General features: G+C 44.5%; 1 long non-coding RNA gene across 2 annotated transcripts; it reads right to left on the bottom strand.

The window, feature by feature from the left end:
* Positions 1–67,140: 67,140 nt before the first annotated feature.
* LOC120516918 lies at positions 67,141–127,502 on the bottom strand. 2 transcript variants are annotated; one of them, XR_005630946.1, is made up of 3 exons: positions 127,426–127,502; positions 94,391–94,545; positions 67,141–67,210 (listed from the first exon to the last, which is right to left on the bottom strand). It is a non-coding gene; the product is annotated as an uncharacterized LOC120516918 (long non-coding RNA). The 2 variants fall into 2 exon arrangements; XR_005630945.1 differs by lacking the exon at positions 67,141–67,210 and adding an exon at positions 83,418–83,653.
* Positions 127,503–144,179: the final 16,677 nt, after the last annotated feature.

The raw sequence follows: 144,179 nt of genomic DNA, 5'->3' as shown, positions 1-144,179 counted from the left end.
AAGATGCCTTATGTAGTGTTGGTTTTAGCAGGGCTTGGAAAGACTCCAGCTCTTTAGTAGCTAGTTTATTGCAGAGTGTGCCTTATGAAGGGCTGATTGCAGTGTCACTGGGATTGATTCCAACTCCGTAGTAGAGAGTTTCAAGTAGTGTCTGTGTTTTTTCTTTCCTTCCTCTAAGAGATCCATGGATTAGGTTGACAATGTCTCTAAAACCATTCCAATAATGACTGAATGTGCCTTATGAAGTGTTGGTTTTAGTAGGGCTTGGAAAGACTCCAGCTCCTTATTAGAGTGTTTAGAGAGGTGTCCACTTTCTGTTTGGCATCTGCATGTTTTCCAGGACCATTTTATTTTTCCCCCCATCCCAGAAGTTTGTAGGTTATGTTGATGGCGTCACTGAACCTTTCCAGTTTTAACTGATCACGCCTTCTTGAAGGGCTGGTTTCAGTATTCCTGGAATAAACTCCAGCTCCATAGGAGATAGTTTAGGGAGGCATTTATTTTCCATGTCTCCTCTCCCTATTCTCCTGATGCTTTTTATCTTAGAGATGTGCGAGGTTGGGTTAGCAGTGGTTCTAAACCCGCCCAATATAACCGAGTGTGCCATATGAAGGTTCAGCTAGGTTACAGCTCCCTAGTAGATAGTAAAGGGAGGTATTCACTTTCCATGGGGTCTCTGCATGTTCTCTTTGTGTGTTTATTTTACATCCAAGAGATGCGTGGGTTCTGTTGAATTCATCTCTAAATCCTTCCAATATGATCAAGTGTGTTCTGTCCCCAATTAGCACTGGCTTGTGCCGAAAGGGGAAAGCAAATTTGGATGGAATTCTTTCAAGGAAATGAAACAAATATTTGATATTTCACAGTTGTAAATATCCACTTGCTAATTAAGGATTCCCCAGAGGGAGACCAGATTGAGAACCGTAATTAATTTTCCCACGGACCTTCATAAGAGAAGACTATATCAAGCCTTTTCATGGAAGGAAAGAAAAACAGAAAATCTCGGAGGCTCAAATTGCAAGTGTCTATACCCTTCTAGAATGCATAATACTCTTAATTAAGAAATCTTATCAGTTAATGGCCCTGCCGCTGTGGGCTTTTATTATTGATAGCTGATGGTCCCCGGGCAGTTGATGGTGGAACGCTTGAGCCAGGGTTCAGTGGTGGAGAGCAGCAGCTTGGTTCAGGGGACTTCATTAGTGGCTGCCAAAAAAGTGAACTAATTAAAAAATTGTCGGCCTTATCGCTCTGCGAAGTTAAATATGGCCATGTGAATCTTTTCCAAAAAGCATGGTGTACGCGATAAGCAATGCAGAATAATCAAGGGAGTTTCTTATTCGGCATCTTTATCGAGCCTACGATTGGCGCCCTGGGTAAAGATGTCCTAAAGATAGCTGGGCAATGCTCAGGGGATGTCTATTCCTCTGCCTTCAGCTCTGATCGTGATCATCTTCATATCCGCACTCACACAAAGGACTTTCAAAGTTTAATTTGTCTCGACTGAGCATTTGCCTCTTAGATGATTAAAATGTTCAAATTTGATGAATTATTTTAAATTGGGTCATCCATGCTAATGAAATAACACAGCAAATGAAGGTTCAAAAGGAGCAGTAAGACTTGTAATGGATGGCCGGCCATTTATCCCGGCCAATACCCCCAAGCCGCCAGGTGGAGCCCTCCTTGCAGCGTGGAGGTCCCCAGAAGACCAGCAGGGCATCATGGACACTGGAGTTTTTATGCAAAGCCCTGCTGGATGCCGTGGGGGCCACAGGAGGGAGCTGCAGGGAGGACCGAGGGCTTCTTCGTGCCCTGTGACCCGGAGCTTCACAGGAAGAGCGACGGACTTCGGGTTGAAGAAAGAGCTTTTACCTGACCCGGAAGTGATTGAGGATCACATGGACTGGGGATTGAGAACACTTCCAGGTCAGGGAGTATAAGAGGACTTTGGGAACTCGCAGACAACGAGCTGAGCTGGGTGGAAGGGTGGCAACGCGTCTGGGAGCTGGAGGATTGTATTATTGTGGTTTATTGTGAGTTTAATGAGAATTGTGGTGGAGAGTGTGCTTTGTGCACTGTGGCAAGAAAATAAAGTCAACTTGAGGACTTTTACCTGGGGTCTGGAGTCGTGGACAGGGGTTCAAGGGAGCGAGAGCGCCCCCTATCGTTCACAGACTGTAAAACACAAGGTTCACAGAACCTGATGAAAACACATTCACAAAAAGGCTGGCAAATGTATGAAAGATCAAAAAGTGAAACTTCTACCTCATATAAGCATTCAGACCCATAATTCAGTGCTTTGAAGCAGCCCTTTTGACAGCAATTCCAGCTTTGCGTCTTCTTGGATATGTCTCTACAAGGTTTGCACACCTGGGTTTGGGGAGTTTATCCCATTCTTTCTGGCATATCTTCTCAAGCTCCATTAAATTGGATGGGAAGTGTCAGTAAACTGCCATCCTCGGGTGTCTCCACACATGTTCTATGGGACTTGGGTTGGGACGTTCTAGAACACTCACAGACTTGTCCCAAAGCCACTCCAGTATTGTCTTATCAGATCAGGTCAGGTTGGGGTAACATACACTGGTACAGAGCGTTGCCGCACTCACCACACTATGAAACATCTCGGGTTCCTGGTTGGCCACCCCCCAGGCAGACACATGCTCCAGTACAACCCTCTTGAAATGACCCTCTATCTGCCACAGCCAGATATTACATGGGCGTCCCCTCGGCCTCCACTTGGGTCCTCGACAATGAGGGTCCTGCGAGCCAGATCACTCTCGGGGAATTGCACCACATGGTCGTAGTGCCGTAACTGACGCTCCCTCACAATGCAGGTCATGTGCCTCATTCAGGACTCCATGAGCAACACAAAGTCAAACCAGCAGGACTAAAGGATTCTCTGAAGAGAAACACACAGTACAGAAGGAGTCCAGTCTTCATCTTGGGTCACTGGATAGTGTCCATGAATCGCCAACAGGGAGCATCAGAGCTCTAAAGACCTGGACCTTCGTCCTTTTGCAGAGATATCAGGAGCACCACAGACCTCTTTCTAGCGACCTCATGACCACCCATGCTCTCCCAATACATCTACCGACTTCAAGTAAAGAGCCACAAGAGACATGAGTGTTACCGCCAAGGTAAGTAAACCTCTTGATGAGGTCGACACTCTCTCCGCAGACAGACACACTGCTGATGGCCGTGCCCAAAATGTCATCAAAGGCCCTGCTCTTTGGTTCTTATCAGGACACTCGTAAGTCCAGACACTCAAACTCCTCACTCAGTCTCTCGAGAGACCCCATCAGAACCTCCATTGACTCCACGAAGATCACAGCAAAGTCAAGATCAATGAATCTCTCTTCACCAACAGACACCCCACAACCACTGGACCCCCTCCCCAACACCCAGCAATGCAAGCATTGAACAGAGTAGAAGCAGAACACACCCCAATGGACCCCAGAATCAACTAGGAAAAAACACAGAGGGTCTGCCTTCACTCAGCACAGCACTCACAGTACCAGAGTACAGGCCGGTCATGATATTCAGCAACCTTGAGGGGATCCCATGAAGTCTCAGAAAGTCTTGGCTCAATGCGCTTAGTCATTGTTGTGTTGAAAGGTGAACTATTGGCACCGTCTACAGGCTGCATATGTTCTAGATCAGGTCTTCTTCATGGCCCTCTCTGTACTTGGCTGCATTCATTCTTCCCTCAGCTGTGACCAAGTCCTACCCCTGCACCCCCATAGCATTGTGCTGCCACCAACATGCTTCACCGCTGTGATGAGCAGTGCCTGGTCTTCTAATATAATACTGGGTAGTTCTGACCAGAGACTAAGCTTGTCTCAGCAGACCAGAGAATCATTTTTTTATGCTCTCAGGGTCATTTAAACTGTCACAGGCCTTTGACTAAAGGGTGGCTTCTGCCTGGCCACTCTACCATAAACACCTGATCGATGGAGTGCTGCCGAGATGGTCATCCTTCCCACAGGTTGTTCCATCTCATGCTGCCAGCACCATGCTTCATGTTAGGGATGGCAGTAGACAGGTGGTGGGCAGTGTCTGGTCCTCACTATACACATAGTACTTGGTGTTCTGCAGCAGTTCCATTTCTGAATTCCACTTTTGTCTCATCACATCAGAGACCCATGTTTTACACGCTCTCAGAGTCCGTATGCCATTCCTTTTACTCAAAAGTGGCTTCTATCTGCACACTCTACCATAAATGCCAGATGGTGGAGTTCTGATAAGCCTGGTTCTCCCATCTTAACTGAGCACTCCAGAAGCTCCATTCAAGTGTCCATTGCTCTTTGCCACTTCCCTGACCACTGCCCCGCTTTCCCTTTTGCTCAGTTTGGCCAGATGACCAACTCTAGGAATAGTCTTGGTGGTTCCAAACTTCTTCCATTTCACAATTCTTGAGGTCACTGTGACCCAGGAACACTCAAAGCATTAAAAATGGATTCCTCTCCACATTTTGATCAAAGTGGTCTACAGAGAGTTCCTTGGACGTCATAGTTTGGTTTTTTGTCCTGACCTGGACTGTGAATTGTGGAACCTTTTATACATTGTGGCACTAGAGGGCGCTGTCAGTCCTCTTTCTTTTATAAATATAGTGCCCTCGAAGCACCACAGCCACCATATTTAGACAAGTAAATATTCAACCAATAATCACACTCAATTCTCTCCTCCACTCCTACCAGCAAGCTCTGACCTCTACCTCCCAACTCCGGCTTCCTTGCTGGATTTACAGCAGTCCTTTATATAGTCCTTGACCTGGAAGTGCTTCTGTCTTTCCGTCTTCATGACTGTGGAGTACTTCTGGGCTAGGTAGAAAGTAGAGACTCTCCGGTCTCCCTGCACCATCTCCTGGTGGCACCCATGGTACCCAGCAGGACTGTGAAGCTGAACTTCAGATCCCATGGTGCCCTGTGGGAATCTGGGGCACCACTACACTCCAGGGAAGCTGCCATCCAGCATCTTGGGGGAGGCAGTGTCCCAAAGTAGCTGCCTTATCCCATTCTTCCCTCATCTTTTGGGGGTCCCAGACGGGTTGAGCTGCCAGCTGTCCATCACAACTCGTTTGCCCAATGAATTCAGTTCACCACAGGTGGACTCCAATCAAGTTTGATACATCTCAAGGAGAATTACAGCACACTTGAGGGACCTGCGCACAATCTGGAGTGCCACAGAAAAGTTTCTGAATACTTTTAGGAAGGAGAGATGTCAGTTTTAAATCTTTATTAAATCTTCAAACCTTTCTGAAAACATGTTTTTACTTTGTCATTATGGGTTATTGAGTGTAGATTGATGGGCTAAAATGGCAAATGCATCCATTGAAAAATAAATCTACAACACAACAAAGTGTGCAGAAAGTGAAAGGGTCCAAGTTCTTTCTGAGTCCACCGTACTGTGCATCAGAATTAATAGCCACAATTAACATAGACTATGCTTTATTTCCATTTTGGGCAGTAAACAGTAGCCTCCCTAGGTTTCTCAAGGCACATTGCTTATACATCGTGATTTCTGTTTCACACAAACATGTATAATCATAGGAGAAAAGACCACACAGGCTGATGAGAGGGAAGGCGCAAGGGTCCCAGGCACTGTGGCCACCCTGGGGTGCAGGTCCACACCCTGACACACCACCTTCTTGATGACCGAGCGACAGCTAAACCCCCCGGGCTCTGGGATCAAAATGAATTTAGGAGACATTCTTCATGTGCCTTTATTCCTTTGTAAGGATACAATGTGGAGAATGTGCACATGGACACCTCACATCAGCAGAAACAGGGAGCCAGATGGTAAGACAAAAGAAACAGCAAGCTGTTATTAATTAAATACAAGCGTGAGTGTGAAATCAACAAAAAAAAAAAAAAACAATGAAGAGGAATAAAAATAAAATGTGATCAAAGGGTTTACATTTAACCCTGTTTTCTGTAAAGACTCTGCGGGGATTAGGGGCTCTAAGCCAAGGACTTGCAGAATGTTCTGAAATTTTGAATTGTCAGCCCTTCTTAATCAAATTCTGAATCCTTCTGACTTACTGCTTAGATAGATAGATAGATAGATAGATAGATAGATAGATAGATAGATAGATAGATAGATAGATAGATATGAAAGGCACTATATGATAGATAGATAGATAGATAGATAGATAGATAGATAGATAGATAGATAGATAGATAGATATGAAAGGCACTATATGATAGACAGATAGATAGATAGATAGATAGATAGATAGATAGATAGATAGATAGATAGATAGATATGAAAGGCACTATATGATAGATAGATAGATAGATAGATAGATAGATAGATAGATAGATAGATAGATAGATAGATAGATAGATGAAAGGCACTATATGATAGATAGATAGATAGATAGATAGATAGAAAGGCACTATATAGATAGATAGAAATAGATAGATAGATAGATAGATAGATAGATAGATAGATAGATAGATAGATAGATAGATATGAAAGGCACTATATGATAGATAGATAGATAGATAGATAGATAGATAGATAGATAGATAGATAGATAGATAGATAGATAGATAGATAGATAGAAAGGCACTATATGATAGATAGATAGATAGATAGATAGATAGATAGATAGATAGATAGATAGATAGATAGATAGATAGATAGATAGATAGATAGATAGATAGATAGATAGATAGATAGAAAGGCACTATATGATAGATAGATAGATAGATAGATAGATAGATAGATAGATAGATAGATAGATAGATATGAAAGGCACTATATGATAGATAGATAGATAGATAGATAGATAGATAGATAGATAGATAGATAGATAGATAGATAGATAGATAGAAAGGCACTATATGATAGATAGATAGATAGATATGAAAGGCACTATATGATAGATAGATATGATAGATAGATAGATAGATAGATAGATAGATAGATAGATAGATAGATAGATAGATAGATAGATAGATAGATAGATATGAAAGGCACTATATAATAAACAGACAGATATAGATAGCAAGTGTCACAGACGGCTGGGGACACTACCCAGCCGGGATGCCTGGATGGTCCACGAGAGGGACAATACCTTCTCTGGGCCACGAGAGGGCAGCCACCCGGGTCTGGTTGGGGGACACTGGAATGGAGCGGGAACGTAGCCACCGCCAGGGCACACCCGGACGGTTATGGAACCCTGGGTGGCAGCACTTCCTCCACACCAGGAAGTGTTGTCAGGTGGAGCACCTGAAGCCCATCCGGGTCATTATAAAGGGGGGCCACCTCCCACCAGTAGACAAGCGGGAGTTGGGAGGAAGGAGATGGAGCTTGTGAGGAAGGGAGTGGAGGGCCAAGGTAGAGAAAGAAAGAAAGAAAGAAAGAAAGAAAGAAAGAAAGAAGAGTTGTTGGTGACAAGGCATTGTGGTGCTCAGAGCAATAAAGGAGTGTCCTTTTGAACATACTGGTGTCTGTCTGCCTGTGTCTGGGGCTGGCTTTCTACTCAAGATAAACAGAAAGAAATGAAAGGCACTATATGATATGAAAGGTGTTAATGATAGATAGAGATCGATGCACACAATTTACATAAAATTTCTAAATGTACACTTTACTTTTAACATTTCTTTTACAACCATTACTACTACAACAACAACAACATTGATTTAAATAGCACATTTTCATACAAACAATGTAGCTCAAAGTGCTACACTTCACCTATCTGGGCTTTATGACAAAGTGGCCAGACAGAAGCCTCTCCTCAGTAAAAGACACTTGGAAATACACTTAAGAGTTAGCAAAAAGGCCCCTAAAGGACTCTCAGACTGTTAGAAACAAGACTCTCTGGTCTGATGAAAAGAGATGGAATGGTATGCCCTCAATTCTAAGTGTCATGTGTGGAGGAAACCAGTGCAATGCCAATCCAGCGGTGTAGCGTGGTGGTGGCAGCGTCATACTGTGGGGTTGATTTTTCAGTGGCAGGGACTGAGAGACTAAACAATGTTGAGGGAAAGCTGAATGGAGAAGAGTAAGATGGCCATAAACAAAACCAGCACTCTGGACCTAAGTAGTAGGAGTAGTTTAGAGACAACTCTGGAAAAGTCCCAGCCAGAGATTAGACTTGAAGCCAATGGAGCATCTCTGAAGTGACCTGTCCACCAATGGCCTCCATCCAACCTGACAGGGCTTGAGAGGATCTGCAGAGAAGAATGGCAGGAAATCCCAAAATTCAGGTGTTCAAAGTTTGTCATGTCAAGGCGCTTCAATGAAGTAAAGGGTCTGGATACTTGTGTCAATGGGATATTTCAGTTTTTTTATTTTTAATAATTTTGCAGAACTTTGTAAAATTCCTATTTTTGCTTCGTCATTCAGCAGTATTGAGTGTTGTGTGATGAGGGTGAAAAATATAAAAATATTTAGCACAAAATGTGAAGAACATATACACACATATACATACATACATACACACACACACACACACACATATATATATATAAGAATAAAATCCTAAGCCTAAAATGCAGTGCAATGATTTTATATGACTTTTAAATGTCACTTTTTTGTCAAGCTTTAAATGGGGCTCATTTTAAAACCTGCATATATATGTTTGATATCATTTTTTTTTTCAGAATATATCTAACTTTAATGTGATGTTGTTAGATTTTCAGATTCTTACTCCATTTTTAAATTATAAACTATAAAATATCAAGAACTCACATCCCGCAAGACAAGACTTTATGCCAACAGATTTAACCAGGCCCAGGGCCAGAAATAAAAAACAAAGAGTAGATGACAAAGACAGCTGCTGTACAGGCTTTTAAATGTTCAAAGTGCCGTGCGAGATGAGGATCATATGGCACATCAGCATACAGGAGGTTAAAATAAAAAACAACTGTCTTTGTTTCCCATTGCATCATCATTTAAGAGGGGGTTTCAGAGGAGTGACTACCGCGTAGCGCAGGCTGGGGGGTTGGAGAGTGAAGCAAGCAGGGGAAAGCCCCCTAGTATGCATTATATATATATATATATAGGTATATCTATATCTATTTATATATATATATATACATTAATGACGGACAGCCGGGTCCCATGCCCGGCGGGCATACTCTGCTACATACGTCCGGGGAGCCACCATGGACAGTGCAATGCCTCCCCCGGGGCGCCTGGGAAGCCTCCCTGGCCGTGGGTCCTTCCTCAGTCTCTCCCGTGACTCCATGGGACATGGAGTCCACCACAGCCCAGTTGGGAGATGAGGTGGCCGCTAGGGGGTTCTGCGGAGAGCCAGCTGCCACATTGGACGACTTACCAGCCCCACCCGGAGGTGCAATTAAGACCAGCAGGTCAGGCACCTGGAGCACTTCTGGGTGGGCTATAAAGCAGGCAACCTCCCTCCATTCGTGGCCAGAATCAGGTGGAAGAGGACGAGGTTGCCTGGGAGGAGTGGTGGTGCCAGGAAGGGTTGTCTGTGCTGTATGCTGTGCTTTAGGAACTGTGCTGGACCTGTGGGACACGGGGAAGACGTGCCCCACGGCTGAAGAAAAGAAAATAAAGCCTGTGTGTTTTATACACGTGCCTCTGCGTGGTCTGTGCCAGGTCGGGCACTATATAGCGCCTTCTACAACATATATATATCTCTCTCTATATATATATACTCTATATATGTATATATATATATATATATCTATATATATATCTATTTATATCTATATCTCTATATATATATATCTATATATATCTCTATCTATCTATATCTATCTATATATCTATATCTATATATATATATATATATACACACACACACACATACATATATATATATTACACTATAACATATATAACGCTCAGGCCTGACGCTTAAACAGGACACCCCATACGACTGCCCGAGTAATCCTCGGGTCTTATGCAAGACCGTCTATACCAAGGGGTTCTTAACCCGAAGTCTGTGGACCCCTATTGAGTTTCAGGGGGTCCATGAGGGTCAGATAAGAAATTAACATTTAGATCTATACTAATAAAAGGCAAAGCCCTCACTCACTCACTCACTCATCACTAATTCTCCAACTTCCCGTGTGGGTGGAAGGCTGAAATTTGGCAGGTTCATTCCTTACAGCTTCCTTACAAAAGTTGGGCAGGTTTTATATCGAAATTCTACGCGTAATGGTCATAACTGGAAGCAGTTTTTCTCCATTTACTGTAATGGAGATGAGCTTGAACGGTGGGGCGGAGTTTCGTGTGACATCATCACGCCTCCCACGTAATCACGCAGTACATAGAAAACCAGGAAGACCTCAAAAAAGCGCTTAAGAAAACATGCATTATATAATTGAGAAGGCAGCGAAACAATAAGAAGCGAGCGAGTGACATATACAACCATATTCATGAGTTCTGCTACTTCGGAAACAAAGCACGATGTAAACCTACACTTTAAATTAAGTTCATAGACAGGCTGCGCTGCGTTTGTAATTTAGTGCCTGCCCATATAAGGCCGTCCGTCAGCGGCAATCCAATAGCAAACTGCCACGGGTAAATATTCACGGGTGAAGGACTGTGCTTATGGAGAGGAAGATGAGATGGTCAGGGTGGTGTTTGACACAAACTCAGCGAAACTGCGAGAGAAAGTTTTAAGTGCCAGGACTAAGGTAACATTAAATACAGCCACGGACATAGCGACATGGCACCAGCACAGCTGGGAAACCGATGCATGTACACGGCGGCTCACGTGAACTGGCGCAGTGCACAGATAAAAGCAACAGTTCCAAAGAGCTGAACAAAACGAATTACACAATTGAAAAGGCAGCAAAAATATGAAGCGTCTGATAAGCATATTCATAAATGCAGCTACTGCGGAAACAAAGCACACGGTGGAAAAAGTCAATGTCCCGCTAAAGGAAGACAGTGTAAAAAAAACCCGTGCATGCAGTGTGTCAGATAAAGAAGAAGACGAGCTGTTTATTGATGCAGTAAGAAGCGAATCGATGAATGAAACCTGTCATCTTTACAGCGATTGACAAACACGGAATGTAACTTGAACACAACACATCCTACAAATACGAACCTGATTGAAAGAAATAATGATAATCAAATCCTTGATGACAGCAACACTCAGTAACACTCACAAAACAAATACTGTATATTGACAGTCATGTTACGTTATTTTTAAAATGTTCCCTTTTCTTTTCTAGCTTTTTAACACACTACTTCTCGCTGCGATACGGGTATATATGTATATATATATACCGATCTACATACTCGAATAATGGATACTTTATTAGCCATCAATGATTGTTTTGGTAAAGCCATACTCAGTGTATTCATTAGATGAGCGGTAAAAAGTAAGAGCGAGGGAGGATGACTCATTGAGGCATGCAGGCTGTAGTCTTGCGTCAACTCTATCTGAATTGCGATCACATTTGAAAAATATATCAAGTTCTATTTAGTCCATATGTGTCAAACTCAAGGGCAGGGCCACATCCGGCCCGGCGTGTAATTATATCCGGCCCGAGATCATTTTATATACTGTATTATTGTTATTAAAACCGGATATATGAAGCGCTGGTAACACAATAAACTACAGATCCCATAATGCAGCGCTTCGCGAAGCTAGAGTTATTGCGCACTGAGTTTGCACGGCGCTTTGGTGACTTTGAAGAACAAAAAAAGTCCGTCTACATGCGGCTCGAACCTTGTGCATGTTTGGTAGCACATATCTGTGTGAGAAGCTCTTCTCAGTGATAAAGACTAACAAAACAGCACACAGGATGAGCACCTGCAATCCATCCTGAGAATCTCCACAACACAGAACCTCACAGCAAACAGAAACGAACCTGTGGCCAAAAAGGCCAGGCGTCCAGCTCTAAAATGACATATGAGCAAAGACAACTGAATGATTTGATTTGTTATTGCGTAAGAGCGGAGTCAACCGTTTTAACAAACAGCGTATTGCACTGATACGAAATAGCTGTGTGTGTATATATGTAGATATGTATGTATATGTATATATATGTTTATATATGTGTGTGTGTATGTATGTATATATATATATATATGTATTTGTGTGTATATATGTGTGTGTATATATGTAGATATATATGTATGTATATATGTGTATATGTATAGATATGTATATATATATATGTTTATGTGTGTGTGTATATATATATGACAACAACACTCATCACTCACAACAGTGACAAAACAATTACATTGACAATCAGGTTACGTTATTTTCAAAATGTTTCCTTTTCTTTTCATTGCTTCTTTAACACACTACTTCTCCGCTGCGAACCCTAACCCTAACCCTAACCCTAACCCTAACCCTATTTACTATACGGCCCGGTACTGTTGATTTTTCTTGTGTGAACTTTCTCACGTGATTTTTTGCACACATTAACGTCTCTCGCCGTTATTTTTCTTGTGTATTATTTTTCTCACAAGTACTTATCTCACCTAAGCCTAATGCGGGAGTTTCATAGTCATGAGAAAAATAACGCACAAGAAAAAAAAACCACAAGAACTATCACGTGAGAAACATAGCGGTCACCATACAGCCCCTCCCCTTATCCCAATTAACGGTTTCCCATTCACAGAAATGAAAGAAAACGCCCCCTGCCACAGCTTACAGCACAGACCGCTAGACGGCTCTTGACTTGCTGTTGGCCGTGTTTACCATTTAGACGTGCGTCATCATTCTCTGCACAACCGCCATCTTGTGCCACTCCATAAGAGCAAGTGCCCATTGTCATTTTCCACGGTTTATCACGGCTGTTTTAATTTGCACAAGAGGATTGTACTTCATAATTATAATGAGTGGCTGTTACTTTTTGCATAAAAGTTGATTGTTTACTTTAAAAGTTTAAAATACTTTGTGTATGTCATATATGTATGAGACAACCAAATCTTGATACATAAAATACATTCTACTAATTGCATGCAAACTTGTGTTTATGTGGATATTTCTAGGGAAGAGGGGTCCATAGCTTTCGTCAGGTTCTTAAAGGGGTCTGTGACCCAAAAAGAGATTAAGACTCACTGTTCTATATCACTGCCCGAGTGCGGTTTTTACAACCAGAGTGAGGCTCGGCTCAAACACTAATCACTAATAGTTGCTGGTATGTCAGTCCACTTGTGTTTTGTCAGGAAGCGGCAAAAAGAGGCCACCTGCTCAAAGACTAAGAAATAAGCACCAGTAGCCGTGATGACCCACGTCGTCTCTCCACTCCTCCGCCACATTCCCAGAATCCTTAGCCGCGTGTCTGACGTTCACTTCTGCTCACTCTCTGCGATAGCCTCCTCGTCTTTGTTAATTTCCCTAGACGTATTAAAATGACATACAAAGAAATGAACTTGGAGACACTTGTAACGAAAACCCTGTTGCTCCAACTGGGTAATGAAAAATGTAGCAGATATGTAACAAAGATCTTTATTTAATAATAAATAGCAGCACCAGACTTTCGGAAATCTGTATGATATTACAGGTAATCGTCTAGAGGCATGAAATATGCATGCCAAGGCTGGTAGCAGAAAGCATTTGAAGAACAGGGCCGCTGCCATCCCACGGCACTGTCAAAATAAAAAATAAAAACTCAAAGGCGCTCAGCCTCCTCAACGCTCGATAGCCTGATAACGATTTTTAAGGACACAATTAGATTTGCCATCATATTAGCTCTCCGCCACTGAGAGGCTGATAAATTCGCTCAATACCGTTAATGCAAACCTGTGCATATGCAACTTGGAAATAGAAGATTATAAAAAAAAATATCAGCAACCAATTAAACAAAGCAAATCATAACAGCCATTTCATTTGTGAGTACAGATTTACTTGCAGCTTGCCATGGATGCAAGTGTGTTTTATGTAACAGACTTCAGATTGGCTCCTAACACTATAGCAATAGGATGCAAATACGCCTTTAGACGTAAAGCAGAAGAATTCCAGGCAAGTCCAGGAGGCCTTCTCCCACCGCAGGAACCGAGGAGATCCACAACGATGTAAAGCCCTGAGCCACTTGCCTGTTTTGGGTTCCCACCAAACAACAGGAACTTCCAGGAACCGATGAGATCCAGAACGACGTAAAGCCTCCAGCCACATTTGTATTTTGCGTTCCCACTAAACAACGGGAACTGTAAACTTTATGAAAAATTCTGAGAGAGAGGGGGGCCTCCTTTCCAGGTAGGTTGGGCGCATGATGGGAGTCAAAAAAAAATTTAAAAACTGGGGTGAATACAAACACACAAAACAAGTAATCCTCTGCACAGAGCAAGATGGCCGGTCTATCATGGCCACCTCAGAAATACGATACAATAATACGAACGACTTTCACCAAGTGCAGGTGCAGACCGCCACGACAAATCTCAAGGCAAAAATGCAAGGATAGATCATACCTCTCACTAAATACTGAACTACCCCATATGAGGATACGCATTTATTATGATACATCAAAAATAAAGTAGAAATTAATGAACACAAATGAAAAACAGCAATATCTGTACCCATGATTCACATGGAGAAGAAGAACGTGCAAACTGTGTACAGACGTTGACCAGCTAGCAACCAAACCTGAACTCATGGCACTGTGTAATAATATTAATAATAATAATAATAATAATATTAGAATAGTCTGGATGAGAGCAGGCCATTCAGCTCAACAAAGTGCGCCAGTCCCATCCACTTAACTCTTCGAAACTAACATCAAGTCTAATACTGTAACAACATCACATTTGATTTACAGTATATAGCGCCTTTCAAAGCACTTTACAAATTGTCAAAGGAATACAACAGGAATAAACGCAAAGATGAGATTACAAACTAAGGACAAACATTAATAAACAATTGAAAGTCAAAGTTTTAAATTAGATTAAGAAACAAGAAGAAAAAAAAAGAAGACAGCGAAGACAACTCCACTACTCCTGCTGTTATCTTCTCTCGTCTTGATTACTGCACCTCGCTGTATTCTGGGATTAGCAAATCTCTGATCCGCAGGTTACAGTTGGTCCAGAAGGCCGCCGCTCGCTTCCTGGTTGGGGCAAGAAAGTCTGATTCTGTTCCTCCAATATTAGCGTCTTTACGCTGGCTGCCTGTCCGTTTTCAAACTGATTTTAAAACCCTGTTGCTAGTTTTGAAATCTTTACATGGGCTCGCTCCTGCCTATTTATCTGAATTGTGTGCTTTACACCAGCTTAGTTCTTCTGGTCAGTTGTCTCTTGTGGTCCCTCGTACCGAGTGTCACACTAATGGGGACAAACCGGGCTTTGACAGCCTCGCCTGTGGAACTCTTCACCTCGTCACATAAAGGAGTCGTCGACAATTCAAAACGAGATTAAAGACTCATTTCTATTCGCTTGCACTCCGTGACCTTCAGTAATACTGATGGCTTCCTCATTGTGATTATGTAATCTTACTTCTATTTGTTATTTATTTTATTAATGTTCATTTATTTTATTTCTATTTATCCATCCATCCTCTAACCCACTGAATCCGAATACAGGGTCACGGGGGTCTGCTGGAGCCAATCCCAGCCAACACAGGGCACAAGGCAGGAACCAATCCTGGGCAGGGTGCCAACCCACCGCAGGACACACACAAACACACCCACACACCAAGCGCACACCAGGGCCAATTTAGAATCGCCAATCCACCTAACCTGCATGTCTTTGGACTGTGGGAGGAAACCGGAGTGCCCGGAGGAAACCCACGCAGACACGGGGAGAACATGCAAACTCCACGCAGGGAGGACCCGGGAAGCGAACCCGGGTCTCCTAACTGCGAGGCAGCAGCTACCACTGCGCCACCGTGCCGCCTATTTCTATTTATTTTATGTTAATTGTATATTTTTTCTTATTTTATTGTAAAGCACTCTGGCCACAGCATACCTATGTTGTTTTAAAGGTGCTATATAAAGAAACTGACATTGACATGAAGAAATGACACTTACTACAAACGCTGATATTGCAATCATCCAGGACGACTAGGACAGGAACAATGAATGGGATGCGAGAGGATGTTTTATTATCAGTTTACAGCCCTACACCAGACGGACGTGGACCACTCAACGGTTAATCCAGTGGTTCCCAAACTCGGCCCTGGGGACCCTCTGTGGCTGCAGGTTTTTCTTCCAATCAAAATCACAAAAAAATCGAGAATAGCGGATCTCATTTAGTTAGCTGGGGCCTCATGTATAACGGCGTGCGTAGAACTCGCACTATAACATGGCGTAAGTACAAAAGCCGAAATGTGCTTACGCACAGAAAAATCCAGATGCAGGAATCTGTGCGTACTCCAACTTCCAAGTTCTTCCGTTACATAAATCCCGATCAGCGTGAAAACTAACTCTCGTGCACGCGCATTATGTAACGCCCCAAATCCTCCCAGAATTACGCCTATTTGAATATGCAAATCAATATAAATCGCCCTTAAGCGCAGCCTTCTGTGAAAAGACAATGGGAAAAGCACGGGGAAAATATAAGAATTTCAGCGAATACCAAGTGGAGGCAAAGGAAAAACATACTATTTGTTCAAATAAACCGTAGTATAATCAACAAAAGGAAGTTGATCGAGTGACATAGCGTGTTGGAGAAACTTGAAAGCTCACATTCACAAATCACACAGTGCCGGAAATTAAAAAGAAGTCACTTATGAAAGTCGCTGTGAAAAGAAGAGTTGTAGCCCACTGTCTGAGTGTCATATGAAAGATTATTAGGGTACAGAGAAAAAAAGGCACACAGTGGGGAAAAAACACGAAATGTCAACTTCAATCTCGACATTTCCACTTTAATCACGTAGTTTATTTTGTCATTTAGTAGAACATCATAAACTTCATCTTAAAATCGTTTAATTAACCAGTTTCTCAAATCACATCGTAATTAAAGTCGCACGTTAAATGCTTTGTTTTGTATTTGATCTTCTATGTGCTCTATGTGTGTGAATCACTACTTGCTTCTTAAACCGGCTCTCTTCCTCCAACTGGACACAGAGTCCATTACATTCGTGATATTACAGCTCTCTGAATAACTAAAATACTGAGATGTATACGTGATGTCATTTTCATGATGATAGGAGTTAAAGCACGTTATTAAATATGTGTTTCACTTCGATGAAATAATTTATTGCAGCAGTACTCAGGGGCGGCTCTAGGCTTGTGGTGGCACTGGGCAGAGGAATCGGTGGCTCCTTCGCCCGCCCGTCAGTAAGGTAGCTTATGCACGGTGGATGGCCACGTCCGTTGCAGACACTAGCCGCCTCGTGCTCATGACACAAGCATTTAACTTTTGCCGAAATTTGTCGCTGTGTTTTTAGCTGTGTTGTTATTTTCTCTTTCTGTTTTATATTCAATATATATTGGCATAGCCGTCACTGCAGTCAGTGCTTTTCTTTCCCCAAGTAACCGATCGCCACACAATCAGCTCTGTAATAGACGTTAAGCCATCTGTAAGCTTAGCGCCGATTCTTCAAAACGTTTAAAGAACATTGAAATATCTTTGTAGTACATGTTTAATTATTCTATCCTTCACGACACTCCCAGTGAAGAATATAGATTATTTAAATGAAGTTAAAGTTTTATCTGTATAATTTAACAAACATATTTTGCTGCATTTCACCTTAAAAATGATATCATCATCATATGTAAATACGCGCTTTATAAAGTGGCGCAGGTTGTGTAATATTATAACTGTAGTGCAAGTTTACAGTGAGGTGATTGTACTTATAAGTCCTAACAGTTCTACAAGGAGCAATTGATTGAGTGCATTTAAAGTTCTTGGGATTAAACTGTTTCTGAACCGCGAGGTCCGTACAGGAAAGGCTTTAAAACGTTTTGCAGTGGCTGAGACAGCGTGTCCTTAATGCCGTATATCGATAATTCTCTTTCCGATCAGCTGCTGCTGTGATTCACACTCAGATACAGTGATATAAATACTCCGAGTGGTGCAGTGAGAGGAATATGGAAAAAGATGATCCGCTGTGGCAACTCCTAACGGGAGGAGCTGAAAGAAGAAGAAGAAGAGGAAGAAGAAGAAGAAGAAGAAGAGGAAGGTGTAGTGAGAGTAACAACGCTAAAGCAGTTCTGGTATTTGGAATACTATGGCTGTTCCCTTGACCATTATATTGTTACGAGTTAATTACAATCAGATGCGTTACACTAATAAACAATATGCAGTTAGTTTCAGTGTATTTATAAAGCCGCGTCATGAAAATAAGGAGTAACCACACAGGAACAGTAGCACTGCTTTGACGCTGGGTGCCGCCAGTCTACAAAACCGAGCGGAGAACTTGCGTACGACAAGACATGAGGTACCGTGGAAAAGTGCGTGGCTTTACGCCAAGTGTAGGTTTTATACATCGCGATTTGAACGTGGAAAAGTTCTTAGGCAACATTTCTGTGTGTACGCACCGTTTATACATGAGTCTTTTTATCTTTCTCTTATTCTGCATTTTTTGAAAGCATGGCAGTGTGATTTATTTACGTTCGAAGACATGTAGAAATGTTTCTATTTTTTGCTATAGCTATAAATGCTTGACTCGTTTTTCTTTTTATTATTTTTCCCTAATTCTTTGTAGTCTGCTCCCTCCATTGTATCCTAATAGTAACAGAACATTAGAACATGAGAACAATCTGGACGAGAACTGGCCATTCAGCCCAACAAAGCTCATCAGTCCTGTCCACTTATTTCTTCCAAAAAGTTGAGCTTTGAAATTCCCTAAAGTCTTACTGTCTACCACACAACTTGGTCGCTTATTCCAAGTGTCTATCGTTCTTTGTGTGAAGAAAAACTTCCTAATGTTTGTGTGAAATTTCCCCTTCACAAGTTTCCAACTGAGCCCCTGTGTTCTTGATGAACTCATTTTAAAGTCGCCATCTCCATCCACTGCACTGATTCCCTTCATCATTTTGCACACCTCAGTCAGGTCTCCTGTTCATCTCCTTAAGGCTCAGCTCTTTTAAATCTTTCCTTATAACTCATGTAGCCCTGGACTCAGCCTCGTCGCTCTTCTCTGGACCTTTTCTAGTTCTGCTATGTCCTTCTTGTAGCTTAAAAACAAGCAGAGCAGACACCCGAGAAGAACAACGCTAAATGATGAAAGGCTGCAACTGCTTCAGCATCAGGCCCACTCATTGGAAATCCATCCATCCATCAATCTATTGGTATATCTTAACTACAGGGTCATGGGGGTTCTGCTGGAGCCAATCCCAGCCAGCACAGGGCGCATTAGGCAGGAAACAAACCCCGGGCAGGGCGCCAGCACACTGCAGGGCACACACACATACACAAGGGACAATTTAGGACCACCAATGCACCTAACCTGCATTTCTTTACACTGTAGGAGGAAACACACGCAGACACTGGGAAAACATGCAAACCTCCGCGCAGACCCGGGTCGCCTAACTGCGAGGCAACATCGCTACCACTGCGCCACCCACTGATTGGAAATGCAGAATGGAAATCAGGATGAACGTAGATTTCAAATACACAGGATGAGATGTTTAACATTCATAGTGCCAGGGGACTATGCAAGACAGGGGCGTCCTCTTCCCTGAGCCAAGCTTACACCTGACAGCATACCTAAAAGAAGGAATCGCGCTACTGTATGTTTCCGATGTTTTGAGGAGGCTGGACAGCCACATCACAGGTGTTGTCAAGTGGGCTCCTACTTTCATCAGCGTTTCGCTGACTAGGCCCACGACGTCTCCAGTAGCCTCATCAGTGGTGTTTGGCATCCCAGAACCACCCGCCTCTGCATTTGTCCAGGCTTCTTATTTGGGAGACCACATAGGGTCTTTTCTTCTAATCCATAGCCACTGGCTGCTCCATTCTGCTACCCTAGATATTTCCTAAATGGCATAGCGTAGGGCATGCCCACTAATGCCAAAGTCCCTCATCAGCCTTACAGAGGATGGTGCAGCAAAGCCCCAGCATCCAACCTCCACTGGGTAGATTGTTACATTCCATCCTTGCTGTCCTGCCTCCGCTGCTTAAATAAGAAGTAAAACATTAAAATGACATTTTAGACATATAACTGCTTATTTTATTTTTTTATTAAAATCTATTAACAGTCTTACTTACTTTGGATGTTCCTCATTGACCCCAAAAAACAGAAAATGGGAAATAACAGCTCACTTAATTAGGCACAGTGGTGGGCTGGCGCCCTGACCGGGGTTTGTTTCCTGCCTTGCGCCCTGTGTTGCCTGGGATTGGCTCCAGCAGACCCCCATAACCCTGTAGTTAGGATATAGCAGGACGGACAATGGATGGACTTAATTAGGCAAGGATATCCAATTAAAAACAGACGTTGGGTGGAACAAATGGAATTATTATGCTGTATTAAGGAATTGTTCTGTTCTGTGTATTGTATTGTATTGACCTCCTTCTTTTTGACACCCACTGCACGCCCAACCTACCTGGAAAGGGGTCTCTCTTTGAACTGCCTTTCCCGAGGTTTCTCCCATTTTTCCCTACAAGGTTTTTATTGGGAGTTTTTCTTTGTCTTCTCAGAGAGTCAAGGCTGGGGGGCTGTCAAAAGGCAGGGCCTGTTAAAGCCCATTGCGGCACTTCCTGTGTGATTTTGGGCTATACAAAAATAAACTCTATTGTATTGTATTGTATTGTATTGTAACAAAAACCTGCAGCCCAAGAGGGTCGCCAGCAGTTTTTCCAACAAGATCTACAGTAAGTTTTTCTGTTCTTGTCTATGTTTCTATGTTTTTGTCTCCTGAGACTTTTTTTTCCATCACATTCATGTATTTCTTTCAGCACAATTCTTCAACTACAGTTTCTTGTGCACATAAATGTATTGTTTTGTACGTATTAACAAAAATGTATCAACTCATCAACTCAGCGCATCTCTACAATGTAATTACTAGTCTGTGCATCGCCAAATTAACTTGGTGACTTGTGACTGGTGACGTGTGCCTTGACGTCACATCCTGCATAGTGCACGTGCCTTAATGTCCGCTACACTTGGAAACCAGTCAAATCTGCCATCGAGGATATTAAAGAAGGACGGTGCCATAAACGATGTGTGGCGAGAAACTGAAAAAGTAACAGGAACATCTAAAGTTTAATGTATTGATCTGAGTGAGGACGAGTCCTGTCTAATGTTCGGCTCCCAAGCTTGAAATTGACATTTCCTGCTTATCAAGAATGTGATTGAGTTTTTTGACACTTAGATTTATTGGGCAGACATTGCTGTTGTATTTAATTAGAAAATTTCCTGCATACCTTATTAAACGGGTCTGTGTTTTTCTGTGTTTATTTGCTTACATGGTCGATGTTTTTCCCTAAAAGTTAAAAGTGGGAACACTGGTCGCCAGGACGGAGTCTGGGAGCCGCTGAGCTAATCGTTTGTTGGACCTCCGCGACGCTGCAAAGTAAACCCTCAGATGGAGATTCCCCCGGTTATAAAATATGCGGTGCTGTGTCATTTAAATACATTCAGATTATTGCAGTCCATCCATTTGCTATACATACATATCTACATACTGCATATACAGTGGTGTGAAAAACTATTTGCCCCCTTCCTGATTTCTTATTCTTTTGCATGTTTGTCACACAAAATGTTTCTGATCATCACACACATTTAACCATTAGTCAAATATAACACAAGTAAACACAAAATGCAGTTTTTAAATGATGGTTTTTATTATTTAGGGAGAAAAAAAAAATCCAAAGCTACATGGCCCTGTGTGAAAAAGTAATTGCCCCCTGAACCTAATAACTGGTTGGGCCTCCCTTAGCAGCAATAACTGCAATCAAGCGTTTGCGATAACTTGCAATGAGTCTTTTACAGAGCTCTGGAGGAATTTTGGCCCACTCATCTTTGCAGAATTGCTGTAATTCAGCTTTATTTGAGGGTTTTCTAGCATGAACCGCCTTTTTAAGGTCATGCAGGTCATAGCATCTCAATTGGATTCAGGTCAGGACTTTGACTAGGCCACTCCAAAGTCTTCATTTTGTTTTTCTTCAGCCATTCCGAGGTGGATTTGCTGGTGTGTTTTGGGTCATTGTCCTGTTGCAGCACCCAAGATCGCTTCAGCTTGAGTTGACGAACAGATGGCGGACATTCTCCTTCAGGATTTTTTGGTAGACAGTAGAATTCATGGTTCCATCTATCACAGCAAGCCTTCCAGGTCCTGAAGCAGCAAAACAACCCCAGACCATCACACTACCACCACCATATTTTACTGTTGGTATGATGTTCTTTTTCTGAAAGGCTGTGTTCCTTTTACACCAGATGTAACGGACATTTGCCTTCCAAAAGTTCAACTTTTGTCTCATCAGTCCACAAGGTATTTTCCCAAAAGTCTTGGCAATCATCGAGATGTTTCTTAGCAAAATTGAGATGAGCCCTAATGTTCTTTTTGTTTAACAGTGGTTTGCGTCTTGGAAATCTGCCATGCAGGCCGTTTTTGCCCAGTCTCTTTCTTATGGTGGAGTCGTGAACACTGACCTTAATTGAGGCAAGTGAGGCCTGCAGTTCTTTAGACGTTGTCCTGGGGTCTTTGTGACCTCTCGGATGAGTCGTCTCTGCGCTCTTGGGGTAATTTTGGTCGGCCGGCCACTCCTGGGAAGGTTCACCACTGTTCCATGTTTTTGCCATTTGTGGATAATGGCTCTCACTGTGGTTCGCTGGAGTCCCAAAGCTTTAGAAATGGCTTTATAACCTTTACCAGACTGATAGATCTCAATGACTTCTGTTCTCATTTGTTCCTGAATTTCTCTGGATCTTAGCATGATGTCTAGCTTTTGAGGTGCTTTTGGTCTACTTCTCTGTGTCAGGCAGCTCCTATTTAAGTGATTTCTTGACTGAAACAGGTGTGGCAGTAATCAGGAAATTGAACTCAGGTGTGATACTCCACAGTTAGGTGATTTTATAACAAGGGGCAATTACTTTTTCACACAGGGCCATGTAGGTTTGGATTTTTTTTTCTCCCTAAATAATAAAAACCATCATTTAAAAACTGCATTTTGTGTTTACTTGTGTTATATTTGACTAATGTTTAAATGTGTTTGATGATCAGAAACATTTTGTGTGACAAACATGCAAAAGAATAAGAAATCAGGAAGGGGGCAAATAGTTTTTCACACCACTGTACATAACCACACACACACACACACATATATATATATATACACATACATACACTCTTTGGGGTGCGAGCAACTGTTGCTGGGTGTGCCAGAATCCATCAAGGAAGAAAAATGAAAAACATTATTTGTACAAAATCTTAATTTATTTATCCATTCCTAAATAATTAAATGGGCAGGCTATTTCGTATCAGTGCAATACGCTGCTTGTTAAAACGGATGACTCCCGCTCTTACGTGCAAGTCTGCGTGGATATTATGAACTATCGTATCTGTTCAAGTTCTTTTTAAATTTTAAATAGAAGGAATTTTTATTTAGTCGACAGAAATATCTTTGGTAGGAATGTAAGTTAAATGTAGGCATCATTGCATAAATTTTTCTTCACCATAGAAATGTAAAGAGTAAATTCGCCTTACATTCCAACCAAAGATATTTGTGTCGACTAAATAGAACTTGAAAAGATATATTTTTTCGAATGTGATCGCACAATTCACATCGAGTTGACGCGCACTACATCGAGCTCGCGTGCTATTGTGGTTTCGCCTGCGTGCCTCAATAAGTCACCCTCCCCTCGCTCTTACTTTTTTACCGTTCATTTAATGATTACACCGAGTATGGCTTTACCAAAACAATCATTGATGGCGAATAAAGTATCCATTATTCATAAAGCTTCAATTGTTGATCTGTCTTTCTGCGTTAACCGCATATTTTTTCATACGTCTCAAACCAAGGGGATGCGAGGCTAAAATGAATCGGGAAGCACTGATATATATGTATGTGTGTGTATATATATGTATATATATATATATTGAAATAGTTTTACTGTGAAATAATGCAAAGAGCACGCAAAACGTGTTTCGCCCTAATTTTGGGGTCATCAGGCGTACATACTCAGTGCACCCCCTTTCGTGAATCGAACCTCAGATGTCGGCGCTAGAGGTGAAGCCTCTTCCATTGCACCACGGCGTGTGGTTTGTCTATTTGAGAGTATGTAGATCGGGGTATATATATATATATATATATATATATATATATATATATATATAGTGTTAAAGAAGTTATGAAAAAGAAAAGGGAACATTTTAAAAATAACGTAACATGACTGTCAATATACAGTATTTGTTTTGTGAGTGTTACTGAGTGTTGCTGTCATCAAGGATTTGATTATCATTATTTCTTTCAATCAGGTTCGTATTTGTAGGATGTGTTGTGTTCAAGTTACATTCCGTGTTTGTCAATCGTTGTAAAGATGACAGGTTTCATTCATCGATTCGTTTCTTACTGCATCAATAAACAGCTCGTCTTCCTCTTTATCTGAGACGTGACACACTGCATGCACAGGTTTTTTTTACACTGTCTTCCTTTAGCGGGACATTGACTTTTCCACCGTGTGCTTTGTTTCCGCAGTAGCTGCATTTATGAATATGATTCTATGTATCAGACGCTTCATATTTTTTTGCTGCCCTCTCAATTGTGTAATTCGGTTTTTGTTCAGCACTCTTTGGAACGGTTGCTTTTTGTCTGTGCACTGCGTCAGTTCACGTGAGCCGCTCGGTGTACATGCATCGAAGTTTCCAGCTGTGCTGGTGCCATCTCGTGTGATGTCCATGGCTGTATTTAATGTTAGCTAAGACCCGGCACTTAAAAGTTTCGCTCGCAGTTTCACTGAGTTTGTGCCAAACACCACCCTGACCATCTCATCTTCCTCTGCATAAGCACAGTCCTTCACCCGTGAATATTTAGCAGCAGCGTGTCTATTGGATTGCCGCTGACGGACGGCCTTATATGGGCAGGCACTAAATTACCATCGAGCAGAAGTCTATTATAGTATATGGACAAAAAAATAGGTTCCAGTTATGACCATTACGCGTAGAATTTCGAAATGAAACCTGCCCAACTTTAGTAAGTAAGCTGTAAGGAATGAGCCTGCCAAATTTCAGCCTTCTACCTACACGGGAAGTTGGAGAATTAGTGAGTGAGTGAGTCAGTGAGGGCTTTGCCGTTTATTAGTATAGTTAGATATATTGTAAAAGAATGAGTCTCAACACACTGGAAAGGTTTGGGGTAACCACCCGTATATTGTCCCTGGCTGCAAAAAGGGTTTTGAAATAAGTACTGACGTGCACGGGTTGAGTTCCAAACTGAACTGGTGGTGGAGAAGATGGCAGTTTTAAATGGTGAGACTGGAAGTGATGTCATCTGAGGCCGGAATCCGGAAGTGACGTTGTTGTTAAATCAGGCAGGTTTTCCCATATTTGGCTGGCAGAGATAATAGAATAAGGTTTAGCGCACCCCACCACCCAATGGCCTGGTGGGTAATTAGATAGATAGATAGATAGATAGATAGATAGATAGATAGATAGATAGATAGATAGATAGATAGATAGATAGATAGATAGATAGATAGGAAAGGCACTATATAATAGATAGATAGATAGATAGATAGATAGATAGATAGATAGATAGATAGATAGATAGATAGATAGATAGATAGATAGATAGATAGATAGAGTGAAAGGCACTATATGATAGATAGATAGATAGATAGATAGATAGATAGATAGATAGATAGATAGATAGATAGATAGATAGATAGGAAAGGCACTATATAATAGATATAGATAGATAGATAGATAGATAGATAGATAGATAGATAGATAGATAGATAGATAGATAGATAGGAAAGGCAGTATATAATAGATAGATAGATAGATAGATAGATAGATAGATAGATAGATAGATACTTTATTAATCCCAAGGGGAAATTCAGATACTCCCGCAGCAGCATACTGATAATAACAATATTAAATTAAAGAGTGATAACAATGTAATTAAAACAGACAATAACTTTGTATAATGTTAACGTTTACCCCCACTTGGTCCATTCAGCTCCCTCCTGGTCACACGTGTGTGACAACCTACAGATATATATAGACAAATATAAATACATATTATATATTATTTTTAATGAAATCCCTGTCGTTAATGTTTTTATTCATTAATGAGGTATTCAGGGGTCACCGAGAGCCACAGACACAGCGGACCCCGAGATCTGAGGAGCCCCGATTGACAATCCATTTTAATTGAATTTGTTTCCAAAATATGCAAGCAGCTAGAATGTTTCACTTTGTCTTAAAAAGTGAAAGAATTAGCCGATGGTGCGGGTCGCCCCAGGATTTCAAACAAACCATTTGTCGTTTTTCATGAAGCCAAAAAACCAAAAGTTCATCTTTCTAAAATGCTTCTGCTTTCATTGAAATCTCTTTGTCTGGGACAGAAATAATTAGTCCGATGTCACTGCTGTCCTTTTCTGTCCCCCTTTTCTTTTGTGTTGACTGTGTTTACATGCAGTTTTTTTTTTAAGAAAGTGTCATTTTTGGTTGGCCATGTCACCCGTGTGGCAGCTCCTTCTGAAATTTACCATAGGTGTTTTTGAGGAGAGATGACTTGGCATGGGTGGGTGCAGGCGAGTCTTCCCTGTGATGAACTGGCATCCTGTCACCATACGATGACGCTCTCCATCTCCGTTGCTCCCTTTGTCAGGTGGGGTTTTCAATCCTGAGCTCTTTCTGGGTTGTCCACATTTAATTTGGTATCATTTTTGTGTGTTGGTGACTGGTCCTGTGATGGACTGGCACTTCGTCCATGGTGGTTCCTGCCTAATGCCCCCCTTATGCCACAGGATTGACTCCGACCCTCATCGCCCTGAACTGGATGGAGGCAGTTTAGGATGTTTATCTCGTACTTCCCTGGTTGCTAAACTACAATGAAGTGCTTGCAGAGCAAGAGAGCACGTTACAAGCAGAAGGGCATTCATCAGTCTGTGCTTCCGATTGAAAATGACTGCCAGACAGCGGCCCTGTGACTTATGTGGTATTATAAGTAATTGCTCTGGTTCGAGGGCATCAAATTGATATTGCGAGATTGCTACTTTATTGAGAGGCCATTGTCCTGCGAGTGATGAATCAGCCCGTAAATTACAACTGTCTGAAGCAAGTGCTTTGTGCTGAACAACTTTCCTCCGGAAGGTAAGCTACGGCGGGTCACAAGCAGTACTGCTAGAGAGACTTGGCCGATGTGAGATCGAGGGAATCCCTGTGTAATAAGTATATAAGTTTACTATGTCACTGTGCCCTGTCCAAAAATATTTTATAAATCCACTTTTCTTTCTACTCACATGTACAGCTAACACAAAGCCAGATTTAGCACACAGGAGTTCATCAGAAGACAAGACAGGGAGAAGTGCGAAAAGGGCATTTCTGTGTGCCAAAGTCAAAGAAACTGTATCCTCTGTGCCTTGTTTGGAATGGCATGATTCACTGAAGTGGGGGCCTGCACATGAAAGAAGAGAATAAAGCCTTGGCACATTGCCTGGCACACCTTTGAAGCCAACGAACGGATGGCAGATAACGTCACCCAATCCGGAAAATCCTTCCAACGCAGTGACGAAAATGGCAGACTCCATAACATTGGGCCCTCAATACCCGAACTGGGTTCTTGTCATTGACTTCGTCTGTTGTGCCACGTAAGCCGTCATTCAAGAAAGCTAAGCTACTTCTCTTGTGTGATTTCTTACCGCCGTATCACTAAGGGAGGGGTATCGCCTTTTTATATTATATCTACATTGATTCAGGCTAGTGGGTGGCATGATGGCGCAGTGGTAGCACTGCTGCCTCGCAGTAAGGAGACCCGGGTTCGCCTCCCTGCGTGGAATTTGCATTTTCTCCCCATGTCTGAGTGGGCTTCAACAACAACAACATTTATTTCTATAGCACATTTTCATACAAACAGTAGCTCAAAGTGCTTTACATAATAAAGAATAGAAAAATAAAAGACACAATAAGAAAATAAAATAAATCAACATTAATTAACATCGAATAAGAGTAAGGTCCAATGGCCAGGGGGGACAGAAAACACAAAAAAAACTCCAGACGGCTGGAGAAAAAAATAAAATCTGCAGGGATTCCAGACCATGAGACTGCCCAGTCCCCTCTGGCCTGGTCCCACAGTCCAAAAACATGCAGGTTAGGTGCATTGGCAGTCCTAAATTGGCCCTAATGTGTGTGTGCCCTGTGGTGGGCTGGCGCCCCTGCCCGGGGTTTGTTCCTGTCTTGCGCGCTGTGCTGGCTGGGATTGGCTCCAGCAGACCCCCGTGACCCTGTAGTCAGGATATAGCGAGTTGGATAATGGATTCAGGTTATGGAACACACCACAATTACAAAAGACCTCATTCTAACAAGGGAGCTACTGCCCCCTGCTGGATACACCCTGCCGGTGAGACCTTGAAGTAAGCTCCACAATCACAGCTCCCGGCTCTGTGTGTCTCTCTCTGTTTGCTTCACCCACATTTCTTGGCTTTTTGGCAGTTTGGCTTCCTCTGGTCTCACAGGGCCACCGATAATACACGTTTGGGAACAACCCCTTGTCACAAGTGTGACAAAGTGCCACACGCACAAAAAAAAAAGGTTTGGGGCAGCCACCCATATATTGTTCCTGGCTGCAATTGATCATTTTGTTGGTACAGAATGGTCCAGGTCCGAGTCCACAACTGAACTGCCTTGTTGGCACAAAGAGGGCGGCTTGAAAGGAGAGCAGAGGAAGTGACATCATCCCTGGGGATTGGAACTGGAAGTGACATCATCAGTAGGATCCCCAGACCAACACGCCCCACCCCCCCTAAAAAACCGGACGTGATGTCATCAGTGGAGCCTGGAAACAGAAGTGACATCATCAGTGCCCCAAACACCCTCTACCCCCAGGGAACCAGAAATTACGTCATCGGTGGAGCTGGAAATGAAAGTAACATCATCAATGCCCCAAACAATCCCACACTCCCCACCACCCCCTACCCCCAGGGGACCGAAAGTGACATCATTGATGGGGCCTGGAAATGGATGTGACATCATCAGTGGCTTTTGGTGTTTTATTCTGACAGTGTCAAAACCCTGCAGCCATTTTGTCACTTTAACACCAATCAGCCATCGCTTGAATGCCATGGTCTATTTGAGTGTTGCTGCTGACCTGGTGCACCCCTTCATGGCCCATCTTCTAATGGCTACCTCAAGCGTGATGATGCACCATGTCGCAAAACAAAAGTCATCTATGTAATGACTAGGAAGTCCCAAAAGTACCCTCCAAAATTGCCCACTAGAGGGGGAAATCCCATCAAAAACCCTGGCTAGATACATGGGCTGGGGGGATTGGCTGTCAAACATTGGGCCAGTTGAAGCCCATTGAGGCATTCCTTTTGTGTACAACAAATACATTATTGTTGTTGCTTTTGTTATTCCTCTCCGGTAATCAACAAAAAGAAAGTGGAGTCTGCAGTGGGCATAAACTCGTCAAACCATTGAAAACTGGAAAAACGTTGGCTGGTCAGATGGATCTCGATCTCTCCTGAAGCACACAGGCGGTAGGCGCCAATAGTATGAGTCCATGAACCTAACCTGCCATGTGCCAGCAGTCTATGCTGGTAGCAGTGGTGGTGTAAATGGCATGGGTAATGTCTCCTTGGCACACTTTGGGCTCATTAATACCAATCAACCATTCCTTGAATGCCACAGCCTATTTGAGTGTTGCTGCTGACCTGGTGCATCCCTTCATGTCCCATCTTCTAATGGCTACCTCAAGCGTGATGATGCACCGTGTCACAAAGCAGAAGTCATCACTGTAATGACTAGAAAATCCCAAAAGTATCCTCCAAAAATGACTACTAGAGGGGGAAATTCCATCAGAAACCCTGGCTAGATACAAAGGCTGGGGAGGTGGGGCTGTCAGAAACAGGGCCTATTGAAGCCCAGTCAGCCATCCCCTGAATGCCACAGCCTGTTTGAGTCTTGGTGCTGACCGTGTGCACCCCATCATGGCCACAACAGACCCATCTTCTAATGGTTACCTCAAGCATGATGTTGCACCATGTCACAAAGCAGAAGTCATAATAATAATAATGCATTACATTTATATAGTGCTTTTCTCAGTACTCAAAGCGCTATCCACACAGGGAGGAACCAGGAAGCAAACCCACAATCTTCCACAGTCTCCTTACTGCAAAGCAGCAGCACTACCACTGCACCACCTGTGAGGACATCTACTGTATGTAATAACTAGGAAATCCCAAAAGCATCCTCCAGAAAATGACCACTAAAGGGAGAAATCCCATCAGAAACCCTGGCTAGATACAAAGGCTGGGGAGGTGGGGCTGTCAGAAACAGGGCCTGTTGAAGCCCAGTCAGCCATCCCCTGAATGCCACAGCCTGTTGAGCGTTGGTGCTGACCGTGTGCACCCCATCATGGCCACAACGGACCCATCTTCTAATGGCTACCCCTGGCATGGTAATTTAGCATGGCACAAAGCTAACTGGTTTCACGAACGTGACCATGAGCTCACGTTCCTTCAGTGGCCTTCCCAGTCCCCAGATCTGAAGTCAGTAGACCACCTTTGAGATGTGGTAGAACAGGAGACTCACATCCTTCAAAAAATCTGCAGAAATTGCTTGAAGCAACCGTAAGGACTTGTGCCAGAATGTCAAAGGATCGTTTCCAATACCTCGTGGGATCCACGCCACGAAGGACTGAGTTGGTTTTACTTGTAAATGAATTCCTACCCAGAATTTGTAAAGCGGTCCAATGAATTTCCCTAGTCAGTGTATCATTTGTAATATTTAGGCCTATGCTGTAAATTCTACATTTCCTGTGTGAGCTCCACGCTTGTAACACGCGGGCACACGCCATACACATGTAGGTCTGCGTGTTTACGTGTGTACTGACTAACACGTCTATTTGGTGCTGTGAGCCATGTGATGATGTTAGCAGTAAATAAATAAAAGGGTTTTTAGGACTTCTCAGGTCCAGGTTACGTGTCATTAATGTCACCCTCACGAGCGGTCCGCCCTGGGAGAGGACAGGTGAGCAACTAGCATCTTCATTCGCTCCAACTGTCACTTGTGCTTCTTTTTCGCCCAAAACAGCTGTGTGTGTGACCTGCGCCCGCTTGCGCTGTGCCAAAACGAGCCCATCAATAAGGGCGGCCCGTCGAAGCGTGGACTGGACAAGTGTGACCTGCCTGAATGAGGAGAGAGCGCTGGTGTTTATGACCGATCGGCGGCCGTGTGGCTCTCTTATTCCTGCTTATTACCTTTTTTATCTCTTTGTCCGACAGCGTGCAGTGCGCCACTCCATCACACAGGTCCCTTGTGCCAATTAATTACAGGTGTCACGGCCAGGGTCTCACTGCTCAGGCGTTAAAGGGAAGTGCATTCATTTCTGACGAGGGGCATGAAGCTGGTAGGGGGAACGTTCTTCCAGCTCCTTCTTGCTGCTTTTACTTGACATCCTTGAGTCGCAGGATCTTTAACAGTGAGATCTGCAGCGTTAGTTAGCTTGGGTGACACCGACCATGGAGTGTATGGATCTCAGTTCTTCGACCTTTGCTTTTGTGCTCGCCATGATGGGTAGAAGGCAGAACCCCGGGATCTCACGTGCAATGGAAAAACCTACTAACTGCCATTTTTAATTTAGTTTTTGGAGTTACTGGGTCTTTCCTGATGTTATCAGGTATCCTCCTAAAATGACCACTAAAGGGGGAAATCACATCAGAAACCCTGGCTAGATACAAAGGCTGTGGAGGTGGGGCTGTCAATAACATGATGGCCAAATATGTCTTCATTCTGGTCATAGCACGACAGAAGAAGCTTGTATGTACTGTGAAAAGATTGGACAGACACAGGAAGAGGTTTGGGGGCAGCCGCCCATATACTTCAAAATGAATTGAAAAGATAGTTCCATAGAACAGGTCTCAACAGACTTCAGTCCAACAATAGAATAATCATAACAGGCAAAGATGGCGGTTTAAAAGCCGGTTTGGGAAGTGATGTCATCGGGCCAGGAAATGGAAGTGACGTCATCTAGTCCAGGTAAAATTTCCCATGGTCGGTCTGCCGCTGAAAAAGAGGAAGGAGCAGTGCACTCTGCCACCCCCTGGTCTGGCATGGAATTGTCCCTTTGTGAGCCCTCCAGCTGCCTACCATGCACACGTGTGTGACAGTACACAGTATTTCACATACTGCAAGACCAAAACCGAGCAACTCCACTGACCAATGAGGAAAGACCGCCTACCAATGAAAAGGGCGGATTATGATCACGTGATCTAAATGCTGCGACTGCATGATTTAAATGGCAGCAGGTGTTGATATCTGAAAAAAAAAATTGTGTACGTGAAGCTCATAAAAAAATGAAATCTAGAGATCGTTAATTATAGGGGCACAATCATTTTCTCAATCTGCCAAAAAATCAATCTATCTGATCCTGCCTACTAAACTAAAATTCAAATCTATCTATCTATCGCGCGTTGTGCCTTCATGAGGGACCATGTCTCAGCTCTATGTAGAAGAACTGCGATGATACAGAGAGCTGCTGTTGTCCCATATTTCCGCAGTCTGCTTTTCATGCTTGCGTTTCTATCCAATTATATAGTGCCTTTCATGACTATCTATAGCTATCATCAGGCATTTAGATAGATAGATAGATAGATAGATAGATAGATAGATAGATAGATAGATAGATAGAACTGAAAGGCACTATATAATAGATAGATAGATAGATAGATAGATAGATAGATAGATAGATAGAACTGAAAGGCACTATATAATAGATAGATAGATAGAGAGATAGATAGATAGATAGATAGATAGATAGATAGATAGATAGATAGATAGATACTTTATTAATCCGAAGAGGGGAACTTCACATAATCCAGCAGCAGTATACTGATACAAAAAACAATATTAAATTAAATAGTAATAAAAATGCATGTAAAAGCAGACAATAACTTTGAGTAATGTTAGCATTTACTCCCCCGGGTGGAATTGAAGAGTCGCATAGTGTGGGGGAGGTTTAGAGGGTCAGCTCCTGGGCTCATTACAGGTAAGCTCTACCACTCTGAGACACAAGGGGGCGCTGTCACTGACCACGTTACCTCTTAACACCCACTGCTCAGAGAAGACACCCAGTGTGGGCAACTGACTCCGCCCCTTTTGGTCTGAGGAAAGTTGTGCTGGCAAGTTGTGTCGCATTTGAGAAAGAAAAGACCATGGGATTGAGCTCCTACCTGACTTGAGCACTCTACAGAGCAGCCCACCCTGTTGCTGAGGCTCTACAGCCCACTTATTATTCCTTTTTGTTCTTGTTTGCACCATCATGTGCCTGTTTATTCTGATTTTTTTGGACTGGTGTGTTCCCCAGGTCAATGACACTATCTATCTATAATATCCGATCCTGCCTACTATACTAAAACTAAACTCTATCTGATCCTGCCTCCTGTACTAAAATTTAAATCTATCTGATCCTCCATACTATACTAAAAATAAAATATATCTATCTATCTATCTATCTATCTATCTATCTCTCTATCTATCTGATCCTCCATACTATACTAAAATTAAAATATATCTGTCTGTCTATCTATCTATCTGATCCTGCCTACTATACTAATATTAAAATCCATCTAACTGCAGTACCCGCTCTCAAGCTAACATTAAACTAATGCATAGGTGGCATCCCACAGAAAGTTTCACTATTTTAAGATGGACGAGTTTGCAGATTCACCATTGCGTTTTTGAGATTTCAAAACTTCATGCAGCACACTCTCTTCAAGACGTCTCAATGAACACCGAACTGTCCCACCTTATCTACTCAATACATCTCACTCATGTAAGGAGATGCGTCCTCAGTGATGTCCTCGGGTGTTTTGCGTCTTTCACCATCAGACTGCCTTTTCCAGGCGACCCTTTTGGCGGTGACCTTGCAGCGGTCATCAACTACGGGGCCCTCCGTCTTGATCCCTAAGCCATCTGGTGGCTCTTTCTGCAGCCACTAAATGTTGGTTGAAACTTGTACAGTATAAGTCACGTGTATATTTCCTGGATGCCCTCTACATTTGTCCTCCGCTGGTACGGACATCTGTCAGCTTATTTTATCCTGCGATGACTTCGATTTCATTGATATTTGCGTAACTTTGTATTACAGCGCTTTCGACACGAAAAGTAAAATAACTCAATCGTTTGAAAAATGCAAATCTTTTTATCAGTCACTCCCCTCATTCAGTGGGTGTCCATTAAGCGACGCCTGAACTGCGCACCGCAGACAGCCGGCGGGTTTGTGATTTTCCTGAATTGCGCACGCGCACACACACACACAGGCACACGATATTCCCTTTTCCGTCTTACTTGTATTTATTTTCATCGGTCGCCCAGTCCAAGTCTCCCAGACTCTTGTAGGACATTCACCCGCCACAGCCGACGCCGTAGCTCTGCCTTTCTTTTTGACAGTCGCTCCACGCTCGCCGAGTATTAAATCAGCCCGATTTGGCCACAATAGCAACCTCGCCGCGCCTTGTGTTTTGCGTGCTTCACATTGAACGGCGGTTTTCTAAAGCCCCATACATCAGTGGTGAGTCTTATTTAGACGTCTAATTCATCCTAGTCACGGGGAATAATTAAACGTCTTCCTCATAGTCACTCAGCTCACAAAAGAATGTGCAGCTTTTGTTGTTGTAATCTCCGAGCAGCCTGGTAATATTTAAATGTCTACAACATTAATAAACTCACTTCAACAACGTAGAAGGCCCCTTTTTTCCTGGGCTCTCTCGTTATAAAAGGTAATCAGTTTTAAGTGAATATAATTGAATTTATAAGCCCCAATGATAGATGGTAGATATTATATTGAAACATTATGATTAACAAAACTTCTGAACAAAAAAAAAATGAATACTGATAAAACAAAATTAAAACACGGAGGGACTATAGGGGGCGCTCATGCTTCATTCCCTGAACCCAGAAGTGACAAAAAAAAAGATTTTATTGTCTAAAGCAGGTGATCATTTAAAGTAATGCCCCCCCTAAACACACCTCTCTTATGACTTTAGGTGCCCAATGGTACATAAGGCAGAAACGTGAAGATGCCAAGCAGATTTGTCCAGTGCCAGTGACTGCACTTCTGTCTAGTTCGTACCCAGTAAGTGAAGGTCTTTGTTATGGTTTTGCCCCCAGGTGGTCCTTGGTTTTCCCAGTCATCATTTTCCAGAAAGTCTCAGCATGGCCTGTATGGGTTCTCTGCTGTTGCCCACACGTATTAGATGGCCAAACCATGCCAGGCGTTTTTTCTGAAGTTTGAGACTGAGGGGTAGCTGGGCAGATCTTGACCGGACCACATCTGTAACGGTCATTTCTCGCCATCGTATGTCCATGATGCGGCGTAGGCAGCATGAATCAAAGGCGTCCAGTTTAGGGAGTTGTGCCTTCACGAGAGGCCGTGCCTCAGCTCCATATAGAAGAACTGGGATGATGAGGCTCTTCTGTACTCTCATCTTGGTGAATACGGAGAGCTGCTGGTCGTCCCATATTTCATCAGTCTGCCTTTCATGACTGAGTATCTAAATAGCTATCATCAGGCATTTCTGTCAGAGGGTCAGCTCCTGGGCTCATTAGAGGTAAGCTCTACCACTCTGAGACACAAGGGGGCGCTGTCACTGACCACGTTAGCTCTTAACACCCACAGCTCAGAGAAGACACCCAGTGTGGGCAACTGACTCTGTCCCCTCTTCGGTCTGAGGACTCCAAGACCGAGACACTCCTGGAAAGTTGAGTCGCATTTGAGAAAGAAAAGACCACGAGATTGAGGTCCTACCTGACTTGAGCACTCTACAGAGCAGCCCACCCTGTTGCTCAGGCTCTCCAGCCCACTTACTGTTCATTTTTGTTCTTGTTTCCCCCATCATATGCCTGTTTATTCAGATCTCCTGCTGCTCTGATTTTTTTGGACTGGTGTGTTCCCCTGGTCATGACACTATCTATCTATTAATTATATAGTGCCTTTCATACCTACCTATCTATCTATACAGTGCCCTCCATTATCTATCTGTCTATATAGTGCCTTTCATATCTATCTATCTATCTATCTATCTATCTATCTATCTATCTATCTATCTATCTATCTATCTATCTATCATATGGTGCCTTTCTATCTATCTATCTATCTATCTATCTATAATATAGTGCCTTTCATACCTATTGTGAACGCTGGCCCGGACACAGACAGACGGACTGCATATTTCTCCCAACACACATTTATTTACAGTTATTTACAGTTATCGTGCACTCACACACCAGTGCCTCTTGCACCGATTTCCCCAAAGTCCAGGGCCCACAGTCTCTGTGCCTTCTCTTCCTGGCCGCCTCCAGTCCTCTCCCCAGCTCTGTCTCTCTACCTCCCAACATCAACAATGACTGGAGGGAGACGGCCCCTTTTATGGGAACCCGGATGGGCTCCAGCTGCTTCCCGGCACTTAACGTTGGCCACACCCCTGTGTGGCGGAAGTGCCGGCTGCGCACCCGGAAGCCGTCCATGTCTCCCCGGTCGTCTTCCCCGCTCCCGCGATAAATAGGCACTGGGGCGCCGCCTGGCAGTGACCACAGGTCCCTACAGGGCTGGGCTTCCAAGCCTTGTACCCGTGGCCCCCAACATAACCAGGGCGGACGCCCCCTCACGATCTGGAGGAGGCACAAGCCCTCCTGTCCTCCTAATGGGCGTCCCGGCCGGGCTCCAGCCCCGGCCAGGGACCACACTATCTATCTATTAATTAATTATATAGTGCCTTTCATACCTATCTATCTATTCATCCATCCATTTTCCAACCCGCTGAATCCAAACACAGGGTCACGGGGGTCTGCTGGAGCCAATCCCAGCCAACATAGGGCACAAGGCAGGAACCAATCCCAGGCAGGGTGCCAACCCACTGCAGGACACACACAAACACCAAGCACACACCAGGGCCAATTTAGAATCGCCAATCCACCTAACCTGCATGTCTTTGGACTGTGGGAGGAAACTCACGCAGACATGTGGAGAACATGCAAACTCCATGCAGGGATGACCCGGGAAGCAAACCCAAGTCTCCTAACTGCGAGGCAGCAGCACTACCACTGCGCCACTGTGCTGCCCTATCTATGTATTAATTAATTATATAGTGCCTTTCATATCTATCTATCTATCTATCTATCTATCTATCTATCTATCTATCTATCATATAGTGCCTTTCAAATCTATCTATCTATCTATACAGTGCCCTTCATTATCTATCTGTCTTTATAGTGCCTTTCATTTTCTATCTGATTTGGTGTAGGCACTGTGAATCGAAGCCATCCAGCTCAGTGCGTTGTGCCTTTACAAATCGCCATGTCTCAGCTCCATGTAGAAGATCTGGGATGATAAGGCTCTTCGATACTCTCATGTTGGTGAATACGGAGAGCTGCTGGTCATCCCATATTTCCTCAGTCTGCTTTTCATGCCTGCCTATCTATCTGTCCATTATATAGTGCCTTTCATGACTGTGTATCTATATATCCATCATCAGGCATTTCTGTCAGACGGTCAGCTCCTGGGCTCATTAGAGGTAAGCTCTACCACTCTGAGACACAAGGGGGCGCTGTCACTGACCACGTTAGCTCTTAACACCCACAGCTCAGAGAAGACAGCCAGTGTGGGCAACTGACTCCGCCCCTTTTGGTCTGAGGACTCCAAGGCCGAGACACTCCTGGAAAGTTGAGTCGCATTTGAGAAAGAGAAGACCACGAGATTGAGGTCCTACCTGACCTGATCACTCTACAGAGCGGCCCACCCTGTTGGTGAGGCTCTACAGACCACTTATTGTTCATTTTTGTTCTTCTTTGTGCCATCGTGTACCCGTTTATCTATCCTGAGGCGCTTCTTCCATGCAGTGCTGTGGCTCTGAGAATTAGGAAGTCAGAGTCGGAGTGTGGAGGAAGGAGAAAGCTCACTAGAGAGGAGTGGAGCAGAAAAAAAGGAAAGGAAAGAAATTGAATTGAATTGTCGATTGTAAAGGAAGATCTTTTTCTTAGAATTAAAATCAGGAGTGGTCCCCCCTCAGCCTTCTCGTGTACTCAGATTTGGGGATGGATATTTGAGGAGTAAACCACAAGACAATGATTATTTTATATAATGTACATTAAAGAACCATCAACAACAAATCAAATCAAATTAATAATGTATTGAACAATTATAAAAGTAAAGTTGAATAAATCGGACTCTGCAGCTGCATTAATAAAAGGTAAAAGCTCCACTTCTGGTTAGCGGAAATAGCCCAAACTTGATAGAACCCGACGTTTTCGTACCCAATACTTGTATGCAAAATTTGGTTGACTTAAGTGAAAGCGTACTCAGGCTATCGTGTTTACACACACGGACAGACACAATTCCAAAAATGATATTTTCAGACTAAAATGCCGAGATTCATCAAAATCTCAAAATGGAATTTTTTTTTCCCTAAGAGAAAGTAAATCGGACTCAGGGAGGTCTAAAACATCGAGATTCATCAAATTCTCGAGGTCAAATTTTTGGATGATTCCTATACATCGTATATGAGAAAGTAAAAAGGTGTCTGGGTGTTTGTCTCTGGGGTTTGGGTTTCTTGTGGCCACAACGTCAAGACTGAAAGTTCATTATGACCCTGTAGGAGAGAAGAAGTAACTCCTAACCTGTGAGGCACCTTGTCCTTAAGTGAAAAGCTGAAATAAATGGACTGCCGGGTTGAGGTGGTCTGCGGTGGTCTGCTGCTTCAAGCAGTACTTCGTTTTTTTGTTTTTTTTTAATTTGCCCAGTGTTGCCCCCTAGTGGCTAGATCATTAATCTCTAAACTACATGGCTGCCATTTCATTCCCATGGCTTTGTCGCTCCATATATCACCCTGAACGAGACACTCGTTTCACTCGCCATGTACTTTTGGCCTAATTAGCATGTTAATGTATGTAAATGACATCATTTGCATTAAGGCCATAAGCTTGTTGTGGCACCCTGAGCCTGCAGTCAAAGTCGAGCGAAAAGCAAATTGAACTGAACCTGTAGAACCACTGATTCTACTCATTATAATTATGAAATACAATCCTCTTGTGCAAATTAAAACAGATCTACTACTAATACGTTTTCTATTAGCATTGCTGCTACCACTACTACTACATCTACTCTAAATCAACAGTACCAGGCTGTGTAGTGAATATAAATATTCATTTTTATCTGACCCTCATGGTCCCCCTAGGGGTCCACAGACTTCAGGTTAAGAAACCCTGCTCTAGGGTACAGTTCACTATAGAAAAATAAAGATGGTGGGCACATCTATCCATCCACTAATATTATTCTTATTCTTAATAAGAATCCATCCATCCATTTTCTAACCCGCTGAATCCGAATACAGGGTCACGGGGGTCTGCTGGAGCCAATCCCAGCCAACACAGGGCAGGAACCAATCCCGGGCAGGGTGCCAACCCACCACAGGACACACACAAACACACCCACACACTAGGGCCAATTTAGAATTGCCAATCCACCTAACCTGCATGTCTTTGGATTGTGGGAGGAAACCGGAGCGCCCGGAGGAAACCCACGCAGACACGGGAGAACATGCAAACTCCACGCAGGGAAGACCGGAAGCGAACCCGGGTCTCCTAACTGCGAGGCAGCAGCGCTACCACTGCGCCACCGTGCCGCCCCAATAATAAGAATAAGAATAAGAATAATAATAATACATTTTATTTATATAGCATCTTTCCCTCTCCTGATGGGGAGGCTGTCAAAATGGAAGGATTGTGCTCCTCCAGTACACTAGGTGGCAGCACCCTAGTGGTGGGTCTCGTATTTTTGCACACGCAGGACTGCACAGGTGGCCCATCCCGGGTATTTGGGTGCGACCAGGGAGATCTGTCTTATGGAAGTCGCACCTGTTGTTACACCCAAAGGTTCCCCAGGTAGGAAAGTAACTGCTCCATCTGCACGCCCCTCCACCTAGGTGAATCAGGCGAAGAGGAGGACAACACTCACCTGGAAGGACTGGAAGAGGAGGAAAGAAAAGAAAGAATTATATTGTGGGAAAAGAAGAAGCCTGGGTGAAGGTTTTTTCCATCCATCCATCCGTTCATTTTCTGCCACTTATTTGGGTCCGGGTCACGGGGGCAGCAGTCCAAGCAAAGATCTCTGCCTTCCTTTTCCCAGTCCTTCCTCCTCCTGACTCTCCTGGCTCTCTGCATGGAGTGAGGCGGCTCCTTTGGCCTTGGCCCTGGGAGTGTTCCTGATGGCTCGTTAATCAGACCCGAAGTCACTCACAGGTGTGATGAGAGTCCAATGTAGGGCTCTGCAGCTCCCCCTGGTGGCTAACATGGAACCCAACAGGGCTGTGCCAAACTACAACTCCCAGCGTGCCCTGCAGGAATCCACGGTGCCACTGCCACCCAGGAGGGCTGCCCTCTAGTGTCCTGGGGAAGGTAGTGCCCTGCTGATGCGCTATCCCTCGGTCCTTCCAACTAGCTGGCATCCCGGGCCGGTAATGGCCATGGCCACCCGTCACAATATATACTGTATATATATATTTATTGATCTATTTATGTATTTATTAATTAATTTATTTATTTAAAGGGCTTCTGTAAAAACCCAAATTTCCAAGCAGAGAACAATTTCCCGGACCTGCTAAGAAGCAGTAGCTAGGAATTTCCCAGGATTCCTTTGGCTCACATGGCTGCCAGCGCTTACCATTAATGAGGTCGGAAAGGCAGCACGACTGAAAAGCCCTGATTGACTTTGTCCCTGAATGGCTGGTGGTAATTCCAGTGATGGCAGACGACCTTTTCTCGAGTGCTTTCTGGAACATCATTGTCTGAACCTCTAAACGTAATTAAAACGGATCCTCTCACCGGCTGCAGATTCTGCTGTCTGTGAGGCATCTTTGGTCTTAATATGAAATTTCAATCTGAAAACCCTCCCTTTGCTGTCTATTGAGAAGAGAAGTGGACCACCGGTCAGAGAAAGCAGGAAAAAGGCTTCATGTGAAAATGACAAGTGCGTGTAGAAGTCGACCGTTGCGATACGATACTTGCGTTTATGATTCACAGAGCCGCCTATTCACGGGTTTGTCATCAATAATTAAATAGAAATGATTTTGAGAGTTTTGTGATTTATTGCAAAGAAACTGCAAACAACATTATAGAGGCACTGCATAAATAGGACTACAAATCCCAGCATCCCCGGGAGCATTGCAAGGGCTGCTGGGTGAAAGATGAAGGCGCTAGTTTTAAGAGTGAGTCATAACAAGCCGGCAGGATGGCAATCACTGGTGTCTTCTTGTTCCAGCGCTTCACTGCACACATGGATTACAGTTTTCCTCGGGTTTATGCTCTTGTCCTGGCAACGTTTGTTCGTGTGATTTTATCCAGGTTGGAAAACTTTCGTAACTTTTTACAAATCTTCACGTACATCGACATCACTGTAGGACAAAACTTTCAGGTTTCATTTCATGGCTACCCCACCATCATCTGTATCGGTGAAGCTGGACCGTGTCGTGCGCGTTTATCGTTTTCGTGCTTAGTTGTGATTTGCCGGATGTCTTTTGTATCTTTACCATTAGCCATTTGTGTCGTTTACTACCATAAATATACGCACAAATGTATTATAATAAGTAGCATTTTGTAAAAAGTCACAGAGCTCACTAAAGACCTGCTGAACTGAGCGCTTTGTCTGGGGGGGATGTCCGCGTATCTTTGTCTCGACAGCCAGCCTCACACTCACGTGATTTATTGCACCGTGATGATTCTGTCTCGTGTTTATTCCATCATATTTAGTGCAACAGACTTTAGAATAAAACGTATTCGCGGATGTTCGCATTCAAAGTTCAAAGTTGTATTGTCATGCGCACAGTAAGGAAACACGTTTCCCCGTACAATGAAAATCTTTCTTTGCTGTCCACACCAAATAACAAACCAACGTATAGAGATGAACATAAATAATAAGTAGCAGAGGCAGCAGAAAGCATAAAAAACAGAATTGAAGTATAAAGTGTAATGTGCAGGTAGGTGTGTGGTGGACAAGTCCAATACAGCTGTGTGAGGTCGATAGAATGAGGTGGACCACGGTTATAAACTCCAGTCAGTTATTTAGGAGTCTAATGGCCTTGGAGAAGAAAGAGTTCTTTGGCCTGGAAGTCCTGCATTTTTCACTCCAATACCTCCTGCCTGAGGGTAGAAGTGTGAAGAGTTCGTGTTGGGGTCCCTGAGGATCGAGGCAGTTCTCCTGCCCACTCTGCAGTTGTAGATGCTCTGCAGAGAGGGCAGTGGGGTCCTGGTGATCTTCTCAGTAGGCGTTTGCGGTCCATAGCAGTGGTGTTGCCGTACCACACGTTGATGCAGCTGGTCAAGAGGCTCTCAACAATGCAGCTGTAAAAGTTGCCAAGGATCTTAGTCGACATACCAAACTTCCTCAGCGTCCTCAGAAAGTCCAGCCACTGTTGAGCCCTCTTGACCAGCTGTGTGGTGTTACGTGTCCAAGTGAGGTCCTCACTGATGTAGACACCCAGGTATTTAATGCTGCTCACCCTCTCCACTTCAAGCCTTCGGATGAACAGTGGCCAGTGAGGTCTCCTCTCCTTCCTCATGTCCACTATCATCTCCTTCGTCTTGTCTGTGTTGAGGGTGAGGTTGTTGTCCTCACACCATGACGCCAGACTGTCCACGTCCCTCCTGTAGGCCACCTGGTCCTCACCAGTGATGGGTGTCGTCAGGGAACTTTAGGATGATGTTATCTTATGATGTGGGAGGCGACACAGTCGCGGGTGAACAAGGGTGTAGAGGATGGGGCTGAGGACGCATCTCCGTGGGGTGCCTGTGTTTGTGATAATGGTGGCTGAAATCCCATTACCTGCCAGTCAGAAAGTCTAGAAGTCCTGTGCCCTTAACCCCTGTGAATCGCTAGGGATGACTCGATTGCTTCACCTGTTTCATGTCACCTCGCTGTTTCAACTTGAATAACTGCACTTATATATGGAGCGCCGTTTGGTTTAAATTGAAATAAAGAAAATGGCAATTATGAAATACAAAGTCATCGGAAAAAGTGCATCAACATCCAGTCGTGTGAAAAAGTAAGTGCACCCCCATGGGAACATGTGCCTTTTTCAACAAATCTGAACAGGCAAACCGTCGCTCTTCACGCAGACAGGGCCGACAGATAACAGTGACCACAGACGTGAATACAAACACAAGGAAAAGGTGGCTCCTCAATCATCAAAAGGAATAAAGTGCAGAATTGGCTCAGACACAAGAGAAGAAGCGTGACGGTGTGAGGAACCTCATCAGAGTTGGTGAAGTTAGGAGTGGTGGCCAGCACGGCCTACTGACCATGTCCATCCCTTTATGACCGCCATCTTCTCAGGGCTCCTTCCAGCAGGATAACATCTCATGCCACAAAGCTCAAATCGTCTCAACTGGTTTCTTGAACAGGACAAGGAGTTTGCTGGACTTCACTCTAATGGTCTTGAATGATGACCTTCCTTTCAGGTTTGGTAGACTTTATAGACACAGAGATGAAAGAGGCGGGGTGTTTGGGTGGAAGTGACATCAGCGTCCGTCAGATTAGTCCTCCCCAACTTCTGGGCAGGAGCTGGCGCTACAGTTAAATTCCTCCCCCTATTTTTTGACCAATGCCGTACCCCGTGAGGCTCGCCCTACCACTGAGACAAAGGCTCGTCAGCAGATCATCACTTGAATTGGATGGCTGCTCTGTGTGACCAAACTGTCACGTCCTGTAGAAAGTGGACAGAACTGAAACTGGAAGTGTCAGATACGGCAAAATCCCAATTCAACACATCTACAGTCATATGGGTGGCCAAATAAAATGTCTAGATACAGTGGGTATAGAAAAGAATCCCCCCCTTGAAATATTCCCATTGTTTTGCTTTACAGCCGTAAATAAAAATACACAAACTAATATTTTTTCCAGCTTTACTTACTCAATGCCATCTCTAACATCCAAGTGAAAGACATCACAGCTACAGTTCAGAAGAATTTAAAAAAATCAAAAACAAGACTGCAGTGGGATGGCGCCTTGCCCGCGGTTTGTTTCCTGCCTTGTGCCCTGTGTTGGCTCCAGCAGACCCCTGTGACCCTTGTGGAACGTGACCCGGATACAGACAGACGGACAACGGTTTAGCACCCAACACACTCATATTTATTATAGATATAATATTTACAAACAGTCTAGTGCACAACCCAGTGCCTCCAACACCGATCCCCCAAAGTCCAGGCCTCACAGTCTCCAGTGCCTTCCTTCTGGCCGCTTCCACTCCGCTCTCTCAGCTCCGTCCTCTGCCACCCGACTCTTGACTCCGAATGAAGGGAGGCGTCCCCTTATATACCAGCCCAGATAGGCTCCAGCTGCTTCCCGGCAGTCCTCCACGGACACACCCCAGTGTGGCGGAAGTGCCGGCTGCGCACACGGAAGTCCTCCGGGTGTCCCGAGTCTTCTTCCCCCCAGCACTTCCTGGTGTGGCTGAAGTGCTGAGGTCCAAGGTTCTTCAGGCACCGGGGCGCCCCCTGGCGGTGACCACAGGCCCCTACAGGGTTGAGCTTCCAAGCTCTGCACCCGTGGCCCCCAGTGCAACCAGGGTGGTCGTCCCCTCGTGGTCTGGAGGAGGCGTAAGCCCTCCTCCGGTCCTCCTGGGCGTCCCGGCTGGGTACCACCCCCAGCCGTCCACCACACCCTGTAGTTAGGATATAGCGGTTTGGACAATAACTGAATGACTAAAAAAACAAGAAATCCTGAGATGAATAAAGGATCCCCCCCTCCTAAACCCAATCAGGTGTCAGTGCCCACCATTCCCATTGCAGTTACTGGCTTCCTTCCACCTGTGATCAGCTGTAATGAGTGGGATTAGTGAAGCTGTTCCTGGTCTATTCATTCCCTTGCTTGGTAGGGCAACTGACAGCAAACAGCTGACTATGGGTGGCAGGCCACTTTCAGAAGATCTCAGGGACAAAGTTGTGGACAGACAGAAGGCAGGAGATGGAGACAAAAACATCTCAGAGGATTCATCAATCCCAAAGAGCCCAGTAAAGTCCATCATAAAGAAGTGTTTGGTACTACCAGGACCCTCCCTGGATCCGGCTGTCCCTCCAAACTGGAAACTGGTAAGAGAGGCCACCGAGAGGCCAATGGCCACTTTGAAGGAGTTACAGGATTTGATGACAGAGTGGTCATTAATGGTGTGCAGGTGACAACAACTTCACAAGCGCTCCACCACTGTGGCTTGTTCCAGAGGGTCACTCTTCTCAAGAGAGGCCACATTAAGGCTCGTTTGAGATTTCCCAGAACGCACCTTGAAGATTCTGATGCCAAGTGGAAAAAGGTCTTCTGGTCCGATGAGACCAAAATCAAACTATTTGGCCTCAACACCAAACAGTCCACCAGTGCAGCTCACCATCCACACCACACCATACAACAACAACATTTATTTATATAGCACATTTTCATACAAAAAAAAATGTAGCTCAAAGTGCTTTACAAAATGAAGAATAGAAAAATAAAAGAAAATAAGTCAACATTAATTAACATAGAATAAGAGTAAGGTCCGATGGTCAGGGTGGACAGAAAAAACAACACAAAAAAAACTCCACTTTACCTACAGTAAAGCATGGAGGGGGCAGCATCCTGTCATGGGGGGCCTGGGGCTCTTGTTAGGGTAGAAGGGACAATGGATGGGCAAAATACCATCAAATTCTGGAGGAAAACCTGCTACCCTCTGCCAGAAGGTTGAAGATGGGCAGAATGTTCACCTTTCAACACGACAACGACCCGAAGCACACAGCAAAACGGACCACACGGTGGCTGAAGGAGAAAAAAGTGAATGTCCTGGTGTGGCCCAGAGTAAAATCACACTGAAAATCTGTGGAAAGATCTGAAGATAGCAGACCAGCAACGCTCACCACCCAATGTGACCGAACTTGAACAGTTAAACTGTAAAGAAGAGTGGGGGGCAAATATTGAGTGGGCTCAATCTAGATGGGCAAAGCTGATAGAAAAGAATCAACAGACTCAAGACTGTCATTAAAGCAAAAGGGGGGTCAACAAAATGACATTGACATGGGGGGGCTGATCTTTTATTCATCTCAGTAGGTCTTGTTTTTGATTTTTTATCATTTTTCTGAACTGTAGCTGTGATATCTTCACTTGAATGTTTTATAAGTTGCATTGAGTAAGTAAAGCCGGGAAGAAACATTTTTCGTGTGTGTATTTTCATTTAAGGCTGTAAAGTACAAAAAAGTGGGAATATTTCAAAGGGGGGATTCTTTTCTATAGCCACCGTATACACACAGTGTATTAAAATAAAAATATCTACAAGTTTGGACTCCTCTCTCTAGACGGCCGGCGAGAGAACAGCCAGCAGGAAACAAATCATTACAAGACGGGCCGAGGCATAGGGGCTGCACAGAGGGTTTTGGTAGAAGTCACTCTAATGAGAAATTGACAGCATTAATAACCAGAAAATTGCCAGTAAAAAAAAAAAATAAAATAAAACGGCGCAGACGTTTTATGAGCGAAGCTGGACACGGGTCACTAAGCCAGACAGCTGTAATCGATAGCTCGCTAATGAATGAGGATTTCTGCCAGGTGACAGCCACTCACCCGAGTCACTTCTTATCTCTTTAATTGCATGAGCTAAATCGGCTAATGGCGCGGCAGCCTCGGCTAACTTAGAGACGTGACGTCGCTGGCCTTGCTGCCGTGCGGGCTTTGTGACTCGGCTAGCTGGGTGTCCCCCAACACCCCCACCCAAAGAGGCCATTCAGTGCAGATGGTGGTCATTATTCTTGAGCTAGGACTGCGTGGCTTTGCTTTGTATGTGTGTGTCTGTGTGTGTGTGAGACGGTCCGGGACGGCTCCACACTCCATTGTCACCGTCGCTAGTAATGAACTGAGGTGAGCCGGGCAAATGAGGACACACACACATACAGCAAGGGGTAGGTGCAAAAAGGCTTTGATTTAAAGCAATCAAAAATGAAAGAGCAAAGAGTGCAGGGCATCATCCACAATAAATCAATAATCTCATAAAAGCAAGTGAACGTGGAGGTTAAAACAGTTCAATAAATCATCCATTAAGACGAGGTTCAAATCCAAGACGCACAAGCGTCAAATTAAAGATAGGAATCTCAACATGGGGCTGTAGTAATGTACCCTGACCACTAGAGGGCTCTTGCAAAGAACACCAATGCCCAGAAATGGCCCAGGACCTGGAAGCACTTCCACTGCCGGGGCACAGCCTGCAGGAAGCACTTCCGGGTCAAAAGGAAGTTCGAAAGGGTAGGAATCCCGTATCCCTGCAGCACCCCCTGGTGGCACCCATGGAACATGACAAGGCTGCTCAATCGGACTCCAGTTCCCAACATGCCTTGCGGGTGTCTGCATTGGTAGCTTTGCCTAGGGAGGCAGCCATCTAGTGTGTTTGAGAAGCCTGCAGCCTTGCCAAGTTATCTTTCCATCCTACTGGCTTCCCAGCTGGGTGAAGGATCAGAAGCCATCCTGTCCGGGATGCCTGGTGTTGGCAGACGTTCCTTTTATACCCTGTCCCGTACTGACCTTTCGGGGACGCCCAAATGTCCCGTATTTAGCTCATTTTCAAATAGAGAATATTTTTACTACCTTCTTACAGTACTTAGTTGTAACTTCATAAGTAATTATACTTTCTTTTCACAGATTCTCTTGATGAAAATAACCCAAACGTAACGAGGAAACTCGCGTTTGCTGCCTGTTTGCATCTTGTTGAGTTGCTGTGGTTGGCGGAGGACGGAGACACTCTTACTTACCGTTTAGCTCTCCAGCCGCCACGGTCTTGCCACAGTCCACCTTTTTTTCTAACTGTCTATATTAAATAATAATATTTCTCTGTTGGGGCGGCACGGTGGCGCAGTGGGTAGCGCTGCTGCCTCGCAGTTAGGAGACCCAGGTCCTCCCTGCGTGGAGTTTGCATGTTCTCCCCGTGTCTGCGTGGGTTTCCTCCCACAGTCCAAAGGCATGCAGGTGAGGTGGATTGGCGATCCTAAATTGTCCCGTGTGTGTGTGCCCTGCGGTGGGCTGGCATCCTGCCCGGAGTTTGTTTCCTGCCTTGCACCCTGTGTTGGCTGGGATTGGCTCCAGCAGACCCTCGTGACCCTGTAGTTAGGATATAGCGGGTTGGATAATGGATGGATTTCTCTGTTGTCTATATTAAATAAATACATATTTTCAAATGATTTCACTTTTACAGTATTTTTTTAGCGTGTATTAAATAACTTTCAAATGATTTTACTTTTGTTTTCCTCAAAACCCATTAAAATCCTTGCTTTCTGTTTTTAACTTATGTCTCAACTTTTATATAACATATTGGTCTGGGTGTGTAGGGGCCATGTATAAATGAATACACAGTATATAGTAATATAGAGAGGGATTTTAAGAGTGTCCCGTATTTCTGTTTTTCTAATCTGGCCACCCTAGGGATGCCCCCATCACACACACAGGCAGCCATGGGGCCAACCCAGACTCAGCAATCAACCAAACGGGCATGCGGTTGGAACACTGGAGACACGCACATGTGAAGTGTTTTGCCTTTTCATTTCTTCTGAACTGCATGGCCACCTCCAAAGGACACGATGGCAACTGCTTGGCAGTCCCCGCTTCTCTTCTTCACTTTTCTGAGTGCCCCTGCCCGCCACGGGACAGCCCGTCTCCGCCATTCCAGCCGCAAGTCCCCTCCTGCACCTGCGTCCTTCGGCCCCCTGAGTGTTTCCCAGCCTCGGTCCTGCAGGGGGCGCACTGTGGCTGCAGGTTTTAGTGACAGCACCTGATGGCGCTGATCTCATTTCATTAGCTGGTTTTATTGTTCTCTTATTCTACATTCAGAATAGCACAGCAGCATGATCTTTACATTTATAAGACATTTAGAAATATTTCTGCTTTTGCTATCGATTGAAATGCTTAACTCTCTTTTGTTGATTTCATTCTGTTTTGCCCTTTTTTCTCTGTGCAGTTTTTCCCCTTTGTTGAATCTTATTAATGACAATTCAAAATGAGCAGAGCAGACACGCTGGCAAACAACACGGAATAATCAAAGGCTGCAACCACTTTAGCATCAGAGCCACTAACTAGTAAATAATGGATTAATTAAACAATTAGAACACCTAGAAAAGTAGAATGAAAATCAAGATGAAAAGAAAAAAAAAATGCATTATTCCCATATAACTGCTTGGTACATTTTAATATATATATATATATTTTTTTTTTACCAAACTTCGTTTTCTAATTTCCATATTGTCCCCAAAATGCAGAACTTGGGAAATAACACATCACTGAATTAGCCCAGGAGTCCAATCAGCTGGTGGGAACAAAAACCTGCAGCCACAGTGCGCCCCCTGCAGGACCGAGGCTGGGACCCTTCTTTTCACCGCCCCTCCCAGGCTTCACTCTGCAGCTTAGCTCTCAGCGTCCCTGGGATTAACCTCCCCGCACTTTGTTTAAAGCTTTCAGACCCCGCCGGTGATGAGGTGAGCTCAGATGTGCTCTCGCAAAGCGCCTTTCATCGGTGGACCAACGACCTCAGAACGATCAGGATTAAAATTAAAAGTAACTTAAAGCTCACCGGGCTGCTAACTGCACCACCGACGAACTCTCCTGAAAGTGGACTTAGGCTTAGAAGTAAAAGTGCTAAAACTGGACGCATTTCGGTGCATTTAATACTGAATTAAAAGCAATTAATCAATCAATAATAATACATTTTATTTAAAAAATAAAAACACCAACCACCCTCTGCTCCTCAGGGACAAGCTGACAGAGATGGGAGTAGACTCACACCTGGTGCCATGGATCGTGGACTATCTTACAGACCGACCTCAGTATATGCGTCTCGGGACCTGCCAGTCTGACATTTTGGACTGCCACAGCAGACTGGACTTTCTCCGGTCCTGTTCATCCAACATACATCAGACTTGCAATACGACTCAGAGTTCTGCCACGTGCAAAAGTTCACTGACGACACTGCTATGGTGGGCTGCTTCAGGAGTGGGCAGGAGGAGGACTATAGGAACCTAATCAAGGACTTTGTTAAATGGTGCGACTCAAAGCACCTACACCTGAACACCAGCAAGACCAAGGAGCTGGTGGTGGAGTTTAGGAGGTCCAAAACCCTTATGGACCCTGTGATCATCAGAGGTGACTGTGCAGAGGGTGCAGACCTGTAAATACCTGAGAGTGCAGCTGGATGATAAACTGGACTGGACTGCCAATACTGATGACCTGTGTAAGAGAGGACAGAGCCGACTATACTTCATTAGAAGGCTGGCGTCCTTCAACATCTGCAATAAGATGCTGCAGATGTTCTATCAGATGGTTGTGGTGAGCGCCCTCTTCTACGAGGTGGTGTGCTGGAATTACAGTCACTAGATGGTAAGACGCTGCGCCAACCCCTGGTGTGGCAGTGGAATTACAGTCACTAAAGACCTTCAGCTGTCCCCTGAATGTATGTGGCAATGTAAACATGGACCAGAATCTCAAAGGGATGTTTCCATCATCTTGTGGAATCCATGCCATGGAGAACTGAGGTTGTTTTGAGGGTGAAAAGGAAGACCCTACCCTATATGAGCACAGTGGTCCTAAGGATTTGATTAGTTAGTATATATACCTGAGCAGTGCCGGGGTCTTTAGCTCGTCATTTATGAACACGTGCTGGGGTTGAAGTAGTCACCTTTAAGGATATGCGTTACAAGATGCCACACAGTTCTGAGGTGAACAGTTTCATCATTGCTTTAGGAGCCAAATCATACGAGAAAACCACCAAAGTGCTAATGAGGAGCCGCACAGTTGGGAGATCAATCGACTGTAGTTAGGTGTCACAAAGCCGCTTGAAACAATGAATCACTGCTATTGTTCCCAAACAGAAACCTTCTGATTCTTCATACATTCCACACAATCATTCTGCTTTAAATGAAGTGACAAGCGTGCTGTCGAATGAAGACAATGGAGTGCAAAAAGGAGGAGTAACGAGAAGAGCAGATCGTTCTTCTGGTATTGTTTGTGAGGAGCACTGAGCTTCATCAATCATCCATCCCGTCCATTCTCAAGTCTGCTACTTTTAAGTAGGGTCTCGGAGGGCCAGGTGACCATTCCTCCACAGAGGGCACTCAGCGGCAGAACGCCAATCTTCTTGTTACATCTGGGTGACGCTGATCGTTGGAGGCTGGTTGAGTGATGGCAGCTTCACTGTTAACCTTCTTGTTGCTCCCTTTCACCTTGTCTGGGCTTCTGTGTCACCTTCTTTAAATGGACACTGGACAGACAAACCACATATGGCATCAACAGGCTACAACACACCAATGACGACAGTGCGGACGGTGGTGTGGTGACTAATGGACTACACATGATGCAAAGCAACTTCTGTCCATCCAGCTGTCGCACCACATTGGCCGTGCTCACCGTTAATGTTTGCAGTGCGCCATCTACTGGAAAGTCTCTTGCAATTCAACGTGCTAATAAAAAGTGGCCACATTTTTCATTCCAACAGGTGGTGCATGTCAAACAATAGCCCTGTGATTGGGAATCCTTTACACATTCGACGCATCTATTCATTTTTTACACATTTCCTTCTCTCTTTTGTCGAGAATTAACCTTTATTTTTGTGTTTCTTAACCCTGGAATTCAAATTTAACATAGCAATCGTTACGGTTAAGGGGGCGTATCCTCAGAGGTCGCGACCTTGGTGAAAAGTCCGCTCTGGGGATTATTTCTTTATCCGAGTTAATGGATTCAAACCCCTTTTTTTAAATGATTATTTTACTCCTACATACTTTTTGAACTTTTAACTTGTGCCTACATTTTTCAGCTCAGTTTATGTCTCGTGTCTTGGCTTCGGTAATTAGGGCTGTTTTCTTCCAGGTTTCTTTTTTAAATTCTTCTTGCTAGTTTGCTAGTATAACATTCTGATTCTAAATACCATATAAAGGACCAAAAAAAACAGACAAACTGACATTATAATGTAAGGAAAATATAAATAGAAAAAATCTCCATGTGTAAAATGCTAAAGCTTTGTGTCCATCAGTCACACAATTACTGGGACTGGAATCTCGATCTTGCTCTTAATCAATAGCTTATGACATGATATGCCCAGGTGAAGCAAAAAATGAAAAGTTATCAGGGTTCACGTCTTTTGAGCAACCTGCTCGAGAGGGTGACATGACTAAAATGAGAAGAACAGCAACACCATTTGCTGAGTGTGTAGCACATAGCAGATTGCTGAGGCAGCTCAGAAGAAGAAGAAGAACAGCAACACCATCTGCTGAGTGTGAAGCACATTGCTGAGGCAGCTCAAAGGAAGAAGAACAGCAGCGCCATCGGCTGAGAGTGAAGCACATAGCACATTACTGAGGCAGCTCAAAAGAAGAAGAAGAGCAGCGACACCATTTGCTGAGTGTGACGCACATTGTTGAGGCAGCTCAAAGGAAGAAGAACAGCAGCACCATCTGCTGAGAGTGAAGCACATAGCACATTACTGAGGCAGCTCAGAGGAAGAAGAAGAGCAGCAACACCTTCTGCTGAGTGTGAAGCACATAGCAGAATGCTGAGGCAGCTCAGAGGAAGAAGAAGAACAGCAGCACCATCTGCTGAGTGTGACGCACATTGCTGAGGCAGCTCAAAGGAAGAAGAAGAAGAAGAAGAAGAAGAAGAACAGCAGTGCTAACTGCAGAATGTCAAGTATGGAAAAACAGAACACTCTCACAACAAAGGCCTGCGCAAACTGGCCCTTACGATCACAGAATAATGTGCTACACACCGTGACAGTGCAAAAAAACAAAAGTAAACATAAAAATAAAATAAAACCTCCAGTGGCGACATCTTCTGAGCGTCACGCATCTGCTATGACGAAGGAACGACGAGAAGCAAATGTAAGTCTAGAGCCACTGAGCGGCTGGCTGATACTGTGGCTCATCAACTGTTTCAGGTCAGCCATGGCTTCCTCCTGGCTGGGGTTCAAACTTCACGTTTCTGCTTACACCCCACTGCCTGCAGCATACGTTTTTATATGCAATATACACACAATATGATATAAATTCTTTAATATCACTTTTTATTCAAAATCACTCATCTTATTTTAAAGATACAATCTGTTTTTTGTTTTTTTTTTGCAATATAATAACAGTTCCATTATATATGTTTTCAATATGATTTTTAAAATTTCTATGATGTCAATATTTGACTGATTATTTTCAGTTATTAATGTAATAAGTTTGTTTACTTCGCTGGTTGTAGTGAACATGATGGACAGATAGTTTCACTCACCAAGAAAGTCAAAGGCTGAGAGTCTGTACACTTGATTGTAGGTTTCTGTTAAGAAGTCATAGAAAGTATTAGGATGGGATAATCACCGACAACGTGAAGGGAAAAAGACGAAAATCTCTGGCGTCAAGCGGCGTCAGCAGCAACGAGGGAGCTCGGGACATACCAATTAAAAAGGCGGGGTAGGAATACACATTATTATTATTACTATTATTATTATTACTATTATAATAAACTTTGAACACATTGACATTTCGTGTCGCCCCACATTACAACATAATGTAAATATTTTTTGCAATGTGATTTAATTCTCAGATATAATTTTATCCATATCTCTCATTTTTACTTTATAATTATTTTGTGTAAACGATTTTATATTTCCATAACACATTTTTTAATATTTATTATATACATTTTGCTAACCTTCGCAAAACTATTTTTTTTCTAAGTTTACTAAAAATAATCGGTTACTGATAATAATGTTGATAGCTCGATATTCTTTATCGTATTTTACACGTTTCAGTATTATTCTTCCTGGTTTTTAATGACGTCATCATGTCGTTTTTACAATAACTTTGTCCCAATGTAGGCCTAATAATCTTGCCGATCCCTTCCTTGCACTTGTCCACCTATGCCTTTTTTCTTTTGTCATTTTTGTGTTTTTCCATTCACAGTTCATTTCCTAACAGAATCATTTTGCCGATGCCGTCCATTGCAGTCTCGTGGTGACATTCTTAATGGCGCACAATTTCACGTTTCTGCTTTTGTTCATCTGTGTTCACAGTTTTTACTTTTTCATAAGGAAGTCGCTTTCTGACGCTCTTTCTTTATGTCGTGATGTTTGTTTCTTGCAGTTGCCCCCTCAAAGACTGACACAAACATGTTTGACCCCCTGCTAATGAAGAGCAGACACTTGCTGGCCGAGTCGGCGCACGCAGGTAATTAAAGGAGGGGAGGGAGCGCAAGTCCCTCCGCCGCCACTGCCACGGCCACCGCCGCATGATGAATGTCCCCGATCCTTTTGGATGAAGTGTCACTGCTTTTGTGGCTCCGACTACGTTTTTCATTCCTCAGCCCGGCTGGCAGCGTTTTGTGACACTGTGGCACATGCAGGTATTCTTCAGTTGTTTCAAACAAGATAAATCAATTTGTGGGTTTAAAATAAAAAGCTCAAAGTCTGCCGGCTTAAAGATCTCCTCGGCCTCTAAGGAATTAATTACTGGGAATGCGAATCAAGCTCCGCACACTTCATCTCCATCTGAAAGGATGTCTGTATTTCTCAGCGGTCTTTGATGTAACCTAAAATTAGCACAATTCTACAGGACTACAACATAACATATGCTGTTTTTTTTTATAGAGAAACACACCGAAAGAAAGAAAGAAAGAAAGAAAGAAAGAAAGAAAGAAAGAAAGAAAGAAAGAAAGAAAGAAAGAGTGGGCGCTGAATCATGAAAGGGTACTCAGTGGCGCTGGACGGGATGAGCGATGACAATCTGAAATGAAGAATCTCCTTTAAAACAAGTAATGGGAGGCATTTGTGGGCTCTAATGGGATGTTTTATCAATAGCAGTTGATTCGCTCTGTGAAAAATGACCCGCGCTCTAAAAAAATGTGCACTTGAATGTATTGCCTTTAAATGGAGCAAATGGCTTTGGAAATCAGGGACTGAGGTGTTGGAAAGTAACAAATAAAAAAAAATGAAAATCCACTGCGTCCCATCTGCTGCCATGTTTCATGCGCTCATTTCCATAAACACAAACTCCTCCAGCATTTAACGTGAGGTTGGCAGAAAGAATCACATCCGAAATATCTGCGTGGAAAGAACCGAACGCGGGGCTTCCAGCTTCAAAGACCCGGCCGGCTGCAGGTTCAAGCTGCACTCTGCGAGTCAAACAGAAGACTCGGTCAGTACGAGCTTAGTGAGGCTTCTCAATTAGACAAAAAAAAATGAAAAAGTAATACATTACTGCGGAGCGCATCAGCTATCTGCCAAAGTAATTATGGGATGGAACACTTTTAAAATTCACTGAAACAGTTTATACGTTTAATCTGCCATTACCAGCCGCTGTTGTCTTGTGTACAGAGTGCAGTGTCACACTTGTTCGTATGTGACACAGGGATGGGGGGAGGGGGGTGCTGGAGGGGCTCTCCTCACACTTTGTCCAGACTTGCATGTAGGACTCCCCTCAAATTTAAGGCAGATACTTTATACAGCTGGGATAAATACATTGAAACAATAGATAGAAAGAACTGAATGGCACTGTAAAGGATAGATAGATAGATAGATAGATAGATAGATAGATAGATAGATAGATAGATAGATAGATAGATAGATAGATAGATAGATAGATAGATAGACATGAAAGGCACGATAGATAGATAGATAGATAGATAGATAGATAGATAGATAGATAGATAGATAGATAGATAGATAGATAGATGTGAAAGGCACTATATGATTGAGAGATAGGCAGACAGAGTTGTGCTGCACGTCCAGTCTCGTGCGTATCGTTTCGTTCTCCACCACTCGTCGCTGACTGTGGTCTCCCCAGAGGTTTTACTTCTCTGGAGTTTTTGTTTTCCTCTCCCCCGTTGTCACTTGGCCACAGCTCAATGGTAATCTTAATGGGCAGATATCAATAGGATCAATTTACGTTAATCGGTGTGGCACACCTTTGTCTTGCTGTGTGTCTTTCTGGTGCCACACTGAGTCACCTCTGAGCCAGTGCCAGTGTCACTAGAGTGGCCAAGTGCTGTTTAGCTGAAGTCACATGTTGTCATTGCAGGGGCTGTAGCTGCAGCTCCAAGTCTCACCTGTCATGCCAAACAAAAGAGGACAAAGGGGCTTTATCGTATAGTAGTGCCCAGCCTAGAAGGCACATTCTAAAACTACCAATAATTACCTGATTGGTGGCACTGTGTGATTTGACTTTCAGATGCCAGTTGTTACCGATGCGTCAGCATGTTATTACAGTACATCCCAGCCCCCTCATTATTTTTGGCTATTATCATTACATTAATAAGAAATGTTTGTTTGAAAAACTGATATTTTGAGTAATAAAATGAAAAAAGTAAAAAAAAAAAAAAAAGTAATTTTCTGTGGCCGTGAGGCGGTCTCTGATTTCATGAAAGCCGCAATGCCACTTTCTCCACACATTGCTGTTATTATTTCTCTGTTTTGTTTTTTACGGCTCATAAGAGTGTTCAGTTGGTTTCTGCCTGGTGATTAAAAAATAATTAGTTAACATAATAAAAGAAATTGCCTCCAGTTATTCTTTCAATTTCCATAACCACCCCCTGATGACATATTTATTGAGACTAAACTTCTGTCACAGAAATAAAACAAATGTTTTTCGCATGTTCAAGTGAAACTTTTTGATGGTTGAGGCCACTCGTGTTGTGGCGCCTCTTGGCGTTTCCCTCTTGTGAAAAGAAGAATCAAAGGAGAACATACAGAGTTGGTGACCAGTGGGAGACCCCATTCTCGGTGACTTCTGAGCTCAGTCACTAAAAGATTCTCTTCCATCGAGTTCAGAAGCAGGGGACTAATAAGAGAATACTGACTTCTGTTGGCATCATTCTTGAAATAACCCCCGGAATGGCAGGGAAGGTCAATTTGGGCAAAACTGGAAATGACATCACAGACCATCTAGGGACACATACAGGGAGAGGAGAAGGCGTATGTGGCCATATGTGGCCATGTGTCCTCACACGCTGGGAACGGGTGGTTTATGTTACTAGGGCCTTGTAGGACCTCCCTACATGTCACACATGGGACACTCCGTGTAACGTCAGCCCTTCTAGATCCGTTTGGATTGGTGCCTGCCTGGTGGGCTACACATCTCTGAAGAAAGGCCAGCTCTTAAAAAGACAATTGAAAAAGCCACCAGGAGACAAGGGGGTTAGGGAAAAGAACGGTCAAAAATCTAAAGTAACGTCCAAACAAACCAAAAGAACAAAAAAAAAAAACAGTTGCATTCTTTCATGTGAACACGTCTAACACCGCATCTAAATTTACTTGAAAAACTTTAAACAGCTCATCCAAAAAGAGCGCCAGCAATTCACCAGTCGGCCCAGTCCCAATCAGAATCTGAGCTGGTGAGTGTTTGGATTAAATGAAAATCATACAACATACAACCCCGCAAAACAGAATGAAATATGGATTACATTAAATTAAGAACACTAAACAAAACATAGACATAAACACACACACACACACATATATACTGTATGTGTATATACAGTATACTGTACATACTAGTAACTATGCTACACCTCAGTGTATTCAGCATTAAACATCTATTGGAATGTGTTTTATAATGCTTGTAATAATAATAATGCATTTGATATTCTAACAGATGATGCACCACAAGCATTTCTAGTAATAAAATGCATTGCATTGGTCACTCCAACAGATGGCGCATCCCAAGAATTTGCAGTAACAAAATGCATTGCAGATGGCACATCACAAACATTAACACTGCTTTTACACATTCCACAGATAGATAGATAAATTTCAAATGGCTTATAAATGACACATATGCATTGCACTTTTCATTCCAACAGATGGCACATCACAAACATTTGCAGTTTTAAAATGCATTTCATTTTTCATTCTAACAAACAACACATCACAAACACTACCACTGCTTTTACAAATCCCAGAATAAATGCCATATATCAGAGACATATGGATTGTGTTTTCCATTCCAACAGATGGCGCATCAGAAACGTTTGTAGTAACAAAATGGATTGAAATTGTCATTCCAACAAATGGCACCTGACAAACATTTGCAGTAAAGTAATATTCCAGCAGAAGGCACATCTCAAATACTACCACTGCATTTAGGAATCCCATATCAAATTGAATATTTCAAGGATTGTGCATTGCATTTGTCATTCCAACAGATGGTGCATCACAAACATTAACACGGATTTTTATGGATTCCATATCAAATGGCATATAAGAGAGACATATGTGTTGCATTTTTCATTCTAACAGATGGGACATCACAAATACTACCACTGCTTTTACAAATCCCATACCAAGTGGCATATAACAGAGACACGTGCATACCAACTGCCATTTCAACAGATGGCACATCACAAACACTTTTAGCAATAAAATGCATTGTACTTCTCACTATGACAGATGGCAAGTCACAAACATTAACACTGATTTTATGGATCCCATATCAAATGGCATATAACTGAAACATAAGCATTGCATTTCTCATTCCAACAGATGGCGTATCACACACCTTTTCAGCAATAAAATGCATTGCATTTGTCTTTCCAGCAGATGGCGCACCACAAACATTTGTAATAATAAATTGCAATGCCTTGCGTTTGTCATTCCAACAGATGGCATATTATAAACATAAACACTGCTATTACGAATCCCATACCAAATGGAATATCCCAGAGACATTGGCATGGCACGGTGCACTGCAAGTGTTTACGCTGAGGTCTACATTTAAATTGGACGTTTGGAGGAGCAACAAGTAGGTTCACGAAATGAAGTGGGCAAAGAGCTGATCTGATTAGTGATCAGTGACTAAAGCTGCCTTACCTTGCAAACTTTGGCATGTGGCAGACCGCTGGGGCCCTTACCCAGCCGGGATGCCTCAATAAAGGAAAGAACCGGGGGTAGAGCTTATTCCGGATACTATCTCCCCTGGAAAGCTAGAGGGCAGCTCCCCTTGGCTTGCACTGGGGCCATGGATTTGGAGCATAGAAGCTCAACCCTGCTGGGGCCCGTGACCACTGCCAGGGGCGCCTGGACATTTGCCAAGCTCTGTTTGGCAGCACTAGCACCACACCCTGAAATGCTGCCAGAAGAAGCTCATTGGACACCCAGAGGGTTTCTAGGTGTCCACAACTACTCGAGGAGTCAGGAGGAGATGGACAAAGCTTGCTGGGAGAGGAGTGGAGGCGGAGAAAGACACAGAGACGAAGAGAAGAAAAGTACTGGACTTTGGTGCTCTTTGTATTGTGCTGCTGTGGGGAGTGAGAGGGAAAAGCGCATCCCCATGGAAATACAAGAGAGTCGTGTGCTGCGCTTGTGTCTCTGCCTGTCTGGGTTGGGGTTGGGGCGGCTGGAGGGGCTGGAGCGCCTCCCCAGTATTCCACAGCTGTTCGAAAACCGAAGAAGCTCAGAACGCATTTGTCATCATTGAGTCTTAGGTGAAGACATCTGACCAGACATGAGGGATGAACCCTTGGACCAGCTAGATGACCGACTGCCATGGTGTGCACGATTCGCTACTACTGTACACTGACCCCTACGCACCGTCCGTCTCTCTGGTGACGATCGCTGCCGCCAAGCGGGTTTGCTTTTCCTGACTTCATTTTCAGACCTCAACAAGGCCTCTGGTGTCTCACGTTGGTCTCCAAGGGCCACTGAAAGCCACGGCTCTGTCATTTGCTCTGACAGCTCTTCGTATTTGAGGTAATTAGCGGCAGGTAGGACTTGCACTTAAGGGCGAAGCCTTCTCCATACATCGCAATGTTAATTAGAGTGACGGCTTTAGAGTCTTATCATTGTGTTAACGTTGACAGCTCTCTGAAGGATTAACTGTGCAATTATCTGGATCAGAAAGAAATTCCATACTCGAGGTCAGCTGAAGACGAACGCATCAATCACGTCATGAAATTCCCCCCTTCTTTTTCTTTTTGTAGATTAGAATAGTGAATGGCAGGGGGACACTGAGGCTGGCACGGCGGAGTAGATGTGTTCTCCCTGTGTCTGTGTGCTGAGGTTTCTTCTTCATCATCTTCTTCTTCTTTTGGTTTTTTAATGTTGTGATCGGTAAGTGAAAAATAAAAACATTTTGGATAACGTCCTTCAAGGGCTCCTGCCATCTAAACATCTCTTCTTGACTGTCGATGAATGCAAATTTAACATTTATTTTGACTTCTAATTCATTTTGATCGGAATCTGCTAATGCGATGCCATCTTGTTTTTCAGCAGGCTTCGCCAGTAGTCGTTTCCATGGAAACCTTACCCAGAATTCTCTAAGGATGTGCTCACTCGAAGGTCAACGTGAACCATTCTGGGGTATCTGGGTTTGATGGATATACTGTAACCTTTGACTTGCTGTTCGAACAGCCCTTATTTCTGATTTCCCAATTAACACAATCTCGTTCTTGTTTGTGACTTTGAATTTTTGGTCACCCTTTTGGCTCTGATGACAAATCATTCAGTCTTTTTGGCTCTGACCTTGGCTTGCGTTTGACTAACGCATCTCACACTCAGTTTTTCGGTCAAAGCCGCCATTCTGCACAACTGTATCCGTCACTTCAACTCACGGGTGGCACGGTGGCGCAGTGGTAAGGAGACCTGGGTTTGCTTCCCGGGTCCTTCTTGTATGGAGTTTGCATGTTCTCCCCGTGTCTGCGTGGGTTTCCTCCCAGAGCCCAAAGACATGCAGGTTAGGTGCATAATTGTGCTTGGTGTGGGTGTGTGTGTGTGTGTGTGCCCTGCAGTGGGCTGGCGCCCTGCCCGGGATTTGTTTCCTGCCTTGTGCCCTGTGTTGGCTGGGAATGGCTCCAGCAGACCCCCCATGACCCTGTGTTGGAAAATGACTGACTTCACCTCACCCTGAATTACCCAGAGTGCATTTACTTGTGACATCATCAAAATGACAATTGTCACACGTGTGTGGGCTCTATTGAGCATGTTTTCTGATCCTTTCTCTCACAGAGACAAGATCAAAAGTTCATGGTTGTCAAATGTCTTTATTGCAAATTAATTTACTCTACTCGTCCTTCGAAGTCATTACACATGTGGCCAACAGTTTGGAGAATGACCCAAGTGTTGGTGTTCACAAAGTTTGCTGCTTCAGTGTTTTCAGATCTTTGTGTCAGATGTCTCTCTGGTGTACTGAAGTAGAATTACAAGCAGTTCATACGTTTCAAAGGCTTTCATTGACAATGACATGAAGAGTCCATATACTGTATGTGGTGTCGGCCCTTCTTTCTTTTTCAAGACCTCTGCAATTCACCCTGGCAGGCTGGCAATCAACTTTTGGGCCAAATCCTGACTGATGGCAGTTGCCCATTCTTGGATAATCAGAACTGGTGGGTTTTTGTTTGCCCACAAGTTCTCAATGGGATTAAAGGTCAGGGGAGTTTGCTGGCCATGGATCCCAAATGTTGATGTTTTGTTCCCCGAGCCATTTAATTCTCTCTTTTGTCTTATGGCTTGGTGCTCCATCATGTTGGTCACCAAACTGCACTTGGATGGTTGGTAGAAGTTGCTCTTGGAGGATATTCTGGGCACAAAATCATTTCCTCATCTGGCAGGCGACTTCATCTGTCCTTCCATTCCGGGCAAGAAATTATCGATGGCCGTCTTCCCTTGTGGGCACTTACAACAATATAAAAGTTGACACGGGCCATTCTGGGATATCCGACAGATATCACCTTTGACTTGCTATTCTAAAAGCCTTTATTTTTTTATTTCACCAGTTAACGAATCTTGTTCTCGTCCTGGACTTTGAATTTTTGATTACCGATCGTTTCGACTTTTGCTTTTGAATTACACGTCTTTCAGTCATTTCCACCCTTCTTACCGTCTCCTGCGAGTCTGTAAACTTAAAGGATCTGTCAAAAAAAGGTGACGTTGTGATCCTGCCTTTCTAAAATGTCACAAAAAACCAGTCCTGCCTTCTTAACGCCTCACCCCAGGCAGATCAGCCCCAACACAAAATATAGGCAAATCTAGTCTTTGAACTTTGATTTGGAAGCACATGTTTGCCCTGCTTTAGGCCGATGCCAGCCAGTCTTGGTTGACCTCTGGTTGCCTTTGCATGCCCCCGACACCCCCCACCCTCCCCTCCGGTCTGGGTAGATTAGTGGAGATTCTGGCCTGCTTTCCTGACCATTTTGGAGACCTCACACCACTTTTACACCACTTGGAGCAGAAGGCCCACAGAGAGGCTGTTTGCGCCCACTGCTGCCACCACCAATCTGTTTGGGGTGTTCCTGACAGCCACCATAACCAAGTAGTGATGCCACCCATGGAGAAATTAGCTTCTGAGTGTATGTCATTTTAGGGTATAGTGCCCCCTGTTGGTGATTCTAGACACTGATCTCACAGTTTTACAGCCTTCTGACCTCCTATTGCACTTCCCTTCTTTACTTCTTAGGCAGATGACTTTGTTTTCTTTCTCATTTTAAAAATCCAGACATTTAAATTTTCATTTTTTTTTCCTTCCAGCCTGCCAGACATAAATTTAACCGACTGAGCCTTTACGCCATTCGTAGCGGTAATGGATTGGAGTGGAGAATCTTTGTTGGCCGGACACCGTCAGCCAGCCGAAGCCTTTTGTTTGCACTGCCATTCTTATCTGAATCCCATATTTAGTGGCAGCGGGCCGTGCTTGAGTCGCTCGCCTCGATGCAATCCACGAGAACGCGGCTGGCCCGCAGGGACGCGGCGAGTAAAGAATTGCAATTTATTATTCTATAGCTCCCCCGCTAAATTCATGTTCTTCTAAGAAGAGCTGCTAAAGCTACACATGTTGGGATTAAAGGTAGGGCTGCTGTGGCTCAGACATCAAAAGCCCAGAGATGTATGCGACGGGAGGAAATTGCAAGGCACTGTCTTTTGTTCGCCTACAAAAGCCTCTCATTATCATTCCTGCTGGCTAGTGCACCATATAGTGATTGGAGATGCCCATCACTAGTGCTAAATATCGATGCCCAGGGGAGTACGAGAGCTCTGCTCCGCCAAGGACTCCGCTAGGCAGGTGGAATGAATGGAGTCTTCTGACGCCGCCTGTCCGGGTGTAGGTCATGAGCTCTGGGCTGGGGCTAATTGGGAGGCTTCGATGTGTCTGAAGTGTGTTTGTCTGCCATCATGTGCTGCATCTTCTAAAGGACAGGCTGGAAATGTGCCAACCCCTCTCCCGCCCAAACCCCGTGGCAAAAGAGCGTGGCACTGTAAACATATGGGAAGAAGTCAAATCCCTAACACTAACACTGACTCGCTGAGAGTGCTGGAGTGCGCTGCTCCTGCAATATGCAAAAATAGGCGACAAATTATACTCAACCATATTAAGGGATGCTGTGCTCTGTGGAAAGGCGCTACACAGAATAAGATGGGTTTGTTTCCAGAATCACCACAAAGGACTCGTCATGTGATCAAGACTAAGCCAACTCACCTTTCAGACATCACTGTTGTGAGCTGGGGTCTCAAACAATGCGAAATGGTGTCCCACAAGGCAAGTCTGGACCTTCAATGACCTGCCCGGATTAGGACGTACCTCAGACTGCCAGCCTATTTACCCCTGGGGACAAATAAAGTGCAATCTATCTATCTATCTGATCCTGCCTACTATACTAAATTTAAAATCTGTCTATCAAATAGAGCCTTTCTCATCTATCTATCTATATTATATAGCTCCTTTCACATCTATCTAAGTGCTTTGAGCATGGCTAAGGTGCTTTCTAAATAAAAGCTATCTCTCTATCTATCTATTATATAGTGCCTTTCATATCAATCTGTTTGATCCTGCCTGCTATACTAAAATTAAAACATATCATATAGTGTCTTTCACATCTATCTATCTATTGTGAGATATGGCCGGCAGCTTATCCCGGTCCATACATCCAGGCCGCTAGATGGAGTCCTCCCTGCAGCATGGAGGTGCCCCGGATTCCTGCAGGGCATCATGGGAGATGGAGTGCGACTCCACAGACCTGCTGGGTACTGTGGGTGCCATCGGAGGACACTGCAGGGAGACACAGGAATTTCTATTTTCCCTATAGCCCAGAAGTACTCCCAAGTCACAGGGGCGGATGAACTGAAGTACTTCCAGGCTGAAGAAAAAAGAAGAGTTATCATCTGACCCGGAAGTGTTACAGAATCACATGGACAGAAGGACAGAAGCACTTCCAGGTCGAGGACTATTTAAAGGACTGTGGGAAACCCAGCAAGCTGAGCTGGAGTTGGGAGGAAGTGCGACAGAGCGCTGGGTGGAAAGGAGGATTTATTGATTATTGTTGATTATTAATTATTATTGTGTATTGTGGAGGCGGAAGTGCTTTGTGCACATTATATAAGAAATTAAAATTATTTCTGGGACTTATATATAAAATCCTAAGCCTAAAAGTGCAACGATTTTATGTGACATTTTTATGTCATGTTTTTTGTCACAGTCTTATTTTAAAGCCCTACATATATGTTTGGTATCATTCTTTTCCGAATTTATCGAACTTTAATGTGATGGCATTCGATTTTTCAGATTCTTATTCCATATTTAAATTATAAACTGGGCGGCACAGTGGCGCAGTGGTAGCACTGCTGCCTCGCAGTTAGGAGACCCGGGTTCACTTCTCCTCGGGTTTCGGAAGAGCGACCTTGGGGTGCGTTCAGCCCCCCTCTTCACAATGTGAGCAGCAGAGACACGAAGTGGCTGGCGCGTACCGCAGCCTGGGGAGTTGGCGAGCGAAGCAAGCAGGGGGTGAACCCCCTAGTATATCTCTTTATTATAAAAAAAGAAATCTTGCGATGATACAATACTTTTTTCCTGCAACGAGACGTGATCTTTTGAAGAGAGACAGAGAGCACACTTTCACGTCCCGGGAGACGGTCAAGTCACGTCATACTTACAACCTTTGGAAGCAAGTCCTGTGATACACATGCAGAGCAGGTTAGAGAAAATGGAAGCAGGAAAAATTAAAAGTCTCAAAAAATGAGAGTAAAGATCGCGTTAGCGCAAACAAATTGAAAATATTAGTCGGTGAAATAACAGAAACAGCGAAAAGAGATCAAATAATCAGCTGCTGTACAAGCTTTTAAATGTTCCAAGTGCCACGCGAGATGCAGATTACACAGCACAGCAGCAGCAGCAACTGATTGAGCAAAGAGGAGATAAAAAAACCCAACTGTTATTTGTTTCCCATTGTATCACCGTTACAGAGGGATTTCAGAGGAGCAACTGCGTCATGTTGGGGTGCTTTCAGCCCCCCTCCTCACAATGGCGCATAGTGCTGGCTGGGGGGAGAGGGGTTGGCAAGTGAAGCAAGCAGGGGGCAAAGCCCCCTAGTGTATATATATATATATGTATATATATATATATGTACAGTGGTACCTCGGTATACGTCCGCTTTGGAATAAGTCCAACTTGGTATACATCCTGTTTGGACGCAAAAATTTTTTGCTTGGTATACCACCTTTGTTTGGAATACAACTCGCGTGCTAGAACACCGCGCCCGCTACCCTTGTTTACCTCTCTTGAGTCAAAGTCACGACTGCCCACGAGTGTCAGTACACCAGTTGCTAGCATTCAGTGAACAACCCGCACTATAACTCTATGTGAATTTTCACGTGATTTTGCATTTTTTCGCATAAATTTGAATTGATTGTTGAAAAGTTTGAAGGTGGCATGTGTCTCCAGGACACGGCTGCTGCATACCGTATGCCGAGAACGACGGTATCTGAAAAACAAAGACGTTATTAAAAAGTAAAGTGAGGTTAAATTTTCATTTATTTCATCTAATTGCTTTTGTATTTATGTATTTTAGTATTAAGCAGTGTTTAAATTATTTTATACAACCCCATCAATGTACAATATGCCAATAACGATAGGATTTTTTTTCATTGGAACGGATTAATAATTTTCCCTTTATTTCTTACGGGAAAAATTCATTTGGTATACGTCCTGTTTGGTATAACTTTTTATAACTTCACTTTAACTTAATCCTGATACTCTGTATGTTCAATTCATCATAATAACTATTCATAGTGGCTCTAAAATCCGTAATGACCCCAACTCTCTCTTCTGTTTCTTTTTCCGGTTTCTTTGTGATGGCGGCCTGCGCCACCACCACCTACTCAAAGCATCATGATGCTCCAACAATGATGGACTGAAAGCCAGAAGTCTACGTGACCATCACCATCAAGTCCTTCAGTGAGAACCCTAAATACAAAGAGGACTGTTTGACTTATGTTAGGTAGATTGCCCAGAGGGGACTGGGTGGTCTCGTGGTCTGGAACCCCTACAGATTTTATTTTTTTTCTCCAGCCTTTGGAGTTTTTTTTTTTGTTTTTTCTGTCTACCCTGGCCATCGGACCTTACTCTTATTCTATGTTAATTAATGTTGACTTATGTTTATTTTTTATTGTGTCTTCTATTTTTCTATTTATTTTGTAAAGCACTTTGAGCTACATTTTTTTGTATGAATACGTGCTATATAAATAAATGTTGATTGATTGATTGATATAAGTCAAAGGATCTGGAACGGATATATATATATATATTTATATCTCATGTCACACACGTGTGCTTCGGAGGCAGTCAACAAGTCCTAAGGTGAGCGATCTAATAACGGATAAAGGTTTGTTTCAGGGTACTAATGCCTTTCTCTCTGACCTTAAAGAATCAAAGAAAAAAAATAATATAACCATACCTACAATAACTAATAACACCGAGACTAAGACATCAACCACTTCCTCATCTGTAATATCACTTTCCGGCTCCTGGCGTTGATGTCACTTCCGTCCCAGCCTTAATGACGCAACTTCCGGCTCCTGCCGATGACGTCACGGCAGGTCCCTCCTTGATGACGTCACTTCCGGCCCCTGGTGACGATGTCACTTCCCATTTGATCATTTCCTGCTATTCCCCAACTCTTTCAAGTTGACTGTCAATGTTTATTTGTCACAGTATATATATTGTAAAGAAACAGACACAAGTCGCATAAAGTTTTGGGGTTTTGCCCCGTATACTGTAACAAAAAAGGTCTTTGCTTCAGACATAAATGTACCAAATCATAAGACAAAACATGGCGCGTTGGAGGGACAATATAAAGGGGCGGACCGGAAATCAGGCGTGATGGTTGCTGGGAAGGCGTGATGGTTTATGGGAAGTTGACGTCATCTTTAGGGGACTAGAGGGAAGAAAGGAACCCGGGAGCGGAGACCATTGTTCATTCCGGGTTGTTTTACAGCGGCGTCGCTTTATCTTTTCTACGGGAAAAAGGAGAGAGGTTAGTGCGCCGCCTTCGTACCCCGGCAGGGTTTATTGCGGTGCTCTTTGGGTCCTTCAACTGCTCCTGATGCGCTCGTGCGTGACTCTATATATATATATATATATATATAGTTTGCTTTTCTTTTTCATAACTTCTTTAACACACTACTTCTCCGCTCTGCGCTGGTATTCTACTAGTATATATATATATATATATATATATATATATAGTAATAAATAAAGAGTCTTTCAAAAATAGAAAAAGATCGTCCCCATATATTGTCGTCCAGACAAAGTGAAAATATGGTTGATTCAGAATGACTTTTCAGTACAGAATGAATGAAACACAGTAACAAAATGGCGTTTAAATAACAGATGGGATGATGGGGGAGGAAATGGTTGGCAGGAAGTGACGATTGGAGGCGGGACCACGGAACCAACGTCATCGTGAGTAGTCAGGAGTAATTGAGTGTGGAACCGGAAGTGATGTCATTGGATGGGAACCGGAAGTGATGTCATCGCGGCCATTTTGGAACTGAAAATGGATGGGTTTATTTTTCTTCCAGTTTTCTGTAGGTAGAAAGAGATTCAGGTAAGTACCATGTGATAAACCCTTGTCTCGCGAGATTTCACTCACCTTTGGGCTCTTTGACTGCCTCCAACTCAGCACGTGTGTGACTATATATATATATATATATATATATATATACACACACACACTAGGGAGATTTGCTCCCTATTCGCTTCCCTCGCCCACCCCCCAATCCACCCCCCCCCGGGGGCATGCTTCATGCGTGCCACTTTGCGTCTCTGCCGCTCGCGTTGTGAATGGGGGGCTGAACGCATGCTAAGGAGATGCGGACGGATCAGCTGCTGCTACCAAGCTGCGTGTTCTGCTTGTCACGCTGCGCATCGATCATTTAAAAGCCTGAACAGCTGCTGTCCCTTTGTCTCACTTCCTTGTCTCCAAGAAATTGTAAGTAGGGCGTGACGTGCAAGTAGTCTCGTGGAACTTCAAAGCGTCTCTCTGAGATGATCACGTCTTGACCCAAGATTTTTCTATATAATATATATGAATGATACATAGTACCTGCCAAATAATACAGAGTACCTAACACGTGTTTCGCCCTTATGAAGGTAATCAGATGTACACACTTTTGCTTCCCCTTGCAAATATATATATAACAAACATGAGGGTGGGGGGACCCAAAAATTGCCAGAATTGTTATAAAAAACTTTATTATACAACCTACCTCAATTCCTTTTTAGTCACCATCAGAGTACCCCTCTTGAAATGCAATCCACTTGTCCAGGCACCACTTCCATCCCTGCTAACATTTCCCATATTCTTTTTCTTTTTTTTTAGAGCCTCCTGCTCTTTTTTCTGATTCCTTTTCTATATTCCTAAAGGTGCACCAGAATATGACCCTTCATGGTCCAAAAGAAGGTGTGTCGTGGCTGGAAACAAATCTGTCGTAATTAGTAAAGTGTCATTCTAGCTGAGGACTTGTCCGAAGAGCAAGCACTGAAGCGGTTTGTGAAGCGGCTCACCAGGTGACCCATCGATGCACTACAGCGAGCCCTTGAGGCCCATTATTATATAGCGTCACCGTTCAGCCTTTAGCTTTGTAGCCATTTCAGTTGTTTACACCAATGTATTTGTGTAATTATGTTTTAACATGCTGCTGTCATAAGGAGATTAGCAGCATTGCTTGCAGCCGTCTGGCTTAATTAACAGGCCAAGCGTTTTTAAGGTTATTCCTAATTACAATGAAAGAACCTTCTGTTACTTACACTTTAGGCCACTGCCTACCTTGGTCAGGATGAAGTGGAATGATTTGGAGGAATAGTGTATTGAAAGTCCTCACTTTGCCTGTGGTGTGAAGGAAATGAGGCTGCATGAGGTGTCGACAACTGGAAAAATCTGCAGCAACCCTGCAACCTGAGGACAGATGGCATATTACCTGTTCTTATGGTTTGACCGGAATCAGTTGGGCAGCTAATCTGAGGACCGAACTATTCGTTGGGACTGTAAGAGTCAAGGAATGGAATTTGAGTTTTAGCAATGTTAAGAGTTCTATGTAAAGTAATTGTGTTTAACGTACATTATGGAGCTGTGGATGCCTGATTGTCACACGATATAATCTTGTTGGACATCCCATTCCAAAAGCATTGGGTATTAACGTGGAGTAGACCCCACCATAACAGCCTCCACTCTTCTTTTTCCACAAGATCTTGGAGTGTGTCCAAGGGAATTTGTGACCATTCGGCCCAAAAGAGCATTTGTGAGGTCATCTATTGATGTCAGATCAGAAGATCTGACCACCATCGACATTCCAGTAGATCCCACAGATGTTCCGTATAGGGTTGAGCTCAGGAATTGGTGTGGACCACTCAAGTTCCTTCAAAACAAGGCTTCAGCCAGCTTGGTGGGGGTCCTTCAGCACCTGCCCTTCTTTACCCTGAACTTGCAGAGAGTTACCCATCTGTGGAAAACCATCCTGTGTGGAAGTCATGGCTCCTGGTACAACTGGAATGTCTTTTTTTGTTTCTGTTCTGTTGTGGTGTGCAAATTCGGTAAATTTGGGTCTATACTTTCATCATATTTGTACCAACATCAATCACAGGACCATCTGTTTGAACTGACCAGGAATTCAGGAGACACCCCAAGCTGTATTGACGATTTTATCACCTGTGAAGGGAAGGGCATCAGGACAGCTTGAGGCAGGAGGACTGTTAAAACATCAAAAACCTTATGGCTTGGGAAAAACGAACGTATTCAAATAGATTAAAGAGTCCGAGTGAATACATTCATCATATTGACAGCCAGTCAATCAGAATATCTACGAAACCCTTGTTTAGAATTTTATAAAATACTAGCTGCGTAAACCCACGCTGTAAAAAGCCCGGGCTACCAAGAAACCATGGATTCTGGCACTTCAATCAATCAATCTCATCGTTTGTGCATTAGTGGTAAAGCGAGGTTCACTTCGGTTTCGATTTGCATCTATCAGTGGCTAAGCGAGTTTCTGTCTTTTCTCTGCAATTTTACTTTTTGTGACAGAGTCACTTTCTTTGAGCTTTACGCTGTAGCCTCGCACCTCTGGGCTGGACAGACAGACCCACTTACACACTTAGATGTTTACATATAAGATGCCTCATCTGAAGAGCAACGTCAGCAGAAGAAGAAGAGGAGGAAACAGCGACAACAGAAGAGGGCACAAGCAACGTGTGGCCATTTCCATCTGATCGTCAGAAAAGCATCTCGAGGGCTAGATCACCATCCGCCCTGGGACATGCATCTTTGACATCGTTACTTTTTCGTAAACTTTTCCTAAAGACACTATCCAGACTTTACTATCAATCTTATTTTCTATTATTCCTTGTTCTGTTTGGTATTATTATTCATGTAATAAATACCACATTGGGCAGCACTGTGGTGCAGTGGTAGCACTGCTGTCTCGCAGTAAGGAGACCTGGGTTCGCTTCCCGGTTTGCATGTTCTCCCCATGTCTGCATGGGTTTCCTCCCACAATCCAAAGACATGTAGGTTAGGTGCATTAATGATCCTAAATTGTCCCTAGTATGTGCTTAGTGTGTGGGTGTGTGTGTGTGCCCTGCTGTGGGCTGGCCCCTGCCCGAGATTTGTTCCTGCCTTACGCCCTGTTTTTCCTGGGATTGGCTCCAGCAGACCCCAGTGACCCTGTGTTAGGACATAGTGGGTTGGAAAATGACTGACTGATTGACTAAATACCACAATGCTTTTAACTTTCTATGCATTGTCTTCATATTTAGAGTGATTGAGGTAATAAGGTCATTGTTATTAAGAGCACCTGGAGCAGTCGGAAGTTTGCATACACTGTGATCTGCAAGGTTTATTAAGGCTGAGGGTGTGAGCTCCATCTAATAGTAGGGAACAGCATTCTTGTTTGATAAATGGCCTATAGCCAAGGATGTTGGGCCTTTCTATGTCTGAATATATTGATACAGACAAAAGTAACATTTAGGTCTTAGATCTATTTAAAACATTGTACGTTGTTCATGCCGATAATAAGTAAGTCTCTTAAAGTGCTAGGAGAATCACAAGTTATGTGTGTGTGTTATTCACAAGGCACGTGTGTGGTTTGAAGTGCTAGAGATTAACCAGCTGTGTGTGTGTCACTCATAGGGCACTGTTGCGGTTAGGGTCTGTGTGTGTATGCATCTTAACGTGCAACCTTAGACCAACCTGGCAACGAACCCCATGAGTACAATTGTTCTTGAAGAAAACAGGTAAAGGATAAGTAGAGAGAAATATCACGATAACACACTCTCCTTCTGTACAGTGTGAAATGATATGAAGGACAACACTAAAAAGGTTTGGGGTAGCCACCGAGTATACTTGAAGATTAGGCCCGAAAAAAGAAAACAATCGTTTCTCTTGACACAATTGAACTGTCTTCTCACAAGCAAAATGGGACTTGTAAAGCTGGATAGAGGAAGTGACGTCATTGTGACCGGAACTGGAAGTGATATAATCAGGACCGGAAACTGGGTGTGATGTGTGTGACACTGTTGTCCCTTTAAACCCAACAGACAGACACGTAGGACACAGGGTAAAAGCCCTAAGAAGAGTTTTAATTTCTTTTTCTTTTTTTTCCAGTGTCTCCAAGCACAACAGCCACAATAAACACAAGTAAATACAATAATAGTCGTAATTTTCTCTCTCTCTCTCTGTCTTTCTCCTCCAAACCTCCCAGCAAGTTTCATCTGCCTTCACCCGACTCCGGCTTGCTTGCAGGGTTCCCTGCAGTCCTTTATATAGTCTTCTGCTCTTCTGTCCATATGACAGCACTTCTGGGTCAGACGGAGAATTCATGTTTTTAAGTACTTCCGTCCTCGTGATCCGTTAGTACTTCCGGGTTATGTGAGAATTTATTCTCCCATCATCTTTGCACAGCATACCTTGGCAGCACACGCAGTACCCAGCAGGGCTGTGTTGCCAAACTCCATGTCCCGTAGTGCCCTGCAGGAAGCTGGGGCACCGCTGCAGTCCAGGGGAGCTGCTAGCTAGCATTTTGGGGAATGCAGTGTCCCTGAAAAGCTGCGTTCCCCCATCCTTCCATCTCAGGGGTGTTACGGCCGAGTTTGAACTGCCAGCCGTCTCTTACAGATATCATCGGGCCCAGGTGAAATTTCCTGTAGTTGTTCTGCAGGAGAAAGGGTTAGTGTACACTGCCACCACCCAGGTCCAGCCTGCAATGACCCTGTTTCGAGCCTCCCATGCATGTGTGTGACAACAGACACTTCTCCACTTCTGTCTTCCATCAAGTAGATGGAAATGCCTTGTAAAGAGAATTACAAGTAAATATAACTTATCATGACTGTTTCACAGGGTACAGTTCAGACTCTATTAAAGCTTGTTTTGATAAGTAGGATAATGCATAATTAGCCATGTGGTGCTGCAACAGAGCAAACAAACAGGAATCAGTGTTATATCCGATAGCTCCCTCTGTCTCTCTAATAACTTTTTGTGCCCTGTGGCACAAAAGGTAGAAATGTGATGACGCCAAGCAGATTTTTCAAGTGCCAGTGACTGAGCTTCAGACCAATCCATACCCAATAAGTGAAGGTCTTTGTTAATGTTTTACGCCCAGGTCATCCCGGTAGGTGTTTTGCAGGAAGGGCCCATTGCATGGCCTGTATAGTTAGTTTGTTGTTGTCTACACATTTTAGATGGCCAAACCAAGCTAGGCATCTCTTCTGTAGTTTGAGACTGATGGACAGCTGTGCAGCTCTTGTCCAGACCACATCTGTAGCGGTCATTTCTTGCCGTCGTATGTGCATAATGTGGCATAGACTGCATGAATCAAAGCTGTCCAGTTTAGTGCATTGTGCCTTCACGAGGGACCGTGTCTCTGCTCCATATTGAAGAATTGGGGTGATAACACTGTTCTATACTTTCATCTTGGTGCATATGGAGAGCTCCCATATTTTCCTTAATCGGCTCAGTCTTGTAGGGGATGCCTTGCCGATGTGTCTCGACCTCGGCCCTAGTGTTGTTGTTGTTGCCCAGATAAGCAAACTCTTGAAGGCAGTCCACATGATGTATACGGAGGAGCCTGAATTGCCCGGTGATTAATCTTGTCTTGTTTCTTTTCTGCATTAGTATATATCTGATGGCAGTACTCATAAGATTCTCACTTTGGTCAGCTAATGAACTTCTCAAATGAAAATGCTACACATTTTTTTTTTCTTAATGCATGCAGGGTGCAAATTGGTTGAATCGGGTTCTGAAATCACACACACACAAACATATTCTCACATCAGCCTTGAAAAGCATCATGGGGCTCTGGGAAAAAATGTTTGTCTAAGTCAGTCGTGGCAAATTTCTAAGAAAATATTCGGCGAACACAGCATACTCACTACAAAAAAAAACCTGACCTGACTTGGTGGACCCAGATAAAGTGGTGCTACTGTCCCTTTATGTTAGCCTCGGATTAATGAAGCAGTTTGTCAAAGCTTTATCAAACGATGGAGCCCATTTGATGGGCTGGTGCCGAACGTTTCGTTAAATCAAAATCAGTGGTCCTGATTTTAGAAAATGACCTTCTGATACAGAATTTGATGATGCAAAGAAAAATCTGGATGGAGAGGCTTTAGTATCAGTCAAAGAAGTCATTTCTAAGCTTTTATATAATAGTAAAGATCAAAATTATAAAGAAATTGTGAAATGTTTATTTGTTATGCTTAAGGAATTGAGTTGCCACATGACTCTCAAAGTTCTCTTCTTCGGATTTGCATTTGGAATTTTTCCTTAAAGCCATGAGTGAAGAGCAGCAAGACTCCATCAGGATATCAAAGAGATGGAAAGAAGGCAGCAGCAGCAGGAACAGTGATGGTGGACCACTGCTGGATGATTCACAGGGACAGACGCACCAGAAAAAGAGGACATATGACAATCCACCAAAAGTGACAAAAACAGGAGAAGCAGTATGTACAGACGTGGACAAATGTGGAGGTCTCCTGACGGTTCATTGCAAAAGCGATCTGTGCCTCCTGAAAAGGGACGAAACGAAGAGAAATTTCTTGTATAGGCCTACATGCCCTTGAAATGCCAGCGAGTCAAGCAAAGCAAACGTGACAAGAGATCGAGTGTTGCTTATCCTACTCGGAGATTCTAAAATGGCCTGGGCACATTTGTTGTCAGGGACCCCTGATAACAATCCTAAAGTGATTTTGCAAACTCGCTGCTTTCTTGAATTCATTTCACACACGTCTACAATCAGCCATTCAGCCGATTAATAAATGAAGACAAGTCGTCACGGTGCTGTTTGGTGTCATTGTGTGTCCCACACTAAACGTGGAGCAAAGAAACCCAAGGAGAGAGTCATCTGAGTAGATCAGAAAGAAAATTCTAGACCTGCATGTGAAAGGCAAAGGTTAGAAGACCACAGCATCCAAGCAGCCTGATGTTCCTGTGACAACAGTTGCAAATATCATGAAGAAGTCTAAGGTCCATGGAACTGTGGGGAATCTCCCTTGATGCAGAGGAGAAAGAGGAGGAACATCAACCCCAGAATGGGCAGGAGGACATTGAAAATGTGTGGTATAGCGGGTCTGTGGCTCAAAAAGAATGGCCAGTTTTTGTTATTTTTTAAATAAAGTATATACTTGCGTATAAGTCGGGTCTTGAAACCCCAAAAAAATCGATCATAAAATCAGACCCTGACTGACACCCATTGAAAAATTTTTTTACATCTTCATGCCTCCTCCAATCTCACACCAGTTTCTCAGACACATAGAATTTTGTTGCAGCAGCGCAGTTACCGATTTCTTTCGCCACTTCAATGACGTTTAATTTAAAACCAGCTTCATATTTTCTTCTGATCGAACGCTCCATCGTAGATAAGGGATGCTCATACGATAAAAGTCTATGAGGGTTTGAGATACAAAAAACACAAAGCATTGCAAACGTTGCTTTGGAAAAGTTCGGGTATTGTGGTGTGGTCACGTAGGCACAATACATGGAAAGTAAAGGCCGTGTGCTCCGTGGGTACTCTCTCAGGTGGGCGTTAGCATATTCTAATCTCTTGGACCAATAGCATAAGTTTTCCACATTCGACTTATACAACTGACATTATAAAATACCGGAAATTATACGGTCAAATCAAGCCCGCGGGAGAACTTAAACGCGAGTATATACGGTAATCCATTGGCCGTATCGGCCCCCGTGGGCACACTCGAGCAGCTGCAGGGAGTTGGTGAGGTAATTGGGGGCGAGTCACACCTGCACGAGAGGGTGCGATCTTTCTCAATTGGTTCATCGGCTTCCCGCAATGCGTGATTGAGACACTGCGTGCACAGAGCTGTAGAAGTACGGGCCGCCACAGGGAAAATGGGAGAGAACAGAGAAAGAAGAGAAGAGCTGTGAGAAAACATTTGATAAGGTGCCACATGAGAGGTTGGGCATCAAATTAAAAGAAGTGGGAGTTCAGGGTGTGGTGTGGATGGGTGCAGAATTGGTTCAGACACAGGAAGCAGAGGGTGATAGTGCAAGGAACCTCTTCAGAATTAGCAGATTTTAAAAGTGGTGACCAGCAGGGTATACCTATATACTATATAGTATATAGTATATAGTATATCATCACAGAAGGACTTGGATAGCAGACAGGCTTGGGCAGATTTGTGGCAGATGAAATTTAATGCCAGTAAATGTAAAGAATTACACATAAGAAGTAAAAATGTGAGGTTTGAATACACAATGGGTTGTCAGAAAATCGAGAGTACACCTTATGAGAAAGATTGAGTAGTCGTAGTGGACTCTAAGCTATCGACTTCCCAACAGTGTTCAGAGGCCATTAAGAAGGCTAACAGAATGTCAGGTTATATAGCGCCTTGATGTGTGGAGTACAAGTCACAGGAGGTTCTGCTCAAGCTTTATAACACACTGGTGAGGCCTCATCTGGAGTCCTGAGTGCAGTTTGGGTCTCCATAAAGACGTAACAGCACAAGAGAAAGTCCAGAGAAGAGCGACTAGGCTGATTCAGGGCTACAGGGGATGAGCTAGGAGGAAAGATTAAAAGAGCTGAGCCTTTACAGTGTTTATAATTATGAAGGGAATTAGTCCAGTGGATCGAGACAGTGACTTTAAAATGAGTTCATCAAGAACACGGGGACACAGTTGGAAACTTGTTAAGGGTAAATTTCGTACAAACATCAGGAAGTTTTTCTTTACACAAAGAATGATAGATACTTGGAAAAAGAGACCAAGTAGTGTGGTAGACAGTAAGACTTTAGGGACTTTCAAAACTCGACTTGATGTATTTTTGGAAGAAATAAGTGGATAGGACTGGCAAGCCTGTTCTCATCCAGAGTGTTCTAATGTTCTAAAGAGCAGCGGGTGGTGAGGCAGGTTGAGACAGGCTTATCGGTCATTAGCCCCGTGTAGGAGCAAAGGTTTGGTGCTCTAGGGGTGGATTGTGCCCACTGACAATTCTCAGAAGAGTGGGTACGATCGAGGTGGCATCCTCCCAAGGGATCCGAGGGATGACTGCGTCATTGTGAAGGAGGACGGGAGGACAACCAACCCCGAATGGGTGGCTAAGATGGATGTCGGGAGGACAGGACCATAACTGAAAGTGTCTCCGCCTGCTGCATGAGTTATGGGTGAGCTGGGGAGATGAAGAAGGTGTTGTGTTGGGCTCATCCACATCAGGAGAAGAACAATGACCCATCTGCTGTCACACGGATTTTAGTCTTCCTTTAAAACTTTTTTTAATCTCACAGATTTACTGTTTTTATGTATTATTTATTTATACAGTAAGCAAGCACTGCACTTTATAGACCCGAACTGTTTTGATTGTGTAATAAAAGCACTCGCACTTTGCATCATCCCTTTGCTTAGAGTGTTTTGTCCCCATCTGCCACGCTCATTCGGTTAACGCTATCGATGGTGTCAGGTTCAAGAAGCTCCCAAATGGGAAGATGGACCATGGAATGGACCTGCACCGTCACAAAATGGTAGACAAAAAGCCGAGAACTTCCAAAGCTGAACTCCAAAGTCGAGGTACCTCAGTGTCTCATCACACCACCCGTCACTTGTTGAGCATCGGTGGGCTCAATGGAAGAAGACCCACGAGGACTCCACATAAAAAAGCCAGACTGGAATTTGCTAAATTGCATGTTGACAGGCCACAGTGACTTCTGGGAGATGGTCCACTGGACAGATGGGACCAAACTGGAGCTTATTGACAAGTCACATCAGCTCAGTGTCCACAGACGAGAAAATGAAGCTTTCAAGGAAAAGAACACAAGAGCTACTGTGAGACATGGAGGAGACTCTGTGATGTTTTGGTGGCTGCTTTGCTGCATTTGGCATGGGGTGCATTGAGTCTGTGCAGGGAGCGATGAAATCTTGAGACTACCATGACATTCTGGAGTGAAACGTCCTACCCAGTGTCACAGCTCATGGACCCTCCAACAGAAAATGGAGCCAAAACAACAACAGTGAAATGTTGCCACACACATGTGCATGGGAGGCAGCTAAAGGGTCTGAACAGTGACAATTCCATGCCTGACCAGGGGGTGGTGAGTTTCACTGACTTTTTATCTCAATCCTCTGCAGACCATTCGCATGAAAACCACTTGCGTTTCCAACGCAAGTGATGATGTCACTTCCATTTCTGATGGCCATAATGACGTCACTTCCGTTTCCGACTCCCGTGATGACGTCACTTCCATTTCAGATGCCTGTGATGATGTCACTTCTTTTTTCTTATGTCTGTGATGACGTCACTTCTGTTTTTTTCCAGCACCCATGATGACACCACTTCCGTTTCCGATGTCCGTGATGATCACTTCTGGTCACTTCCAGATCCAGCACCAAAAGGCACATCACTTCTGGTCCAGACCTTTAAAGCTGCCATCTTTGCCACATGTCTTCAGTTCTGTTTTGGATGTTGAACCAGACTCCTGCGGTGGGTTGGCATCCTGCCCAGGATCAGTTCCTGTCTTGTGCCCTGTGTTGGCTGGGATTGGCTCCAGCAGACCCCCGTGACCCTGTATTCGGATTCAGCGGGTTGGAAAATGGATGGATGGACGGATGGACCAGACACAACTCCTAGAATTTAACCCTTTTGCAGCCAGGGCATAATATACAGGTGGCTGCCCCAAACCTATTTTATGTCTTCTGTTCATTTTGGCGACAATGTCTGTTTAAAACTATTAGACTGACTAAATATTTACATGTTAAATTGATGTAGAACAAAACTGTACATACAGTATGAAGAATGTGTATAATTTGTGAAATTTTAATTCAAATTCTCTTCACTTTTGTATTTAAATGTGATGTGGTGGATACCTTCTAATTGTATCTTTTATTGTGTTTATGAATACTAATATAAATGATTATTAACATTAAGACTATTTTTTATATGTTTAACATTGTAGACCTTTGTCACTTACAGATCAATGTAGCACCCTATGGTGGCGATGATCAATACTGGGCGTTAAAATATGGAAAGTTCTGCCTGGCGTTCCTCTTATGGTGCTGCCCTGTCCATACTGTCTGCTGACGCTTTTCTTTCTAAGTAGAAAAACAAGATTTAAGAGAGATGTGTGATCAGCTTTCACAGACGCTGCCGACGATTGTCAACTGGCTTATGGGATTTGTTTGCAGGAAGGAAAAAGATCTTAAATAAACCGGGTGCTGAGAGCCAAGGAAAATGTAATAAAAAGGCCCACGCTCAGTCACACACACACACACGGTAGATTCGCTCAAGGCCTAACCCACACTGACAGTTATCACATGTTGGGAATGAGCCGTCAGATGGGCTTGCATGACAGGACAGGTGGAGGGGATTTGGACAAACACAAGTTTTTACTTAGCCATCCATCCGCCCACCCAGGCATTCATTTACATATCCTATAAACTGCGAAAGGACAAATCCTAGACAGTCTGTCTTTACCCGAGCAATCTTTACCCTGAATAATAAAAATGATGAGAAGGGGCAACCAGCAGTACCACCCTACTGATACCACATTGTTATAATATAAAATAACAAAAAATGTCTCAGTGTATTTAAATGAAACATAGAAATTAAATAACAAACATTGTGCCAAATACCCCATTGTGGCAATGGCCTTCCAAATAACATATGCATATACAACATATACGGCAAGAAAATGAAAAAGTATTTAAATCATTACATTAAATCTAGTTTTCCATAAATGTAATTATTTACTTATCCAAAAAATTATATTTATGATTATTTAGCTTACTTTAAGAAATGTTGTCAACTAAATATTGCTTACCCTTTCAGCGAATTTTGTTTTTACTAAATGCAAGGAAAACAACACGCATTGAAAGTTTTTTTGTCTATGCAGCTTTTGCATTGTATATATATATTTATCTATATATACACACATCTTTCTCAGTTCCTTGCAGATCATTCCCGGGAAATCCCACCAGGTTCCAGCACCTTTGATGATGTCACTTCTGGTCCTGATGATGTCATCAGGGCCGGAGCTGGAAGTGACATCACTTCCTCTACGGGTCTTTAAAGCCACCATCTTGCTTCCAGTCAAACAGTTCTGTTTTGGACTTAGTCTTGTGAATATCTCTGTTCAATTATTTAACGTTTTTGCAGCCAGGATACATTATACAGGTGGCTGCTCCAAATCTTTATGATGTCTGGAGTGCATTTCTCATCACAGGAAGTGACATCATCTAAGGCCCCAGGACCGGAAGTGATGTCATCAAGGGCACCGGAACCTGGTAGGATTTCACAGGAATGGTCTGCAAGGAACTGAGAAAGACAGTCAGAGCCCCCTGCCACCCCCTGGTCCTATGTAGTATTACAATTAATATATAAATATATATATGTGTATTATATATGTGTGTGTATTATTATATATATATTATATATATTACCTCCCTCATAGCACTAGGTGCAGTGGTGCCTCGAGCTCCTACATGGCAGTTGGAATTAGGCACAGCCCTATTGGATTCCATGGGTGCCGCCTGGGGATGCTGCCAGGACTGCTGCGGCCTTTGTTGCAGCACTTTCGCCACACTAGGAAGTGCTGCCAGAAGAAGATCCATGAACATATGAACCACTTCCAGGTGCTCTATAATATGAGGCAGCCACCACTACTCTGGCAGCCAGAGTTGGGAGGAGGTGGACAAAGCTTGCTGGAGGCCACTATACTATACACACACACACACACACAGTATAGTCATGCATGCACGTCACAGGGTCCTCTTCCGAGTTCTTCACAGGTATGTAGTTCCACCCGGATAGAGAAGTGGCTTGTGTTGTATTCCTTTTTCTCCCCAGTACAGAGTAACCACCTAGTAAGGGCAACTGTTTCCACCCCTTGTGGTCCCTAGGCTGTAAAAGCATGACCACCCAGAAGGAGGCGTCACTTCAAAACTGAGTGACCAGAAGAGACGGAGCTCCTCTATAACCTGAAGAAACTTGCAGAATTAGTCAGCCCGACATTAAATGAAGGCTGTTTTGTTTTGTTGTTATCTAATCTAATTTAATAATGTACACACACATACACACATCTATGTATACATATATATACACATTATATATACATATATATACACATTATATATATATATATATATATATAGTGTCAGGGATGCCAGGGGCCATGACCCGGCCGGGACATCATGAGGGACCGGATGTGGGTCTGTGCCCACCCTGGATCACGTGGGGGTTGCCTTCCTGGTTGTTTTGGGGGCCACGGGTACAGGGCATGGAAGCTCCACCCTGTAGGGGCCCGTGGTCACCGCCAGGAGGCGCCCCAATGCCTTGGGGACCTGTTACCCCAGCACTTCCGCCACACCAGGAAGTGCTGGGGGGAAGAATTAGGACGGCGCCCGGAGAGCTGCCGGGAGGACAGCCGGCACTTCCGCCACGCTGGGGCGTGGCCAGAAGAGGAATGTCGGGAACACCTGGGGCTCATCCGGGGACTCTATAAAAGGGGCCGTCTCCCATCATTCGAGGCTGGAGTCGGGAGGCGGAAGGACAAAGCTCTGGAGAGCTGTGGAGGCGGCCCGAAGAAAAGGCATTGTGGCCAGGACTGTGTGTGATTGGGGTAATTGTGCACGTGACTGGGGTCTGAGTGACCAATGGACTGGGGTCTTTGTGACCAGTATTTGTAAATATAACGTGTGGTGGTGTTTTAACAACATGTCCGCCTGTCTGTGTCCGGGCCGGGATCACGATACATATATATATATTCTGTCACACATGTGTGCATGGGAGGCAGCTAAAGGGCTTGAGTGAGGGCAATTCCGAATCTGACCGAGACGTGGCATAGTGCATCAGTTCTTTTTGTTGCATCCTTGCAGACCATTCACTGGAAGTTCCACCTGGCCCTGTTGACATTACTTCCGGGTCCGGACCTATAGAGGAAGGCCTTGCCGGCTCCGGCCCCCTTGATGTCAAGTCCAGGCTCAAGCCTATAGCTGAAGACCTTTCCGATCCCGGCCCCTTTGACGTCACTTCCTGCCATGACCTTTAAAAGCCTCCACCTTTTCCCTGTTCCCTCAGTTCTGTTTTGGACTCCAGTTTGTGCACATCAGTGCTGTCATTTATTTGCAATTTGCAGCCAGGAAAATTATATACGGGTTGCTGCCCCAAATCTTGCTATGGCTCTTTGTGGAGTTTGTGACAATGGCATAGGAAGAGAAGGGGACAGGACCTGCAACTTACCCAGGTGGGAACGTACCGTGGCCGAGTTTTCAGGCGGGGAGTGTCTCCCGTGATTTGGAGAGACCCAGTACAGGCTCTGCTCCCAGTACACTTGACCGAGCAGACAAAACAGGGCCAGGTGGAACTTCCCGTGAATGGTATGCAGGAAAGCGAGAAAAAAGAGTCAGTGCACTCTGCCACATCCAGGTCAGATTCGGAATTGCCCTCACTCAAGCCCTTTAGCTGCCCAACATTCAGCTATAGGTATATACTGTGGAAGGAACAGGGGATGCCCATATGAAGTGCTGGGGTGCCAGCCGGGTCACCCCTTTTAATTTGTGGCATACAGTAAACAAAAGAGACACTTTATGGCGTGAAACCAAATACAAATCCCCTTTTCTGGCTCTCTCCTTAGGTGTGGGAGGGGATCACAGAGCTCTGCCCCCCAAAGTAGTCCAGGTCCAAATGAGAAGCTAACATTCTGGGGCATTGAGTGTTTATAGCTCTCCGTTGGAAGTGGCAGGGTTAGTTGCCCTCATCTTGTCACTGCTGAGTTAAAGGAAAAAAAAAGAGGAGACTGTTAGTGGCAGCGCCCCCCTCTCACCCCTAGAGGGGTATTGCATACTTGGATGAGCCCTGAAGGGGTCTTTCAGACGTGAATTTGTGACTACAATCCGTTCCAATCTTCACAAAACCACTTCAGCTCCTCCGTCCCCTTTGGCTTCAAAGCATTTTGCGGAGATCAGCAAAGTTAGTGAACATTTCTATGATTTTGCCGAATTCGCTTTGTTTCGGGTTCACACGGGTTTTGCTCATCACTATTCAGAAGACCCCCTGCTTGATGACAGAATCTGCCAGCTACAGAAGAGCGGTTACATAAGCAAGCCAAATGTTTTAATTGAGCAGCATAGGAACCCTCCTTGAATGTTATTAATTGCTAATTAAAGATCATGGCTATTATGGTGAAAAGTGAAATGTGTTTGGCTCTGCTGCTGTTTCTCTCAACGGGGTCAGGCTCAAAATGCTTTGCCGACCAACTGTGAGCAGCTCAGAGAGCCCCCGGGGCATTTAAATTATTTGACAATCGACTTGATTTTCAATTTCTAATTTTATTTGATTCGGTGTAATCCTCCAATTTGAATCTTGTCTGATTCATGTTTTTCTGCTACTTACAGCATTGATTTACTTCAGAGGAGCTTCTGTCAGGCTGAAATATGCATGTGTAGAATTAGAGGCGCTCAAAAGCAGAGATTTCCTGACACTAAGTGGGAAAAGTGCTTAGCAAAGCTGAATATGCCCGCCGTTCTCGTGCAGCGCCTGCAGCCCGGAGGTGTCGCTTCCCACATTACAAAGCAAAGCTGACAGAAGAAGCTCATTTAATGATTCAGAATAATGTTCAAAGACGAGAAAAGAACCCAGGTACTTGCAAATGAGCCTCTTCAGCTCAGTAGGAAAAGAGCGAACATTTTTACCAAATGGATCTGGAGATAAGAAGAGCACTAAATTGCACAGGTAATCTTCTCTAAATGCTTCTGGTACTTTCCTCCATATGTTTTGGAACTGCCTCCATTACTTCCTTCAGGTTCTCCATCTCTCTGACTCTTTCCTTGATGCTCCCACTCTAGATCTTTCTTCTCCTGGGTGTTGGGATTCTGTCTTCTTTTTAAATTTGTTCATACTATAATCATTTTTTCTGTATCTCACTCTTGGTTTCCTATTACACTTTTAACTTCAAGGAATCAGAATCTGTCACTGTTTTCCCAGGAAAAAAAAAAAAAAAATCATAATAGTTGGTATTATTTACAATTTTGCTTTTTATGTTTTCACGCAACACTATCCACCTTAATAAACGTATAAGTGTCTGTGTGTGCATCTATTTGTTATCAACATTACTTTTATGAATCCCATACCAAATAGCCCATAACAGAGACACATGCATCGCAATTCCATTCCAACAGATGGCATATTACACATTTTACTGCTACTTTTACCAATCCCATACCAAGTGGCATATAACAGAGACATGCATTGTATTTGTCATTCCAACAGACAGCACATCACAAATATTTGTAGTAATAAAATATATTGCATTTCTCACTGCAACAGATGGTGCATCACAAATACAAACACTGATTTTATGAATCCCATACCAAATAGCATACAACAGAGACGTATGCATCACGTTTGTCATTCCAACAGATGGGGCATCACAAACATTTGTAGTAATAAAATATATTACACTTTTCATTCCAACAAATAGAGCATCACTAATATTAACACTGTTTTTACAAACCCCATATTAAATGGCATATAACAGAGATATATGCTTTGCATCTGTCATTCTAACAGATGGTGCCTCACAATCATTTGCAGTAATAAAGTCTATTGCATTTGTCATTCCAACAGATGATGAATCACAAATATAAACACTGCTTTTACTACTGCTACTATTAATAATAATAATAATAATACATTTTATTTATATAGCTCTATATAGGCACTTCTCATACCAAATGGCATATAACAGAAACATATGCATTTCATTTATCATTCCAACAGATGGGGCATCACAAACATTTGCAATAATGCATTTTATTACTACAAAAGTTTGTGATGTGTCATGTGCTGGACTGACAAAAGCAATGCATTTTATTGCCACATTCATTACAAAGCACATCCCAACAGATGATGCACAGCAAATATTAACCCTGAGATCTACATTGATTACTTAGATTTCAACTAATCTTAGATGGGTAGAACAGCTAGTAAAAGGAGAACTGTGTGTCCGTCTGATTGCTATGTCTCTGCCTTTCCAACAGATGGTGCAAAACAGTCATTAGCACAGCTTTTACAAATCCTATACTAAATGGCATAGAGCAGAGACATATGCATTGAATTTATCATTCCAACAGGTGGAGCATCACATGTGGGGCACCATCTGGAGGACTGACAAATACAGTGCATTTTATTCTTATACATATTACACAACACATTTTAATAGATGGTGCAATGCTGAGGTCCATGTTGATTACTTAGATTTCAACACGGCTTAAAGAGGTAGCACATGTAGTCTGTATATATATGTATATATTGTCACACATGTGCGATAAGTGGGCAGCCAAATGTAGTGCGAAAACTCACCGGACGGGGATATAAGGTAGTGTACTAATACTTCTCTCCTTTATTTATTAGAAAGACCAAAGAGCAGACGAAACCCAATTAAAAAAACGAATACAAACAAGGAAGACCTTCTGCATTCTGGCTATCCCTAGGTAACACTTCTACCCGGTCGCCCACTGATGACATCATCTCCATCCCTTCCCATCCACCACTTCACTTCTACTCCAATTTCCAGTCCATCCACCATAAAAATCAGCCATCTTTTCATTGTTTTCACCCGAATGTGTATGAGTGTTCTTACAATCTGTAAAGAAGTTACAATTATTCTGGTTCATCGACAGTATATGGGGACAGTTCCCCAACCCTTAATCTGTCTCTTTGGTCTCTTTATCACTATATTATATATACAGTATATATATACGCCCAGGAGGACCAGAGGAGGGCTTGTGCCTCCTCCAGACTGTGAGGGGGCGTCCGTTCTGGTTATGTAGGGGGCCGCGGGTAAAGGGCTTGGAAGCCCAGCCCTGTAGGGACCCGTGGCCACCACCAGGCGGCGCCCCAGTGCCTGCATATCCCTGGAGCCCAGCACTTCCGCCACACCAGGAAGTGCTGGGGAAGACGACAGGGGACACCTGGACGGCTTCTGGGGGCGCAGCCAGCACTTCCGCCACACTGGGGTGTGGCTATGACTGATTGCCAGGAAGCAGTTGGAGCCCCTCCGGGTTCCCATATAAGGGGCCGTCTCCCTCCAGTCAGCAGTGGATGTCGGGTGGAACAGGACAGAGCTGAAGAGAGGACGGGAGGCGGCCAGGAGAAAGGCATAGGACTTGTGTGGCCTGGACATTTGGGGGAACGGTGCGAGAGGCACTGGGGGTGCACGTGAGCACAATTTGTAAATATTATTGTAAATAAATGGTGTGTGGTGGAACTATGTTGCCCGTCTGCCTGTGTCAGGGTCCCAGTTCATGATATATATATATATATAATGTAGGGCGGCACGGTGGCGCAGTGGCAGCGCTGCTGCCTCGCAGTTAGGAGACCCGGGTTCGCTTTCCAGGTTCTCCGTGCATGGAGTTTGCATGTTCTCCCCGTGTCTGCGTGGGTTTCCTCCTGGCGCTCCGGTTTCCTCCCACAATCCAAAGACATGCAGGTTAGGTGGATTGGCGATTCTAAAAATTGGCCCTAGTGTGTGCTTAGTGTGTTTGTGTGTGTCCTGCGGTGGGTTGGCACCCTGCCCAGGATTGGTTCCTGCCTTGTGCCCTGTGTTGGCTGGGATTGGCTCCAGCAAACCCCCGTGACCCTGTGTTCGGATTCAGCGGGTTAGAAAATGGATGGATATATAATGTATAAAATGTCTGTTTGTCACACAATTATTTGCACACTAATTCTTGATCTTGATCTTGGTCCTAATCACTAGCATATGACCTGACACATTCTGAAAGTTCAAAATATTGGTGGCCGGGACCTGTGGTTGTGTGTTTACAACAAAGTGAGTGTGAAACCGAGTGATAACCACCATCATGGCAGAAAGAGAAACAAGAGCAGCAACATCGGCTGAGCATCAAGTACATCACAGAAAGTGACAAAAAACAAGAAAGAATGAGAAGGCAAGATGCCGAAGCACATAGACAAGCAATGGATTAATCTATTATACAGTGCCTCTCTAATCATATATCACTATCTTTACATCCCATGATAGAAAAACACTATCAATCATATAGTGCCTCTCATGATATATTACTATCTGTCTATCTATTCTCTCTTATCTGCTTCTGCTGATTAACTGTACAGACTGAATCTCTGTTGTTAGTCATTAGCACTAAACCATAAGTAATATGATATATAGTTATAATTGGATATTAACCCTCACCTATTCTGTTTCTCTTCTTGGTACTCAAATGTGGCACTTGGTGCCACGGCCCACCTGTCAAGTTGTTCTGCCTGCCAAAGGTAAAGTCATATCTGATGGAGGATCGCAGGAATCATGGGAGAGAGGGGTCCTTTCATCAGATTGGCTGGCCCAGCACTGACTCAGCTGTGGAATGGCCAATAGGGGGAGGCAGCTTGATGGCCGAAGTCTCCAGGACTCTGGAAAAATCCAAATCCTACTATGGGATATCATCTACTGTAAAATTTTGCTCTGTACTTGTAATATTTCTATTGCACTATTATATTGTATTGAGGATTACTTGTGTTCTGTTATGTGTATTGTGTTGTATTGACCGCCTTAATTTTACACCCACTGCACACAAAACCTACCTGGAAAGGGGGTCTCTCTCTGAACTGCCTTTCCCAAGGTTTTTTCCATTTTTTTTCCCCCTACAAGGGTTTTGTTTTTCCTTGTCTTCTTACAGAGTCAAGGCTTGGGGCGCAGTCAAAAGTTATGGCCTGTTTAAGCCCATTGCGGTATGCCTTGTGTGATTTTGGGCTACACAAAAATAAATTGAATTGTATAATATTGTATTATCTATCTGTTATACATCCTTTCATATCTACCTACCTATTATATAGTTTCTTTCATATCTATCTATTATATAGTGCCTTTCATGTCTACCTACCTATTATATAGTTTCTTTCATTTCTATCTATTATATAGTGCCTTTCATATCTGTCTTTCTATTATATGCTGCCTTTCGTATCTATCTATCTGTATTCCTACCTACTGTAACAAAAGGTGCTATATGGGCGCAGACCTGACACAGACAGACACGGGAGGCACACTTATAAAAGAAATAAACTTTTATTTTCTTCGTCTGTGGGCTATGTCTTCCCCGTACCCACAGACACAACACAGTAGCACACTAAGCACAAACTCAAATAAACACAAATCAAATCTCTCTTTTCTTTGTCTCCTCCACTCCTCTCCCGACTCTGGTTTCCAAAGTAGTGTCTGCTAGTCCTTTATATAGGTCATCCTGAAGTGCTCCAGGTGCTCATTGATCCACTTCCGGCAGCACTTCCGGTTGTGGCAGAAGAACCGCCCACACAGGCTCATGGACAGCTGCAGCACATCCTAGCGGCACCCCCAGATCCCAGCAGGGCTGTAACACACTCCAATTCCCATGAAACGCTGTGGGAGTCCGAGGTAGCGATGCCAACCGGGGGTTTGCCATCTAGCGTTCTGGGTGAGGTGATACACTGTCCTCACTTGCTCCCTGGGTCCTTCCAAGGCAGAGGAGTCCCGGCCAGGTACAGGCCCCGACCATCCATGACACTACCTATTATTTACTTCCTTTCATATCTATCTATTATATATTGCCTTTCATATCTGTCTTTCTATTAGCTACTGCCTTTTGTATCTATCTTATTTAGTTCCTTTCATATCTACAGTATCCATCCATCCATTTTCCAACCCCGAACACAGGGTCACGGGGGTCTGCTGGAGCCAATCCCAGCCAACACAGGGCACAAGGCAGGAACCAATCCCAGGCAGGGTGCCAATCCACCGCAGGACACACACAAACACCAAACACACACTAGGGCCAATTTAGAGTCGCCAATCCACCTAACCTGCATGTCTTTGGACTGTGGGAGGAAACCCACGCAGACACGGGGAGAACATGCAAACTCCACGCAGGGAGGACCCGGGAAGCGAACCTGGGTCTCCCAACTGTGAGGCAGCAGCGCCACCGTGCCACCCATATCTACAGCATCTATCTATCATATAGTGCCTTTTATATCTATCTATCACATGGCATCTTTCATATCTACCTCTCTCTCATATCTATCTTATCATATAGTGTTTCTCTTATCTTTCTGTCTGTCTATTCCTCGATATTTTTTTTGCTTGTCTGTCTTAGGCACTTCCTCTTTTTACCGAAGTTGCTTCTGCAAAGATACAAAAGTTTAAGTAAAAAACTTAAAAAAAAATTAAAAATTACTTGTCATGAAGGTATGACTTGCAGTACTTTTAACATACGCGTTGATACGAGGTGTATTACTGATGCCTGAGCGCTCATATCTCTCCCCCAACCCGCCACCCCCAAGTTCTCATTCCGCCGCGGTTTCTGGTGGCTGAGCCGAGTGACAGTTCAGGTGCGGCGGCATTGATAACCCGATAGAAATTCTCCTCCTGACGACGCTGTCTGTGTCCTTAAGACTGGCAACGGCCGCCATCCTGCCAGCAGTTTGTGCAAAGCCTTCCTCACCACACAAAAACAAAAAGTTGGATCTTCTGTGCATACATCATACGACACCAGCGACCGCAAATGTGATTAAGAAAAAGATTAATCAAAAATACCATGGAGATAAAATGAGACAATCCATCAGTTTAATTAGAAGACAATCAAATCACACTTCTCCCCACCCCGCGCCGGATTCTGAAGCTCGGTGGCAGGCTCGACTTCTAAACGGCAAACAAAGAGCCAGACGAACGCATCATTTGTGTGCAGTAAGTAACGCCATCCACGAAAAATTAGAGCCTTCAATTAGATTTGCATGCACTACTTGTCTATGTTGAGAGCGCCACAACAATGCAAAGAAAATGTCTTTTGTCGGATGATTTAATTACAGGTTTGGTTTATTGCACTAATGAAGAAGTCTGCGTACTTTAAAATCAGTCTCGAAATTCAAGTCAAATGTGAACATTCACTCTGCGGGCACGCGGTTGGCAGTGGGTGATGTCGTCTGCATTATAGAAGCTCCGCGTTGTCAAATGAAAAATTGCAGAATTAAATCTCAATCAGCCCGTCTCCCCTGCCAGCACTCCTGATGCTTTGTTGACGACTCTCCCTGGCATTAGAAATGCCACTTGGCTCTTAAATTGGGAATTATGTCAGCGTGCAGGTTGGGGCATTTCTGTGGAACAGCTAGCTGGCAGATGTTTGACTGTTTCCATCAACTTTTTTTTTTTTGCCACCGTTGACATCGAACATCAATGGATGCCCCAAAAAGCAAATGAGGAAAGAAACAGAAACCAAACAAACGCCAAGCTTTATATAGCACCTTCCATAGTGGACATCGTCACGTGACACAGTCAACACGCCTGAATGGGACTCGCAGGAGCGGCGGCGGCGGCCATAGGAGGGCCGGCACTTAACGTACGCGTTGTGGCAACGCCACGCGGTCTGCCCCATTACGTATTTTCGCACTTCTATGGTGGGCAACCCCCTCCGAGTCTCCCATCGCACCCCCACCCTACACTCCACGAGACGGCTTCAGTAATTCAGCGGGCTTTCGGACCTCCAATGATGAAATTGTAATATCGGCATTGCGCCTTCCACATCACATATACAGCGTGCAGGGGAGGAGGAAGAGGCCGAAACAAAGGGGGGCTGGGGGGCGCCACCATTCTGATCACCTGCTCCAGCCACTGCGTGGAAGTAAAATTGAAATAAACGAATGTTTAAATTGACACGCTGCTTTTACAACCGGGCACCGTCACGTGACACGTTACAAAGCCTGTCGGTTTATTTGGCCCATCCGGTTCTGGGCTGCAGGGCGACGGAGTCGATCCTGGCAATGCAGGGCACAGGGCAGGGAGCACGTATGCCAACGCTGGGTAATTAATTATGAGTCAGGTATGAGTGCAAGGGGGGAGTGCGGAAATGTGTGCGTGCGTGAGTGAGTGAGCCCGCCGTCACCCCCAAAGTGGAGATCCGGCCAGTCGATCAGGGGGCACACCAACACTGGCTAATTAATTATCAGTCCGCTGTAAATACCTGGAAGTGTGGACGTGCGTGTTTGTGTCTTTGTGTGAGCGCATTCTCATGATGGTGGATGGCTGGCACAAAACAGTGCGCCAGTTGATGAGAGGGCACATTTACCCTGACACCAACCTTTTAATTAATTATCTGTCATGTACTGTATGAGTTCAAGGGAAACGGAGTGAGTGAGTGAACTACTGTATATGACCAAAGTGGATAGCTGGCCCAAAACAGGGTGCCAGTCTATCAGATGGTACATTTATCCCTGACATCAACCTTTAATTATCAGTCAGGTATGAGTTGAATTGAGTGTAGGGGGGAGTGTGCACGAGTAAGTGTGCTCTCACCATTGAAGTGGACCTCTGGCCCTGGACAGGGTGCCATTCAATCAGAGGGCACACCAACACTGGTGAATCAGGCAGGGATGAGTGCAAGGGAGTGTGTGTGTGTGTGTCACGCACAAAGTAGACATAACACAGCTCATTATGCGTTGATCTACTCTTCAAAACATGGTTATAAAAACAAATTGATAATCATTAATTTAGATCACGCCATAATGCAAATACAAAACAAAAATAACGGAATCATCACATTCTTTATATTCAGAAATAAGGCAGGAAGGTTAAAGAAACATGCGAGAAAAATGTACTGAAGGCATTGTGCTACCACCTACATAAGAAAACATAAATGATTAATAAACGTAATTTTAACAAATGTTACATAAAATAATAAGGATAAAAAAAAAACTTGAAAATGAATAATTCATAAACCACAAACAACAAAAAAGGAAAACACGGATGAGCCAGGGAACAAATAACAGCTGTAATATAACATTATTGATATGCTGAATACTCAGAATCTGTCTATCTATCTATCTATTATATAGTGCCTTTCATACATAGATATATATGTATTATATAGTACTTTTCATATCTCTATATCTATCTCTAATATAGTGCCTATCTATCTATCTATCATATAGTGCCTTTCACATCTATCATCTATCTATTGTGCCTTTCATGTCTATCTACCTATTTATTATATAGTGCTTTTCATATATACTGTATATATATATATATATATATATCTATGTATTATATAGTACCTTTCATATCTACCTATCTATCAGTTGTTACGTGTAAATTGGTGAGCAGCAATGGCAAGTGTATCTATTTAAGCTGACATCGACAGCACAATGGCGCGTGCAGAAAGTGAAGGGCTCTGAACACATTCTGAATGCTCTTTCCAAACTCTTACCATAGTGAACGATAGGGGGCGCCCTCGCTCCCTTGAACCCCTGTCCACGACTCCAGACACCAGGTAAAAGTCCTCAAATTGACTTTATTTTCTTGCCACAGTGCACAAAGCACACTCTCCACCACAATTCTCATTAAACTCACAAATACTCAATAATAAACAATCCTCCAGCTCCCAGACACGTTGCCACCCTTCCACCCAGCTCAGCTCATTGTCTGTGAGTTTCCATAGTCCTTTTATACCTCCTGACCCGGAAGTGTTTCTGCTCAATAGTCCACAAGTCCTTATTCCTTCCAGGTCAGGGTAAATAGTCCCTTTCTTCAACCCGGAAGTCCGTCGCTCTTCCTGTGACGAACCTCTGGGTCACAGGGCACGAAGAAGCCCTCGGTCCTCCCTGCAGCTCCCTCCTGTGGCCCCCACGGCATCCAGCAGGGCTTTGCATAAAAACTCCAATGTCCATGATGCCCTGCTGGTCTTCTGGGGACCTCCACGCTGCAAGGAGGGCTCCACCTGGCGGCTTGGGGGTATTGGCCAGGATAAATGGCCGGCCATCCATCACACCATCCAAGCTAAGGGAGCTCGGAGAGGAAAGAATGGGATAAACTGCCCAAATCCAGGAGCAGCAGGCTTGTAGAGAAGCAGACTTGAACCTGGAATTGCTACCAAAGGGACTTCAACAAAGTGTTGAATGCTTGTATAAGTGAAGAGATTGGAGTTTTTTGCTTCTGAATCAATTTGTAAATCTTGCTGTAAACACATTTTCACTTTGTCATTGTTGGTTTTTGAGTGAGGATTGAGGAGTAAAAGTGGCCAATCTATCCATCTAAAATGAACAGTAGCAATGCAGAGAATTCACTCGAGCTCCATATGCGCAAAGCATACAATTATACATCTCAAAATTATATATCGAGCACATCTGTCTCGACTAAAACTCTCCAGGGCGAGATCCAACCTGCAAACGTTGCAACCAAGCCCCAGCCTCACTGGGTCACATGTTCTGGGCCTGCACCAAATTAACATTATTCTGGACAAACATTTTTAATTACCTCTCAGACAGCCATTAACAGCTGTGTTTGGTGGTCTTCCAGAGGGGCTTAAAGTGGAGAAGGACAAACAAATTGTGATGGCATTCACTACACTGTTGGCACGCAGACTCATTCTGATAAACTGGAAGAACCCAAACTCTCCTCTTTTAAGTCAGTGGGAAACTGATGTGTTATATTATTTGAAATTGGAAAAAATCAAATACTCAGTTAGTGGATCCGTACAGACTTTTTTCAAAACATGGAAGGATCTAATCAGTAATATTTTAAAATAAGTTTATAAAGCACAGAGAATTTATTAATTTAGGTATGTTTACAAGCCTTAAATTTTACGCCGTTTGGCTTGCTCTCTTCTCTCAGGGGTGGAGATCGATCTGTTCTTAACTCAATTCTTCTTTTTGTAAAAACTTGATTGCTTTGTATGGATTGTAATAAAATTAATAATAAAAAAAAAAATGAACAGTGCAGAAAGTGAGGAGGTCTAACTTTTCAAATCCATTACAGCAGTTTGTGTTTGTCTGTTACATCCTAACAGTTCTTGTAATGCATGCATTGGGAAATAATAGAATAATAAAGAGCGAGAGAGAGAGAGAGGGTTTGGCCGGCTCTATTCTGACATTTTACAGTTTATGCCCAAGACCTCGATGAGATGTTAATAAGTTCAGCTGTGTCCCTTCACACCTTTTTGCTTCACGAGGTCACACTCAAATGAGCGAATGGTGATCGTGAGTTGTGACCCCGGGCATCTGTAATCCGGCTCAATGATGTCACCATACTAAATGTCCATCTTTCTGAAGTGACCTGCTGGCCTGCAGTAATATTCTGAGAGCGGGATACGTTCCCGAGCGAGGCGGTGGTGACAGCAGCAGCAGCAGCAGCAGCCCGAGACTCATTACAGTCCTTGTCAAGCGAGAGAATTTCCTTAACGAGACGCCCAACGCGTGTTTTTGGACTCATTACGGCGGTTCTACACGCTTTCATGCAAGCCGTAGGATCACAGCTGGGACAGTTGCTTAGCAACCGCGATGCTTGACCCAGGTGTGCAAATTGCAGACCTTATTAAGATTCTCCGTAGTCGCGGCTCGGAGTTTGCAAAGTTTTAACAAGCGTTTTGCTGCCCGCGCCGGCCTTCCTTCTGATTTCTCCGATTTCACCGACGTTGGCCTAATTTTCTAAACAAAACTTTCTTTGCTGTTGTTCCCCAGAAGAGCCATCGAGTCATTAATCAAGTGTTGCAACAAATAAAAGTAAGTTGTGGTAAGTTTACACTCCACCCTCCCCCTCCCCAAACCCCACCACCACCACTTCAGTTTTAACATAGTTTCATTCTCCCCTGGCATCCCAGCTGGCATTAAGTGGGTCAGAAAAAAAAAAAAACTTCAAATATTTAGGAAAACATAAAGAAAGAGAAGAAAATAAAATACTTGGCACTGGAAGACATGAAGATGTGGGTCCAAGTCCAGGTGGGTGCTGAGCTGTGTCAGACGGGGTCCAAATCCATTCCAGTTACGGTGGGGTGAGATCACTTCATCTTCATTCTGTTGTCCTTGCATGAGATGAGAAGCTTAGTCTTATTCCTCTAAATCAAAATAAATCACAAAATTAGCACAGGAGTGGGTGAGCGTCCATGCTAAACATGATAAAGGAGTAACCATAAGACCCCAAGAGACCCTGAGGACTTCCATCTCTGTTGTGCCCATGTAAATGGGGCGTTATTATGGGCTGGCCTAGCCATTATGAAAAATGGCAAGGAGAATGGAACCAATTTCTTTAAAGTGGGCACGGGTTTGTCATGCTTAGCGGCCACCACTAGGAGGCACTACTGAATAATACCTTTCTACAATTTACATTGAACCCTGGCCCTACCTGGGACCTGTATGTAATATTATGAAAGATCACACTAGAAGATTTGGCGCTTGGTCTGGCCTCAGAAGCTTAAGTCATATACTGTGTCACATTTGTCATTTCAACAGATGGCGCATTACAAACATTAAACGCTGATTTTACAAATTCCATACACAATTGCTTAAACCAGGGACATATGTATTGCAGCTGTCATTCCAAGAGAAGGTGCATTTGCCGCTATAAAATGTTTGTGATGTATATGCCATTTGGTTTGGGATTCATAAAAGCAGTGGTAATGTTTTTGTTGCACCATCTGTTGGAATGGAAAATGCAATGCATATGTATCTGTTACATACCATTTAGAATGAGATTCGTGAAAGTAGTGTTAATGTCTGTAATGCACCATCTGTTGGAATAACAGCTGCAATACATATGTCTCCGTTTTAAGCAATTTCGTATGAAATTTGTAAAAGCAGTGTTAATGTTTGTAATGCGCCATCTGTTGGACAGACGGAGGTATTACAACTGGAAAGACACAGTCGTTCGTCCATTTATTAGATTATTCTCATCTATTTCTAATTTTTTTTCTTGCATCTTCTAAAGCACTTTGAGCCCCCGTGTTTGTAGGAAAGTGTGTTGTAGAAATCAGTGTTCTTGTTTTTGTTGTTGTAGAGTTTGCCAGACTCTGAAGTGAGCTGGAAGAAGGTTCTGTGGTCTGAGGAGACCACAATTGAGCTTTTTTCCCCATCAGATTACACTTCATGTTATCAAAAACTCACCATATGATGGAATCTAGCGTGAAAGGCACTATAAAACATAACGACTGAATTGTCTTCTTCTGATGTAATGCAGGGAGTTCAAAGTCATCTGTACTTTACTCGTTTATTATTTGTCATGTATTTGTTACATCAATCGGGTCAGGCTGTGGTGGCCTTCTTCTCCTTACCCTTTCTGCTGGGCTGATTTCTGCTCGGCTGTTCGTCTTAATGGAGGTTCACCAGGGGGGCCGTGCCAGCCAAAGGGGGATGCAACATTTCAACCTGAGACAAGCGAAAGGGCAACTGGGCACTGAGCTTTGATCTATTGTGAATCAGCATATGCTGTTGATACGACAGACCATTCCAACAGATGGCGCACCTCTACCATTTCTATGTAATGCGTTTTATCCCTGCAAACGTCTGTGATGGTGCAACAGAAAATGGAATCCTCCTGCCGTTGTATTTCCTCCGAGTTGTTTTGGAGCTGCCGGACAGACTGTGTTTTCATGGCTAAACGGTTATAATATCAACATGCAGATTATGAATGATGACAAAGTTGTCCGCAATGTGTAATTGTGTATAATTTGCAGCGTTTACGCTTGGTCTTAATTAAACTAGAGACAGCGCACAAATTAACACAAATCTAAAAGCCTCTTCTATGGCAATTACCCATTGAGAACAAGCAGCCATCAGCTTTCGCTTTTCTAAATGATCTTTTCAGGGCCTAATCCACTCACTGAGCGCGCAGCTCAGCTTCTTCTTCTCCAAATCAGGCTTGGCTGACTGCTCTCAAAAGTTGAAGCAGATGTTCCTTCATCAGTCCTTATGTTGAAATCAGCCATCTTATTACCAGCATACTCTGTGTTTCACAGGCTGGCTCTTTACAGACCAAAGCTCAACGGTCCAGTTGCACTTTGCTAGTCTCTTGTCGAATCGTGTGCCCCCCACTTCTCCCGGCGCGGCCCCCTTGAAGGACCTCCCTTAAGACAAACAGCTGAGCATAAATCAGCCCAAGGAGAAGAAAATGAAATTCAGTCCTGGGCAGAGAGGCCGACGCTTGATACGACAAATTTATGACAAATAATAAACATGAAGGTACGGATGACATTGAACCCCTTGCATTACATTTGCACACGACGATTCAATTTTTGTTTTATAGTGCCTTTCACCATCAATACCATCATAAGGTGATTTAATAAAGCAGCTGCCGAGATCACTGCACTGTACACCCCCATTCATTCATTCATCCATCATTAAACCTGCACAGGGCTCGCTCGGGGTCACGGCAGCCAGAGATCATCCCGACAGAACCAGACGCACGGTGACAGGAGAAACAGCCTTAAAATGAAGGTGGCTGTGGGTCCAACTTAAAATCCAGCAGTAGTGAGGAGCGAACCCAGTGGAGTTCACTTCGCCACAAGTTCGGCGAAATCTCAGAAATGTCTGCAAACTCCACTTAACTCCGGAAAATGCAGTGGTGGAGGGAGAAACTGAACTGGTTTTGAGCGGCTTATAATGGTGCAATGGTGTTTTAAGTGTCCCTTAGAGCTAGCAATGCATGTGCCAATTACGATGGACCAGTTATTGTGGGTAAAAATGGGATCTGCGCTACCACTGTGCCAACGTGCCTTAAACAACAAAAGACACAGACGGAACAAACACCACAGGCAAAGCATTACAAATGGCCAACAGCCACCAATACTTAAATTAATATTGTGACCACCAGGGGGTACTGCAGCACCCCAAACTGCGACACAATGGCACGGACACATGTTCCAGTGTCAATTAAAGACGTAATCCTGTGAATATCCTACACACAGGTCTCAAAGAACACAAACACACAGAGTCTCTTCTGTCTCTCCTCCAATCATCCATGTAAGCTTCATCCACCTCCACCTGACTCTGAAACTGGCTGCTCCTTTTATACAAAACCTGGGGGTACTTCCAGTGTGGAAAACTTCAGGGTGAGGCAGAGTAGCACTCATTAATCCCCTCAGCACCTCCTGGTGGCACCCATGGAATCCAACTGTGCTGTTCCCAGGGACTATACAGTAGCTCCCAGCATTCCCTCTGGTTATCTGTAGACACACCATACCCTGGGGACGCTGCCACCTAGTGTTCTGGGGAAGACAATAACCACAATAATTTAATCTTTTGTCATACTGGCCTCCCAGCTGGGTAAGGATCTGTCTTCAGCTCAGACTGGGATGCCAGTTCCGGTGTTACATCCCCCACTATAATTATATTCATTATATATATATATATATATTTGTTTATACTATATACTATAGTATATATATATATATATATATATATATATATATATATATATATATATATATATATATATATATGCATTCGGTATATACATATACATATATACATACATATATATAAAACCTAAGCCTAAAAGTGCAACGATTTTATGCAACAATTTAATGTGACTTTTTTGTCACGCTTTAAATCGGGCTTATTTTAAAACCTACATATATATGTTTGGTATCATTCTTTTCAGAATTTATCGAACTTTAATGTGATGTTGTTAGATTTTCAGATTCAGATTCCTTTTTTAAATCATAAACTAAAATATCAAGAAAGTCATGATTTTTAATATCGATAATGTTGTGGCGTTTATTTTCGATCGAGTAAACATTCTTTCACAGGAATAAACTATTAAATGGACATGGACAGCCAGCTTCAAATCATCCCATAGTTTTTGATGATATTCAAGTCAGGGGACTGTGACGGCCATTCCAGAACATTGTACTTCTCACAATCCTGCTCATATGCCGCTTCTGTATTTTTCTTGGCCTGCCAGACCTGCTGGGTTGGTTTAACAGCAACTGTGCCTGTGGCCTTCCATTTCCTGACTCCATTCCTTACAGTTGAAACTGACAGTTTAAACCTCTGAGATAACTTTGTGTAGCCTTCCCCTAAACCAGGAGACTCGACAATCTTTGTTTTCAGATCTTTGGAGAGTTGCTTTGAGGATCCCATGCTGTCTGTCGCTCTTCAGAGGAGAGTCAAAGGGAAGGAACCACAACTTGTAATTGACCACCTTAAATACCTTTGACCACTCATGATTGGACACTCCTGTCTATGAAGTTCAAGGCTTGACAAGCTCATCCAACCAAGTAATCAGCACTGAGCAGTGACAGGCATTCAAATCAGTACAATGACAAGGGGACCCACATTTGTGCACAGCCAGTTTCACATTTGATTTAATTTCATACAACTAAATACTGCTTCACTAAAAATCTTCGTTCGGAAAACACCGCAGTGCTCAGATGTTCCTAGGAAATGAAAGACATGCCACTGTTATCGTTATTGTTGAAAGGAGAGTCAATTATTATGGAGGCTGAGAGGGGGTCCCAAACTTTTTCATATGACTGTATATAAATTTACACTAAAGAGTTCAATCTTTGTCTCATCAGACCAGAGTTCATTTTTTTTCATCTTTAACAAATTTGCAAAAACCTCAAATAAACTTTTTTCATGTTGTCATTATGGGGTGTTGTGTGTAGAATTATGAGGAAAAAAATGAATTTAATCCATTTTGGAATAAGGCTGTAAATGTGGAGAAAGTGATGCACTGTGAATACTTTCCAGATGCACTATATATATATATATATATATATATATATATATATATATATATATATATATATATATACACACAGTACTGTATATCTATACTAATAAAAGGCAAAGCCCGCACTGACTGACTCATCACTAATTCTCCAACTTCCCGTGTAGGTAGAAGGCTGGCCCCATCTTCACGAAATTTGGTAGGTGGCTTCCCTGCGCTAACCAAAACCGATATACGTACTTATTTCGGTGGTATGACGCCACTGTCGGCCGCCATATTGAATTTTCCAAATCTCACTAATTCTCCAACTTCCCGTGTAGGTTGAAGGCTGAAATTTGGCAGGCTCTTTCCTTACAGCTTACTTACAAAAGTTAACCAGGTTTCATTTCGAAATTCTACGCGTAATGGTCATAACTGGAACCTACTTATGCACATATATACCGGCCATAGCCTGCAGCTCCGTCGCCGTGTGAGACGGAGTTGCGTCCCTCATCATCACACCTTCCACGTAATTGAGTGCCTTCCCATATAAGGCCGTCTGTCGGCAGCAATCCAATAGACACGCTGCTGCTAAATATTCGCGGGTGAAGGACTGTGCTTATGGAAACGAAGATGACATGGTCAGGGTGGTGTTTGGCACAAACTCAGCGGAACTGCGAGAGAAACTTTTAAGTGCCGGGTCTTAACTAACATTAAATAAAGCCGTAGACATCGCACAAGATAGCCAAGCACAGCTCAGAACCTTCAATGCATGCAGTACGAGCGGCTCACATGAACTGACTGTGAACGTAGTACGCAGACAAAAAGCAAGAGCTCCAAAGAGCGCTAAACAAAAAAGCATTACACAATTGAGAAGGCAGCAAAAGAATATGAAGCGTGTGACACATACAAGCCTATTCATAAGTGCAGCTACTGCGGAAACAAACAACACGGTGGAAAAAGTCAATGTCCAGGTAAAGGAAGACAGTGTAAAAAAAACCCCTGCATGAAGTGTGTCAGGTCTCAGATAAAGAGGAAGACAAGCTGTTTATTGATGCAGTAAAAAAGGAATCGATGAATGAAACCTGTTATCTTTACAACGGTTGACAAACACGGAATGTAACTTGAACACAACACATCCTACAAATACGAACCTGATTGAAAGAAATAATGATAATCAAATCCTTGATGACAGCAACACTCATAAGACTCACAAAAAAATTACATTGACAATCATGTTACGTTATTTTTAAAATGTTCCCTTTTCTTTTTCATAACTTCTTTAACACACTACCTCTCCGCTGCAAAGCACGGGTATTTTGCTATATATTATTATATATATACACTGCTCACAAAAATTAAAGGAACACTTTAAAGAAACACATTAGATACATCAGATCTCAATATGAAGTTGGATATCTATACCAATAACGACAGGGCAATGTCTTAGGAACGAAAGGATGCCAAGTCTTTTAATGGAAATAACAGAGGGCTCAATTATGTAGACACCCTAAAATCAGAGTGAAATGAAGATGTGGCAGGCTAGTCCATTTTTTCAAAAACTTAATTTCTGCTACTCAAAATGCTTTTCAGTATCTTGTGTGGCCCCACGAGCTTGTATGCATGCTTGACAACGTCGGGCATGCTCCTAATGAGACGACGGATGGTGTCTTGTGGCATTTCCTCCCAGATCTGTATGAGGGCATCCCTGAGCTGTTGTACAGTCTGAGGAGCAACCTGGCGGCACCTAATGGACCGAAACATAATGTCCCACAGATGTTCTATTGGGTTTAAGTCAGGGGATCGTGAAGGCCATTCAATTGTTTCAATTCCTTCATCCTCCAGGTACTGCCTGCATACTCTTGCCACATGAGGCCGGGCATTGTCGTGCATTAGGAGGAAACCAGGACCTACTGCACCAGCGTAGGGTCTGACAATGGGTTCAAGGATTTCATCTCGATACCTTATGGCAGTCAGAGCACCATTTCCTACGCAGTAGATGTCTGTGCGTCCCTCCATGGATATGCCTCCCCAGACCATCACTGACCCACCACCAAACCTGTCATGTTGAACGACGTTGCAGGCAGCATATCGTTCTCCTTGTCTTCTCCAGACTCTTTCACGCCTATCACAGCTGCTCAGGGTGAACCTGCTCGTCTGTAAAAGTACAGGCGCCAGTGGCGGACTTGCCAATTCTGGTGTTCTTGAGCAAATGCCAGTCGAGCTCCACGGTGCTGGGCAGTGAGCACAGGGCCCACTACAGGACGCCGGGCCCTCAGGCCATCTTCATGAAGTCTGTTCCTGATTGTTTGGGTAGAGACATTCACACCAGTGGCCCTCTGGAGGTCATTCTGTAGGGCACGAGCAGTGCTCAGCCTGTTCCGCCTTGCACAAAGGAGCAGGTATCGGTCCTGCTGATGGGTTGAGGACCTTCTACGGCCCTGTCCAGCTCTCCGAGAATAACAGCCAGTCTCCTGAAATCTCCTCCATGTTCTGGAGATTGTGCTGGGAGACACATTAAACCTTCTTGCTGCAGCACGTGTGGATGTGCCATCCTGGAGAAGTTGGACAACCTGTGCAACTTCTGTAGGGTTAAGGAATCGCCTCATACTGCCAGTAGAGATGATTACTCAAGCCAAAACTAGCACGAGTGGAAAACCAGCCAAAAAAGATCAAGAGGGAGAAACTTGAAATGACCTCCACATGTAAAACCAGTCCTGTTTTGAGGGTTTTCTAATTGTTGCCACTTTAGTGCACCTGTCGTTAAGTCCATGAACACCAATACAGCTGAAAGTGATTAACAATGACCTCAGCTGCTTAACCAACCAGAAAATTATCAGACAGGTTTAATTGATTCCATGCCAGGCCCAATAAAAAAAGTGTTCCTTTAATTTTTGTGAGCAGTGTATATATGTACTAGCCATGTGCGCCCAACTACATTGCGTGTGTTAAAGTTGTCTGTGAAGGGCTCCCTGTTTAAACGTGGCTGCCAGTCGTTAACTGGGCCCTTCGTCGCACAGCATTATGATTTTTTATAAAGGAAACAAAATTAAAAAAGAAAACCCTTGGATATTGAATCGATAGGAATGGCCTACTCGGAATCACTGTCCGAATAGTAATTATGTGGTGGTGTAGGAGCATTTCTGTTTCTGTCCGTTCACAGTCCGTCTCTGCTTTTCACGACGCTATCGTTTCCTCTCACGATGTCTTCTCAACCTTTCTCCAATCTCGCAGGTTGCTTTGTGGCAATCCAGAGAGTAAGGCAATATACACGGAGCAATGGTTATAAAAGGGGGGCACATAGGTATCCAGGCTCTTTAAAGCATAAATAGAGATCACTTCACTGACATGTGAGCAAGCCACGGTACAACTGTGAGACACGCAGTGCTCGCCGGCTACAACGTAACAATAATAATTTCCGGAACGTGCTGTTACGTTGTCATTCATTGTACCCACTGTCTTTCTTTCATTCATATGTTACGTAGGCACGTACCTTTTATCTTCAGCAATCTCGTTCTCTAACCAGGCCTCAGGAGCTAACCAGCGTAACACTGTCCACCACCCCTTTCGTTATTCCGGCACATTGTTGACATCCGTGAGTAACAACAACGTACTAAACTGGAAGGTGGTCTACGCATGTGTGGAATTAGCGGACAAACAAAGATCAAGGTCTAAATGAAGATCTCTTTAGTTAATTTAAAGCACAACAATTTGTTTAGTTTGAAAGTCTGTGTTTTGAGGTGTGACTGGCGTATTACAGTCTTCAGTAGTATATGCCTGGAGGAGATTCTTAATGCAGTGCCTATGTTTTAGCTGTCTCTCTACTGCCATCTAGTGCTTCTTCTTCTAATTCATTCGTGGACAAACAAAGATCAAGATCCAAATGAAGTATATATATATATATATATATATAAATATATATATATATATATATATATATATATATATATATATATATATATATATATATATATATATATATATATATATATACAGCTCAAAAGAATTAAAGGAACACTTTTTAATCAGAGTATAGCATAAAGTCAATGAAACTTATGGGATATTAATCTGGTCGGTTAAGTAGCAGAGGGGGTTGTTAATCAATTGTTTCAGCTGCTGTGGTGTTAATGAAATTAACAACAGATGCACTAGAGGGGCAACAATGAGATGACCCCCAAAACAGGAATGGTTTAACAGGTGGAGGCCACTGACATTTTTCCCTCCTCATCTTTTCTGACTGTTTCTTCATTAGTTTTGCATTTGGCTACAGTCAGTGTCACTACTGGTAGCATGAGGCGATACCTGGACCCTACAGAGGTTGCACAGGTAGTCCAACTTCTCCAGGATGGCACATCAATACGTGTCATTGCCAGAAGGTTTGCTGTGTCTCCCTGCACAGTCTCAAGGGCATGGAGGAGATTCTAGGAGACAAGCAGTTACTCTAGGAGAGCTGGAGAGGGCCATAGAAGGTCCATAACCCATCAGCAGGACCAGTATCTGCTCCTTTGGGCAAGGAGGAACAGGATGAGCACTGCCAGAGCCCTACAAAATGACCTCCAGCAGGCCACTGGTGTGAATGTCTCTGACCAAACAACCAGAAAGACTAAAGTGTTCCTTTCATTTTTTTGAGGAGTTATATATATACCCCAATCTACATACTGTCAAAATAAATGAACAACACGCCGTGGCGCAACACAAGAGGCTTCGCCTTTAGCGCTGACGTCCGGATGCACTATATATATATATATATATATATATATATATATATATATATATATATATATATATATATATATATATATATTGTGACGGCTGGCCCGCCCGCCGGCGACTGCATGGGATCAACCGCATCGGGCGCCTGGCGGTAACCACGGGCCCCTACAGGGTAGGGCTTCCATGCCCTCAACCCGTGGCTCCCAACAAAACCAGGACGGACGCCTCGCGGTCCGGAGGAGGCACAAGCCCTCCTCACGCCCTCCTGGCGTCCCGGCGGGCTCCAGCCCGCCGGGGCCACAGTGCCCCACCGCTAGCGAGGACACGGGTCCGAACGGCACAACCCGAAGGGCAGCACGCCCCGGTGAGGGTCCTACTATGCCCCAGGGTCCAACACGGCACCCTGGGACATCCGCCTCGGCACCCCGCCGCGCAAACGCGCCCCTGTGGTCTGCGCCGCCCGCCCCGCTGTTCCCCGCAGTTGGGACACTATTGGCCTCTCGGCGTGGAGCCCTCCCGAGCGCCCGCTTCAGGAGGGCAGGTCCCTGACGACGCCGCCCTCAGCACTCGCCGGGGCTTCGGGCCTGTGGAAAAGGAAAAGAGGGCCAGAAGCACTGCCAGGACACTCACCCGAGTGTCCTGCCGGTCTCCGCACCGCAGTGCTCCCCCCCTCCGACAGCCCCTGACTTGCCTGCTGAAGTCCTCCGTCGCAGGTTCCATGCCCGTCCGCCTGTTGTCCGCGGCACGCTGCAGGCGGCTCACCCAGCCGCCCAGGATCTCCTCTGCCCGCACAGAGGACGGCCCTTCTCGGACGCGCACCCAGCGCCGCTTCTTCCTATCGGAGGAACCGCATTCACCCTTCGGTTCCTCCTTCTTTTCTTGGACGCTGACGGTCTGGGTCTGAGCACAGCAAAGCTCAAATCCAGCCCCGTCTGCGTCCAGGCAGAGCGACAGGAGACAGCTGCAGGCTTGGGCGCAGGGCGCTAGGACCCAGGGCACTCAGCAGCCCCGATCCTACCAGCCCCTGCATATTCGAGCTCTTCGCCGCTAGCCGTCTGCACCGCGGCGCCTGCTGTCGGGAGGTTGCTTACTTGAGCTGATCGTCCGTAACGGTCACAGCCATGTTCGCAAACCTCCCGCTTGCTTTACGGGACGGTAATACTCACCACCCCGCCGTGTTCTGCCGGCCTCGGTTCCAGCGCCGCGCCGATCCTCCGTCTCACGGCGCTCTCCCGACGCGACCGCCTTTCCGCCAGCTGCTCACACTGAGCGGCGAGAACACGTAGCAGCTCCTCTAAGGACGGCTTGGCGGGCCGACGGGACTCCTCCGACACCCGCCGAGCCGCTGGTGGAGAGAGAGACAGACGCCGGTGAGCTTACCTGTCGATCGGCTCCACGCGACGCCTGCCTCCTCTGGGCCACTCCCTCTGGCCCAATCGGTCTCGTTTTGGCACGAGATTGGCGTTCCTAGGTCCCGCCTCCATCCAATCCTCGGCGGGCACACTAGACACACCAGCCAACCCGTGCCTGTCAGCGGGCGGGACATCCGCCCGCGCCATTTTGGCTCTTTCCTCCCTAGTGCGCGACATGCTGGCTCTTCAGGTTGCAGCGTCTCCCTTTCAGCAGCTCTCCGGCTGCTGCGGCGCTTAACGAGGCACCGCGTTCGACAGGCCCCTGCCACCGACAAGGATCCGGGCGGCCCCTGCCTGTTAAAGAAAAAACAGACGCTGGCCCTTCCCTGCGAGCAGGAAACTTACCTCCGGGTCCTGTCTGTCCGGGAAACGCCCCGCATGGCCTCGATAGGCAGCCTGCCGTCCCGGCGCTTCTGCCACGACGTGCTTGCGGGAGCCCGCTGCACTCCAGCAATGCCCATGGTCCTTCCTCCGCACCTGGGAAGCTCGGCCATAATGCGGTCCGGCGGCGGTCTCCGGGGTAAAACGCTCCCGCGGGGCTGTGCACGGGCCGCTCCTGCGGCCAGTGTGTGGGGTCCGCTGCTGCGCCGGGCCGTTCACAGACATTTTTGATACAGGTCCCCGCCTTGCACCAGGCGGAGCATCCTGCCGACTACGCCACTGTGACGGCTGGCCCCGGCACAGACAGACGGACATCATTGTTTCACCACACACCATTTATTATATACAATATTTACAAAGTTTTTCCTCACGTGCACCCCCAGTGCCTTCTCGCACCGATCTCCCCAAGTCCAGGCCCACAGTCTTTTGTGCCTTCCTGGCCGCCTCCCGTCCTCTCTCTCCAGTTCCGTCTGCTTCCTCCCGACTTCCACCTCTGACTGGAGGGAGGCGGCCCCTTAAATAAGGCTCCCGGACGAGCCCCAGGTGTTTCCGGCATCTGTTCTTTGGCCACGCCCCAGCGTGGCGGAAGTGCTGGCTGCCTTCCTGGCAGCTCTCCGGGTGCCACACAAAGTCTTCCCCCCGGCACTTCCTGGTGTGGCGGAAGTGTCGGGCTCCCGGGATAATTAGGCACTGGGGCGCCGCCTGGCGGTGGCCACGGGTCCCTGCAGGGCTGGGCTTCCATGCCCTGTACCTGAGGCCCCCTGAACCAGGACGGACGCCCACTCTGTCTGGAGGAGGCACTCGCCTCCTCACGTCCTCCAAGGTGTCCCGCCGGGCTCCAGCCCCAGCCGCGACCGTCACGGATAAACCGGCATCGGAGCGCCTCCTGGCGGTGACCACGGGCCCCTACAGGGCTGGGCTTCCATGCCCTGTACCCGTGGTCCCCAACAGAACCAGGACGGACGCCTGCGGTGTGGAGGAGGCACAAGCCCTCCTCTCGTCCTCCAAAGCGTCCCGCCCGGGGTCCAGCTCCGCCGGCGACTGCATGGGATCAACCGGCATCGGGGCGCCGCCTGGCGGTAACCACGGGCCCCTACAGGGTAGGGCTTCCATGCCCTCAACCCGTGGCTCCCAACAAAACCAGGACGGACGCCTGCGGTCCGGAGGAGGCACAAGCCCTCCTCACGTCCTCCTGGCGCCCCGCCGGGCTCCAGCCCGGCGGGGCCACATATATATATATATATATATATTTATATATATATATATATATATATATATATTAATTAATGGACAGCATACAGAGACAGATACCAGAGACTGGAGTACAATGCACGGACCTGGGGAGATGTCCACTATTAATTGTTTTCTCCTCCAATACTCTAGATGACAGCCTCCTATTTGGGCTAAAATCCCCAAACAAACACCCGCAGGGTATGCTGGGACTTGTACTCCCGTGAGGCAGCCCTGTTGGGTCCCGTGGGGACTGCCAGGGGGAGCCGATGGGATTTATAATCCTTACTAGTTGAGACTTCTGATTGACACAGAAGCCTTTCTGGAAGATATTTTGTGAAAATGAAAATAAACCTTTTATTTAAATTGGGACTTGTGTCTGTGAGGTTGTGTCTGGGGTTTGGGGTGCTGTTATAATATTTGTTTACCTTTGCGACCATAGAGTTCATGGGGAACACATTAGCCATGCAAAAAAGCGGAGGCTCGTTCCATTGTTTGAAGTCGCGGTTCCAGGTGACACTCGATCAGCTTTTTTGATTTCTGATCTTTCTGTGTAGAGGCTTTGCACTCTTTTCTTCCATGAAGACGACAGAAACACCTTTTAAACATCATTAAATCTATCATTATTATAATTATTCGACAGGGTCACAGGTGTTTTCTTTCTTGGGGAGGGCTTCTTTAGAAGACTCGTTTTGAGATCCTAGCTGGACACATATACCTAATTCTGCATGTGAAATGAGCCATGCAGTGCTGCAGCAGGCAGGCACAGAGATCAGTGTTAAATATGTGGTGGCAGTACTCATAATATTCCTATTATGGTCAGCTAATGTACCCCTCAAATGAAAATACTGTTTTTTTTTTTTTAATGCATGCTGGTTGGAAGGCTGCAGTACCAACTGGGTCGTGAGGTCACTCATACCAGCTCCACAACAATCTTACAGTATGCATTGGAAAACCGCGGTATAGGAATGCTAAATGGGTATGGAGCCAACAGGCCTATTTCGAAAATACTCAGTAGATGAAAAAGAGTCTTGAGCCATCATTACACATGAACGCCCTTTATTTACACCAATAGGTGGAGCCCCCATGTGCTTTGCTTAATGCAGCATGGCAGACTGAAGATTTCTAACAGAGAGCTTCCTTTAATCAGACGGCTTCATTTACATGTAATGACTATTAAGCATTTCAATCACACCAATCAGCATACAGATAAATGGTATGGTCCAGAAACACCCATCTGCATTAAGTATTATAAAAAGTCCCAAAATCGTTTGTTATTAAGAGTCATTGGTGACACCTGGTTAAAAGACTAAGACTTCTTATATGTAAAGTGTTATTAGAGAACAAAATATAAAGTTCGATGTTACATATTATCTCATTTTCTAATTTAAATGTGCTGGTAACCAATAAAGTCAGAATGTCCGTGTTTAAGAGGCAGGCAGATTCAAGCACTTTTCTCTTCTGTCTTTTGGAGCTCCACCACCTGATGCCATGTCTTTAGCGTATAAAGGGACACGAGAGCCAGGACTGGGGTGATGGTATTTTACTCTCCGAGCGGTTCATGGCCCCAGTTTTGAGTGACCTGTGTTACCAAGGACAGAACAGGCTTTAATGGTCGAGAGTCAGTGAAGGAGCACAAGGTGTGGCACAATCCTGAGTGAGGTGTTAGCAGACTGCAGATTCACTGACACAATCTTTGCCCACCTTTTTGGTGACATGCAAGTCTCTTTGCGTTATATGAAAGTCCCCCCAGCCAACTTGTAGAATCAATGACAATCATCAGAGCGGAGTGGGTGGAACTCCGACTTTGTGAATTTGTCCACATCAAAGCTGGAAGTCGAATTAATCACATGGCAGTGCCATCTGTTTAAGGGGTCCACTGCAGCCCACTACCAGTATGAAGAATTTGAACTTGTTACCTACCACCAGTGGATGAGAAACACTGCACTACCACAAACACACACACCTACACTCAATGAGGGCACCTATACAATCAAAGGATGTTAGAGGAAAACTCACAACAGACAGATGGAGGGATGATCCCGCTCTGCCCTTTTATATAATTGCTTCTCCAAAGACGTGTCTTTTTTCACCAGTTTGGCTGCCAGTAGACATTAACATAATCAGACGGTGGAAGTTGAGCTGGTGTCGATGGTGAAACGTCCCCCGAGCCACACTTTAATTGCACCTCAGTCCCCAAGTGATTCGACATCTGAATTCAGTGAAGCAGACAGAGAATGGGATGCAAACACAGAGGGACGGCCTCCAGTCAGTGGGCCGAGGTGACGGCAATGACGAGATGGCTCCAATTACAAGATTTTAATGGATGTCTTTAAGAGCCGCTCCGCATGCCCGACACCAGCCAGCACGTGAAGTAACCCGAGATAAACAAGTGATGGGGGGGATCAGGCTGCACGCTTTGCTTCGCCGATCCAAATTTCAATATAAGGTTTAGGCTACACAGATTCGGGTGGCTGAGGTGCTTGTGGTTGGGCATGACCAGTCCAGGGTGGGTACCCATTGCTGCCCGGGATAGATGGTGGCTCCTGATGGCACAAACTGAAAAAGAAAATGTGAAACTGGACATTTATGGCAGATCTGCTGTTTATAAATTGTAGTGTGTAACGTTTTGCTTAGTCTATTATACTGCTTTTTGTTTAACTGCTCTAAGTAGGATGAAACTGTTCAAGTATACGGACCCTTAGCAAGCCCCTGACCTTCAGATGGAGGCATCAACTAAGACAGAATGATCTAATATACCAGATATGGAAGTAATTATATTAGATTAGCATGTTCTCAGCTGAATGCTTCTGTGTCCTCATCTTTATATATATATATATATATATATATATATATATATATAAAATCCAGCGAGTCTGTCTGTATGTCTGTCTGCTTTTCACAAGAGAACTACTTCACGGATTCAGATCACGTTTTTTTTCGAGAATTTCCTTGAACATTCCGGTTGATTTTGCGACTTCTCTCATCACGCTTAGCATCATAGTTTGCTTGCAGCTGCGATATATTCACGCTAATCCAAGACAGAGGCTGTGGGCTGAGGGGAGGGGGAAGCGTGACGTGAGGAGTGGGGAGTCGCTCTACGTCTGTGTCGTGAATTACCTTGCCTCTGCTTAGCTAGCGATACACTTTTGTTTATTGATTTTTCCGGTTTCACTACTACGCGGGTGGAGCCACGGGGGACGGCTAGTACACTATAAAACAGTCAGTCAGTCATTGTCCAACCCGCTATATCCTAGCACAGGGTCACGGGGGTCTGCTGGAGCCAATCCCAACCAACACAGGGCGCAAAGCAGGAACAAATCCCAGGCAGGGTGCCAGCCCACCGCAGGGCACACACACCTACACCTCAAACACACACTAAGGACAATTTAGGATTGCCAATGCACCTAAGCTGCATGTCTTTGGACTGTGGGAGGAAACCCACACAGACACGGGGAGAACATGCAAACTCTACACAGGGAGGACCCAGGAAGCGAACCCAGGTCTCCTTACTGCAAGGCAGCAGCGCTACCACTGTGCCACCCCTCTATAAAACAGGCCTATTCAAAGGATGGCCCTGTGGGCCACATGTGGCCAAGAAGCAACCTCCGAATGGCCCAGCGCCTGATCCCGCCAGGGTACCAGACTGCAACTGAAATGATCGCAAATACAACCAAAAATAGGTTTGGCGATTATCATTTCTACTTAGTTTACAAGTGGCGAATGAAATCATTCAAACTTTAAACTATTATATTGTATTGGAAGCAAAAGGCCCGCGGTGGGCTGGCACCCTGCCCGGGGTTTGTTTCCTGCCTTGCACCCTGTGTTGGCTGGGATTGGCTCCAGCAGACCCCCGTGACCCTTTAATTAGGATATAGCGGGTTGGATAATGGATGGATGGATGAAAGCAATAGGCCATTTTTACTTTCTCATATACCAAGTATATGGAAAGTATTGTAATCATCAAAAAATTCCATTTCATGATTTTGATGAATCTCGACATTTTAGACTTACCTGAGTCCGAAAATACCATTTTTGGAATTATGTCTAGCAATGTTTATTGATTTTTAAAGTTTGCTCCGTTTCACTACTACGCAGGTAGAGCCGCAGGGGACAGCTAGTATATGTATATATATGTATATATGTATATATGTATATATATGTGTATATATATATATATATATATATATATATATATATATATATATATATATATATATATATATATATATATATATATATATATATATATATATATATATATATATATATATATATATATATATGTGGCAGTAGGGGGCGCTAGTGCTCCCTTGAACCCTCAGGTACAACTCCAGACACCAGGTAAAAGTCCAAGACTCTTTATTGTTGTCCCCAGTGCACCAAGCACCCTCCACACTACTCATATAATAAACCAATTCTTCTACTAACAAACTCTCACAATAACCTCTCCTCCTCGCCCAGACACTTTGCTCCTCTCCCACCCAGCACAGCTCAGTGTCTGGACTGAGGCACCGTCCTTTTATAGCCCCTGACCCGGAGGTGTTCCTGTCCCAGTAGTCCACAGTTCCTTATTCCTTCTGGGTCAGGGCAATCAGTCTTTTACTTCCCCCCGGGAGCACGCCATTCCTTCCCGTCATGTGACCGTGACGTACTCCCGGTCATAAGGCACAACAGAGCCCACAAGTCCCCCACAGCGACTCCTGGTGGTCCCCAAGGTATCCAGCAGGGCTGTGTATAAACCCTACAGAGTCCATAAGGCCCTGCTGGACCTCGGCGCACAATCCTGCTGTCGGGAGAGCTCCTCCTGGCGGCCTAGGGGTGAGGACTGGCATGGGAAGCCGGCAGTCCTCCACTAATATATATATATATATATATAAATATATATATATATATATATATACACACACACACACACAATACAATACAATACAATTTATTTTTGTACAGCCCAAAATCACACAGGAAGTGCCGCAATGGGCTTTAACAGGCCCTGCCTCTTGACAGCCCCCCAGCCTTGACTCTCTGAGAAGACAAGGAAAACTCCCAAAAACCTTGTAGGGAAAAATGGAAGAAACCTCGGGAAAGGCAGCTCAAAGAGAGACCCCTTTCCAGGTAGGTTGGGTGTGCAGTGGGTGTCAAAAGAAGGGGGTCACTACGATACAACACAGAACAAACCCTTAATACAGCATAAAAATAAAGATTTTAGAAGTACGGAGCAGAATTTAACAGTAGATGATATCATATAATAAGATTTGGATATTTTTAGAGTCCTGGAGACCTCATCCATCAAGCTGCCTCCCCCATTTGGCCATTCCATGGCTGAAACGTTGCTCAGCCAGCCAATCCGATGAAAGGACCCCTCTTTCCCATGATTCCTGTGATCCTCCATCAGGGATGATTTTACTTCAGGCAGACAAACAACTTGGCAGATGGGCCCTGGCACCAATTGCCACATTTGAGTACCGAGAACAGAAACAGAATAGGTGAGGGTTAGTAACAAATTATAACTGTCATAGTACTTCTGTTTTGTGCTAATGACTAACAACAGAGATGCAGTCTGCACAGTTCATCAGCAGCTCTAGTCAGGATATGCTAAACTGAAGTAGTGAGTCTTCAGCCGGGATTTAAAGGTTGGGACCGAAGGGGCATCTCTTATAGAAGCAGGAAGACCATTCCACAGTTTAGGGGCCCTGTAACTAAAAGCTCGACCTCCCACTGTTATTTTATTAAATCTTGGAATCCTAAACAGACCGGCATCTTGAGATCTTAATGTGCGCTCAGGTTTGTAAGTCATGATAAGTTCAGACAAGTAAGCCGGACCTCGGCCATTTAATGCTTTATATTGTAAAAGGAGGATTTTTAAATCTGCCCTAAGCTTAACCGGGAGCCAGTGTAAGGATTTAAGAACTGGAGTTATGTGTTCATATTTTATTGTTCTTGTAATAATTCTTGCGGCAGCATTTTGGATTAACTGGAGGCTGTATAGAGAACAGTTTGAACAGCCAGTGAACACCGCATTGCAGTAGTCAATCCTACTAGAGATAAATGCATGAATTAATTTCTCAGAATCCTGTTTATTTAGAAAGTGCCTTAATTTCCTAACATATTTAAGATGGAAGAAACATGTTTTGGACAACTTTGTAATATGTGCTTTGAATGACATGCAAGAATCAAAGATAACTCCTAGATTGCAGGCTGATTCAGTAAAATTAATTGGTATTCCAACTGAGTTAAATGATGACAGAATATTGCTGTGATCAGCGTCATTCCCTCCAACAATTAACATCTCTGTTTTATCTGTATTTTAAGACAAGTAGTTATCATTCATCCACTCCTTTAATTCGCCAACACAACTAATTAAAGACAACATCGGAGAAACTTCATTTGATTTAAACGAAATTCGATTTATATATATATATATATATATATATATATATATATATATATATATATATATTTAGCAAAATACCCGCGCTTCGCAGCGGCGAAGTACTGCCTTAAATTAAACCTTTTTAAACTGAAGGAAAATATCCCAATAATTATTTGTTAAGGATCTCTTTGTATACCACATTGTGAGTTCGGCCCTCCGGTTCTAATATGACCAAGCTGTGTGCTGAGCTTACTCTGAGCATGTAACGTACAGTCGGCCATGTGAACAGTAATCTTGTCTCAAATCTCACAGCTTGGATTGCTGCTGTCATAATCGGTTTGAGTTTCATGGTTTGTCTCAATGACGACAGTATTTGTAGGACTTGTGTTGAAGTGACATTCAGCATCTGTCAAGCGTTGTAAGCACACAACCAGTTTCATCGATAAAATCACATCCAGCTTTTGAGAGTTTAAACATTCATAAACATCAAAGTGTCCACTACTGAAATCGTCACCTGTGAGTCTAAGATGTTTAAGAGGCATTGCCGGTTGTCCAAAGGTGTAAAATATTTGGTCATTTCGGTACACTTGAAAGCAACAACCGAACAATTCAGCGGCAGCCATCAACTCACATGCAGATCCATAGGTGAAGGGCTTAAGCATTTCACTCTTCTAGTGCTCCTGTGTAGTCTAATTATCTCCTGTACGTCATCAGTCCACACCTTGAACCTGTCCCAGTCATTCAATACATAAGACACAATGGATATCAAGAGTGAGCCTGATATGGCCGTACAATATGTAACAAAGAGAATGGAAAAGGCAGGTGCCATCTGCGGGAATGGAAACCACTCGGTAAGTGACAGTTCTTTGATCGATGGTGATCACCTCGATAGACATGTTAATGAGGGTAAGGTTGGAATAATAAAGGAAATGGGTACCTGAACAATGTAAAGTAAGTGTAAAATACCTACACAATAACTATAATCGTAATAAATGAACAATAAAACAGCGGAGAAGCCGTGGATTAAATAAAAAGGCTGTAGTTATCAGCAGGGGAGACGTGAATCCCGTGGCAAAGCAAGGAAGGGAATGTAGAGACTGGAGCGACGGACGGCCTTATATAGGCAGGCAGCCAACAACGTGGGAGGTGTTGGGATGGGGGACCCAACGCCACCTCACACGGTGACCGAGCAGCAGGCTATGGACGTATATATGTACGTAAGTAGGATTCAGTTAGCATTGGGAACCCGCGTACCAAATTTCTTGAAGATGGGCCCATAAGTAACAAAGACTGTTGAAAAGTTCAATATGGCGGCCGACAGTGGCATCATACCACCGAAATAAGTACCAAATTTCAGCCTTCTACCTACATGGGAAGTTGGAGAATTAGTGACGTTAGAAAATTCAATATGGCGGCTAACAGTGGCGTCATACCAATGAAATAAGTATGTACATTGGTTTCGGTTAGCGCAGGGAAGCCACCTACCAAATTTCGTGAAGATGGGGCCATAAATAAGAAAGTTCAACATGGCGGACGTTGTCGACCGTTATCGACTGTTATGACCGTTACATGTAGAATTTTGAAATGAAACCTGCTTAACTTTTGTAAGTAAGCTGTCAGGAATGAGCCTGCCAAATTTCAGCCTTCTACCTACACGGGAAGTTGGAGAATTAGTGACATTGGAAAGTTCAATATGGCGGCTGAAAGTGGCATCATACAATCGAAATAAGTACGTATATCGGTTTTGGTGAGCGCAGGGAAGCCACTTACCAAATTTCGTGAAGATGGGGCCAGCCTTCTACCTACACGTTGAATTTCGAAATGAAACCTGCTTATCTTTTGTAAGTAAGCTGTAAGGAATGAGCCTGCCAAATTTCAGCCTTCAACCTACACGGGAAGTTGGAGAATTAGTGACACTGAAAAGTTCAATATGGCGGCCAACACCGGCGTCATACAATCGAAATAAGTATGTACATCGGTTTCGGTTAGCGCAGGGAAGCCGCCTACCAAATTTCGTGAAGATGGGGCCATAAATAAGAAAGTTCAACATGGCGGACGTTGTCGACCGTTATCGACTGTTATGACCGTTACATGTAGAATTTTGAAATGAAACCTGCTTAACTTTTGTAAGCAAGCTGTAAGGAATGTGCCTGCTAAATTTCAGCCTTCTACCTACACGGGAAGTTGGAGAATTAGTGATGAGTCAGTCAGTCAGTCAGTGAGTCAGTCAGTGAGGGCTTTGCCTTTTATTAGTATAGATAGATAGATAGATAGATATATAAACACACACATATATAGAAATATTGTATAAGGAGACACAACAGTGTGAAAGGGTTGGAATATTATCCTCGTGACCCTGTATAATGGGAAGCAAAATCAAACAAGGGGGACACCCTGGAGTTCAGAACAGGACTGACTCCAAGATGGCCGAACTGTTGGTCATATTGCTTCCAGTCAGGAAGGGGCGGGTCCAGGAGGGCAGACAACGACAGTGACATCAGAGGTGGAACGGCCATCAATTCTCTCGTTCGCTAGCTGAGTGGAGGTAATGTACACCCAGAGGCCCTGCCCCCTCTCCTCGGCCCACGGCATCTCGGATTCATGCAAATAAATCGGTCCCACAAGTGAAAAGCAGACAGACAGACAGACAGACAGACCCAGAGAGATTTTGCAAACATTTCTAAAATCTGTTTTCACTTTTCAGTTGTCAGATGAGGCATTAAAAGGCGCTCTACGGAATAGAAACACAAGCCGCTGGGTTGACGCTCTGCTCCTCCATCCCGATGAGCATAAGGTGATGAAGGAGAAGGTTGCATCAGGTGTGGATTAAAGCGCAAAGCCAAAGAAGAAAGTCTGATAATAACAGTGCATTAAGAGACGGCCCGAGAGAAGACGGGAGGCTCGGTGAGATTCAGCGGGGCTCAACATGCCACGAGCAGATGGCCAGGATGAAGGTCTCCCTTCCTGCTGCACATTGTTTGATGTGCGGGAGGTGTAATGGTGCAGGAAAACTTCACTTGGGTATTCAAAGAAACGATTTGGCTCAGCCAAGACCCCATATGGTGCTTCAGCTGCTTATTCTCTGTGAGTCACGCATTCATCATAAATCAAACCGAGCAAAAGCTTCTCAGCAACATGTTTGAATGTGCCGCTGGGTGGGGGTGTTGGGGTGGTTGCCGTTTCACCGCATTAGTCAGATGGGCAGACGGCACCGGAATGACAGTCTGGACTTCCACATGTTCAGGACTTGCACTGTGAGGACAGCGGCCGACTGCTTTTTAGGTTTTCTTTTTGGGTTTCTTTATAGTGCTCTTCATGGTGAATGCCATCCCAAAATACCTGACGCACACACAGAAAATATGGCCACACTGTAACTGCTGGGCACCTCGGCGTGCCACCCACACTAACACAAAGGACAAAATAAATCATCAAAAATATTCACAACACGCAAGGGGGGGGACCAACAAAGGAACAAAAAAAGTACAAATAAACAACCCACTGGGTAACTGAGACTTCAGAAGACACAAGGCAAGCCAAAGAACTCGCTGTCAATACACACTGGGAAGGAGTACACCATCCGAGTCCATCCTGGGCTTAATTGACCGGGTCAGGAATGCCCTGCAATGTCTTGGCTCACAGTAGAGTGACCTCTGCTGACCCTGGGCTTAGGCTCTTGCCTGGAAAATTGTTGTCCTTGTTTTAGCAATGGCAGCAAAAAGTCCAATGAGCTATGGGGACTCCAGGGTGCCATCGATTGGTGGCATTTCTACCAGCCTAGCTTCATTATAATTCCCGCTCCCTCTCACTGACAAGACTGCCAGTATGCTTATGACAGCAGAGTTAAAATAGAATAATATTATATTAATAATATATATTAACTTATAATAAGATAGATGAAAGGCACTATATGTTACATAGAATAGGCATCAAATTCAAAACAAATGTATAATAATATACTGTATAGACAGATCTGAAAGGCATAGATAGATAGATAGATAGATAGATAGATAGATAGATAGATAGATAGATAGATAGATAGATAGATAGATAGATAGATAGATAGATGACACTATATTATAGAAAGAAATGAAAGGCACTATATGACATGAAAAGTGCTATGTGATAGAGAGATAGATATGAAAGGCACTACATCATCATGTTTAAGCAGGTGTGAGAATGACACGGCACATCCTCTGAAGTATGTAACTTGTATAGATTATCTTATATGTAATTAAGGTGACATCCTGGACCTGGGGCCACCAGAGGATGAAGTGAGCTGACATTCATCCACCCATCCACCCATCCATCCCTTTTCCAGTATAAGTAAGTGCGACTGTATGCATGAATGCCGTCGCCTAAGGGGACACTTTCCAGAAGGACTCCATCTCCAGGTGACTCTCTAATCAGCACATCTGCTTTCATTTCTGAGGCCCACCCACTACACCCACACCACCTGTCCCCAAGCCCAACAGCGTAGTCTCAGAATGGCCTGCGTTGACAAATCTCTGTGACAGAACGACGACCCATTTGTGTCCTGGAGTGCATTTGTCTCAGTCACCCAGCTGCATGGTATCAAGTGGATTGATACGATACTTGCTTTTATGATGTAAAAGACCCCTGCAGACGTCTGAGCAGGTGCAACATGTGGCGTATCACTTTGATTTCCACACGTGGCACCCTGCATCTCATTTCATATTACAGTACTCAACTGCTGGCCAGGCTTCAACGTTTCTCCCCTTATCGACAGTGGCGTCACAGTTTTAATCCCACGGAGTCCTTGTCTCTCGCAGACAGCTTGACTAATCCCGTAAGGCACTGTATAGCGCATAACCCCTGATTTCACAGAGCCTTAATCTGTTTTTTCAACATTTTAAATGTAACTGACAGCTCCTTCTCATCAGCAAACAAGATTTGGTTTCATTCAAGTGGTTTCTCGGAGTCTCCAAGAACACTTTACAGCATCAATGAACTGCTGGCTGAGATTTCAATTTCTGTGTATTTAAAAAACCAGGAATCAATCCTGAGGTGCTTGTGAGGCTTTTGCAGTATTTTTGAAACACAAAATAAATGAGATTAGATGTAATATAATACACCAATGCAGAGTTAATCCTGTTGAACCCCAGCAAATTAAATTCCTTCACTCAAAATGGTTCACCTGAACTCAGCTGAATAACCAAAACCTTGCACTTGTGTCCTTGAGCAGTCCCAGCTGGCTTTTTTTTTTTAAAGACGCCACCAATGTGCTCATCAGACACACTGAACTCATCATTAGATGTGGGTGGTCTTCCCAGATTGTAGTTGTTAAAATCTAAAGACATTCTGGGTGCGGACCCAGGGGCTTTTTCACCAATAACTTCCCGCCCCCCAAGCGCCAAAACACACACAAACACACACACACAATGCTCAATGATGTGATCACAATTAACAATAGGAAATACCAGGCTGCATTATTAAAAGTATGATCGGCACTCTGTTGAGGACCTAAATCACCAAAGAGGACTGTAGGGGGTCTTAATCTGGGCTTGTCCTCAATATGAACCACAAGGGTCTATTCTGGACCCACTGTTATTTTCAATCTCCATGCTCCATTAGGCCAGATTATACCAAAACACAAGGCGAGCTACCACAGCTATGCAGATGACAAGCAGCTTTACTTGTCTATGGCACCTGATGACCCTGATGCTCCAGCCTCTCTGATCCAATATCTTACTTGTGCTTCCGACTAAATGTGTATACACTTTCTTAAACTAAATAAGGAAAAAATTGAAATTCTACTGGTTGGCAAAAACATAAATAAATAGACATAAATAAGCTCCCTTTGCATTAAAAGTCAAGGCGGAAGTAAAGAATGTCGGTATCATCATGGACTCTAACCTGAAGTTTAAATCACACTTTTATCAGATTACTAGGACTGCATTTCATCACATAAGGAAGATCTCTTATCACATTCATCCAGGATCACCAACTCAAAGGCAAGGATCAACCTGAGAGGGGATGCCAGTCCCATTGCGGCATTCACATATACACACATTTGCACGCATGCGGTTCACGATGTCTACTTAAAAGTCAGCAGCCAACCCAACACAAGATGCCAGTCCATCGTAATATTGACACACAACTCACTCTCACGGGGGGCCAATTAAAAGTCAGAAACCAATCTAGGATGGCACACCAGACCATCACAACATCCAAATACAAACCCACTTCTACTGGGCCAATTTAACATCACGAGAACAACCCTGGATGGGACTCCAATCTGTCGTAATATTGACACACAACTCCCTCAATTTGGGATCTTCATCCTGTAAAGCACTTTGAGTTACATCATTTGTATAAAAATGTGCTACAGAAATAAATATTGTTCTTGTTGTTCAATTAAAAATCAAAAACCAAACTGGGATGGAATTCCAGACAATCACAACGTCCAAACACAAACACTTACACCTCTACAGGGCCAATAAAATATTGCCAACTAAAAAGGTCAGAACTACTGTAACCTCAGATGGGACACCGGTCCATCAGTATTCACACGGAGCTCACACAGGACAAACTTAGAATCCTCATTTAAAAGAGAGGAATCAACCTAGAATGAGAATCCACCATAGTATTCACGCACAACTCACATTAACAGAGGACACAATTAAAATGCAGGAACCAATCAGGGTTGAGGCATCAGTCTATCACAATATCTTGTAGGGACCCCCCCACCCCCCCCAAAATCTTAGGCCAGTCGCCAGAAGGAAAAAGATGAACTGCCTTCTCCGAGTGGGAGGTGAGTTACTGCCTGAAGTGGAGGAGTTTAAGTATCTCGGGGTCTTGATCACGTGTGAGGGGAAAAGGGATAGTGCGGCTGTTTTACCAATCCATAGTGGTTAAGAAAAAGCTGTGCAAGAAGGTGCAGTCCTCGATTTACCAGTCGGTCTACATCCCTACCCTTACCTATGGTCATGACCGAAAGAATGAGATTATGGATACAAGAAGCCAAAATGGGCTTTCTCTGCAGGGTGACCAACCTCTCCCTTAGAGATAGGGTGAGAAGCACCAATATTTGGGAGAGACTCGGAGTAGAGACACTGGCTCTCCGTATCGAGAGGTGGTTCAGGCCCCTGATAATAGATGCCTCCTGGGGAAGTTTTTACAGGCGTGACCACCTGGGAAAGACCCAGGGCTCACTGGGAGGATTAAACCTCCAAGATGGCCGGAGAACGCCTTGGGATTCCAAGTATGAGTTGGCAACTGTGGCTGGGGAAGAGGATGTATGGGCACTCACTGCTAAGACTGTTGTCCCTGTGACAAGGTTTTGGATAAATGGTGAAAAATGAATGAATGAATAAAGAACCAACCTCAGACAGGAGGCCAGTGTGTTGTATTCATACGCACCTCACACTCTACTGTCAAATTAGAATCATTGATCATCATAGAATCTTCGCAGAGTCAATGAAGGCTCTGATGGGGGCTTTTGAGAGACTGAGTGAGGAGTCCGAGTGTCTGGGCTTTGCGAGGGTCCTGATAAAAACCAACATCCAAGCCTTTAATGACCTCTTGGGCACGGTGATCGGCAGTGTGTCCGTCTGTGGAGAGAGGGTCAACCTCGTCGAGAGGTTTACTTACCTCGGCAGTGACATTCATGTCTCTGGCGACTCTCCCTATGAAGTCAGTAGACGGATTAGGAGAGCATGAGGGGTCATGAGGTCGCTGGGAAGGGGTGTGTGGCGCTACTGATATCTCTGCAACAGGATGAAGATCCAAGTCTTTAGAGTCCTGGTGATCCCTGTCTGTGAGACATGGACACTATCCAGAGACCTGAGATGAAGACTGGACTCCTTCATGTGTGTCTCTTCAGAGAACCCTTGGGTCCCCGCTGGTTTGACTTTGTGTTGCTCATGGAGTCCTGAATGAGGCACATGACCTGCATTGTGAGGGAGCATCAGTTACGGCACTATGGCTATGTGGTGCAATTCCCTGAGGGTGATCCAACTCGCAAGACCTTCATTGTTGAGGACACGAGTGGCTGGACCAGGCCAAGGGAACGCCCACGTAACTCCTGGCTGAAGCACATAGATGGTCATTTCCGGTGGGTGGGACTGGATGGCGTGTCAGCCTAGGGGGTTGCCAACCAGGATCCCAAGCTGTTTCATCGTGTGGTGGGTGCGGTAACGTGCTGTACCAGTGCATGCTCCCCAACCTGACCTCACCTGATTAAAAGGTAAAAACCAACTCAGGATGGGATGCCAAAAGTTCACAACTCTCAGTATTGCTATATTTTAGATCTCCAAGTAAAAGTCTGAAGCCAGCCCAGGGCAGGATGCCAGTCCATCGCAGTATTCATAGCGACCTCCCATGGGACCAACTTGGAATCCTCAATTAAAAGGTAAAATCCAACCAAAGGGTGGCACTCCAGTCCATAATCACATTTATACACAACTGAGAATTTTGGACCTCCAATTATAAGTTGGGAGCCATCCCAGGACGGGATGCAGGTCCTTAGCAGTATTCACCCGCACACACATAATAAAAGCAAATTCCACGCACAGTGCAAATGGCATGGGGTTGGACGCCAGGATGAAGAATTTGTAATGCTGCCATCATAAAATTCCACTGTGTCACCCCACAAATTAATTAACTATAAATAGAGAATAGGAAAAGAAAGACCACCACAATCCAAAAGACTACCCAACTAAAAGAAACCAAAGTTCAGCTTGAGACAACCGGCGGGCTTCAGGTGAAGTCTCTGGAGATTTAGAAAAGAACTGACAAAATGTAATGAAATGTGTCTGTCAGGATGCAAATGAAGCAGACCTCACTAAAATAATGACGAGTTTCGAGCGAGCCACGGGACGCCGTTTTCCAATTTTACAAACAGCAGGGCCTTTTTGCTGCCTTTTGCTAATTTTGTCCAAGCGGTGCGGACTTTGATGCTAAATGGCACCCTGTTCTTTTGAAGCAGTTGACAGGATTCGCATCTTTTAAAATGCCCCAAAGAAATTTCAGGCGTCGCATTCTCTTTTCATTAAAGAAGCTCATTTGCGTCATTCTAATGATTTTTTTGGAAACGTCCCGCTGACCTTGCCCCCCATTTTCTACTGCTGACTTTTGCAGCTCCATCTTCAATTGACTCCGTTAAGTGCTAATGACGGGCACATACCATAAACTTTTAATTTACCCTTCTCCGATAACCATAAATGTTTTCTTATTGAATATGGTGTAACATGGACAACATGCTTCCTGCCATGCATCCAATGGAGCTCTGAATTAGATTAAGCAGGATCCAAAACTAGTAGTTAATAAACTACTCCAACCCGCATCTGGCCCAACTACCTCTTCTACTGAAGTCCACTTTTTCCGTAACAAAATTAAAGATCTAAATAATTCCATCCATCCAACCCGCTATATCCTAACTACAGGGTCACAGGGGTCTGCCGGAGCCAATCCCAGCCAACACAGGGCGCAAGGCAGGAAACAAACCCTGGGCAGGGCGCCAGTCCACCGCAGGGCACACACACACACCCACGCACCAAGCACACACTAGGGACTATTTAGAATCGCCAATGCAACCGAAGGAAACCCACGTAGCCACGGGCAGAACATGCAAACTCCACGCAGGAAGCGAAGCCGGGTCTCCTAACTGCAAGGCAGCAGCGCTACCCACTGTGCCTCTCCTCCAAATAATTCAACTAACATAAATACATCATCTGTTTATATCTTTCCCAGTTATTTTCCCACTCCATGCAGTTCCTTTTTTTAACCAGTCACATCTGCTTTTCTTAATGACCTGCTTTGTAAGATGAGGCTGACTACTTGTGTACTGGACCCCATCCCCAGCACACTACTTAAATCCTGCCTTCATGCCATAATCCCGACTATTACAATAATAATAAACTCATCCCTTGACTCTGGTTTTGTGACGCTCACTTTTAAAATCGCTTCTGTAGCCCCAGTGTTAAGAGTCTGGTCCTGATGCTGACAATTGTAACAATTCTCAGCCTATTTCCCACTTACCTTTTCTGTCAAAAGTTCTTGAGCGTGTTGTAGCTTCCCAACTACTTAACTTCTAATAATTTGATGGAACCCTTTCAGTCTGCTTTCAGAGCACAGCACAGCACAACACAGCAGTGAAACTGCTCTGCTACGGGTAACCAAACATCTGCTTATGGCTTATGGACAAACCAGCATATTAATTCTGTTAGACCTCAGGGCAGCATTTGACACTCGGGTCAGGCATGACATTCTACTGTCCAGAATGGAGAACATGCTGGGTATCTCTGGCACTGCCCTCCAGTGGTTCAAGTCCTATCTGACTGACAGGCAAGAGTTTGTTAGTCTTGGCAACAGCAGGTCCAGCACAGCGCCAGTCACACAAGGAGCTCCACAGGACTCTGTCCTCGGCCCTCTTCTCTTCTGTATTTATATGCTTCCCCTTGGCCATATTATTCATAGCTTTGGACTGAGTTATCATTTTTATGCAGACGATACTCAACTCTATTTCAATGTTAAAAGTGAGACTTCATCAGAGCTTTCTCAGCTCACAGCTTGCCTCAGTGAAATTAAAACCTGGATGGAGCAGAACTCTTTAAAATTAAACTGCAACAAAACTGAACTCCTGCAAATTGGGACTAAAGTGCAACTTAATAAAATGAGCTCCTTCCCAGTCCATCTTGGCGGTGATCTCTTCAGACCTGCCTCTACTGTAAAGAATCTCGGTGTCATTTTTGATTCCTCCCTCTCTTATTCCACTCACATAAATCACATTAAGAAACTCTCTTACTTTCACCTCCATAACATATCCCGTGTTCGCGCCTTCCTCTCCTTTTCTAATGCTGAGAAACTTGTCCCTGCTTTTATCACATCCCACATCGATTATTGTAATTCCCTACTATGGCAGGTGCCCCTTCTACTCTTATATCACAGCTCCAGCTTATTCAAAACTCGGCTGCAAGAGTCCTGACACAAACCAGCAGCAGCGAGCACATCACACCCATCCTGCTCCGTCTTCACTGGCTCCCTGTGTCTTACAGAATCGAATATAAAATCCTACTAATAACCTACAAAGCCTTAAATAACCTCACGCCAAACTACATCAGTGACCTTCTCCATCACTATGTGCCTGTCCGCCCACTAAGATCCTCTGATTCTGGCCATCTTGTTGTGCCCCACACTAATCTACACTCCAGGGGTGACAGCAGGGCCTTCAGCTGTATAGCGAGTGCCCAGACTCTGGAATGACATCCTGAAATTAATTAAATCAGCCGACTCCATGAATTCTTTTAAAAAACAACATACAACTCATCTGTTCAGGAAGACTTTTAGCTCTACTTGACTTTATTAGCCTTCTCTCCTGATGATGCTCCAACAATGATGGATGGATTTAAAGGCAGAAGTCTACGTTACCATCATCATCATCAAGCCCTTCCGTGAGAACCCTAAATCCAAAGAGGACTGTTTCATTTATGTTAGGTAGAATGCCCAGAGGGGACTGGGTGGTCTCATGGTCTGGAATCCCTACAGATTTTATTTTTTCTCCAGCCGTCTGGAGTTTTTTTTTTTCTGTCCCCCCTGGCCATTGAACCTTACTCTTATTCGATGTTAATGTTGATTTATTTTGTTTTATAATTGTGTCTTTCATTTTTCTGTTCTTTAATATGTAAAGCACTTTGAGCTACTGTTTGTATGAAAATGTGCTATAGAAATAAATGTTGTTGTTGTTGTTCTCTCAGTTTACCTCCATGTCAAGATGTCGTGTGTGTGTGTGTGTGTGTGTGCTGGACCATCAATTATGTTGTCTGTTAGGCTTGTTCTCTGAATTTACTATCTTACTCTTCTTTATTTATTTATTTGCTTTGTACAATGCTATGTACTGTATACCCTGCCATTCTTTCTTAAACTCTGTAAAGTGCCTTGAGCATGGGAAAGGCGCTATATAAATAAAATGTAGTATTATTATAAAAACGTCAGCCTACTGCCCCTTCAGAAACAACTCGGACCCCTTCACTTTTTCACATCTTCTTTACGATCATCAAAATTCATTTTGTTCTCACATCAGACAACACTTGATACAGCAGAATGACAAAGCGAACACAGGATTTTTATGAAAACTTATGAAAAGTACCCAAGCATTGTGGCAGTGATTCCAGTCAGACGTCTTCTTGGCTCTTATGCTGGATTTGGTGATTTTCTTCCATTTCTCTCTTCCACGTTTCTAAAACTATGAGCCGAGACCTGTGATGTAGCACACACAGTCATGAATCACAGCAGTACCGAATAGGAACAGGTCGCGAACGGTTTGCGGAATGCCTTTGCGGAGAAGGGGATCTCGTCACACCCAACCCGGGACGACAACTGGCAGCGATTCTCCAAAGGGGGGGGAAACAGAACATCAGTTGAAGGCATTTCTCCAGTTCGGCGGCGATTCTACAAGAGTGATGGATCCCCTGGATGACACTCTGTATTAATTGTGGGTCGTGAACACATAAAAAAGGCAAAAATTGTATCACGAGGGAAAAACAAAAGTTTCAGAATTGCTGCTCTAGAGCTCAGTCAGATTGGATGGACACCATAAGTGGACAATGTGGTAGTGTGAGGGAATGACAGGTTTCCAAACAGCAAGGAGAAAGTTTGGGGTGCCAACGGGGTGTTCCTTTTTATTGTCCGTGGACAACGAAAAACAAAACGAAAAGAGGAATCGCTCTTTAATGTGCATCCCGTATGCAGGAATTCAAATAATAAAGACTTTTTTAGAAGAATGTCGTCACTTCCAGCAGAGCACCATTCAGCAGGTTGCTCTGACCAGTAAATGACGCCTTCTTCTGGGACACCCAGGATCTTATGGTGGCTGAACCAGAAAAATGGGGTCAAATGCATTGTTGGAAAAGATTGAGATGACAAGGTTAGTATCAGCGCCCTCTCTTGTCTTGGCGGGTTATCACATACCTCGAAAGAGCCTGCATGGAGGTCCTTTGACAGGACAGCTATTTTCAGGTCTCCTCAGAGATGTTCAGTCTTGGCTCTCCATAGGGAACTCAACAAGGTTACCACAATTGTGCAAAAACTAAATGCAATCTAATGTGTTAACCAAGAAGAAATGCAACACCCACTCAAGTGGGACGTTTGATTTTGGCACGGTTTATTACCTCACAATTGAAAACTTTCAGCAAAATTGATTGATTGATTGATTTCACTATGGCACTAAAATTTTGTCAGTGTAGAGTGCATTATAAAAGCATGTTGTATTTTAAATCACGTCATAATGAAAAGCAAATTGGACATATTGTATTTCGCTTAGTGGCAGGAGTGTGTGTATTGCATTTAAATTCAAGACCATGTTAATCATTGAAAATCAAGGGGCATCAACAGGTAGTCCCATCACAGTGTGGTGTAATGGGAAACAGAAGGTGTACTGGGAGTTGAAGCTGGAGATCTAAATGACGATTCCATTGTCTTGCGTGTCGAAAAAAGGGAAAACCCGTATCTGCTTATCCCAGAGGGTATGAAGAAAATGCTACGGAGAAGGCAAGCTCAATGACGCTAACAAATGTCTGACTCTGCTTAGTATTGTAACGCTGACTGGGCTTCCCCACCAGCGGAAAAGAAGCATCTGGAACTGCAGCCTATCAAAGGCGGGGCAGAAATAAGCGGCAAAGGAGAGGGGGTGGAGCCCAGTAAACAAAAACAAAAAAAAAAGAACGAGTGACAGAGGAGCGCGGGAGATTCAGGAAGAAGCAGAATTGACAGAGAGAGAGATGGGGACGAAGACAGTGCTAGCCACAGCAGAGAGCGAGGCCTCAGGCGCCTGGGATTTCCCAGTTTTCATGCTGTGTCCGGGACCTTAACATCGGGCTTGACGAGAGAGACACCTCTGTAGGGACTGCATTGCATCAATAAAGGAACTCCGGCATCTAACAAAGCTTTACATAGTGTTCTTAGTATTTATATGAAATCGTTAGTACTAGGGTGTTGTACCGTGTTAGCCATTATGAATGTAGAGAAAGGCCAAGCGAAATGACACATTTTATTGGCTAACTAAAAAGATTACAATATGCAAAATAGTGTCATTTTGCTTGGCTTTTCTCTATGAAATCGTTAAAAACCTACTTCTACAAATTGTAACCACACTGCTGAAATTAACGTGTATAAAAACAAAACAACTTAAGACTTAAATTTTTCAGCGAGACCTAAAACTTACCGCTGTTTCCGTTAACCACTCATAGTCCGTATTGACTAAATTTATGCCCGCCGCCAGAACACTGAACTGTTTCGAAGTTTGAGTTGACTGCCACTTTCCCTAACTGTTGACGCCCCTTGCCCCACCTTTTGACGCTGATTGGTCATTTGATTAGTTTTGGCGCGATTACAGAGAGGTATCGAATTGAAATGTAACACATGCGCAGCAGCCACTAAGTGAAACGTAATGCGTCTGCTTTTCTTTTAGCTGACAAGCGATCAATGGACGTGAATTAAAATGCAATACGACTTTGTATTGCTTTTAAAACTTACAATGAAACTGCGTGCCGGAGAAAGAAAAGCAATCGATCGCTTCGATGATAGGTTTTTAATTATAACACGATAAAGCCGGGCCGAGATCAAATATCCCACTTGCATACGTATTGCATTTCAACTTAGTTAACACGTTGGGTTGCATTTAATTTTGGCACGAATAATCTTCAATAGATGCAGACAGCAGCATGCATAACTCCATGGTGGATGCTGTCCGCCGTTGGATGGCGTTATATAAAATGAAATAACTGACAATCCAATCTCAATTCGTAACTCACTCTTTGAACCTGACCAAGTCACTTCACCTGCAGTCTTAGAAGGGGCAAAGTAAAGTAAGCCTCTGAGACCCTCGATGATATTGATATTGATATAGAAGTAAAGTTAGTGTGTTCAGGTATTCCAGAAGTGCTAACAACTGCGTTAATGTGGCACTTCAGAACAAAGCTCACTGAAAAAAGCAAAGGGATCAGAAACCAAAAGTAAAAACGTCTAATAGGTGCTCGCACACAGACACACAGAAATTATTAATTTCTTATTAACAATAACGGCTGTTATTTAAGCATGAATTTAAATTACAAATCGACTCAGTGTATTACACTGCGGCACTGAACAAAAAACGAGGAATAATGGTCATTTCATCTACTACGGCTGTGGAATGCTGGCATTATGAGAGCTTCAATAATTTTACACAGCACTGAGTGTCACCGCTGCAGGGCACGGCGCTATACGCGCACGCGCACACTCAGGGCCATAGCCGAATGAACAGGCGCCGCAGCAAAAGCTCTTTGACGGTGCGCGCGACCTACTCCTTCAAATTAAACGTTACCACATGCTGTACTGTAATAAGGCATATTTTTCATCCCCGAGACCTTAGGAATTACTTACAAAAACTTGATAATATTCAAATGTGCAGGTTCGGATCCGCACAAGCGCAGATGTTTATTGCATTTGTAAAGCGACAAACAATACGAAAGACTGCAGGTGCTCAACTCCATCAGAAGCAGGCAGCAGGTGATAAATGCTCGAAGAATGCAGATGGAGATCGGGGCGTTTAAAGCGCTCTTCTCCCAAGCAACATGCTGTTAGTAATATTTAAAACGCACCGTATTCCGTCAGCCGCCGTTACGTTAATTTTTTTTTTTTTTTACCAAGGCAATCAGAAGTGAGCGCGACTCTCCAAACTATTAACAGCTTGGGGTGCCAACGGAGGGCGGCACGCTGCAGAAGTCCTCGAGTCATTTGAGGAAAGTCAGCACAGCGGCCCTGCGACAAATGGCACTGCAGGGACACAAGAAAGGCACAGGACGACCTTAGAATTCGTCTATTCACCATTCAAGCTTTAAACCGCTGATCTAAGGAGCAGGAGTCAATCCAAGCAACAATCGATGTAAGGCACGAACCAACTCTGGATGGTCTGCTAGTGTATAGGGATACAAGATTCTGAAACCAACTTAATCTACAGCAGGGTATGAGTGTGGGTGGTATGCCAGTGGATGGATAGATAGATAGATAGATAGATAGATAGATAGATAGATAGATAGATAGATAGATAGATAGATAGATAGATAGATAGAGCTACTGTATTTAATAGACAGTCTAATTAATTGAATTGACAAGAGGTGGACTACAAACAAGGTGTAGAAACATCTCAATGGTAATCAACAGAATGGGATGCATCTGAGCCAAAGCTAGGGGTCTCAATACTGGTGTCAACAGGTTAAAAGCCCCCATCATCTCCTGGATTGTGGACTACCTGACCAACAAACAGCAGTTTGTGAGGTGATGGGTGTGATAGAGCAAGATGACAAGGACAGGAAGATATGGAAAAGGTTGATCCGACCCCTAACAGGAGCAGTTGAAAGAAGAAGAAGAAAAACATATTTCATCTGCCACACATCCACCCCAGCCTGCATGCTGTCTAAGTCTCTCTGTGATGACTCAGTGGATTCTCGATTATCTGCTGATCCACCAAGTTTGGTATCAAATGAGTAAATAGTGCTAATAATAAAACCACAAAAAAAAATTCAGAAAGCTGAACTACAGTATGTTCTAATCCCACTGCTGACACCATGTGTGACCAGTCTTCTTCCTCTGTAACAATTTAGAGGATTGTCCATTATCTGGACTTTCACTTACTTGGGTATCATTTGCAGACTCACCCAACTTACTGATTATATTCTTGTCAGATCATTTATTATACAGGCCACGTTACCTGTCAAAGACAGGTAATATAAGAAATATAAAAATATTTTATATTTCTTGCCCTATGTTTACCTTCAGCACCCTTCTGCGGTCCCATCTTCTGAACCTCTCTTGACCGTCACGTTCCCATATATGCCTCCTGCTGCTCTGACTCTGCCATTTTGAGGCACCCTGCTCAACTCCTGAAGGCGACTCTCAGCATGTCTCCTACGCCACCTTTACTCCACCTTGTATGTCTCCCAGTCGCACTTGTTATCTAAAAAGAAATATTGCACAAAGGTATTGCACACGGTTAAAGACCATTGTTGCGCACAATCAATAAAGGCCCTGTGAATAAATCAATGAACAGACTTAATGTGATGAGGTAAAAACGAGTTAAGAGAGTGAAAGGTTGAAATGGCAAGCATTCCAGATGCCAAGGAGGCAGTGATGGGCATAGACTTGCTATACGTAGTCTCACGGGGCCAAATGTGATTCTCAAACGAGAATGCACATTGTAGGTGCCAAGGTACGTGGACATGTATCCCACCTGGGTTGGTTGCTGTTGTCTTTTCTGGCCGGGAGTCCATTCTGGGTGGACAGGGGGAGATCTGTCTATCCAGAACTATTCCTTTCAAAGTATAACAGATGGCAGTGTTTCTCTGGCATGGACCCAATATGGACACCCGCAGGGATCCATGTGAATCACAGACCAGAGGGACAATTCTGTCAGGGTCCTTGGGTCGCTCCAGGGACAAGAACTCCCTGTTTCATGAGTCTTCCACGGGACCCAGAGGTGTATCTGCCATTAAGAGTGCTATGGCACTGGAAGTTCTCCCGCATCCAACACAAAAGAAGTCAGGAAGCAGAGGACAACACTCAATTAGGAGGAGAAAAAATAAGATTGACTCGCTTTGGAATTGTGGTTTGGTTGATTGTGCATACTTGGTGTGTAGAAATCCTTTGTTTGAACCCGGGACTGTGTTGGGTGATATTGTGTCTGAGGTGCCCCCTTGTGGTTACAGAGATAAACAGACTGTGGCCTGGGTGATTAGGGCCCTGCTCCTACAACACATAGTGGACCACCATGGGGGTCAAACCAGCCACCTTACCTGACACAGACAGGCAGACACCACTTCAAGTCCAGTACACATGTTTTATTCACGTGGGGCTGTGCTTTTACTTCTCTCCGCACAGCACAGCACAGCACAACCAAGCACCAAATCAATAGCACAGCCCTTTTCTTTTCTTTTTTTGCCACTTCTCTTCTCTTCTGCCTCCACTCCTCTCCCGGCAAGCTTCGACCACTTCCTCCCGACTCTGGCTCCTCGAATGGAGGGAGGCGGCCCGTTATATGTTGCTGCTGGGAGTGCTCCAGATGGTCCATTAGCATTACCTGGAATCACTCCTAGCTGTGATGGAAGTTCAAGAAAAGGCTCTGCAGCTCCCCCTGGTGGTCCCCATGGAATGCAACAGGACTGCACCAAACTCTAACTACCAGCATGCCTTGTGGGAAAGCCCAGTACCACAGCTGCCCAGGAGGGCTGCCTTCTAGCATCCCAGAGGAGGTAGTGCCTCGCAAATGCTGTCTCCCCCGGTCCTTCCATCATTGGGGTGTCCGACTGTCCACTACAATATGATGTCAAGATATTTAATTAATGGACATTCTGCTCCAGTAATAGCCACTCTGACCATTCTGTGTGGCATTTCCAAATCATACAGTGGTGTACCGTATGTCAGTGGTACCGTAAGCTATACAGTTCTACCGTATTTCGTTTTCGAATGTTCCACTATAAACGCTGGCCAATCAGACTAGAAACTCAATTAGGAACAATCAAGACGAGAACAGGCCATTCAGCCCAACAAAGCTCACCAGTCCCGTCCACTTTATTCTTACAAATTCACGTCAACTCCTTAGGATGGTGAAACTGGGAAGGATAGGAAACGAGATTCAGAACTGATTTGAAGGCTCCGACGCAATGCCGAGCAGAAGATCACCATTGAAATCTTCACACAAAACTTGTGAGTGACCCCGTTGAAATGCAATAAAGGGAACAGCGTCAGCACTTCCAAGTTCCAAGTTCATTTATTGCCGAGGCAAGGAGCCTCATGTAAATAATATTAGCTGAAATTACTGCAGTGTGACGGGGCGCATGAGCGCAAATGCAATATGTCATCCATGAAAAAGTCAGCAGAATCCAGCAGTTATCCATGCCGCCCCGGCAGCCGAGACGAGCCTGTCTAGTTTCAAGCTCTTGATTTAGAGCATGACACCTTTTGAAACAGGTTTTATGAAACCAAGCTGGTGTTCGTGTAAATCAAATACCTTCTAGAATTTGGCTGTCAGTCCAATTTTCTTCAGTCGGTGGATGTGACAGTAAGGTGGTAATCATGGAGGTGGGAGGGGCAGGCAGGGGGCTCGCTGGTGCTGATGAGCATACTGCATGTTACAAATTCAAGATGGACGCTCTTATCTCTGCCCTGAGACAATGTTACAAAGGGGGGGGGTTGGCTTTGTACGGCGTGACGGATTAGTTTCACACTTGGACAATTCCTTTTTACCACATCTGCCCTGTAGGCTGGCGCCCTGCTAATAATAATTTCTATAACTTGTAAATAGAATTTTTTTATTCGGTTTATCTGTCTTCAAGCTTCTCAACAAGCCACAGGACTGAAATCCGACATGGTTATAAGGGGGGTCAGCTGAACCAACGAGAAGAATCAAAGAAATACGAATTCTGGGAATGGGCCTAAAGGGCAAAGAGTGCCAGAGTCCCAAAGTTCATAGAGCTATTTTTTAAATTGAAGATGTTTAAAGCTTCTTCTTCTTCTTCTTCTTCCTCGTCGTCTTTTTCCACTTCCTGATGAATCTTCTTCATACACCTCGGTCCTGCACCTCCTCACCAGTCAGGCCCTTTTTCGGCATTTCTTCTTATACTTTTATCCATCCACCACCGCTACAGCTTCCCCTGCACTCCCATCTCCATTACTCTTTCATCCACATATTTATTTTGTCCCCCTTCATCACATTTCTTTACCACATTTGTTAAATTTCAACCAAGGTCCCTCCCTTGGCTGAGGTTCACATTCTCTTTTTATGTCTTTATTTTGGCTCCTTTTGTTTCTGTTAATATTGTTGGTCATTTCGTTTCTAATTACGCTTAAGGAATGGACTGGCGCCCCGACTGGGATGAAGGGCACTTTCTGGCCTGGACAGAAGGCCATAATGGATGGACACTATATACAGTAAGGAGGGGCAACCCAGCCAGGATGGTGCTTGATTATTATCCCAGTCGGGTGGAAGAATAATGAATGGACTGGGGGGGGATGTCTGTCAAGTGCAAATCCTCCCCCAGTACAATAGATGGCAGTGCTCCTCAGGCACAACCACAGTAAGGATACCTGATGGCGGTCCATGGGATTTGTCAGGGTGATGCAGGGTCTTGTCAGGGTCCTTGGGTGCTGCAGGGAGAATAAATGCCTGTTTCGGGGGGTTTCCACATGACCTGGAAGGTCCAGTGCTATGACGCTGGAAGGGTACCCGGGCTCAACATAAAAGAAGCCGCTTGACCACATCTAGGTGAGTTGGAGTTGGGAGGCAGAGAACAAGGCTGGCCAGGAGGAAGAGAAGAGGAGATTTGCTATTGTGAGTACTGGTTTTGGACAAAGAGTCTGTGAAAGGTGTAATAATAATAATAATAATAATAATAATTAATTTTATTTAAAGGTGCCTTTCAAGGCACATAAGGACACCTTACAAAAAAAGTCAAAGAAATATACCAAAACAAAAAATTGAATTAAAATAATAGATACAAAAGAAAATGCACTTTATTTGTGCCCTACAGTGTGTTTGTCTACCTGTGTCTGGAGTCTGGGGTGCCCCCTTTTGGTCACACTGGATATCTTCTGATGATGTTCCATGTGTTTTGTGGGTGGTACCCACCGGCCCATCACCATCTAGAGACTACTCTCAGCCCTATAAAGGCTGGGAAAAGCCCCAGTCCCCTGCGGTTCATTGTGAATGTGCCTGTGGTGCTGGGGAGTTCTATTGAGTTATTTCTGTGCTCTTTATGAGTTTCTGGATTTCTGACTTGTTTCGACGACTCTTTGGGTTTGTGTTTTTAGAAACTGCTTGCCTGCTTTGAAGGCACTGCCTTCTGTGTTTCTTCTGCTGTTTTGGAGCTTGCTGTTAAAATTTTAATAAATATTAGCTGTCCCCCGCGGCTCCGCCTGCGTAGTAGTGAAACAGAACAAACTTTAAAGATCAATAAAAAAAAAACAGTAATAACTTGTATTGAGAAGAATTTATAATGATAGCTTTTGCATCCAAAGGCCTCTTGATATACAATATTTTTGGTTTTACTGTCAGGGGCGAGAATGTAGCTGTGATCTATTTGACAAAAATGGATAAAGTTGGCCAAGCGGAAGGTAGGTACACTTCAACGTCAAACGTGGGCACTGTATCTAATCGTGTTCAGCTCTGACGGGAGAGCATCCTTCACATGGCCATGATATCTCAGTCAATGAGCACAGCCTACCCTCTAAAACACACGGACCTGAGCTCTCTCTCTCAAAAACATCAAACGTTACTCCTTAACAATCTGTATATGAAGATGCCGAACAAACAGGAATCGCTAGCTAAGCAGAGGGAAGGTGCGCTCCAACACGTGGCGAGAGGTACAGCGATTTGAACGGAGGCTGGCGAGTGAATGAGGAAAGGCCACGCCAGGCTCCCTACTCCTGAGGTCCCACCTCCCGTCCCCACGGCCCGCAGTCGCTCTCTCTCAGATTCACGAGAATAAATCGGTGCTGACAATGTCTGGCTGGGCTAAATTTCATGGTGAAATCGTTTTGACATGCGTGCTGTCACTTCTGTGTTTGAATCTTGTTCTGGCTTTACAGGAAGCCGTATGGTGATGACAAAATTGTGTGCAGAGCGCAGTGTGAGTGCAGGCCAGCGGGGGGTGCCAATTGTGCTTGGGCACAATACAGAAGAAATGTGCCTAGTGTGAGTACACCCTTAGTGGACTTTTAACGTGTCGCCTGGCCTCTTTGATATAAAGCTCACTGGATCAGTGGAGTGTTGCAGTGATGGTTGTCCTTCTGGAAGTTTCTGACGAGTGAACAGAAGGTTTACTGGAGCTCAGCCAGAGCGACCACCATGTAGTTAGTCACCTAAGGTCCTTCTCCCTTCCTTGATTGCTCAGCTTGGTTAGGCTCCCAGTATCTAGGAGTGGTGGTGGTTGTTTCAAGTTTCTAGTATTTAAGAATTACGAGGGCCACAGCACTCTTGGAAACCTTCAATGTTGCAGAAAATGCTTTTTGTAACCTTCTCCAGATCTTTGCCTCCATGTAATCCTGTCTCTAAGCTCTGCAGGCAATTTCTTGGACCTCACGGTTTGGTTTTCACTCCACTGTGGACCTTCTATAGACTGGCGTGTGCCTTACCTAATAAATTCATTCAGTATTGACCAGAGGTGGATTCCAAACAAGGTGGAGAAGCATCTCAGTGGTAATCAACAGAATGGGATGGACCTGAGGCAAATTTCAAGTGTCGTAGCAATGGGTCTGTCAGGGGGATATTTCAGTTTTTATATTTAACTAACCGTCCCCCGTGGCTCTGCCCACGTAGTAGTGAAACAGGACAACGAGGAGGGCACTGCCCGGCTCCCCACTCCTGATGTACTGCTGCCCTCTCCCCTCAGATTAGCGCACATATATCACTCCTGCAAGTGAACTCCGATTCTTAGCGCAAAGAGAGAAGTCGCAAACAACCAGGAATGTTCAAGAAAATTCTAGAAAAAAACCCGATCTAAATCGGTTAAGCCAGCGTTTCTCAACCGTTAAGTATTTGCGAGTTTTCATAGCAGTTTTAATCGCGCCCTCCTAACGTTTTTTGAAACCCTAATAAAATGTATTCCTATATCTTTTGCTGCCGATACACCGCTACAAGTTTTATTATACCTACTTGACTTTTATCGACATTCATCTAACTCTAGATTTATTTTTCTAGTATCAGAATGTTGTTTAAGTTAATTTTTTTGGTTTCAACAGATGTGGTTTTCATATTTCCGATTCTTGTTTTCTTCGCGCCCCCGTTTTTGTGACTTCGCCCCTCAGGTTGAGAACTGCCGTGATAAGCGGACACAAATACAGACAGACAGGCAGATGTTGGATTTTATATAGAGAGAGATAATAAGCAAAATAGAGAAACAAAGACAGCATATGAAATTGCAAGATATTTAGATAATAACTGAACACACAAACCCATCAGCTCTGGCCAACCCCATCACTGAGAGAGAATAAAAGTAAAGAAAGTGGCTGAAGTGGGGTCTGCATCACTAAATCAGTAAGGTCAGCAGTCCACAGCCGGACTGAAGATGAGTGGCAGCAAGAAGGATGAGTTCCCATCATCTCTACCAGATGGCCACCAGATAGATATTTCACCCACAAGCCACGTTCCAGTTATTGGGACAGGGTGCTCCATTAATCCTCAATGCCAAGAGTTCAGAAGAGTTCGGTTAGTGGATGAAGATCTCCAAGAACCAAGTGAGGCCAGACGAGAGCAAGTCTGGCAGTAATGCCCCAACCAGAGTACAACTTCATGCTTAACATTTGTCCAACCGTTTTTGAGATTCTCGATCCATTCCTAAATACTCTTCCGAGGTGAAACGCAGCTTCCATCCCTTTTAGTGTTTTGTCTACGTCTCTTCAAGTCAAGCTGGGGAGCAGGCACTGGGACAGCGCGTTGCTGCACCCACTACACGTCGAAACAACTCAGGATCCCAGTTTGCAACCTCCCAGGAAGACACGCGGTCCAGTCCCACCCTCCAGAAATGTCCTTCTATCTGCCGCAGCCAGGTGTTACGTGGGTGACCCCTTTTCCTGGTCCAGCCATTCGGGTCCCCAACAATGAGGGTCCTGTGAGCTGGATCACCCTCCGTAGTAGTGCCGTAACTGTCACTCCCTCACAATGCAGGTCATGTGCCTCATTCGGGACTCCATGAGCAACACAAAGTCAAACCAGCAGTACCCAAGAATTTTCCGGAGAGACACAGTGCCAAAGGAGTCCAGTCTTCATCTCAGGTCACTGAATAGTGTCCATATCTCGCAACCACATAGCAAGACAGGAAGCACCAGGACTCTAAAGACTTGGACCTTCATCCTTTGGCAGATGTCAGGAGCGTCACACACCCCTTTCCAGCGACCTCATGACGTCCCCATGCTCTCCCAATCCGTCTACTGACTTCATAGGAAGAGTCACCAGAGACGTGAATGTCACTGCCGAGGTAAGTAAACCTCTCGACGCGGTCAACACTCTCTCCGCAATCTCTTCCTCCAGCTGCTTTATAAAATATTTTCTGGTATAACACTCCTCAGGAGCTCCCCCTGGTGGTTCAGAGTGCAAATGTACAAAAGGCTCTCATGAACGCCGCTCCCTTTACCCTCAAAGTGCTTCTTACTCTTACGAGTTAAACTAATAAGAATTAAACTGGAACACACACTTAATCACTTTTTTTTAAAAATCCGGCTGTAAATTATACTTTGTGGTTTTAATTAGTCCTGTCCCTTTAATTAATGAAGGAGAAACTCCTGACTGATTGCACCTGCAATGGCACCGACTCAATTCAGCGTGGCTGACGGTGTATAAAGCAGTCACTTCAATGGGCTGTTGAGAGACCTTCAGTTATCTCGAGGGGGAAATGGCAGCTTCTGTCGGGGTACTGTGAGAAGTCTTGTGTCAAATGACTAATGGTAAGCTTGAAGGATTTGTTTTATGAATTCATTAAGGACAGGAAGATGAAAGTCTTTCTTGGGGAAAAACAAAATGAGCAGTCTTAAGCCTGGAAGAGGTTCAAATATCCAGGAAACACAAAAGCAACAAGCAGTCGTCAAAACACAACATGGACAAGTTCGACAAAGTCGGCATGGTGCAACATTCAGGTCTCTTCAGCGACTGAGTTAACTGATCATATCTTTAGCTACTTCATCCAAAAGTCACTTTATCACACTTTTGTTTATTAAAAATTTCTGTAACAATGAGTCATATTCAAAAACTACGTGTGTGACTCGGCTTTGCCCTGGAAATTTCAAAAGACAGTGGACCTCAGTTATACTGCTATGGCTTTCTCAGTTGAAAAAGAAGTACTAGATAACTAAATAAGTGTTCTTGGTATACAATATTTGTGATTTTAAGGGCTACCATGATTGGCAGGCAGTGTTGGACTTCAAACCCTGAGATTGTGGGTTTGGATCCCACTACTGACACCAATGTATGACCATAACAAAGTCACTTGAGAACAATCAAGATGAGAACAGCCCAAGAAAACCTGCCAGTCCTGTCCACTTAATAATTCTAAAATAACATCAAGTCGAGTTTTGAAGGCGCCTATACAATACAATACAATACAATTTATTTTTGTAGAGCCCAAAATCCCACAAGGAGTGCCGTAATGGGCTTTACCAGGCCCTGCCTTTTGACAGCCGCCCAGCCTTGACTCTCTAAGAAAACAAGGGAAAACTCCCCAAAAAACACTTGTAGGGAAAAAAATGGAAGAAACCTCAGGAAAGGCAGTTCAAAGAGAGACCCCTTTCCAGGTAGGTTGGGCGTGCAGTGGGTGTCAAAAAGAAGGGAGTCACTACAATGCAATACAATACAATACACAGAACAGAACAAATCCTCAATACAGTATACCAGCGTTTCTCAACCTTTAAGTATTTGCAACCCGAGTTTTCATAACAGTTTTAATTGTGCCCCCCCCCAACATTTTTTTGAAATGTAGATGCATATTTTATTATACCTACTGTGGTACCCGGACACAGACAGGCGGACATGTTGTTACTCACCACCACAAGTTTTATTTACAATATTTACAAATAAACAGATGGTCACTCAGACCCAGTTCTGTGCACAAAACACCCCAACACTCAGTCCTGGCCACACAATGCCTTCTTCTCGGGCCGCCTCCACTCTCCTCTCTTGCCTTGTCCTCTTCCACCCGACTCCAGCCTCGAATGAAGGGAGACGGCCCCTTTTATTCTCTCCCAGATGTGCTCCAGGTGGCTCCCGGCATTCCCTTGTTGGCCACGCCCCAGCGTGGCGGAAGTGCCGGCTGTTCTCCTGGCAGCTCTCCGGCTGTCCTTCCTAATCTTCTTCCCAGCACTTCATGGTGTGGCAGAAGTGCTGAGGGAACAGGTCCCCAAGGCATTGGGGCGCCTCCTGGTGGTGACCACAGGCCACTGCAGGGTGGGACTTCCATGCCCTTAACCCGTGGCCCCGAAAGCAACCAGGAAGGCGGCCCCCACGTGATCCAGGGTGGGCGCAGACCCACATCCGGTCCTTCACGGCATCCCGGCTGGGTCGTTGCCCCTGGCATCCCTGACAGTGCCCCACAGCCAGCGAAGACCACTCGGGAAGAACGACACGTCCTGCGAGGGCAGCACACCCCCTTAAGCGGATCCTACTCCAAGACCACCGAGGTCTGGCTCCGTTCTCCAAACAGGGATAGGGGCGGAGACGTGGCCTGAGCACCAGCCCTTGGTGCCCTCCTGTGCCTCGCACAGGTTGCGCTCCCCCCTCTTACTGGCACCCCAGGGCCCCTTCGTTCTGCACCCCCTCCGAGGCCTCTGCGCCCCTTTGTTCGGCGTCACTCGTTCCCTTCCAGCCTCCTCCAGCCATGGTGGCACCCGCACACCAGCAGAGAGATCCCTCAACAGGCGGTCCGACATCTGAGGGCAGGTCCCCAACGAAGGGGGTCCTACTGTTCGTCCGGGGTCCATCCCTGCAATAGAGAGAAACACAGGGGCAGAACCGCTGCCTGGGCACCCTTCCTGTGCTATGCACTGGCAGCGTTCCCCCCTCCATTCGGCACCCCGGCACTTGCCTGTTCGGCACCCTCTCCGCGGGTTCCATGTCCCTCCTGGTGGTGGAACCGCTGGCACCGCCTGCACTCTCTTCCTCTCCCCCAGCCTCACGGACTCCCCCCTCGCCGCGCGCACAGCCCGTTGCGCCACACCTACTGCTGGAGGGCTGCTTACTTGAAGCTGATCTTTGACATCACAGCCATGTTCAGCAAACCCTCCCTCATGCTGTACGGGGACGGCGAAACCTACCTTCCCTGCCGTGCCGCTCCGGCTGGAGAATCCAGCACCGTGCCATCGGATCGCTGATCGTACCTCCTCTATGGACGCGACTGCCTTCCTCTCCAGTACCTGCATCTCTGCCCGGAGGGCACGTAGCACCTGGAATAAACGCTGCTCCGCGGGCTGAAGGCATGCCTCCAGCTCCAACAGAGCAGCCAGCAAAGACAGGAAGTTATCCGACGTGGAGCATACCTGTCTGTCTGCCTCCGACGCCGGCAACTTCCTGTGGGCCTCATCCTCTGGCCCAATCGGGTCTCCCCCCTGTACGTGATGGACATTCCTTGGTCCTGCCTCTCTGCAGTCATTGGCGAGCACACAAGACACAACATCCAATCGCGTGCCTGTTAGGGGGAGGGACTTCTGGTCCGCGGCCATCTTGCCTCCCCTTCTGTGGCGGCGACGTGCTTGCCGGCAGCCTTGTTGTTGCCGGCACCTCTCGAGCTGCAGCGTCTCCTCCTCCGCAGCCCTCGCGGCTGCCGCCGTGCTGCCGGAGCCCGCAGACCGCATGCCGCCGCTGATGCAGATCCGGGAAGTCCCTGCCTGTAAAAGAAAACACACGCTCGGCCCCCACGGGCCGGCTGTCAATAGGCAGGGAACTCCCCTCCCCGGACTCGTCCAACCGAGGAAACCTCCTCGTCGTGGCCTCTTTGGACGCCATGCCGTCCCGGGCGCCTCCAGCAACGGCGCACTCGTCGGAGCCTGCTGTACTCCTTCCATGCACGCCGCCCACCCACGGCAGGGGAAAACGGCCCTCCTGCGGAACCCTGGCGGTCCGTGGGGTTTCTTTACCCCATGCACGTGGGTGGGGTCCCCTGCTGTGCCGGGCCGTCCACAACAAGATTTTTGCCTTGAAGCAGGCGGAGCATCCTACCGACTACGCCAGATGTGGAGCCGACCCTGACACAGACAGGTGGACATGTTTTTACTCACCACCACATGTTTTATTTACAATATTTACAAATAAACAGATGGTCACTCAGACCCAGTTCTGTGCACAAAACACCCCAACACTCAGTCCTGGCCACACAATGCCTTCTTCTCAGGCCGCCTCCACTCTCCTCTCTTGCCTTGTCCTCTTCCACCTGACTCCAGCCTTGAATGAAGGGAGACGGCCCCTTTTATTCTCTCCCGGATGAGCTCCAGGTGGCTCCCGGCATTCCCTCGTTGGCCACGCCCCAGCGTGGCGGAAGTGCCGGCTGTCCATCCTAATCTTCCTCCCAGCACTTCCTGGTGTGGCGGAAGTGCTGAAGTAACAGGACCCCAAGGCATTGTGGCGCCTCCTGGCGGTGACCACGGGCCCCTGCAGGGTAGGACTTCCATGCCCTTAACCCGTGGCCCCCAAAGCAACCAGGAAGGCGGCCCCCACGTGATCCAGGGTGGGCGCAGACCCACATCCGGTCCCTCACGGCGTCCCGGCCGGGTCGTTGCCCCTGGCATCCCTGACACTACTTAACTTTTATCGACATTTATCTAACTCTATATTTATTGTTCTAGTATCAGAATGTAGTTTAAGTTCATTTGTTTTGGTTTCAACAGATGGTTTTTTTCATATTTTTGATTCTTGTTTTCTTTTTTCACATCTTCGTGTCCACCTTTTTGTTACTTCGTGCCCCCCTGGGGGGACCACCCCACAGGTTGAGAACCACTGCAGTATACAAATAAAAACAATTTTTTTAGAAGTACGCAGCAGAATTTAACAGTAGATGATATCACATTATATGATTTGGATTTGTTTAGAATCCTGGAGACCTCATCCATCAAGCTGCCTCCCCCATTTGGCCATTCCACGACTGAAACAGTGCTGGGCCAGCCAATCTGATGAAAGGACCCCTAATGTCCTGCTGTCCACCACACTTAGTCACTTAATCCATGGGTCTGTGGTTCTCTGTATGAAGAGCAAACTTCCTAATACTTGTGAGAAATTTCCCCTTCACAAGTTTCCAACTGTGTCCCCGTGTTCTCGATGAACTCATTTTAAAGTCACCGTCTCAATCCACTGCACTAATTCCCTTCATAATTTTACACACTTCAGTCAGGTCTCCTTTTCATCTCTTTTATGTTTACTGACATTAAATTTCATCTGCTACTCTTTCTCTGGACCTCCTTTAATCACTGCATACTGGGAACACCCCTCGTGACCAGCCATTTTGGAGCTGCTCTGACCCGGTCGTCTCACCATCACAATTTGGCCGTATTTGGTTAACGTCACTCAGATCCTCACGCCTGTCCACTCTTCCTGCTTTCCAGCAAATGCCCTTCGAGAACTGACAGTTCACTTGCTGCCTAACATATCCCACCTTTGAACAGGTGACACTGTGATGAAACAATCGATGTCATCCACGTCACCTGTCAGTAGTTTGAATGATGGAGCTGATCAATTTATAAAAGAAGGCTCTGCTTAGGGGTAACTCTTATGAAATGACGTTAAACAGAGAAAGGCTTTAAAACATTTTAAATCAGACAAACATGAGAAATAACAAACCCCCCAAAAACAGGAAAAAAAAACAAAGAACAAAACCCAATCTTACAGCAGGGGAGCCAGCGACACAGAACGATGTCAATGCCCTGTCCTTAGAGGGGGCTCTGATGGCAGCCCTGATGGCTGTGGGGCCCCAGGAATATCTGAGGCCTCATGCATAACGCTGTGCGTAGAATTCACACTCTAACATGGCGTATGCACAAAAGTCGAAATGTGCGTATGCACAAAAAAAATCCAGATGCATAAATCTGTGAGTTCGCCAATTTCCACGTTGTTCCGCTCCATAAATCCCGATCAGCATGAAAAGTAATGCACGTGCACGCGCCTGCTGTCCCGCTCCAACTCCTCCAAGAATTACACCTCTTTGAATATGCAAATCAATATAAATAGCCCTTAAGCTCAGTGTTCTGTGAAAAGACAATGGCAAAAGCACGGGGGAAAATAGAAGAATTTCAGCGAATACCAAGTGGAGGCACAAAAAAAAGTACTATTTGTTGGTTTAAACAGTGGAATAAACAACAAAAGGAAGTTGATCGAGTGACACAGCGTGTCGGAGAAACTCGAAAGCTCAAGTTCACACAGTCGCACAGTGCCCGAAATAAAAAAGTCGCAGTGAAAAGGCGAGTCGTAGCCCACCGTCTGAGTGTCATATGAAAGCATATTAGGGTACAGAGAAAAAAAAAATGGGCACACAGCGGGAAAAAAGCACGAAATGTCAACTTTAATCTCAAAATTTCTACTTTAATCACGTAGTTTATTTCGTTATTAAAGTAGAACATCATAAACTTCATCTTAAAATCGTTTTATTTACTAGTTTCTCAAATCCCATCATAACTAAAGTAGCACGTTAAATGCTTTGTTTTGTATTTAATCTTCTATGTGCTCTATGTGTGTAAATCACTACGTGCTTCTTAAACCGGCTTTCTCTTCCTCTGACAGGACACAGAATCCATTACATCCGTGATATTACAGCTCTATGAATAATTTAAATGCTGAGATGTATATGTGATATAATTTTCATGATGATAGGAGTTAAAGCATGTTATTAAACATAGGAACACGGGGGCACAGTGACAGTGATGAGCTGGCACCCTGTCCAGAGATTGTTCATACCTCACGCAAGATGCTTGCTGCGCCGTGCGTGACTTTCGATGAAATAATTTATTGCAGCAGTACTGTCTCTTTCAAACGTACTAACTTCCAATTCCTGTCCTTCCTTTTCTTTCTCCAAGTAACCAATCGCTACACAATCAGCTCTGTAATAGACGTTAAGCCATCTGTAAGCTTAGAACATTGAAACATCTTTGTAGTACATGTTAAATTAATCGACCCATCTATCCATCCAGGGTCGTGCCAGTCCCAGCAAGAATACAGCGCGAGGCAGGAATAATCCCTGAACGGAGCGCCAGCTCCTCACTAGCGCAGTGGCGCCGTGTCCTCACATGTTTAATTATTAACAATATAGATTATTTAAATGATGTTAAAATTTTATCTGTATAATTTAATAAACATATTTTGCTGCATTTCATCATAAAAATGATTTTGTCATCATATGTAAATACGCGCTTTATAAAGTGACTCAAGTTGTGCAATATTATAACTGTATCGAAGTTTACAGTGAGGTGATTGTACTTACAAGG

This window comes from Polypterus senegalus, chromosome 16, assembly GCF_016835505.1.
Source record: "Polypterus senegalus isolate Bchr_013 chromosome 16, ASM1683550v1, whole genome shotgun sequence".
NCBI lineage: Eukaryota > Metazoa > Chordata > Cladistia > Polypteriformes > Polypteridae > Polypterus > Polypterus senegalus.
The sequence above is the reverse complement of the archived record's forward strand: the minus strand, read 5'-3'. Positions and strand labels throughout refer to the sequence as shown.